This window comes from Momordica charantia, assembly GCF_013281855.1.
Source record: "Momordica charantia cultivar OHB3-1 chromosome 4 unlocalized genomic scaffold, Mcharantia_2.0 BLBB01000004.1, whole genome shotgun sequence".
Lineage (NCBI taxonomy): Eukaryota > Viridiplantae > Streptophyta > Magnoliopsida > Cucurbitales > Cucurbitaceae > Momordica > Momordica charantia.
This window is the reverse complement of record NW_028275162.1, coordinates 27,243,640-27,382,496: the sequence shown is the minus strand read 5'-3', so window position 1 is coordinate 27,382,496 and position 138,857 is coordinate 27,243,640. Positions and strand designations below refer to the sequence as shown.

Below are 138,857 nucleotides of genomic sequence, written 5' to 3'. Positions count from 1 at the left end.
AATTTTAATGAGTGAACATAAATTATTTATAAATTATGGCACCGATCCGTAAAAGTATTTAAACTTTATTAGACAAATGAAAACGATTAACTTATTAATATTATTGATTACAAATTAAATATAGTTTCAAATATATATATATATATATATATATATATATATATATATCGGTTTTTTTTTTGACCTTCATATATATATTGGTTATGAACTTTTGGAAGCTTGATTTTTTATTCTTTATATTATCTATTATCTATTTTGGTAATTCCCACTAATTACATTGCTAAACAACAATTTTTAAAATTAAAATTTAATTTTCCAAATCTATTATCAAACATATATTTGAAAATACTAAAAACATAAATTATAACACTCTTTTTTCATTGAATATGTTGTTTTAAGATTTTTTCCACATCACCAATCAAATGGAAACCATAAAAATATATTTAAGCCTAATAAATTACAACTTTGTAGGAAATAATAATAATAAATTTAAGCAATAAAAGTTCAAAATAAATACTTTTCAACTTATCTCAAAAAAATGTTAAAGGATAAATAGATCACCGTTCAACTCAAAAGCTTAAACTTGAATTGAGTAAATTTAATTCAGGAGAAAATGAGTGATGATCGTATGTTCATTTTCTAATGAGCAAAATCATGTATACTAAAACTAAATTAAGAAATATTCTTTTTGATTTGTTATGTACTAGAAAATGATATTATAATCTCAATAATGATATTTTTCTTCCTTTTATATAACAATCCACAAATAATAGTCCACTGGATAGGCTCCCATACCGGAATACACATCTGAGAGGAAGTGTGAAATATATATTAAAAATATTAAATTTATTTTAATCAATCAATTAAAATATTTTTTTAGTACAATAATATTTGGGATGAAAATTCGAACCATTTTTAATCATGGATAAATATCTTCATTAACCAAGTAATTGTTGAGATTGACCCATAAATTTAAATGTTCCTCGTCATTTTCTTGTTATTTTAATTGTAAAACTTTAACTATATTATATACTTCATTCATCTGATTTTCTTGTAAGGATTTAGTAAAAAGTAGAGGGTTGGATACAAAAGCAAGCAATTCATAAATAAAGTCATTATTAAAAACAATGTCAAACCTTGTAAACTCACCAAAAAGATTCTAAATTAAAAAACTAAAATTATGTAAAAAAAAAACTAAAACTAAAACGCGGTTTGATAACTATTTTATTTTTTGATTTTCTATTTTTGAAAATTAAGTTTTTAAATATTACTTTAGTCTATATTTTGCTATTTACTTTTTAAAAATATTTTTAGAATCTATGCTAAAATTTTGAAAATTATAAGAAAATTATTTTCAAAAAACTTGTATTTGGTTTTTAAATTTAACTAAAAACTCAAATATGTTTTTAAAAAATATAAAAATATGCTAGAAAAGTTAAAAATATAATGATTATCAAACCGCTATAAGGATGAGCTAGAGAATAATTATTTTATTATTATTATTAAATTTTTTTGACAAAAAGCTAGAGAAGAAATTGATATCTCTACCAATTTATGAATAATAACAAAAACACAACCTATGAATTTCATGACGTACAGTTTTGTTTAATTGACGCAAGAGTTTAACAGCCACATGGATTAGAAACATGAATTGAAATCATGTTTTAAAGCATTATTTTAATTGTAAATAAGACAAAAAGTCATAACTAATTTTTTTTTTATAATGCAATCAATAATGGTCATTAGATTTAAATTCTTTTAAAATATAAATTAAAATAAACTCACCACATCCAATATATGTTATGTTTCACTCCTTGCAAAGACATCTAATAAATTTTAATTAATTTATGGTTAATTTATTTATAAATATTAAGAAAAACAACGTAACTTTATTCATGAAATTATTTTCAAATAGATAATTATTTTATCTTTCTTACTTACTATTATTAAACCACCAATTTATTACATTTTGACTCTCTTTTTATATATTTGAGTTGTCAATTTTTTTTAATGATAGGTGGTAAGTATCTAAATTTTATTATTTTTAAATGGTTTTAGGCAATCTTCATGATCAGACGGTTGAAAAAGACTCATCAGGTCGTCATCAGATCTACAGCGTAAGATTGTCCAACAAAAATAAAAATAAAAATACCACGCTCCCGCTGCCGTGCCGCCATGGCCAGATAGAAAAACCGACTCAGCAATCCACTTGGCGAATTCTAATTGGCCCGTTTGCAAAATAGTAAACCAATTTTGCGCTGACGCATTACCAAAGTGGGCCCTGCTTCCTTGTACCCGACAAGATCCTCCAAGAGGTGACATTGACGTGGCACGATGTCATTGGCTCAAAAAAGTATTATAGTCCAAAACTTGTAGAGGATTTGATCAAAAGTTAGGCTTTTTTTTTTCTTTTTGAAAAAATCAAAAGTTAGGTTACGCAATTAGATTAGATTATTAATAGAATTATATAAAAGGTTATCTGGGGACTTGGGAAATTAGGTAAATCAAAACGGCGTTGAAGATAAGCACAAAGCTTACTTTTTTATACTATTAAAATATTTAAAGACATTATTAAATTAAAATGAATTAATCCTCGTGTCCAATTTTCAGACAACCTGCAGCGTGCGTTCACATTGGCCAAAAAGATAAATCCCAAGTCAATTTGATTACGTAAATTAATTTGTTAAAACAAAAAATCAGATTTTAATAGATTATTATAAAGTTTTCTCATAAATAACAAACAGTGTTTTAAATTTGTTATTATAGAATCCAGATTCAAAAAGTGAATTAGATTATTAAATATTGCTTCCTTCATTTACCAATTATATGTAACTTTGAGTGTAGCCCTGTAGGTATTTTACTAAAGTATATACTTAAAGAAACACACACACAATTCAAATCTTATATATATATAGTGTTTTATGCAGATTTTAGCTAATCCTGAAGATTTTTGTTATAATATTGCATATTTTTACCCAATCAAAATAACTAAAATACAGTTTATGTTGGCTTTGGCGGTTGATTAATTTATCTTGTCACTAGATTATGTTGGACTTTTTGAAACCAAAATCACTAAAAGTTTCAATCAAACGCTCTCAGACACCAAATCTTAATTATTAAAAAGAAAAAAAAAAGGTGGAATAAAGAAGGTTCAATCAAAAATTTCAAACCCCACCACTCAATCTTGTCACGGTCTTCTTAGAAGTAGACAAAAACTAAAACCATTAAACATTACCTTAATGTATCCGATAATAAGACAAAAACAAATTAAAGTAATAAGCTGGTAAAACTTTATATTATACAAAAGTGGAAAGGAAAAGTAAAGAGTGTGTTGGAATTAAATATAATGTAATTCGCTATGATATTAAAGTCAATGAACACAATTGCACATGAGATAATGTTAAAAAAGGCGTATGATTTTGGTCCAAGTGTATCGCTTAGTCACTGCCAAGTTGGTAAATTGCACGTTGGCATTAATTTATTTCATATGGATGCATGTAAATTTACAAGCCAACTATATTGTAGGCTGAGATTATGCTTGCATTATTTTATTTATTTCAGTTAAAGCAAATGTTTTTTTTACGTTGGAAGTTCAAATCTTTTCTACCCTATATTTGACTTCTAATATTTTTTTAAAAATCTAGATAATATCGTTTTCTTAATATTGTCAACGTAAACTTAGTTCAATCATTAAGATATTTTACTTCTTCATTATATCGGTTGTACTGTAAATATATATATATATATATTTAATGTTTTTGTTTCTTAAAATTAAACTAGGTTTGTTTAACCATTATGAGTGTTTAATTTTTTTATGTTTTTTTTTTACTAAACTTAGAATAACTTTTTGAAAACTGTTTTGAAAAAATCAAATCTGGGGTTGAATTATCGTTAAACTAAAAGGTTTGCTTAATATGTTAAGCTAATTTAATCTTTTAATATATTATAAATTTTAACAAAATAGATGATGTTATTTGATCTGAGAAGAAAGTAATATTGCAAGAGCTTAGAAATAAATTATTACTCCTTCTAAAATAATAATAATAAATAAATCAATTATTACTACCTTAAAAATTTGAAGTTAATAGGTAAATATGAATTTAATCTAATTGACATAATTTTAACTTTTGGTCTGTTTCGAAAACAAATGAAATGTCATACGAACATAGTATTTTAAAATTATTAATATAAAAACATAATTGTCATCGAACAAGTCTATAAGATAAATTTACTTTTAAGTTGTACCATAAGAATCTTTTGTAGTATCAAAAGAGTTTGGCAAAATTAATCTTATTAAAATAATAATAAATTCAACCACAAAATTAAAGAAATTATATGGATTTAAAATATAATAGACATCAGATATATTAATAGTGAACAAATCTTGTTTTAAAAATGATTTTATTTCATTTTATATTTTCATTAAGGATAAAGGAATCATTTGATATATATATTGAACATCATCTTTTTGTAAAACAACCCCTTGAATTTAATAAAATTACACATATACATATTGCATATACATAAATATTACATCAGCAAGAAGAATATGTGTTTCAAAAAAAAAAAATAAGAATGCCTTCGTAGGCTCATGGAATATTCTCTATGTGATATGGTAACTTTTTTTTTTTCTTGAAACGCGGCATAGTTTGTGACTATTTCTTCATTACTTTAATTAACAATTGTCTTAAGATATAATTAATTATTCATTGTAAATGTTGAAATACATTGTATTATGTTCAAGGTTTCATATTGATGTTGGGACATCAAAATCAATAGGGAAAACACGTTAAATAATATTTTCATATTACTTGTATTTTATAGTTATTGGGACATTTTATTAAATTATTAATTTAGTTCTGGTTTAGTCTTCCTTTTCAAATAACTATCCTAAATTTAAAATTTTCAAGACTTGGATTAGTTTCAATTTAGTCTCTGACTCAATATGATACCTATAATTTAGTTAATACTCTTTGAACATCCTTAAATTATTATTTTTTTTCATATTAAAAAATGTAGCCATATTTTTCTAATACTAATAAACTAGCACAATTAATCAAATAACGGTTCATCGCCCAATAGTACCACATATTTCTATAGGACCTTTAATTTATCAATTATATTAAGCATTTTTTTAATAATAAACAAAATATTCGTGGAGGTCGTATAATAAATAAAATCTAGAAATGAGAAGTTTAGAGATGGTTAGATATATGTATCTGTCTAGGCATAAGAGATGAGAGTTTATTATGAGGAAAAAATTATATTAAAAAAAAGGATAGTTCTAGAAGCATTTTTGAAAAATAGTTTTTGTTTAATAAAAAACTGTCTCTTTCAATGAGATAATTATTTAAAATTTTCATGAAATCTTCTCTTAATTTGGACAACTAAATTCTGAACTCCTTTATGAAATTCTATCAGGAATATGAACAATAATTTGATTTTGATGCATCTAAATTTCTACTAAATTAAAGAGTGTTTTTCGATAACATATTTAGAAATAAGGTACTTGCAAATATATTTTTAAAATATGGTATTCCTCTACCAAATTGTAGTTGGTCAACTAATAAGTTTAATTTGTCTTTTAGTAAAATCATATGTCAAAAACATGAGGTTTGGAAAATGGTTCCATTAATTACTTCTTTTTGTGTCTAAAATAGATGATTTTCCTAAAAGACAAAAAAAAGAGAACCAATAGTTATAGAAAAAATAATGATAATAAAAACAGTAATTATAATTAGGTTCTAAAATGTAATTTTATTGGAAACTGCATATAGTTAGATTGGAATTGTTCATATAAGAGATGATCTTGATACACTATTTGTTTTCCTTTAGTTTGGTTTTGTTAAAATTTAAAAAAAAAAAATGCTTCCAAATATATTTTGTTAACTATCTTATATTTTCATTTTTAGATAGACAAGAACATTAAATTTTTTTTTAATAAAATGATTTTGCTTAATATTTAATATTTAATTTAGTGCAAGTAAACATATCAAATCAATCGAGGTGGATAACGTAGACCATAGAATGTCTCATAATCTCATGTATATATTTTTTGGTTTGATAAATTTTTACCAATCTTAACTTACGTTGTATAGAAGAATCCATGGAATATTTTTAAAACTTTTGATAAGCCGAAGCCCTCTGAATCTTTGTGAGTTAGCAAGGCACGATATCTTGACAATGGAAACTTGACGAATTAATGTACGTTTATTTAGTTATATAATTAAATTGAATTGTTTTTATGCATAAAATAAATAAATATATGAGAAATTGGTGGGTTGGGCTTTTTCTTCTTGGCCCAAGAAGAGAGTGAAACAAGAAATCGAAGAAGTTTAATATTTCCATTTTTTTACGTTTTGATTCAAATATATGTCTTTAAGCAGTTGACATATACTCAAAATAACTTGATATTTATCTTAATTAAATAAATATATTATTAAAATTCGTCAATTAATTAAATATATTATAAGAGATTTACCTGTTCTGCGCTATAACTTTGTGTTTGTGTTTTTTTTTTTAATACAAATATTTGGGTGTTTTTTTTACTACTTTAGGTCTCCTATTTAATTCTCAATTAGTACTTCTTAGTGTTTTTTTTTTTAATTGTTACTTCTTGGTGAATATTAAAATTTACTAATATTCAGTGAATGATAAGCATCTAATGAGAAATTAGGTCATTTGAAAAAAAAAAAAAATCTGAGATTCTCCTCATAAATTTTTATCTAACTCATTAAGAACATAAATTTATCAACAGTCAGTTTAAAATTCACACACAGAAAATACATAATTTAAAATTGTTAAAATGTAAAATTTTTTGAAGTTATGGTGACATGATAATTGATACATGATAAATCTAGGTTTGTATGTATAAATTGTAGTCTGTAGAGAAATAGAAAGCAAAATTAAATGATCAATATTTCCCCGTCGTCCCAACGGAGCCTCGTTTGATGATCCGAAAGAGAACAAATGACAGTGGCGCCAACCGCTTCCAAAGGTCTAGTTTATGGCAGAAATGTACCAGCTTTCGTGCTTTGAAGCAAGTCCATGCTTTTCTGGTCGTCAATGGCTTTAATTCAAGCACATCTGCCCTCAGAGAACTCATTTTCGTCGGTGCCATAGCTATTTCTGGGACAATGGACTATGCCCATCAAGTGTTCGCTCAAATTACTGAACCGGACATCTTCATGTGGAACACCATGATCAGAGGCTCGGCTCAGAGCTTGAAGCCTGTAAATGCTGTTTCTGTTTATGCCCAGATGGAAAATCGTGGGGTTAGGCCGGATAAGTTTACCTTCTCGTTTGTTCTCAAGGCCTGTACTAAGCTTTCTTGGGTGAATTTGGGATTTGGGATTCATGGGAAGGTTGTGAAGTTTGGGTTTCAATCTAATTCATTTGTGAGGAATACTCTTATTTATTTCCATGCTAATTGTGGCGATTTGGCCACTGCAAGAGCACTTTTCGATGCTTCTGCCAAAAGGGATGTTGTGCCTTGGTCAGCTTTGACGGCAGGCTATGCAAGAAGAGGGGAATTGGATGTTGCACGAATGCTGTTTGATGAAATGCCCGTGAAAGACTTGGTCTCGTGGAATGTGATGATTACAGCATATGCGAAACTCGGAGAGATGGAGAAGGCAAGGAAACTGTTTGATGATGCTCCGCAGAAAGATGTTGTGACTTGGAATGCAATGATTGCAGGATATGTGCTTGCTGGATTGAACAAGCAGGCTTTGGAGATGTTTGATGCAATGATAGATCAGGGACAAAGACCGGATGATGTGACAATGTTGAGTATCTTGTCTGCTTCTGCTGATTTGGGAGATTTGGAAGTTGGAAAGAACATACACCGTTCCATTTTCAACATGTGCTGCGGAGATTTAGGTGTGCTTCTAGGTAATGCACTTATAGACATGTATGCCAAGTGTGGGAGTATTGAGAATGCTCTGGAAGTTTTTAAAGGGATGAGAGACAAAGATACCTCCTCATGGAATTCAATAATAGGAGGATTGGCGTTTCATGGACATGCTGAGAAATCGATAAATCTGTTTCAAGAAATGCTGAGGTTGAAAATGAGGCCAAATGAAATCACTTTTGTTGGCGTGTTGGTTGCTTGTAGTCATGCTGGGAAAGTGCAAGAAGGGCGTATGTATTTTAATCTTATGAGAAACTTGTATAAAATTGAGCCCAACATCAAGCATTACGGATGTATGGTAGACATCTTGGGGCGTGCCGGGCAATTGATTGAAGCATTTGATTTCATAGATACAATGGAGATCAAACCTAATGCCATCATCTGGAGAACACTACTTGGGGCCTGTAGAGTTCATGGAGATGTTGAGTTGGGAAGGCGTGCAAATGAGCAATTACTCGAAATGAGGAAGGATGAGAGCGGGGATTATGTACTCCTATCTAACATATATGCTTCACAAGGTGAGTGGGGTGGTGTCGAGAAAGTGCGAAAGTTGATGGACGAAGGTGGGGTGAAGAAAGAAGCCGGTTGTAGCCTGATCGATGCTGATAACAGCTTTCTAATGAATTTTTTGTTTGATTCAAAGCCAAAGTTTGTAGAAGGCGGCAGTTAATCTTGTATTACGTTAATTTTAGTGCAACAACCACACTGCTGCCTCAAAGTTTTAAAGTGTCTTAGGATCTTTTCCTCTTTGGATATGGCCATAGAAACGAGCTCATGGATCCAGCTGCGGTCAAAGGCTTTGGTACGAACCATGGCTATAGGCTTTCTAAACTGTGTCTGAATCTGGTCATCAAGATCGTATGGAAAGGTCTTCAACTTCTGGTTGTGGAGCACTGGAGCATGAAGCTAAAGCTTTCATGTTTGAAGATTTGTGTGCTCTTTGTGTTGCTATGTTTACATGGAATCCCCAAAATGGGGGTTAGAATGGTTGTTCTTACCCTGATGAAGTACCTTATTTAGAATTGCAGGTTCCATTTACCTGTAAGAAGTGGTCCTGGCTTCTTTTGTTAAGCCTTAATAAATCACAGGAGCTGTTCTCATCAGCTTCATTTTCATGTCTGCTAGATTCTTTTGGACTTATAGATAAAAATTCTGAATGGAAATAGGACTCTGAAATATCTATGGAGCAGACTTTCCAACGTTCTCTACATGTATTTCCTTCTCTTTTATTCTTGCAGTAATTTTTACTCTTAAATAGGAAATAGTTTTACGTGTGTTGAAAGTCTATCTGCATTCTTGGGCTGGATTAGAGATATAATAGTTTCCATACGGTTTTCGTTACAAACTGAAGTTCAACTGGACATCGACTTGGTAGAAATTACAATGCATAACACACACTGAGAAATTGGACATCTAGTCATATTTTAACACACTCAGATTCATATATCAATTGCAGATAAAAACACACAGATGTAGTTTTTGCATGCTTGCAGGTTGCTGTGATGGTAATCTACTTTCAATGACGACGAGACAGTGCTGCACCCAAAAGGAAGATCATAACCATGAATAGAACAATTCCTGCAAAAGATCCGATCAAAGAGCCTGAGATCCGCTCGCAGAAGGAGTTAAATTGCTGGCAGATAGATAACCAATTGGTCCTGGAATTTCCTTTGTGTGCTAAGTACACAATGGCTGCTGCTGCAGAAGCCCCTGCTGTCAAAAGAGCCATCATTCCCTGTTCACAATCATATGAAGCACATGAGTAAGCGAACTTGGTCGGGTTTCTTTCCTTCTTTCTTTCTCTTAATTACTGCCAAATATTACTTGTATAGATCAAAAAGATGAAGGAAGTACCGCGCCCAAGAAGACCAGCAAAACTCTAGTGCCATGTGCTCTGCTCCTCACGATGTGGAATATAGAAAGAGGAAGAGAAAGAACCAAGTAGCCAGTTACAATGGCGTTGGCCACAACAAAGAAGCTGCTCAAGCACCCAAAAGAGGTTAGTAAACTCATGAGGAGTTCAGTTTTTGAAATATAAAGTGCTGGTTATGACATACGTAAACATTGGGAGATCATTATACTCGGCTCTGAACCGAATGAACTGTGTGGAAAATGGAAGCGTCTGGTTTGTGGTTCCCATAGCTATTGCATTTCCTAATGTTCCAACAATGGCAGCCAACCGGAGGATGAAGTCGAGAATCGACAAACCTCGATTCATCCCTGGTTTCGATTTGGAACTCTTTAGCTCACCCGACTCGCCCACTGCTGCCTTCATCTTTCTTGGAAGGTTTATGTTTTGGCTAACAAGTTTTCAGATGTGGTTTCTTTAGGACAGTAAATTTTCATGGCTGAGCAGTGTGCACCAAGGAACTATTAATATGGAAAACAGAGGCTGGGCAATGTTGTTTTGGTGAGATTTAGTGGCTGAAAAGCCCCACAAGATAGCATAACAACTCCCCTCCAAAAACAGGGGAAACTTCATGAATAATGTACCTTCAAATTAAAAATTTTCTAAAAGTTTGATACTTTTGAAAATAAGTTTGAAAAGATTGTAGTCTAAGTTCTAAAATATATATATATATATATATATACACACACACTCTAAAAGAAGGGTGTTTTTTTGAAACCATTGACAAATATATGACATGTTTTGTCGGGTATAAAATCGTGGGTGCGAAATGCGATTTTCATGCTTACATGAACCGTCACGAAACCAACGCATGTATAAAAGCATATTTCCGGTACATGTTTACTTAAATAAATCGCATGTGTAAAATATGATTTATGCCCGATTTTGTTGTAATCGTAACATAAAGAGCAATTTCACATTAATGCATATTTGATTCCCAATTTATGTAAATCATGTTTCATATCTACAATTTACCTACTCTATTTGTTCCATCATTTTTTAAACCATCCTATTGGAATTTTTTAAAAAAAATGTAAGTAATCAAACATGTTAGGACAGATAGAAACAAATAGAATCCTGTTTTGTTTGTGCAGAATGGTGTATAAAAAGTTCAAATTTTATGATATAGCCACTTAAGGCAGAGTTCAAGGCTACCAAATCCCCTGCCACAACCAAAATGGGAAAGAATTTGGAGTGATGTCCTTTGGAGAAGATTTGGTTGGTTAGAAGTTGGTGTGAAGAAACCCAAAATATGAAAGAAAATTGAGGGAAGTTGAGTTGGGTTCAGTATGTAATTTGGCTACAATATCTAAACCATTCCACTTATTCTCCTTTTTGCTAATTCTTTTATTTTCCCTCTAAAACCATAGAATGAAAATTTGGTCCTCCTTTTTGTACTAGTTTTATCTAATCGAAAGAAAAAAGGGATGATAAAAAAACGTTACATCAGATTCATTAATAATAATACTACAGTTTTCAAATAACTATTGATTTTGTTGCTACATTTGTGTAAATTTCTAATTTGGAGATTGATAGTAAAAATAATAATAATAATAATAATAATAATAGTTGAGCTGTAGTAAGAGAATAAGAGTTATACAAACTCGTTTTTTAAGTCCTTTAAAATCACATTTTGAAATTTGGCAAAGGGAATAAAAGAAAATCAACTCTTGAAAACATTTATTCAAGCTTAAGACAAATTGATCTCTGAATGTATTTGCGAACAAGAAAGAAGGATTCGAGTTATCAGTGTGTTCACACTAATGATTCCTTACTGGACTAAAGTCAACAACGATAGTCCTAATTTTGGGAATCTACTTTGATTCCTAAATTCATGGGTCCCACAATCTTTGTATTATTATTATTTTCTTATTTTCTTATTTTTACTTTTGCAATTAATCTCATTATTGGCAAACTGGAATGAAAAAGTAGATTTTTTAGAAATGTTCGAATATGAAACCCATAAACTAGGGGTGATATTTTAACATATTTTTTTTTTAGCCAAAATGGTCAACCGGAGTTAGAAACTTAGTCCAACAAGGGTAACGTGATATTTAGAAACATTAAATTGAGAATTTTATGTTATTTTGCATAAATTTGATACTACAGAAAGAGTTGGCCGTACATGTTAATTGCTTATTTTCGATAAAAAATGTAAAAAATGTTATTATTTCAGAAAGGCATCTCATCTCTACGATAATATTAATATCACCTTCAACAATGAAATGTCGCCAATTTTACAGGTCATATCTAAATAAAATCAAATAATAGAATAATAAATTGGAAAATAAGCTAGAGAACCCCATCAGTCACATCCTATAATACATCAAATAAAACTAGTTAGTTTGAAAATAATAATAATAAGAGTGCTTAGCTTAATCAATACCCACAGCACTTTAAGAAGCCTAAGTGGGATGAGCTTACAATTTCAGTTTGAAAACCACATATGTTAATCGGAGCTGCCCAAACATTTCACTACATGCATTGAAATTATAACACATTTTGTATCCATTATAATAATAAAGAGTTACATAAGCAAATAAATTACAAACACTCCCATTGAGCTTGGAATTTCAATACAATGTAATCTAACAATTCTCTACCCACATCCATTTTATAAGACAATTATACCACCAGCTCCAAATTGCTTGTGGATCAGGCCAATGAGTCCCCAAAATGAAGCAACCAATTCATTTGAAGAGGAATCCTCATAGAATGGCCACTGCCCTGCAACACACCTAAAGTATCTCTTTCGTTTGGAAGAGAAGCCACGTCACTCATTTTAAACATTCAATAAAAAGCATTAAAATTGTCTGTTCCGATCTCTGAATGGGAAAAAAGGGTGGATCTACTGGATCCCAAATTAACTGGCTTATGGCAACTGCCTCTGTCAAAAGGAGCATAGCTCACAGAAACTCAGTCATACACGTTCGAAAATGTTCACCCAACCTTTATGTCATTGTCCTAAGGGCCATAATATAACAGCTAATACCTGACAGCTAATACCTGGTCACAGTTCCAGCATCAACAAGTATCCGTGTAGGCCCCGGGGGTATCATAACAGAAGGTTAAATAGTTAAATCATAGACCATCTAAGGTTGGAAAAAGTATGTTATATACTCTAATAGAAAGAAGGTGAGAGGAAGGGCAATTTTTTTGCTATATCTACAGCATCAGTGACCCGGCAAGTATGTCATTGGCTTGTTGACCCCACAGCCATGCTAATAGCAGATAAAAATCCTTAGAAGAGAAAATGCTGTATATCCAATCTAAAAGTAGAGGATAAGAAAAAACTGCATGGCATCCTAGACGAGGTCAAAAATTATACTTCAAGCAATAAACAAACCAATGCATTTTCAAATTACAACCGACCTTACCTTGCTTGTATGTGAATAGACACTGGCTATCATCATAATATTGCCTCCACTTTACGCATAAACTAAACCAGCATGCATATTTTTGCACATATTATTTCCAATTTCACCGTGTTCAATAGATATGGCTTGAAGAGTTGAGAAAACGAGCAACTGGCCCCTTTTGCTTTCTTACTGCTCATACCATAACTTAGATAACACTATTGAGACTTGACAATAACCATTTCTTAAGAAATTGGAAATTCAAAAGTAGGGGTGTTATATCACCATAAAGATGAATGACTATTTGGTGAAAGATAGCAGAGTATGATACTTCAATCCCTGCACAATTTAGACGATGATGTAGAAATAGGCAGCACTCGGGTAAAAGACAACCTCCAGGACAACATGAATTCTAATCAAATCTTGTAGCAGTAAACCACACAAAATGAGAACTCCACAAATGACCCTTGAGGAAGTCAACACGGTTTTGTAGTTCAATCTATGAGCAGGAAAAACAATAAAAAAAGAAGGCATTTCGGCTAATAGGTTCTTAGGAGCTCAAGATTGTATGCATGGTCATCTTGGTATGTGGACGAGTTAAATTAAGAGTCAACAAGATCTTCAGGCATAGTCCTTCTAAAGGTAGCATCAAGGTGGGCCATGAATATGTCAAACCCTGGTTCATCTGGTCTTCAGGTTAAGGCAGTAGGCTGGCTTCAGGCTTCATAAATCTCAGCTGTTTTAATGGGAAGGGAAAGGCAAGGGGAAAACAACTGTATCAGAATTTTGAGCATAGGGAGACCGGATAGCTTATTTTCATCAAACTATCAATTGTCAGAGGTGCGTTGGCGAATGTTCTAAATAGGTAAGTTATCATTTCTTCCGTATTTTTCTCTCTTTATTCCTGCCCCAAGGGAGAAAAGAATAGCGTACCTGTAGAAAATGATCACCAAATCTAGGAATAGTTTCTCCTCCGAGAAACACTGCCATGTCCAGAAACCCTAGAGAAAAAGAAAAACATCATAAACAAGATTGTTACCCTATTTTTGTTCTTATTTGGGTGGGGGTAACACCAACTACACATTAACGACTTAAAACCAATTCATAACTGTTAGAAAGATTTACAAGATTTTTGACAAAATATAGTAACAATACCCACATACCATCAAATTGCCCCAATAACTAATGGGTGCATTGATTGAACAAAGTCAATCTAAATCATCATTCCTGCTAAATAGAGATGAAGAAAAGAATTTACCCTGAACTACCACTTCTTCCCATAGAAAAACTTCCATAGGCCCCATAAGCACTACCACCGCCACCAATCTACAAAGGAAAAAGTTGGCATCAGTTGCAAATTAGATATCTGTTTGTCAGATCTTGACCAATAGTAGGCTAAATATCAAGGTGACAAATAAATTTTTTTTTTTTAATTTAGAAGCGCGGGAGGAATAGTTTCAAAACCGTAGCTGTATTTTAGCCTTCTCAAAGCAGAAGGATGTCTTTCCCCTCATCTCTAAATTAGATGTATTAAGTTGACATACATACCTGTGAGCCACTGTAACTTCCATAACCGTCACCAGCAGCCAAATCATTGAAACCCCCATAACCACTAGAATAAGAATGTCCACGCCCATGCCTTTTGCCATCCCTACCATCGTAACTTAGACTATCTGAACCATCAGCTGAGAGGGGAAGATACGGCAGAACAGGCAGCATAGCAGATAGAGCACCTTCTCTATCAAAAAGGTTGGCTCTCAGCCTAGTCACTACATGTACAAGAGCCTCTTTGGCAACATCAAGATCCCCGGATATCTAATTATTAAAACAACCAAATTAACCCAACACCATCACAAGCAATATTAAACACGAGAGGATTCATTATAACGGGAAACTGAATATAAATCAATTAACAGTGACTACCTGCACCATTTCATCATCTTCCAAGGCAACCTTAGGGAGGTTTTCTTTTGACAGTATTCGAATATTAGCTTTTGTGAGCCTCCTCAACTCAGTAATGATAGCTCCACCTTTACCGATTAGGCAACCAATTCGTGAAGTAGGCACAAGCAGGCGGGTTGTGAATGAAATGATTCCAGAATCTCTTTCCACTTTCTCACTGCATCTTGGTTGCAAGCGCAAAGCAGCTTCTAGCGTGGGAGAATAAGAATCTTCAAAGAACTGAAGCAGTAAACAAATAAAACTGTCAGAACTATAATCCACAGTAAACAGAAGACATAGAAATGATAGATTAGATTATACCTCCTTCGACGAAATATTTATCAAGCAATCATCTCCTTCAGTCGCTGAACTATCAACTTTTATGGCAGCCTTAGTCTCCTGTCTAATCTGATTGATTATGGCTCCACCTTTGCCAATGACACCTCCAATATTTTCAGTTGGACATATCAGTCGAAGAGAAAATTCTTTTGAAGATGACAATTCTTCCCTTGGAGCTGAATATAAAGACCTGGACCAATTACCACTGTCACCTTTATATCCTCCATATGGACCAACCAATGGGGCTAATCCCATAATTGGACCACCATGTGTAGGAGTCACAAGTGAACCACCAGAAGAGTAGACATTAGGCATGGCAGAAGCAAGTAGATGCTGAGACCGTGATGGATTGTCATGCAGTCGAGATGCAATCCGGTACAAGGCCTTCCTCACAATCAGGGCTTCCCCAGATATCTGAAACCCATAACTAATTAAAATGCTATTCAAGGAAACAAAAGCATGCATTTAAGATAGTTCAATAAAAAAGAATTAGCAAAAAGGAGCAAAAGATTTGGTAAAATCCATCTACTTACCTGCACAAGTTCATCAGAACTCAAAGCACAACGTGGTAAGTGATCGTCCTTAAGAATGCGAATCTGTGCTCCAGTCTCCGTGCGAATATTCTGGACAATCTGCCCACCTTTCCCAATAATACAACCAATTTGATCAGATGGTACAAGAAGTCTAGCTGTAACCTGGTGACCTCCTCCGTCAGATTCCTCGTCATTTAGATCATCAGCCACAACTCTATCGTGGATTTTGAACAAAGCCTCCTGAGCTGGACAAACATAATCGTCACTTTCTTCCAAAGAATTTATCTCATTGCTTGCGCTGTAGATGGTTATGACTCGCTCATCAGATCCAGGCACTGTTTCTCCAATTCTAATCTTTGATTTAGTATCTATTCTTAACTGCTTCACTATCTCCCCTCCCCTTCCAATAACACTTCCAATCTTCTTCACAGGGCACAAATACCTGTAAACAGTATCTTCTGGATCTATGACAAATTGATCTCTGTCTTCGCCATGAGTTCTTCGTTTGTTCCCCCCGTTTTCAGCATAATCAGACTGAGAATGGTTTCGTTTTCCATAACTATTCCTCTGACCAGCCATGGACTAAAAACTGATTATATCTGTCTCGGACATGGATGTTTAAGAAAAAAAAAGGTATGAAGCCATTGGTAAACAGAAGAATTAAGGATAACAGAGAATCCAAACAGCCATATAAAATCCTAGCTATACCAAGACCTGGACATATACGCTACAATATCATACGTGCATCTGACACAACATAAGAAAGTGGTCCAATATCAGTAATACACATCTAAGAAAGCAGCAAGTTCGGTCAGGCCAAGAATATGGAAAGACGCCAGATGAACAAATAGAAAGACCGCCCCAACTTCATATAATTAGTTTTATACTGAAAACCCGTATGAAACGTTAACTCCCGACTCTACAACAGCATGCCTGATTCAACGAAACTCCAGAGAATAGGAAACAGACATTCGAATAATTATGTGGGATTGTAGCCACAATCATTAAAAAATTCGTTTTTTATTCTCGCAGGAGTTACAACTTTAAGCATTTTTTTAGAAGTCAAGAAGAAGCTTTTATCCAAACCAGTGCGCTTGCCAAATTGGTGATTCGAACGGAAAGGGGAAAAACGAGGAACGCAAAAAGAAAAACTACCCTACTGCAACAAAGCTATAAGAAAAGGAATTTAGATCTCAACTCGTCAGCCCTATCAGTCGCACCTAATAAACACAGCGTGACAATAGATACAACCACATCGCAGAAGGATCGCAGATTTGAGCAACAACAGATAAAGTAATCGGTACCTAAAACAGAGAAATAAAAGTGATACGAGGAAGATGAAGAAGGTAGAGATAATGAAGCAACCTGTAAATCGACAGAAAAAAATCAGGAGGAAGAAGGAGTCTCCAAGAACGACTGGCGTTATCGAGAGTTTTAGGAAACGTTCGTTGATTCCCGAGCCTTTGTGTGCCGGAGTCTAGGGTTTTGACCCTCGGGACTGGCCAAATAATTTTACTTTCGCCAAATTACACTTTCTGCCACAAAATATTTCAAATTCAGATTATTACATATCTTTTTTCTCTTTTTAAATAAAGATTTTCACATATCTACAATAATATCCCGACCTATTTTCTTTTTGGTTAAATTAGAAGTTTTAAATAAGGTATTTTGGATTTAGTTTATTTTAATCCAATATTTTAAAAGGATTTTTTTTTATAACATATTTTAAAAGGTTTATTTCACTGCTTGTATTTTTATTTATTTTAGTCTTTATATTTTTCTTATTTTTTTTTAAATGACTACTTTTTTTTTTGTTTTCCAGAAATGATTGAAGTATAACTATAAAATTGTATTAAAGGTTTCGTTAGTTTTACTTTTGTTGAACTTTAAATATTTTTTCTAATTATTTATTCAGTTATTAAACATCCTTACAAATGGAAGATTCATGATCATATTAGACACCAGATTAAGTTCATTACCAGACACAACTCTAGAATCTAAATTTGTGATGAAATAAATAAAAAAATGTCAATGTTGAAAATGTCGAGATCTGTTGAAAATGTCGATAAAAAATATTGAAAAAACATAAAAATAAAAAATTCATAAAAAATATTAAAACTAACAAATAACCACGACAGTCATCGTAAAGTTTATTATTAATCATAGTATGTCTATATTATTGATATTTTTTTAATCTGATCAATTTTTGTACTATATATAATCAAAATATCTATGTCGGAAATCTTTCTTGTGATCGATTGAAATTTAATAACTTTGCTGAACCTTTAATTTTTTTAGTTGAAAAAAAAAATTAAGTCAGCTACCACAAATGGAGAAAATGTACTAAAATTTTATTTAAATAACCATCCATTTGGTCTCATAAATTCTTAAAAAAAACATTTTAATTAATTTGATTGTTTAAATAGTCAACTTTGCACATTTTTTCAAAATTTTAAATTAGTAAGTCGGGCCGAAGCCCAATGTTAGTTTTAGGAGTAACTCCTTTTTCGGGGAAAAACAACCCAGAATATATTTAGTAAAAATGAAATTTCAACAGCTAAAATATAATTATAAAGTCCATCATTTGGGATTATGATTTTTTTTTCTTTTCTTTTTTTTTAGAAAATTTCTGGCTAATAGAGAAAGTCACAAGTAAAAAAGAGGATTCGATATTTCTAAAATCATAGCTTCCTACACACAATGGTCTTTGTCAGCTAACTTTTAAATGCAGTTTAAGATTTGTTTAGTAACGTTCTTATTTTTTGTTTCTGTTTCTTTATTTTTAATGAAGAAAATATGTATTTTGCATGATTCCAACCTCGAAGAATTCAAGTATAATAAAACAATATGTTTATTTATATTTTAGAATAAATTAGAAATGGGAACAAGAAAGGAGAAACATGTTTTGGTTTTTTTCATAACTTCTATACCATTGTGAGAATGTTAAAAAAAAAGAGAAATAAGAGACAAAGGTAATTGTAAAATGCTTAAATTTTTTAAGAAAATCGAAAGCGAGAAACTAGAAACGATAATGTTACCAAACGGGCCCTTAGTTTCTTGCTTCTGTATCTTCCACAACAAAATCAACATGGTTTCCTCGATCCTTTCTTTATGATAAAATATATACTTTTTGAAATACTAAAAATATATTTACTATAGTTATGTGATAATTTTTCTATTCCAAATTATTAGGATAGAGAATATTTCAATTCGAATAAAGTACACATCAATGCCTATAACTCATTTTTCTGTATAACTATTGCAATTTTTTAGAGCAAAGGATACAAATACAATAGGACAATTTTGAATAAAAGATACAAATGACAGAAAACCATCTTTCTTCAAAATTAAATAAAATACTATTTTTCTCAAAGGAAAATGTCTCCCCTAACTTTAGTCTCGTTTTTCTAATGAGCTATTATTTTTAATCAATTAGGTGATTCATCTTTATGATAATTGGTGTTATTGCGACTTGAAAGTTCGTTTTCCCATTTTTGTATTAAGCATATAGGTCGAAACTTTATTGCAATTTTCTATTATTTCACATAAGATACGATTCAAAACGTATTCATTATCTATATATGATGTATAATATTTAAAATAACAAATACTATCTGAATTATAGAATTCTCTCATTAAATTTCTATGAATGTTAGGAAAAGCCACATGAGCTAAGCCGTTTCGGTCAAACCATTCAAGCTGGACCATCCATCCCGATCCGAGCCGACTCAAATCTAGTTGAGTTAATCCATTCAAACTAACTCAAGGTGACTTCCTCTATAAATAAGAGGAGAAACGTGGGACACGAAGTACCTCTAACAATTTCACTTTGATATACATTCTTCAACAGAAACCACGTCGATGTGCAGTGGAACATAGATTGTAAATGACAAGGTATTAATTTATTAATATATTTAAGACTAAATATATTTTTTTAATTCTTAATATTTAGGTGTTTTTTTTCAAATATTTTCTTGTTGTTTAAAAAAAAAAAAATTACTTGTGAATTTAGTTGTTAAAATTGGCATGATAAACTTACATAATATTACTGACAAAAGTTTAGAAGAGAAAACATGTTATTTGAGATGAAAAAAAATAGTTTCTTTCCATTTTCTTTGAAATTTAGGGTTGAAAATTAGAAATTTCCTTAAAATCTAGATGACCTTTTTCTTCATCTAAATATTATCTTATAGTTCTTACTCGAGGCGTGTCTATCTAAATTTTTCATCAGTGAATTTAAACATTTAATTTATCAATAGTAAAGTGCTAAATTTAAAATATTAAAATATAAGAAGCTAAATTGAAGCTTTGTATATAATATATTAAATTGGAAAATACACCTGGTACAAAAACATATATTTAACCCAAAGTGAACTAAAACATTAATTTACCAAGCTAAATTTAAAATATTGAAATATAAGAAGTTAAATTGAAGCTTTTTACCTAACATACTAAATTGAAAAACACCTAAAGGACAAAAGCGTATATTTAATCCAAATTTAAAATTGCAAGATTATTTTAAAGAAGTTAAAAAAATGAGACACTCAACCAACAAAATCTCCACAATATTCCAAGAATCATGACAAATAATTGCTGTTTTCATCATATTGTTAATAAATTTATTTCCTTTTATTTTTTTAATGTCCCCTTACCTTAGCTATTCTTGAAGTGTTTAAAAAAGTATTAAATTGAATTTTGGAAGGGTGTTTGAGACAGTACAAGCTAGCTGAAAAGACTATGAAAGAAACAAAAAAGTACCAAAAAAACACAGCTAAGTTCCCATTAAATTTGGAGGATTATTACATGGTTTCTCAACTACCCATATTGATTATTATTTGTACATCAATTTTTTTAAGACATGTGTCTAAGCTTTATATTTTATGTATTTAAAGTCGTGCTAATTTTTGTCTTTAAATACAAAATATATATATTATAATGTAATTAAAGACAAAAATGTTCTTAATCTCAAACTCATTTGCAGCGACTCCTTCCTGAAAGTCATGAAGAAAATTCAGAGATTATATCATGGGCATCATAAATGAAAGAGACATTTAAATGGGTATTTTTTTTTATTTTCTAAAATAACTACAAATATGTATTTTATTAAAAGAACCAATCAGTTATTTATTGATTGACTTTTGTGATGATAGTCGAACGTATTTTTATTTTCTATAATAATTATTGATTTACATAATTCAAAACTACTTATATGTCAATTCGAGATAATACTCTTTATTTTATTTTTTCCTTTATCTAATGTTGTTATTTTACTATATCTAATTTCTACCGCAACATATTTTTAACTTAAAAAAAAAAACTCAATTATATGAGATGCTAAACCAAACCAATTTTTAATTTAGTAAAATAAGTGGGAGAATATTTGAACTCATGACCTATTCGTCAAATATATATGTCAAAATATTACTTTTTTTTAATACAAATGTCAATTACCGCTGAATTTGGTGACCGCAATATTACTACTTAATACTTCTTTATAAATTTTTTTTATATCTTTTTATCTCTATTATGTATCATCTTATTATTATTACTTAAGCCACGATGGGAGACGTAGTATATTTTTTGACTTTATTTATTAAGTTAAAATTTCATTTCAACTTTTGTTGCCATTTCACCAACAAAACTATTTAATCATCTAAAAGATCAATTTTTCATTTTTATCCCTCCGTAACTAACAATTTAGTCTGCTTGAACTTTAGTTTATTACAATCTAATCTTCGTTCTCTAAACTTTATAGGTAACAATTAGTTCTTCTAACTATTTTAAAATTTGCAACGATTTAGTCTCTATCATGAAAAGTCTCATCAAAGTTATATATAGATTTTTATTACGTAACAATTTAGGCTATGTAGAATGTAAACATATGGTCTCTCATTATTTTATCGATCTATATAGAAAATCTCCGATAAATCTTAACATAATATTTTGTGTGACAATAATTAAATATATCATTACAAAAATTACAAAATTTAAACTACAGAATCTAAATTCTTACATACTAAGCACTAGAGACAAAAATTTAAGAAACTAAATGGTTACAAATAAAAGTTGAGCACCGACACCTTGTTTTATAATTATAACATAAATTAAATTAAGGGAACAAAAAGTACGTGTTTGGACAACATTAAAAAGCTGAGACACACCGTTGGCGCTGTGGAGAGGCTGCCTCAGCTGGTCCTGCTCGTGCAAACATGTCCATTCCTTCTGGACTTGTTTGTCTTTTCACCCCAATTTCAATTTCTCTTCAAATAATATATTGGTTGAGTTATATATCATTAAATATATTAATTAAACTTTCAAAAATCCTGGTAAAAAGTAAATGGACGAATATAAAAAGTAGGTTATGTTACTATTTTTGTCTCTTCATTTTTTTTTATTTTAAAATTTTGTTTCGATATTTTTAGAAAGAAGTTTGAATTTCATCTTTGTATTTAATTAAATCTCTCAAAATGTCTTGGATCTATCAAATATTGACTAATTTTCTTTGCACATCGGATGGTCATCTCTCTTTAAAAGAAAGCTTTTTATTTGTCCAAATATAACCAACCTATGCAGGACACTTGTAATTTTTTTGTAATACCAAAGATAATTTGGATTATTCAATGAAACAAAATGAAAATTTTAAGATTATGATACTATTTTTATAATTTTAAGAATATAGTTCTTTTCCCAGAGTTGTTAAAAAAAAGTGTCCTATATAACAAAAGAAAAAGAAAATCCTGGTTTGGTTTAGTTGAATAGGAAAGAGGAAAAATAAAAGTTAAGCAAATCATATATATGTCTACTAAAAAATGGTTAGAAATTATTGATTCAACGAAACAATTTAGCGCTACTTATTGATATGGACAAGACTGTCCAATTTTTTTTTTTTAAATTGACTTTGTGATATAATCAAGCGAAAGTTTTATATAAATCTTTTTTATTGAAAAGAGGAAATAGAAACAAGAAACTAGAACATCGAGACCGAAAATATTTTTAAAAATATCTATGTTGAGAATATAACTTGGGAAGCTAAATGAAACTGAAAATATGGTGGTGTTTGCACCACCGAACCAAATACCAATCATGTTATTTTAAATACATTTATATAAAATTTAACAAACAAGGTTCTGAACACGAAAAATAGAAACCAAAAACAGGAAACGAGAACGTTACCAAATTGGTTCTTAACAAAAAGGACTTTTGAAGATTTCAGATATCGAGCTTTAAAATAGTTTATTTATGTCCATGAAAATCATTACAACAAACTCGCTTTGGCTTTAATTTAAGAAGTTTGTTGATAATTTTTGGAGTAGAAAAGAAAAAAGTTGAGAACCCCATCTGAGTCAAGTATTAATTAGGCAGAATGAGGTGAAGCAGCAGGTGCATGTGCAAAGTTTAGCCTGAAATTGACAATAAATTGAAAGGGTACAATTTGGTCAAGTGCTTTCATAAAACATCCCCATCAACTTCCCTTATTAAGTTGATCAATTTGGGATATTTATATGAATTGTCATTTTCCTATCTCTAATCTCATTTCTTTTCTTCTTTGCTTACCCTCTCCTATCTACTATATGCAACCATCTCATTCAATCTACTCCCAACGTCACACTTGCATTTCAAGGACGGTTTTAAGTTATACCAACAATAACCTTGGTCGTTACGCATTTCTTGTGTTTGAAAATGTTTTTTGCTTTTTAAGTTATACATGTATGTATTTTAAATGTATTATTTTTGTTTTAAAATTTAGTTGGAAATTTTATGCATTAGGGTTAGTTAAGGGTGTTTATCTCACAATTTATTTTTAATTTTCTGATTTTAAACATTAAGCTTATTTTGTTCCTCTGGCGAGTCTTTTCAACTATCTTGAAAACACATTTCAATTTTTAAATCCAAATTTTAAAAATAAGAGCAAAATTTTGAAAAGAACTTCTTTTTTTCTTTCAAAATTTAGTCTGAGATTTTAAAAATATTTTTAAAAACTATAAAATAAAGTAGCACGTAATGAAAATAATGTTAATTTTTAAAATTAAAAAAAAAAAACGTGAAATAGTTACCAAATTGGTCCTTTGTTTTGAATCGTGCAATAGAATGAATAAAATAAATTAATATAATTTTGTATAACCATAGTTAGAGTTTGAGAGCTCTTTGAAAATAATATTTTAATTTCAAGTGAAATATTTATTTCCTAAGCACTTTTAGAACAAATCATTTAAATCTAAACACACTTTAATGATTTTATTAAATCTATTTTTAACATGCCTCATAACTTTTTATATATCATCAAAAGTTTCAAAAAGTGTTTTCAATGAATTAAAAACATTATTTAAAAATCTAACGAAATGCTACTCATTTTTAAAGTACAAATTTTTAGTCATTCTTAGGCACTTTAAAAGATACATCGAAACATAGCTAGGTGTATAAGCCTTGATTTCAGTTAAGGTATAAAAGTAAGAAACGCGATAAATAAATTCAGGGTATACTAAATATAAAGTCTGTCTTGAGTTATATTAATTAACCTAAGATATGAAAATAGAAATAACATACATAATGGGGCATGCATTATTATATAGAAGAGAAAATGACAGGGAAGAAGTGATGAGAATCGAGGAGATGAAATAAAATAATATTGAAGCTGTATATATATATATATATGTTACAGTTGTACCTGCAGAGAATAGATCTGAAACTGAAGAAGAAGAATTCAGTATCCATCAACATTATTCAACCAACCATCCATCTCTGATTTGAAATCTCTGACTCCTTCTCCACTACAAGGGAACACAATGGTCCATATAACTCATTTCTCTTTCCACTAAACTACCATTTTCTTTTTAATAAAAAAAAAACACAAAAGAATGTCAAAATCAAAGAAATTGAGAAATGGGTTTATGTTAGTTTCTGGAGAAAAAGAAAGGGGTAAGGTAAAGAGTTGTTTTTTAACTCCAATTCGTCTGCTTTCTGTCGTGGAAACAATTATCCCAAGTATCTAAATATATGACTTTACTTTTGGTTTCACCCAAATGACTGAGATAATTGTTCATTTGCTTGAGACTTTGTTTGTATTCTTCTTACAAACCCAACAATTTCGATATATTCGATGTGTTGTTGACCTTTTTTATCAACGATCTTGCAATTTTATTGATAAATCTATGTTATTTGTGTGCTTTAACATCGGGCGGTGAGATTAAACTTTAGAAAGAAAAGAAAAGGGATAAAAGAGAGTTTAATACAAGAGGGAAACAGGTGTGGGCGTGTAATAAATAAGGGAAAGCGGGCATTTAATAATGCACATGAATTTTTAGAACATAGTCCATGTGCCACTACCCCATCACTTCACTGCTCTCTCTTTCACCACCATTATCACTTCTCTCTCATTTACCCTGCCGGCACCTTCATAGAATTAAGGTTCAAAGATTTGTTTATTACTGAGTACTCCCATAAAATGTATTGCCTCTAAATATCCACTTCATTAATCTCTTCTCTCTTCAAAACCACACCATATTCTTCATCAGTTTCCTCTCCCTCTAAAATGATCACAAGTTTGTTGTTCAATCTCAACCATTGCAATAACTTGCAACAAGAAAAGACCACATCAACGTTCAACTATTTAATACGTGCACATCCAACTACAACAACAATAACTAAATGAACATAGAAAAGAAAACCGAAACGTTTCGTACTTATTTCATTTTGGTTTTTGAATATGTATTTTGTTTAAATCTCTCGATTTCTTCGTCACGCTGATTTATTCATACGTTTCTTTACCTCTTGTCACTCTCTAGTCTAGACATAGGTAGTACATACATTTATCGAAGGGAGAGAAAATGTGTTTTGGAGGGACAAAGGAGGGACAAAGGTTCCTTCAAAAGTTTCGACGAACAGAGAGAAAAATGCATAAAAAGGTATCAAATTTTTAGCGGTGACCAACAACAAAATAGTACTTACAGTGTATATAAAACGCGGTTTCAAATAATCTACATATATTGCACACATCACAGTCCCATGATAAACAGTACCAATGGCCCCAACCTATGGCAGTGTACTGATCCCCTCCTATTTATTCCCCTTTCAAACCCCCCTTTCTCTCTTCATTTCCTCAACTAAAAACTTCACAATTTCCTCGTTAAGTTTCCTCTTCTTCCAATTTCCCTCCTCCCCCTTTCGCAATTGGGGCATAGAATATAGAATTTGACTCCTTTTTTTGTGGAATTTTGCAGGGGAATTGATGGCTAATTCATTGGGAATAATCCTGCTGCTGGGTTTTTTATGGATGGTCTCGCGTGTTAATGGCGATTATGGCGGTTGGATCAGCGCTCATGCCACTTTCTATGGAGGAAGTGATGCGTCCGGGACAATGGGTTTGGCCTATAATTAACTAAAACCTGATCAAAATTTTATAATAATTAGAATATTTTGTAAAGTTGTTTCTTTTTTGTTTTGGGTGTTTGTAGGAGGGGCTTGTGGGTACGGGAATTTGTATAGCCAAGGGTACGGGACCAACACTGCGGCGCTGAGCACGGCGCTGTTCGACAACGGGCTGAGCTGCGGCGCTTGCTTTGAGCTGCGGTGCGTTAACGATCCCCAGTGGTGCCTCCCCGGCACCATCGTGGTCACCGCCACAAACTTCTGCCCTCCTGGCGGCTGCTGCGACCCTCCCAACCACCACTTCGATCTCTCCCAGCCCATCTTCCAACACATTGCTCAATACCGGGCTGGAATTATCCCCGTCGCATATCGAAGGTATATATAAATGTTGAGATATTTGTACAAAACTCAACCGCTTAAACTTTTGGATTGAATGGTAATTTATCGTAACTGTAAATTGTAAATCTTAGTTAGTTCCTTTTTTTAAGTAGAATGTTTCGTTTGAATTTTTTTGAGCTTGGAAGTTTGCGATATGATATTCATAAGAGTGAGAATTATTACAGGGTGAGGTGCAGAAGGAGCGGGGGAATAAGGTTCACGATAAACGGGCATTCATATTTCAATCTGGTGCTGGTCACGAACGTGGGCGGCGCCGGAGACATCCACGCGGTGGCGATAAAGGGGTCGAAAACACGGTGGCAGCCGATGTCAAGAAATTGGGGGCAGAATTGGCAATCAAACTCTTATCTGAATGGGCAGAGCCTTTCGTTTCTGGTGACGGCCAGCGACGGACGACAAGTGCTGTCCTACAACGTTGCTCCGTCGGGCTGGTCTTTCGGACAGACTTATGTCGGCGGACAGTTCCGCTATTAATTACCTTAATTACCCCTTTAATTTTTACCCATATTAAATCTTCTTTCTTTTCTTTTCCCCCTATAGATAACATATATATATATATATATATATTTCCTACCAAGTGAGCGAAAATATGTTAAAAGTAAAAAAAAAAAAAATTCCATTTCCCACCAATTGCAGAAAAGGGTTTAAAAAAAAAGTTCCTTTTTGCTTTTGGACCATATCCCTGTTCTCTATTCCCTAATGCCATTGCTTGAAGGCCTTTGTGTTGGCTGCTGAGTATATATATATATATATATATATATATATAATTAAAAATGGGTTGGGAAAGGGGATTTTGGGTTGGGAAAAATTAGGGGTGATCCAAGATGAGAGAAGAGAAAAGCATGTGGGTTTTGGTTTCTGAGAATTGCAGTACATTTTTAAGCGTGCAAGGATATATGAGACAATGGCTGTGGTGTTGTTCTCCAAATGAAACAGATATTTTCCTAGTTGCTTCTCTCTCTGTTGGTACACTTTCCAAATTCAGTTGTTTTTTTTCCTTCTTTACTATTTTACTTTTCTGCACTCTCTCATGTGATCTTGTTTCTTTCCTCTCCCCTCACTTTCATGTCAGATATTTTATTGCCATCATGGATCAAAGAGTTCCAATATAGTAAAGAGGGGCCACTCGATATATATTCTTCGGAAAAAAAAAAATAATCAACAACTTAAATGCTTTGAATTGAACTAGAGTCGTACTAAGTTATTAGGAGCAATATCACTCCAAATCTTTGCAATTTGATCCTCCCGTGCCTTCTTCGATAGATTATGAGCAACGTATTGTTGGCTTCTCTACGCATGTGCTTCATAGAAATTATCACACATTTGTCTTCTCCCGTAGATATAACTTCCTCCACTAACTAGTTTATCTTAATCAGATGTGATCGTTGATGATTGATGAGTTTGCGGATAACTTCAATCAAATCGAATTCAATGTAAATCTATGGTGAATTAGAACAATTGGGCATTTTAACTTTTAATTGGCATGTGACAATTTACCATAGATATAACTTTTGGTATTTTTTTAAAAAAATCAGACAAGGATTTTTATAATCCATGTTTAACTTTTTAAGAGTAATTTGTCACTTTTATATGTCATATCCACAATATTATCTTTGTGGCAAGGCTTAGGTGAAATTTAATGAAATTTTTCAAGAATATAATTGAGATTTTAAAGGTTAAGAAACCAAAATTAGAAACATTATTTTTATTTGATGTTTTCTTTATTTTGTTACCTACTCTATTGAAAAGTTTTCAAAATCTATGTCTTAACATTTGAAAATTAATTTTTTTTTTAATTGGAGAGCACCGACACTAGATTTATATTTTATATTTATGAAACCAATATAAAGAAAGCTGAACCAAATGTTCGTGAAAGTTGTTGCTTCTCAGAACGATCAACGTCCTATTTTTTTTGGAGATGTCGGTGTTTGCTTCCTCTCCTCACACTTTCCAAAAAGGTATTTTCTTTTTTCTTTTTAATATATATTCCACATTAATTTTCAACATAAATAGGCAGCGCAGCCCAAAGCTTCTGCAGTTTGTGCATTTTTTGCATGTTGTTTTTGTTATCTATTATAGATTGAAAATTAATCCACACACAAAAGAAAATATTTTATAGTAAAAAATTGGGTTAAACTTGATCCATACATACAAAAGTTTAGGTCAAGTCTAAGTTGAATCTTTTGCCCAAAGTCTAATGGTTGAGCGGTAAATTTCAAATTTCAGTCGATGATGAATTGCCACATATGTTCTATATGCCCATTTGATCTTACAAACAACCTGGTCAAATTTTGGACCTAGAATCACACAAGTCTAAAATTAAATGAATTTGGGTTCAAGATTGAAGTTAGCATAACATGCAAAGAATGACGAGACTCAAGTTAGTGCAAGTCTTTGAGTCCAAACCCAAGTGAGACCCATGAAAAATTCTAAATAGGGGGAGTCATTTGTCATTTAACTCGTATCAAATCATCTTATAAAAAATTTTCTGAAAATTAGAGGATTAAAATTCCACAAAATAATCAAAATTCCTACCATGCCCAATTTTCGCTAATCATGAAAATTGTGTCTAGAATCAAACAAGTTCAAAAAGAAGTTAGTCCAAGATTCAAAGCTTAAATAAGTCAAGCTCAAATTAACACGATACTCAAGTTAGTCAAAGCTTAAATTAGCGCAAGCCAAACAATTGAGTTAGAATAGACTTCTGAAAAATTCTATAAATCATCTCATCAAAGTTTCTATAAACATCAAAGGATCAAAATCACTCTAAAGGCTCATGAATAAGTAAATTAACCAATTGATATGTGTATGTATGTGTGTGTATATATAGGGTTTAGGGTATATATAGCATATATACATGTATGTATGTATATATACATATATATGTATGTATGTATATATATATATATATATTTGAATACAACATGTTGGGAGGAGATTCAAACTCACAACCTCTTAGTTCGAGGTATATGCCAATTATCACTAAACTATGCTCTAGGTATATGCCAATTATCACTAAACTATGCTCTATTCGACAAAATAATATGTGCAAAGGCCCAAGAATTTGTATTTAAATAAATTAACCAATTGAATTAAGTGATTGATTGTGAATTTCTTGGCACTAAAACATAATTTTGAGACATTGGTATATAATTTCTCTATATATCAATTGTAATTCTTTAATTTTACATAAATCCAAAGAGAGAATTGACTCGTCCCCAAAAAGAGGACCAAAATAGCAGAATCTTGTCACAACTTTCAAGTTTCAACAGGAAATCCCATTAATGATCAGAAACTCAAAACGAATGTAAAATTACACACACAGAATTGAAACGACAAAAATCCAAATTACAGGGTAAAATTGGATGGGTCAAAATTTCAATTCCACGTGAAACTAAAAAGAATCGGAAGAATTAATAACAAAGTTTCAACAATTTACAGAAAAGAAGTAAGAATCCGAATCCGTCAATTGAAACCAGACTCCATCAACTTAACAAACTCTTCAAAATCAATTTTGCCATCTTCATTTTCATCAAACTTCTGGATCATCCTCTTGCAATTCTCAACCCCCTCCCCTTCTTTGAGGCCCAAAACGCAGAGAACTCTCTGAAGCTCCACCACATCGATGAATCCATCGCCATTGGCGTCGAAAACGTCGAAAGCTCTCTTCACCTCCGCAATACACGGCCCTCTCTCCTCGAACAGCTTCGCGATTTCCTCAACAGATCCGAACAGAGGAAGCGATTCATCGCCCTCCTCGCCGCAAACAATCCCCAAATCTCCCATCACCGATTTCATCTCCTCTCTGCTCACACTCTCGCCGCCGTCTACGACCGCTTTCGGAATGGGGGAACAACGATTTGAATTTCTTGTGGAGGCGAAGCCGTGGTATGTGGCGCTGAGCCACGAGGTTAGTTTCTGAAACACGAGGCAATCGATCATTATAAGGAAGCGGAGAGAGGGATTTTCGGGGCGATCGGTTTTCTCCGCCATTGAAAGGTTGTACAGATTCAGATCCATCGTTGGAGAGAAGAAATTGGTGGTGAATTGGAATTCGATGTGTCGATTGCGGATTCAATTAGGGGGTATTTGAAGCCCTAATTGCGCGTAGAAGTTTGAAGTCAAAAAAGTAATTAATTAAAGACTGTGTGAAGAATAAGATGGGAGAGTTCTTGAAATCGGACGCCATGGGAAGGTTCGTGCGAATTATGGTGGGGTGGGTCGGCTACTGAAGTTGCGGAATTTTCTTGTCCGTTTTCTGTTTGGAAGGTCGGAAAGTGGTTCTTTTTCCGGGGAACTGCGGCATTTCATTTCTTATTGCTCAAGTTGACCCGAGAAAGTGGAGGGGGAGAGAAAAGGGAATTACTTAATAATTAACGTTGTTTCTTTGAATTGGAAATTAATTAGGTAGGAATTAGGACGAGTGGTCAATTAAGACAATATTTTATCGCATTATTTTAAATTATTGCGTGCTTTTCCCACGAAATTGTTCATTCTTGTAATTAAATACAGTGGTAAATTACCTAGAAAGTTCATGATAAAAAATAATTGGTACAATTGTAAAGTTGGTTCTTAGGATTGGAGCATAATTTCAATTTCCCAATTTAAGGTTTAATTTGACAATTTGTTTTTTATAATTAGATTATCGAATTATCCCTTATTATGGTTAAATCCTTTGACTTAGATGGTTTCTATAAAAGTTTTATAGAAAAAGGCTCTAAATGTAAAGACTTTCACAAAATCTACTTCTTCTTGATCAAGGAGTTATGGGATGGTTCTTTCTATGAAAGTTACGGGCTCTTTCATAAATGTGAACGTGACTTCTAGCTTAGAAAACAAGTTTTTCCCCAAGTTTGTTTTTGATCTTGACATAAAATATGAAGTTTTCTCTAGAGTTATTGTTCAAGAAGAGCCTTCCAAACTCGATTATTCCATTGTAGAGTGGTAAAGTTGTCACCCCCTTTTGCCTAATAAATAGCAGTGAAATTACGCTATGCATGTGGACCGATATATTAGGTCTTGCAAAAGTCAAGGTACTACTGGCATGTGAGACGATCGATGTCACTAACTATATGAAGACGTGTCTCTTGTATCAACGAGACAAAATCGAGCAGATAAACTCTCAAGTCTCTTGAAGTCATGACCTCTAGCCTACACCACAAACCCCATAGAATAGCGTCTCTCCATGTTATGGAAGGAAAAAAAAATCTTACTAACACTTTCTTAGATTATTTAGAAAAAATATATTTATTTAGTGTCTAAATTTATTTCATAAAAAACTCAATTACCTAATTAAATAATTTATTTATGCTCTTCAACAAATGTCTAATTAAAATAATATTTCACCCTAGTTGTTCCCAAATATTACCTCATATTTGTCAGCGACACATCACAATATCACATACCAATCATAGTAGTTTTAGAAGTAACCGTTTCATTTGTTTAATAAATAACAAAAAAGTTAGTTTATTAAACGTTTCTTTCTTCCACAAAAGCCATATTAGCATAACGGAGTAATAATTCACATTTACCCTATTTCAAATAAGAAATTTAATTATAAACTACATCTTAATCTTAAACTATATTCTAATCCAAATCTAAATATAATTTAAATAACATTTACCTAATAATATTATCTAATATTTTTATGCATGGATTAGGTAAATGCTTGAGAGAAAAAGAGAGTATAGAATTTAGAGAGAGTTATGGTTTCCAATTTTTTTTCTTTTAGAAAAAGAAAGTAACACTTATAAGTGAGAGACAAAGAGAAAGACATACATTTTGTAACGTTCCATGCATGGATTATTTATACTCATGAGAGAAAAGAGAGCGTTACACGTAGAATTTAGAGAGAGGGGAGAGAGAGATGCATTTCTCAGCAACTCCAATGCATGGATTACACATAAGAGTAAGGAGTAACATTTGAGACTCTTGTTTGTAGGATATAATTTTGATATGTTTGTGTTGGTTGGCCTTGAGGTAGGAGACAAAGGGATGAGATGTGAACTACACTTTTGGAGGAGGGCTACCGCACAAATTTTTTATAAGGCCGAATATTGTACGACAATTAGGTCCTGGATCACGATGGTTTTTAACTTCAATCATCTTACTTGGAGAAGGAGGACTAGCATTCGAAATCTTTGTAGGGCGAAACATTGCAGGGCGATTAGGTCCTGGATCTTGATAGTCTTCAACTTCAATCATCTTATTTGTTGAAGGAGGACTAGCATTTGAAATTTTTATAGGGTGAAACATTGTAGGGCGATTAGGTCCTGGATCTTGATAGTCTTCAACTACAATCATCTTCCTTGGAGAAGGAGGACTAGCATCCGAAATCTTTGTAGGGTGATTAGATCCTGGATCTTGATAGTCTTCAACTACAATCTTCTTCCTTGGAGAAGGAGGACTAACAGTCGAAATCTTTATAGGGCGAAACATTATAGGGCGATTAGGTCCTGGATCTTGATAGTCTTCAACTACAATCATCTTCCCTGGAGAATGAGGACTAGCATTCGAAATCTTTATAGGACGAAACATTGTAGGGCGATTAGGTCCTGGATCTTGATAGTCTTCAACTACAGTCATCTTCCTTGGAGAAGGAGGACTAGCATTCGAAATCTTTATAGGGCGATTAGGTCCTGGATCTTGATAGTCTTCAACTTCAATCATCTTCCTTAGAGAAGGAGGACTAGCATTCAAAATCTTTGTAGGGTGAAACATTGTAGGATGATTAGGTGCTGGATCATGATAATTTGCAACTTCATTCACCTTCCTCGATTTTTGTATGCTTTCCTGCTAAACAAACACGTTCACCTTTAGCACTCACCACGAAATACAAATATATATGAATAATACTTCCTTATTGACTAGAGAACATAAAGAAAAATTCTCTATTTTGCCCACCACAATTTTTTTTAAGAAGTAATTGCTAAATCTCTTCATCTCTCCCATGTACAAAACCTTTTTTCAGTACAACAACATGGGAGTTGTGATTCAAACTCACAACCTTTGTTATCGAAAATAGATGAATTTAATTAGTTGAGCTAAACACAGATTTGTCCATGTATCAAAACTTAGTGATGATAACAGTAATTACTACTATATTTGGTGGAAAAGTATTGTCTAATTATATAGACTCACTACCATAAACAGTGATAGAAGTAGTCACAAAACACACTTGCCTTGAGTGGAGTCATAGACTCTGGATGTTCCCCACTCCCCATCACATCCACCCCAAATCCTTCAACAAATTAAAAAATCCCAATATAAAAAATAAACAATTGATCAATATATTGAATTATAAAATAAGGAAGTAATCCATGAAAAGAAAATAAGAGAAATAATAAAGAACAAAAGATAAGAGTACCATGAGAGAAAAAGAGAAGCAGAAGGCTGGAAATCAGAAGAAGTGAGAAAATTGTAAGGCTATCCATTATAATTATCTTATCTTTGTAAGAATCGGAAGAAAAATAAATTTTGATAAGAGAATGAAACTATCTCTTGAGGTGAGGGTTTAGAGTTCAGATTGAAACCGATTTATAGTGCACATAATTGTAACGCACTGACCTTATTTTTTGGGATAAAAAATATATCGTCATCCGATTCATACCAAATGTCTCTCTCTTTTTTTTTGTTAGTTTCAGACGAGGCAGAGTTGGTAGGGATTCCATCCTCTCATTTTGGGAGTGAATTAAGTTATATTTAGACCATATTTGATTAACCATTTTGATTCTTTTGTTCTTAAAAATACAATAGACCATAATGATCCTTGTTTTTAGAACTAAGGGGGATAGAGAAAAGTTAGAGTGAGAAATCTTTTTTAGGACTAATGTGTGTTTGCATGGCAATGACATTAAAGCAAGAGCCTTTCAAAACCGTATCAGTTCAAAGTCCTCCCTGCATGGATTACACTTGCAACCTAGAGAGAGAAGGTGTTTGGAAAACAAGAAAATTGTGAAAAACTTGAAAACTACATCCTTTACTCTTCCAAAACAAAGAATGAGAATTAGAAGGTTTTCTTTCCGTGTTGTTTACTACATAAAGTAATCTCATTTATAATTATCTAATTTTTATCATTTTATTTCTCTTTAATCGATCAGTGAAACTGGTAATTTTTGGATGAATTGTTTTACAATTTTACTCTTTCTTAAAATTCACGCGGTTTCATCTCTAAATTTCAATTGCCAATAAGTTTTGAGATGAAACCTTATGAATATTCATATGGTATCAGAGTCCAACAAACTCAAACAAGCATCCGATCAAATAGGATTCGACAAAAATTTGCAAGTCCGATAAGAGCCACCATCTTAAGAGCACGTTAAAGATCTCAAATAAAAAAGGTCAAGGGACCTAACAAAGTTTATAAGATACATCGAACTAATCCTCTCATTGCCAATTAATTTTAAAGTGGAATCGACCCATAAATCTTGGTGTATATAACACAATCTTTGATGGTTGTTCTGGAGGTCGAGGAAAATTCAAATCCACGGAAGTCCCAATTTTTGGAGGTTGTTCTGGAGGTCGAGGAGTATTTAAATCGATGGAGGTCCCAATCTTCAATGGTTGTTCTCAAGGCCGATGAGTATTCAAATCGGCAGAGGTTCCAATTATTGGAGGTTTTTTGGAAGGCCAAGGAGTATTCAGATCCGTAGAGGTTCCAATTTTCGGTGGTTATACTAGAGGTCGAAGAGTATTCAGATCGACGGAGATCCGAATCTTTGGAGGTTGCTCTAGAGGCTGATGAGTATTTAGATTGACAGACGTCCCAATCTTTGGTAGTTGTTCTGAGGGTCGAGGAGTATTTAGATTGGCAAGGCCGAGGAGTATTCAGATCGACGGACGTCCCAAACTCAGAGGTTGCTTTGGAGGCCGAGGAGTATTTAGATCAATGGAGGTCCCAATCTTCGGTGGTTATTCTAGAGACTGAGGAGTATTCAGATCGACGGAGGTCCCAACATTTGGAGGTCGTTCTGGAGGCCGAGGAGTATTAAGATCCGCAGAGGTCCCAAACTTTGGAGGTTGTTTTTGAGGCCGAGGAGTATTTAGATCAATGGAGGTCCCAAACTTCGATGGTTATTCTGAAGGCTGAGGAGTATTTAGATCGACAGAGGTTCCAATCTTTGGAGATTGTTTTGGAGGCCGAGAAGTATTAAAATCAGCAGAGATCTCAACAATTGGAGGTCGTTCTAGAGGCCAAGGGATATTAAGATCGACAAAGGCCCAAATCTTTAGAGGTTATTCTGGAGGTCGAGGAGTATTCAGATCGACGAAGGTTCTAATCTTTGGAGACTATTCTGGAGGTCGAGAAGTATTAAAATCGGTAGAGATCCCAATAGTTGGAGGTCGTTCTAGAGGTCGAGGGGTATTAAGATCGGGAGAGGTCCCAATCTTTGGAGGTTGTTCTGGAGGTCAACGAGTATTAACATCAGTAGAGGTCCCAATCTTTGGTGGTTGTTTTGGAGGTCGAGGAGTATTCAGATCTGCGGAGGTCCCAATCTTTAATGGTTGTTCTTGAGGCCGAGGAGTATTTAGATTAACGAAGGTGCCAATCTTTGGAGGTTGTTATGGAGGCCGAGGAGTATTTAGATTGACGGAGGTTCCAATCTTCGGTGGTTATTCTAGAGGCCAAGGAGTATTTAGATCGACGGAGGTCCCGATCTTTGAAGGTTGTTGTGGAGACTTAGGCATATTCAGATTGAAGGAGCCCCCAACCGTTGGAGGTCGTTTTGGAGGCCGAGGAATATTCAGATCGATAGAGAATTTTTGGAGGTTGTTGTGAAGGCTTAGGCATATTAAGATCGGCAGAGGTCCCAAATTTTGGAGGTTGTTCTAGAGGCCGAGAAGTATTAAGATCAATAGAGGTCCCAATCTTTGGAGGTTATTTTGGAGGTTAAGGAGTATTAAGATCGACAGAGGTTCCAACCATTTTGAAGGTAGTTCTGGAGGCCGAGAAATATTTAGATCGACGTAGGTCTCAATATTTGGTGATTATTCTGGAGGCGAAGGAGTATTCAATTCGGCAGAGGTCCTAATCTTCGACAGCTGCTCTGGAAGCAAAGGAGTATTTAGAACGACAGAGGTTCCAATCTTTGGAGGTTGTTCTAGAGGTGAGGAGTATTCAGATCGATGGAGGTCCCAATCTTCAGTGGTTGTTCTAGAGGCTGGGGAGTATTTAGATCGAGGGAGGTCTCAATCTTTGGACGTTACTATGGAGGCTTAGGCATATTCAGATCGGCGAAGGTCCCAACCGTTGGAAGTCGAGGAGTATTAAGATCCGCTTAGGTCCCAATCTTTGGAGGTTGTTCAGGAGGTCAAGGAATATTAAGATCAGTGGAGATTCCAATCTTTGGAGATTGTTATAGAGGCCAAGGAGTATTTAGATCATCGGAGATCCCAACCTTTTAGAAGTCTTTTTGGAGACCGAGGAGAACTCAGATCATCAGAGGTATCTATCTATTGGAGGTGAAACAGAGTTAATTCTTAAAAAGAGGCGTGTCAAAAGGCTCCAATCTTCATCTTCCTTGATTTCCCTACAATTTCCTGGAGACAAAGTATAAGACAACAACGATGTCAGCTCCACCATAAATGTATGGAAATTTTTATGGTTCTCTTCAATACCCACTTTAATACATATGGTGGAAGTTGAGTGTTTCTTTATGTAAACAATTCTAATATTAAAGTAAAATACTTTAGACACTAGTCCACATATATATATGAAAGAAACAGTTAGCAACAACTTTGGAGGTTGGAGATAGAACTTACGTTGATTGAAGTAATTACAGAATTTGCATGTCCTACAATTCCCATGTGAGAAAAAGAGGGGGAGAAAGCATGAAAGAAGAAGAAGTGAGAAAATTGTAAGGCTCCCTATTTTCTATCTATGAGAGAGTTGAGGACAAATGGAACCATCTTAGGCTGAGAATTAGAGTTGAAATCCGAACCAAATTTATAATGAGGAATTGTAACGCACCAACTTCATATTTGGAAGCAAAACTGTAAAACTTCAGCACAATATATTTGGAAGCTAATCTAATTCTCCAATCATGCAGACGACATGCATTGGGTGGAATTATTAAACGTATATTTGCATGATATGTTGGATTACTTGGTAAAATCTCGATTAAAAAAAAACATACTTTAGGGATAAATGCTTCACTATTTAAAAATAAATAAATAAATCTTCTCATGAGAGTTTTAAATTTATTATACTTACATTTAAAATTTTTTTGGTTTTTTTTGCTTTCATTCACAAGTTTCGTCTATTATTTGTTGGCCACGACAAAAGTATTTTAGAATATCCATTTTCTTCTTTATTTTATATGCAAATTTTGTCCAGTTCAAATAACATTCATATTTGTCCCTTTTAAATGCAAGCAAAAAATGATTTAATGTTGCCAAGATATATATATATATATATTTTGAAACAAAAGACACTATTATTACGTTAAATCAAATGCCACGCCAATGTTGCCTAGATTAAAAAACTTTATAAGTACTACTGGGTTGTATTAACCTTTTCTTAAAAAAGAATTATATATTTTTACCTCCGAATTATATTTATATATATTGCCATATGTTTATGTTTTATTAACTTGTACCATTATTTCTAATCCGATTGCCTAGCCCATAGGGTTATAATATACTATATTTTTATTACATTATTTTCATGAGATTGAAGAAGTAATTTTGATGATTATTATATGGATACTCGAACCATGGATAGTGAGATTGAAATATATGAACAACAAATCGCATATATATTCACCACAATAATAAGGAAAAAAAAAAGGATCATAAGAATCGTCCAACTAATTAAAAAAAATTTAAAAGAGATTTAGGGAGATTTTAACGAGATTATGAATTTTATTTGTCTTCTTATTATAGGGTATATGAAGGTAGTCAAGGAGCAAAGTTTTTTGGAACCAATTACCCAATGATTTTGCTGATAGTTTGGCCATAAGAAACAAAGCCTCGCAAACTGTAAGTTTTCAGGTCAAGGATTGGAATTATTTTCCACCAAATATTGTTCCTTTTTTTCTTTTCTTGGTGGAGCTAATTATAAGAAAACGGTGAATTTTGTAGGAAAACTTTTTATACTACGGTAGCTACTGTCATTTATTACAATTCGACGTTGTATGATCCGTTCAAATGCTTCAATGCATGGATTATATATTGGGATATCTTTTCCTTTCTTGAGAGAGAATGCTAATTTAAATACTTTTTTAAACAAATAATTTTTTTCGGTCAATCATTTTAGGAGAATAAAGTTTAAAGCGATTCTTCAAAAAATAATTTTAAATGACCAATTTGTTTAATTTCAAAAGTAATTTATATTTGTCACTAGTTAATACTCTAGATTATTAAAAGATAATTTTTGGCACTCAAAAAATTGCTTAGGAAGTTAATTCAAACAAACTCTAACTAGCACATATGCAATTCACGGACTTTGATAGACAAGGGAGTAACACTTTGAGAGTGAGAGAAGAAGAGCATTACATTTAGAACTTTTAGACAGTGAGATACAGTTCTCAACTCCATGCATGTGGATTACCCTTAACAATAAAGTTACATTTAATATACTGTGTTGGCTGGGCCTTGAGGTAGAGAGACAAGGATGAGACGAACTACACTTCAGGAGGAGGAGGACTATACAAAATCTCTGTAGGGAGATACATCGTAGGGTGATTAGGTCCTGGGCCATGATAGTCATCTGAAAGTACTTCGATCATCTTCCTTGATTTTCCCACCACACTTTTCTGCCAAACAAACAAAGAAGACATTCATCGCTCCCATTAAAAATATGTATTTATTTAAGAAATGAAATTTCTAGTACTACGACAATATGGATCTATACTCGTACTTCTACTGGAGCCATGTAGTGTGGATGTTGCAGATTTCCCGTCACTTCCACTCCAAATCCTTTGACAAAAAACATACCGATAAAAATAAACAATCTTTGTATATATATACACATGGAAATGTAAACGCAATAAAAGGAAGTAATCCATGGAAAGAAAAGAAGAGAAATAACAAATAACAAGAGAAGATGAGTACCAGTAGAGAAAAAGAGAAGCAAAAGGGATGAAAGGAGAAGAAGAGAGAAAAGTGTAGAGGCAGAGCTCTTCATTATGGAAGCAAAAATATGGATTTTTTGATTACAGAATTAGAAAACTATATGTGAAGGTGAGGCTTTAGGGCTCAGATCCAACCCAATTTATAGTCCGCAATTGTAACGCACTGACCATATTTTTTTGGAACCAAATTAAAACTATGCCAAAATGTCATTATTTAATTATTTTATATCCTTTCATTTCAAGGGAAGTCTATTTTTTTTTTTTTTTTTTTTTTTCGAGCAGCATTTTAAGGGAAGTTATTTAAGACGTTAATAGCCGTTTTGGGGGAGGGCAAAGGGGGCGGGTGGAGTTTTTTTTTATTATTTATTTTTTTAATCTGCTTCATCTGCTATTTTATTATAAAATATGTCACTACATTTTTCTTATAAGTTGGTTGAAGAAGGAAAAAAAAAAGCTAAAGTTATGATCAACGAAGCATTTCCTATATCTCAGGAACATAAGTTTATGAGTTTGAAATTTATAGACCAAATATAACTATTACCTAAATGTTAAGGATCAGAAAGGTAATTTGTTTTAATAATTTTATTTGTTTAGTTTCTGAATAAAATAAAACGAAATGATCGATTTTGACCTTGAATTTCTTTATTCTACACTTTCTGTTTCATCATATTGCACTCTTAAAGTTAGACAAGTGTGGTAAATTTTACTTTTGGATAAATTTTTGTTGTAAAAATTGTTAAAGAAATATTTTCATATGTGTTAATAAATTATAAAGATTTGGGTGACTTGGGGCCTCAAGGAATATCTTTCAAGTCTTGGATTCAAGTCACATGGAACGCAACTCCAACAAGCAATAACCCCTTGCGTATGTAACGGGTATGGGAATAGTAGTGTGTATACCCAGATATAGGGGCATAAAGGCCAAAGGGCCGCCTACTCCTGGGTTATAAAAAAAAAAATTATAAACATGATTTTGAAAAGAAAAAAAAAACGATCTAAGAAGTTTTTTTTTTTTTGTTTAAATTTATTTGGTGGAGTTATTTAATCGTGGATTTTGTATATTAATCAAACTTAATTTTGTACCAAACTTTAACTTTTATTAAATTAACGAGTCTTTCAGTTTTTTTACACTAATTTTTGTTAAAATTTGTGGGTGAATTATCAAAAATTGAATACATCAAAGTAAAAATTGCAACACATTTATCTAAGTTTAATATCCAATATTTTTTTGTGACAAGTTTAGTTTCCAATTTGATGAACCTACGAGTTTAAAGATAAAAATTGAAACAAGTAATGAAAAGTTCTAAGGAAGTAATGAAAAGTTCCAAGGTGGATTTTTTTTTTTGCCAAAAAAGAAAAAATAAAAGAAAAAGAAAAAACCCAATTACGTAATTAAATTGTTTGTATCTAACTGCGTTATCTCTTCTCTTCAACAGGTAATTTTTAGTTAAAACAATATTCCAACAAAAGCATTCTTCTCAAATGTTACCTTGCATACAATTATTAGTAGTAATCGAAATATTTGAGGACTACTAATAAATTTTATATTTATTATTTACGAAATATTTATTAAAATATATAAAAAACATAATATTGCATTTTAAAAAATAGGTGAAATATTTTATCATCCAATATATAATTTTCTCTTCTCATTATCCCTTGAAAATAAACATTTATCAATTCCTTTCGGTACCAATTACCAATTCATATTTTACCATTTCGTTAAACTGGTACACTTTTATATAGCTTCATTCTTTAATATGTTATTCACCTACTCTATCAATCAAATGTTTGTCTTTTTTCCTTAAAAAAGAATGTTTGATTAGTAGGAGCAGACAACTTATTCAACATTTTATTTGTCCCTTAATAATTGTTAAATAAAAATTTGAAATATAAAATTTATGTTCCCTCTCGTACATTCAATGCACCTAAAAATCTTCTTCAACCTCTCAAACAATCTCCGAAGCAAGAGACTCAAAAAGTGTAAATTTTGAGATAGTTTTCCATCCTAACTATATTATTTTTCAACGGCTTAAGAAATTGAGTTGAGTCAATGAGAAGAAAAACAACAAAACCAACACTTGTATTAATAGTTAGTTCAATTTTAAGTTTCAAACTCTCCATGAATTGCGTGTATTACCTAAACGCTTGAGAGAGAGAGAGTGAGAGAGTTACACTTATTATAAGTAGAACTTAGAGAGAGTTACACATTTCAACTTCATATATGCATGTATTACACTTTGAGAGAAAAAGAGAGAAAATTTTCAACACTCCATGCATGGTTTATTCATACACTAAGGAGGGAGGGTTAAACTCCATGCATGTAGATTACACACTTATAAAGTTGTTTCATTTGCGTCTTGTATATCTAAAGCATATAATTTTGATAGAGTGTTGGCTAGCTTGAGGTAGAGACAAAGGATAATATGCATGCATTAAACTTGTGGAGGAGGGCCAATGTTCGGAATTTTTGTAGGGTGAAGCATTGTAGGGCGATTAGGTCTTGGATCATGATAGTCCTCAACTTCAATCGTCTTCCTTGGAGAATGAGGACTAGCATCCGAAATCTTTGTAGGGTGAAATATGGTAGGACGATTAGGTCTTGGATCATGATAGTCCTCAACTTCAATCGTCTTCCTTGGAGAAGGAGGACTAGCATCCGAAATCTTTGTAGGGTGAAACATGGTAGGGCGATTAGGTCTTGGATCATGATAGTCATCAACTTCAATCGTCTTCCTTCGAGAAGGAGGACTAGCATCTGAAATCGTTGTAGGATGAAACATTGTAGGACGATTAGGTCTTGGATCATGATAGTCTTCAACTTCAATCGTCTTCCTTGGAGAAGGAGGACTAGCATCCGAAATCTTTGTAGGGTGAAACATGGTAGGGCGATTAGGTCTTGGATCATGATGGTCCTCAACTTCAATCGTCTTCCTTGGAGAAGGAGGACTAGCATCTGAAATCGTTGTAGGATGAAACATTGTAGGACGATTAGGTCTTGGATCATGATAGTCCTCAACTTCAATTGTCTTCCTTGGAGAAGGAGGACTAGCATCCGAAATCTTTGTAGGGTGAAACATTGTAGGGCGATTAGGTCTTGGATCATGATAATCCTCAACTTCAACTGTCTTCCTTGGAGAAGGAGGACTAGCATTCGAAATCTTTGTAGGATAAAACATTGTAGGACGATTAGGTCTTGGATCATGATAGTCCTCAACTTCAATCGTCTTCCTTGGAGAAGGAGGACTAGCATCCGAAATCGTTGTAGGGTGAAACATGGTAGGGCGATTAGGTCTTGGATCATGATAGTCCTCAACTTCAATCGTCTTCCTTGGAGAAGGAGGACTAGCATCTGAAATCGTTGTAGGATGAAACATTGTAGGACGATTAGGTCTTGGATCACGATAGTCCTCAACTTCAATCGTCTTCCTTGGAGAAGGAGGACTAGCATCCGAAATCTTTGTAGGGTGAAACATGGTAGGCCGATTAGGTCTTGGATCATGATAGTCCTCAACTTCAATCGTCTTCTTTGCAGAAGGAGGACTAGCATCTGAAATCTTTGTAGGGTGAAACATTGTAGAGCGATTAGGTCTTGGATCATGATAATCCTCAACTTCAATCCTCTTCCTTGGAGAAGGAGGACTAGCATCCGAAACCTTTGTAGGGTGAAACATTGTTGGGCGATTAGGTCTTGGATCATGATAGTCCTCAACTTCAATCATCTTCCTTGGAGGAGGACTAGCATCCGAAATCTTTGTAGGGTGAAACATTGTAGGGCAATTAGGTCTTGGATCACCTTTAATCATTGATTTTCTTACACTTTCCTGTCAAACAAACGTATGAAAATGTTCACCTTTAAGCTCCCATCATAAAGTAGAATATATACCAACAATATTTCCTTATCCACAAATCAACACAATAAAAAATTCCTCTACACACCATAATTTATTTTTACAATTAGTATTCATTTTTTATATAAAGAAAAAGTAAGAAAATATCTCTCTTCACTCATTCTACGTGTTCCTCTCTCCCACGTGTCAAAAACTTGGTGATGAGCAACAAAAGGCTAATTTTTGCTACTTTGTTAGTAAGAAATTATTGTCTAGTATATATTTGAAAAAAGACTCTCAAGTGCATCGGTTAACTCTCATCTTTTACTAACCATCATTAAACTTTTGATAGGAAAGAGAAATATAGAAAAATATTTTTTTTTCTTTTAGAAAAAAACTAAAGCTTTATCAAATATTTATTGATAGCTAACATGAAGATTGATGCTGACGGGAGCACCGATATAACACATAAACACTCATTGAAATGGTCAAACCACACCTTTATAGAGTCTGCATGTTCCATACTTCCCATCACCTCCCCTCCAAATCCTTAAAAGAAATCCCAACAAAAGAGATAAACAAGTGAATACATGGAAAAATATAAAACAAAGAACCTAAAAATCGAAGAGAAACAATAAAATAACAAGAGAAGAGTTACCATGAGAGGAAAAGAGAAGCAGAAAGAAGGAAGCCAGAAGAAGTGGGAAAATTCTAAGGCTACCCATTATCTTATCTTTGTAAGAATATGGGAGGAAAAAATGGATTTTGATGAGATCAGAGTGAATCTATCTCAAGTGTGGCTTGAGAGTTCAGATTCAAACCTAATTTATAGTGCGCAATTGTAACGCCAATAACCTTATTTTTTGGGACCAAAACTATATCAGATTCATATCAAACAAAAAGCTTATAAAATCTAATGCCAAATGTCTCTCTTCTTTGTAGGGATTCCATGCCAAACATCGAAGGAAAAGTTACTAAATCTTATCAACTAATGCAACATTATCTAAGTTTTTTTTTAATATATAGTTGAATAGATTTAATTAAGTACTCAAAAAATTGTTGAATAGATTTACAATATATTAGTTCTTGGTTACGTTTGAGATAGTATGGAGAGATTCCAATTCTTTTGCTCTATATTGATGGTAATACTTAAAAAAAAGTAATGAACCATAATGATAATTGTTTTTAAATTTAAAGAGATGGGGAAGTGAGGATGGAGAAATTTCAAAAGATTTAGAAAGGAAAATTAGCTAAATTAATTAAATAAATTTCTCTCCACGAACAAAATAATTATCAAACTAAACATTAATATAATATTTATAATGTTTTACACATTGAAAATAGAATCTTAAACATTATAAACTCGAATATATGACAAGATTGGAAAGCCTCACAATTTAAAAGGTAGAAGCTCTTTTTTTTTTTTTAAAGATGGAAAGTATTCAATTACTAAGTCAAAAGTAACTTTAAAAATTAAAAAAAAAAACAATAAATTAATACTTCATTTTAAAAGGGTTCATTGAATAAGTAATGCATTCCAAAATAAGTCCAGAAAATCACTCTACATGCAATGAATTTTTCCTTCCATCAGCTGTGTCCCATCATTTTCATCCTGCCACGAAATATATCCTACAAGACATTTTCAAAGTAGTATCGTTGCCAAGATTTTGAAACACTCTAAAATATTATGCGAGAAACCTAGAAAGTCGTGAGTTGTTGTATTAAAAAAACACAATTATTATTCTTATTTATTTGTTTAAATAAATAGAAAAATGGGTGCCAAATTACTAATTTCGTTGCATAACTATTTTCATTATTCCCTCGAGAAGAATTATCATTTCAAAGTTGTTTGCAATTGCATGCACATCCAAATGTCTGTGTTTTGGGTGGCAAATGGCAAATGGCATTAAAAGAAAGAGCCTTCCAAAAAATGTATCAGATCAAAGTCCTCCCTGCATGGATTACACTTGGAAACACAAGAAAATTGGGAAAAAAGAAAAAAAACTTTAGATCAAAGTCCTTCCCTGCATGCTATTATTTTCTAACCGTGGTTGCTCTTTGACAGACAAAGATGATTCTATTCTATCCATTAAATTTAAAATTTATGTATTATATGTAGTTTATTTTTTAAAAATAAATTTTCATTTTCATTTTATAAATTCAAAAAAATATGACGATGCTTTTATTAATTTTTTGAGAAATTATCTCAAACTTACAGTTGCCGCTCTACCATTTTTCTGTGAATCTGATTTTTTTCCGCGACTTATTAATTTTCCAGCGATTTGTTTCATTTTTCTTGACGAGTATTAGTTTTCTAACGGCTGAAAATTCCAGTGACCATAATGTAATATATTTTCGAGTAAAATCGAATCTACAGTATGATAAACATATACTCGTTTAATAAATCTAACATAAATTTTATCATACTCGTTTAATAAATCTAACATAAATAGTATGATAATAATCAACCGAAACAATATAATTTATCCGTTTTGTGATATATACAAAATTATTAGGTTGTATAATATATAATATTTAATCTAACATACATGTCCCATACATGTCCCATATGTTATATAATATATATTTTTTAATATAATCTATCGTATGATCCATTATGATGTATAGGTATGCATAATTTATATATATCTTTGAGATTAATATACATGTGGTATAATTTATATATATCTTTCATATTTAATATGATATTGTATTTGTATATACCTTAGATTAGTATGGTGTACTGGTATAATTTTATGTGGGTATATGTGTTACATATATACTAAAATATATTATAATATTTCGAAACATTACTTATAAATCATAATTGAATATTTGATATATATCTAAAATATACATGAAATACATCAAGAAATCTGATAATAGAGAAGCCGGACCCAAAGAGAAAAAAAAATGCAAAAAGGTTTTTATGGCCAAGTTTCGTTAAAAAGGAAAAGGAGTAAATAATTACAAAATTCCACGAGCATATAAATATTGTTGCAGTTGCCAACATTATTGGTTATATTTGATAAAGTTTTTCGTTTTTTAAGCAAAACATCAAAATAAAATATCGAAAGTTGATTTGAATATATCTTTTTTCTTTTTCAAATATCATAGAATGGGTTGAGATTTGGACCTTTAATTTTCAGAAAACAAACCTATTTAATGTCTAAAATATTTGCATGAATAACTTAGAATAATATGAAAAAGACAATAATTTGTACTTTAACTCAATATTTTTCTTTCATTGGCTTTATATTTTATAATGTTTATTTTTCAAATAAGAATGAAGAAATTTTGAATCTACAAAACAAAGTCACTAATTCCTGACCATGGTCCAAATTGATCCTTTGTTTTCTTAATAGTTATACAGTAAGATTCTAAGGAACAGTCCAGTTGGCAAAGACTAGGGATCTTTTGGTCATATTGACTTAAGGTTTCAAGTTTGAACCTTCTTTAATACTAAAACTTGGATCTCGACCTTAGGGCGGGCATGGGTGTCCCTAGATATAAAAGAGCGATACACCCGAAATAAATGAAACAAATAGTAATCCCGAATAAAATGACTAAAAAAGTTTTAGAGGAAGAAATAAAAACAATGTGATCCCACACATCCTATTTACTCACCTTCCTTTAAATCCAAACATTACAAACAACATCAATTTGACAAAAGCAATGATTTCATTATTTTACAACCTAAACATTATCAATTACGTTCTATACGATACAGAAGCAATGAGCTGCTTTTGAGCATCAACAACAGTTTTCAATCAGAATTTAATTTGGATAAAAACATTTTACTTAACAGCGCAAAGTTTGCAAATTACTTTTGAGTGTGAATTTTTGCCATTTCTATCCAAAATAAAATTAAGATGTTAAGAAGACAAAGTTATCACGATGATATAATGTGTCATAATACATTCAACAAAACCAAATTATTAAATAATTTGTATGCTTAACGCAATATTGACAACTGAATTGAAACATACTATAAAGTTAAAATTCTCAATACTTGACATATACGACCGTCAAATATCTTCAGAGCTAACAATTGAGGAAAAAAAAACTGTTATATATTGAAGGTCCAGAAGAGCCAATTAACACATGTACAGAAAACTAACTATAGAAATATCCACAACATCTCATAGTATCCCCATGTATCCAAAACCCTTTTCAACTGAGGAACTAAAATCACACAACGACTCAGTTCCAAAAGATCACAAGAATCACAAAATTCAATCAGATTCAGATGACCAGATCCAAAAACCAGAGAGAGAATCAATGAACAAATTGATTAAGATTTTAAGACTACCAAAATCGAAACAATGAGAGAATTACAAACTGAAATATTGATAAAATCTAGCCATTTGGGACTCGTTTGGTAACCTTCCTATCTCTTTATTTTTAATAAAGAAAGATGAATTGGATCGGTCAAACATCAATGAATTCAAGTATGGTAAAACCATCTTTTTATTTATGTTTTGGAACAAATTGGAAATGAAAAGAAGAATGAAAAATTTGTTTGAGTTGTTTCCAAAATTTCTATACAAAATTGAGAATCTCCAAAAACAAGGAGATACAATCAATACGATTAGTTGTAAAATACTTAGATTTCCTAAGAAAATTGAAAATGAGAAACAAGAAACAGGACTTTACCAAACGAGGACTTAATTATTATTTCATAGAAAATCTAAAGGAGATATTAAGGGTTTTTGAGCTTTACCTCTCACGGCAACGACTACAATTGAGGCGGCGGTGGCGACGACCACACTCACAAAATGGCGATGACAGGCGACAGCAAAGGATGGAAAGAGATCGAACGGTGCAGTGGTGAACGATTGAGAGCGAAGAACACGAAAATATGATGAAGATTAACGACGTAGTGGTGACAGAATTAACCGGCGCGTAGAAAGACGAAGAAGAATTGCGAAGAAAAGTTCTGAGGAAGGAAGAAGAAGAAAAGAAGAAATGCGAAGTCACCTAATCTTTAACATTTTTCGTAGGCGTCGCTAAAAATGTTTATGGCGACATGCAAATTTACTTGACGTTTAAAATGAATTTAGCAATAAATTTCAATCAAATGTCTCAAACTATATCGCTGAACACATTTTTTTCTTTCTTATTCATAAGATATTTTAAAACTTAGGCTCCGTTTACTTACCTGCAATCAATCAATGAATCATAATGAAAAATTTGATTACCTTTGATGGTGTTTACCAAATTGTAGAAATATAATTTAATAATGGGACACACCTCAAACTTTGTAATCTCGTTACATAAAAAGTATAATCTCATTACACTCCTACAACTCCATCAATCCGATCCCCATTCTTTATTTCGTGGACCCCACATATATATTATAATTAATCTATTTATTTTGCCCTTTCTCTCTCATCTATTAGATCCATATAATTTTTAATTTGTTTTTTGTACTTTTATAATTTCTTCCTCATTTATACTCCAATTTTTATTAGTTGATATGATTTTATTATATAATATGATAAGTTAGTATTAATTGATATCAATAAATTTTTTAAATAGGTATTATTACTTTTAAATATTAGAATAATAAAACTTAATAATATGTTATATTCAAAGTTGGTTGGTTCTAATAAAAAAATATTTTATTAATATATAATTTTATTTTAATTATTCATTATGTATTAATATTAGATAAATTGTTATAATAAAAGATATTTAGTATCAATAACATAATAATAAATTAAATTAAAATTTATTATTATTGTAATTTAAAAAAGATTAGCACAATAATATATTTGTAATTAACTAAAAATGAAAAAGGGGTATATTAGTAATTGTTATATATTTGATTTCGATTTCGATTCCAGACAGTTTTACTGAACAACATTAAAAATGAATTCTGATTACGATTCTAGAAAATTTCTAGTAAACAACATCAATAGAATAATATTACTATTCCAATTGATTTCATTACGATTGATTTTCATTACGACTGCGGATACCTTCCTTGTTAGTCAAATAACTTTTGCAAGTTTTTTCGAGTTTAAATAACACTCTTGTTATTCGGAAAACAGAAATCGTACTCATACTTGTGACATTAATTGATGGATGCTTTACATTATATTATTAATAATCAAATAGTTCTCTAAACAACTTTTTATTCCTTTTAATTAAAAAAAAAGCTATTTCATTTGTTTTAGTAAATAACAAAAATCTGTATATATAATAATAAACACTTCTGTCTTCTTTTTATAAAATTTTTTGATAAATCGAAAAAAGAGGCCCAAAACTTCATTTTTATTATTTCATTTTCATTATTCTCTTGAATAAAAAAAGGGTAATTAAGTTTTTTCTCTAGGAGACTAGGACCAACCAATTGTTTCATTCTAATTAATTTGAGAGGTCAGAATAATTTAGCTGGCAACTTTATATAATGGTTATACGATAGAGAAATTATTTATTTTTATTTTTATTTTTATCTATATGTCCAATATTTATACCCGATCGCAGCTATCAAAAATATTATTTCACAATGATGAAGTAGGAATCTTGAAAACCGTAAAATTTCTAATTAAATTAGGATAATTTTCTATCCTATATACTTTAATTTTAACTTCTTATGAACGAGTGGTTAAAGAAAATTGGGAACCATCTAGAAGAAAACAATACCACCAGCACCGCAACAATTTATTGATAGCTCAACATCAACTCCATGCACATGGATTACATAACACAGTACTTGAGATGAGGGAGAGAGAAAAACTTAGAACTTAGAGAGAGACCACATCGTTTCAACATTACAAGCATGAACTACAGTACTTGAAAGATCATGAATGTAGACATGAAAGAAGATCGGCCATCTCTACTGTGTTTGACAAGAGAAGATGATCATTACCTCAAAATATAAATTAAGCTTTAAGAGGAGAAGAGGAAAAATCGCCAAAGGTCCCAATCTTTGGTGGTCGTTCTGGAGGTCGAGGAGTATTCAGATCGGCAGATGTCCTAATCTTTGGAGGTCGTTCTGGAGGCCGAGGAGTATTCAGGTCGATGGTGGTCCAAATCTTTGGAGGTTGTTCTGGAGGCTTAGGCATGTTCAAATCGATGGAGGTCCCAACTGTTGGAGGTCGTTCTGGAGGTCGAGGAGTATTCAGATCGGCAGAGGTCCCAATCTTTGGTGGTTGTTCTGGAGGTCGAGGAGTATTCAGGTTGACAGCGGTCCCAATATTTGGGGGTTGTTGTGGAGGCTTAGGCATGTTCAGATCAACGGAGGTCCCAACGGTTGGAGGTCGTTCTGGAGGTCGAGGAGTATTCAGATCGATGGAGGTCCCAATCTTTGAAGGTCGTTCTGGAGGTCGAGGAGTATTAAGATCAGCGGAGGTCCCAACTATTGGAGGTCGTTCTGGAGGTCGAGGAGTATTCAGATCGGCAGATGTCCCAATCTTTGGAGGTCGTTCTGGAGGTCGAGGAGTGTTAAAATCGGCGGAAGTCCCAATCTTTGGAGGTAGTGATGGAGGCTTAGGTACATTCACATCGACGGAGGTACCAACCGTTGGAGGTCGTTCTGGAGGTCGGGGAGTATTAAGATCAGCAGAGGTTCCAACTTTTGGAGGTTGTTGTGGCGGCTTAGGCATATTCAGATCGACAGAGGTCCCAACCGTTGGAGGTCGTTCTGGAGGTCGAGGAGTATTCAGATCGGCAGAGGTCCCAATCTTTGGTGGTTGTTCTGGAGGTCGAGGAGTATTCAGGTTGACAGCGGTCCCAATATTTGGGGGTTGTTGTGGAGGCTTAGGCATGCTCAGATCAACGGAGGTCCCAACGGTTGAAGGTCGTTCTGGAGGTCGAGGAGTATTCAGATCGGTAGAGGTCCCAATCTTTGGAGGTCGTTCTGGAGGTCGAGGAGTATTAAGATCAGCGGAGGTCCTAACTGTTGGAGGTCGTTCTGGAGGTCGAGGAGTATTTAGATCGGCAGATGTCCCAATCTTTGGAGGTCGTTCTGGAGGTCGAGGAGTGTTAAGATCGACAGAAGTCCCAATCTTTGGAGGTAGTGATGGAGGCTTAGGTACATTCACATCGACAGAGGTACCAACCGTTGGAGGTCGTTCTGGAGGTCGGGGAGTATTAAGATCAGCAGAGGTTCCAACTTTTGGAGGTTGTTGTGGTGGCTTAGGCATATTCAAATCGATAGAGGTCCCAACCGTTGGAGGTCGTTCTGGAGGTCGAGGAGTATTCAGATCGGCAGAGGTCCCAATCTTTGGTGGTTGTTCTGGAGGTCGAGGAGTATTCAGGTCGACAGTGGTCCCAATCTTTGGAGGTTGTTGTGGAGGCTTAGGCATGTTCAGATCGACGGAGGTCCCAACTGTTGGAGGTCGTTCAGGAGGTCGAGGAGTATTCAGATCGGCAGAAGTCCCAATCTTTGGAGGTCGTTCCGGAGGTCGAGGAGTATTAAGATCAGCGGAGGTCCCAACTATTGGAGGTCGTTTTGGAGGTCGAGGAGTATTCAGATCGGCGGAAGTCCCAACCTTTGGAGGTCGTTCCGGAGGTCGAGGAGTATTAAGATCAGCGGAGGTCCCAACTGTTGGAGGTCGTTCTGGAGGTCGAGGAGTGTTAAGATCGGTAGAGGTCCCAATTTTTGGAGGTCGTTCCGGAGGACGAGGAGTATTTAGATCAGCAGAGGTTCCAATCTTCATCTTCCTTGATTTTCCTACAATTTCCTGGAGACAAAGAAATACAACAACGATGTGGGCTCCACTATAAATGTATAGTTCTCTTTCAATACCCAAGTCAATATAAATAGTAGAAGTTGAGTTTTTTAAATAACTCTAATTAAAGAAAAAGACTTTGGACACTAATCCAAGTATATATCTATATTTTTTGGTGGACACAGTTAGTAACATAATTTTGGAGTTTAAAACTTACATTGATTGAAGTAACCACAGAGTTTGCATGTTCTACATTTCCTTCTATTTCCGCTCCATGTGAGAAAAAGGGGAGGAGAAAGCATGAAAAGAGAAGAAGTGAGAAAATTGTAAGGCTTCCCATTGTCTCTCTACCAGAGAGTTTAGGACAAATGGAAACCATCTTAGGATGAATTGAGAGTTCAAAATCCAAACCAAATTTATAATGTGGAATTGTAACGCACCAACTTCATATTTGGAAGCAAAATGGTAAAATTGGAGCATCGTATTTGGAAGCTAAGTTATGTCCAATCATGCACACAACATGCATTGGGTGGAAAATTATTTTACACATTTGCATGATAGATTGGATAATTACTTGGTAATTAAAAATGTATTTATTAAAATACTTTTAAAGTATATTTTTTTCTTAAAAATAACTTCACATAAAAACACCGTCCCCCACTGTTTCAGAAAAGGGAAAAAAAAAATTATCGCTCATGAGAATTTTAAACTTTTGTTTTTTATAAAATAAGAAATTTAAATTTATTCTATTCATACCTACATATTACATAATACGAAATTGGTTTTTACTTTCGTTCACAAAGTTGCGTCTATGATTTATCACTTGTTGGCTACCACCAAGTATTCTAGAAAATGTCCATTTTCTTCTAATAATTTAGGCAAATTTTGCCCCGTTTAAATGCTTAAAAAAAGTTAAAATTGACTTAATGTTGCCCAGATTTAAATTTCTTTTTTAAAGTATTGATTCATTACATTAATTTTTTTTCCCGTACTAGACATAAAAAGTTAGGATACGTTTATCGTTAATGTATATACTGACCTTGATATATATTGTATTAACTTTTAACTTTAAAGAGTTTGTTTGGGGAAGAGAATACCTGGACACGTGGAGGATCCCTATTGGTGCTCCAAGATGACTCATGAGTCATGCCCAGCTCGGACCGTCGAGATCACCACCACTAGCGTTGACAGATGCTAAGTATGAGGGCCGAGGTGAACCTGGTCGAGGTCCGACCTACTGGGAAGCTCGGTAGGGGCCGATGTGAGCTACTGTCAGCGGCGTGATTATCGGGTGTAACCGTCGGTCCCGAGATTACCGGGTGTAACCGACGGTCCCGAGATTACCGGGTGTAACCGTCGCGAGATTAGCGGGACTACCACCCATAGGTAGAGGACCTCACTCCACGATCAGGTACGATGATTTCTGACCTCGAACTAAACTGGGAATCCGACCTATACTGACTTGATCGTCGGAGTGCTCACCTTTTTGTGCAGGTCCGCCCAAGTATTCAGATCGGTCCGGAGGCCGAGTTCGAGCTGCAATCTGAAATACACTGTTGTGCATATCCTTGCATAAACAGAGTTGTTATTTCTAATCTAATTAAATTATGCTTATAGGGTTCTAATATACCATTTTTATTACATTATTTTCTGTTAAACTCGAACCACATATAAAGGGATTAAAATATATGAACAAGAACAAATTGCATGCAGTTTCACTTTGTGGGATCATCAAACCCACAAAATTTCAAAACCAAGCCAAATGGAAACTAGTTGATTATCTCCACAAAAACTTCCAAAGATAAGCTCATTATTTGGATATTGATCTTATTTTCATGTCAAATTGTCAATATTATCTACTGTGATATTTGAAAAAAAAATAGTGATATGAAATATGAATAATCTTTCAATTCATTGTCTGTTGTATTGACATCATGTTAAAAATAATGTGAAGTTCACAAATATTAAAAATATATTTATAAAAATAAAATTATATTGTGAATAAAAGAGTACCGTAGTACTAAAAATTATTTTCCATCAAATATTATTTCTGTGTTTTAGAACTTAGCGTGCTTAAGAAATTTTGTGGAGCTAATTATAAGAAAACGACAAATTTTGCGCTCCTGTATCAGTTCAAGTACACCAATGCATGGTTTACACTCTGGAATTTTTTTCTTTTTTCGTTTCTTTTTTTATGAGATGCTGGAAACTTAAATTAAGATTCTTAATTTTCACATTAAGATTCGTAAGAGCTAGTATCCACTTCTAAGAAGCCCATGAACGCCAACATAATTGCAGATCACTTCAAACAATTCATTAATTTGACCTAAAAGTATGACTGTATTAATATGTTTAACATTTTAGTATTACCATTTAAAATTCTTGCAAATAGATGATCATATTGAAACCCGAATTACTAATTTCTAAGGTACATGGTTATCTTGAGATTTGAACTCATTCACTTCTAATTAATTCTAACTCGTTTGAACCAATGAATCACTCATGATAATTAAAAAAATAAAAAATTTGAATTTTTACATCTAAATAAGTGCAATTTTGAAATTTAATTATTTAATAATTAATATATAATATTTTGCATATTAATTTTCTTTATATCAAACATAAATAGAAATTAATAACATATTTTTAGATATTTAATGAATTATCCTTTTAATTAATTGCATAAAAAGATTATAATTTTTATAAATAAAAATGTATATTTATTAACCATTATGGGTGGATCATTGGTCCAAAGAAGCTAGGGAGCTAGGATTAATGAAGAGGGAATGACTTCAAATCTCATGATGGCCACCTACCTTAGGAATTAATAATTCGCGGAGCTCCTGTAAGATTAGTCGAAATGTACCGTACGCATAATCTATCTATCTATCTATATATATATATATATATATATATATATATATAATTGGTAAATATATTTTAGAGAATGTTTATTATAAATGAGAAATCAGGAACGCATGACAATTAAATATAGCACATATGTTTTAAAAAAAATGGAAACAAAAACATAAAAGGAAAATTTGAAACATTATCAATACTTATTTGGCTATTTCCATCTTTATATTCTCTTCTACTACTCTTTTAATTTGGATTGTTCTTAATATCGATCGTAATTTGCAAACTTTTACTCCTTCCATTAAGATAGGTTTTTGGTACCCCACCATATTTTTCGCTTTATTTCTTTTTATTATGCCTTTTATCTAATATGTATAATAATCTGTGCTTAAACTAATTATATATTTTTTCTTTTTATTAATATGAGGGAATTGAAAAATAGCATAAAAAGTTTATATATCTATTGATGTATTTATATATATATATAGCATTATGTTTAAATTTTATAAAAATAACCTGATTTTGAAATTTATATAAGCAAGTCACTTTTGTGGGATTTTTTTTAAATAATAATTTATAATATTTTTATCATTATGACATTTAGTAGAGTTCCCTATTAATTTTATATTTAAAAATATTTCATTACATATGAGACAGAAGAAATTTGAATCTAATAGCTAACTATACTTCAATTATTTCTAGACTGGGATGCTTTTTCTAATTGTTATATTCTTTTAGCTATAAGGTATTCTAGAATATGTTCATTTGTTACATAAACTTTGATAAAAAATAGTGATGCTTTCTAAAACGTTGTAAATCTTGTGACATAAATGCATTATGTTGCAAAAATCTACGACATAGAGTTAACATCACAAAAACCTGACACGTAAAGAATTAACATCATGAGAGTAATTAAATATGATGTCATTAAAATCGGCGACCACCATGTCGTTGGAGCAATACTTCGAGTATCTTTTTTCAATAGTAGCTTCAAAGCAGGTCGTCAATGTTCTACTAAGTATTGAGTTAATTTTCTACCTCATTTTCTTTTAACTTCTTAAACTTTAAATGTTAGGAAAATGGAGAGAAAATTAGAAGAGGAAAACAATAATCTACTTCAACGTCTTAAAACTCCATGTGCATGCATATGGATTACATTACACATATGAGAAAGAAAATAACACTTCGAACTTAGAGAGTGATGCAGATGATTTCAACTCCATAAGCATGGGATAAATTTAGAAATGAAAAAAGATTAATCATGTCTACTGTGTTGGACAAGAGAATTGGCTAAAAGATAATCATTCTCTCTCACATGAATTAAGCTTTGAGAGTAGGAAAACCCATATTGTCAGAGCTCCCAATCCTCGGAGGTCGTTCAGGAGGTCGAGAAGTATTAAGATCGGCAAAGGTCCCAATCTTTGGTGGTTGTTGTGGAGGTCGAGGAGGATCAATAAAGGCCAAGGCCCCAATTCTCGGAGGTCGTTCTGGAGGCCGAGGAGTATTTAGATCGACGAACGTCCCAATCTTTAGAGGTTGTTCTGGAGGACGAGGAGTATTTATATCGGTGGAGGTCCCAATCTTCTGTGGTTGTTCTGGTGGTCGAGGAGGATCAATGAAGCTCCCAATTCTTGGAGGTCGTTTTGGAGGCCGAGGAGTATTTAGATCGACGGGGATCCCAATTTTCGGAGGTTGTTCAGGAGGTCGAGGAGTATTTAGATCGATGGAAGTATCAATTCTCGGAGGTCGTTCTGGAGGCCGAGGAGTATTAAGATCGGCAGAGGTCCCAATTTTCGGTGGTTGTTCTAGGGGTCGAGGAGTATTTAGATTCACTGAGGTCCCAATCTTCGGTGGTTGTTCTGGAGGCCGAGGAGTATTTAGATCTACGGAGGTCCCAATTCTCGGAGGTCGTTCTGGAGGTCGAGGAGTATTAAGATCGGCAGAGGTCCCAATCTTCGGTGGTTGTTCTGGAGGTCGAGGAGTATTTAGATCAACGGAGGTCCCAATTTTCTGAGGTTGTTCAGGAGGTCGAGGAGTATTTAGATCGACAGAAGTCTCAATTCTCGGAGGTCGTTCTGGAGGTCGAGGAGTATTAAGATCGGTAGAGGTCCCAATCTTTGGAGGTTGTTCAGGAGGTCGAGGAGTATTAAGATCAGCAGAGGTCCCAATCTTCGATGGTCGTTCTGGAGGCCGAGGAGTATTAAGATCGGCAGAGGTCCCAATCTTTTGAGGTTGTTCAGGAGGTCGAGGAGTATTCAAATCATCAGATTTCCCTATTGGAGGTGAAACAGACTCAGTTCTTGAGTCTTGGTAGTTCATTACTTCAAGCTTCATCTTCCTTGATTTTCCTACAATTTCCTGGAGACAAAAAATACACCAACAGCGTTAGCTCCACTCACAAATGTATGGAAGTATTTATAATTCTCTTTTAATACGTACTTAATAGTACAAGTTTATTATTTTTTATAAATAGCTCTAATGAAAAAAAAATACTTAGGCAACTACTTTTATATATATAGACATTGTTTCTGGCACTTTTAGATGTTAAAGTCAAAACGAGATAGCTCAACGATAATTGACATATATCAAAAATATATATATATAATTTTAGAGGCAAAAACTTACGTTGATTGAAGCAATAGTTCCTTCAATTTTCGCCCCATGACAGAGAAAGGGAAGAAGAAAGCATGAAAGGAGCAGTGAGAAAATTGTAAGGCTACCCATTTTCTCTCTGCCAGAGAGTTGAAGAGAAATCGAAACCATATGAGGTTATGAATTGAGAGCTCAAACCCAAACCAAATTTATAATGTGAAATTGTAACGCACCAACGCCATATTTGGAAGCAAAATTGTGAAATTGCAGCACCATTTTTGTAAGCTAATTTAATGTTCTAATCACGCAGACAACATTCATTGGGATGGAAAATTATTACATATATTTTCTTTCTTGCATGATATGTTGGATTACTTGCTAAAATATCGATTTTAATTTATTTTTAAATATTGAAAAATATAAAGTCAAGTTCATAATAGATTCATTCATTTATTTATAAGTTGTGTTTATCGTTTTTTTAGCTGTCACAAAGTATTTTAGTATATGCCCCTTTTTTAGAGTAATATTTCAAGTTTTGTCACCGTTTAAATAACACTTAATTATGTTAATAGGAGCATAATTCAATAGTAATTGGTTTGTATTCATTCTCTTAAGGTCGAAGGTCCAATTCCCTATTTCCCCCGATTGTTCTTCTAAAAAAGTAGCACATAATTATATTTGTAGCCTTTAAATGTAAAAGAAAAAATGCAAAAACTAATTAATGAAATATTACCCAGATTTTGAGAGACCCCTAAATATCAATACCTTATATAGGGTATAAAGTACGATTATTTGTAAGTCTTCCTAATTATGCTAATCTAATTTATTTTAATTAATTGAAAAGGATCTCAAACTACTATCTTTTTCAACTTATTCTCATGGATTTCAAATGAATTTTTGTGATGTTTTGTTTAAAAACTCAAATTACGAGTAGTGAATTAGAATGATATATTATATGATTTGCTTTACACACAATAAAAATAAAAGTTCCTTCATACTTGATACTAACATTATTTCAATGTAGCGTATTTTTGTTAATCTATTTCTATTATAGATGAGCGGATCTACTAAAATTTTTAGGCAATTAAAATTACATTAACATTAGAAAGGTAGGAGTCCTAATTATTGATTTGTATAGGCAAATATTTTTTTCTATATAAATGGTATGTGCTTCATTACTTGTGGATCATCATGATCAAACACACAAAGTTAGCGTGTGCTTAAGAAAATTAAACAAAATTTTCGGTGTAGATCACTTCTATATGCATACACTTGGAAAGTTTTTTTTTTTCTCTTTTCCTCTATCGAGAAAAAATCCCATATTAAAAATCTTTCCTAATAGACTCTTTCCTATATTTTCATTAAGCTCGGCAAGAGTAAGTATCCATTCATAAGTTAATAAAATTCACTGAGCCCAACTTAACCATAAATCACTTTAAACAATCCATGATTTAACCTCTAATAATAGGATGGTATTAATAGTACTGAAAAAAAGATGGTGTTAATACGTGATGCACACGTTTTAATATTAAGAATTTAAAATTTGCCTTTGACGTCATGAAACTAGACAATAATCAATTATGTCGGTAGAGGAGGAAGCAGTAGTTGTTTGATAATGTTCTGATTTATTATTTCTCGTTTAAAAATTTAAGACTTAGGTTCTCAAATATTTCATTTTTATTGAAAAAATTAAAGCACGCTCACTAACTTTTTTTTATCTCAAATTTTGAATTGAAATTTCAAAGTTTTAAATAAAAGTAAATTTTTAAAAATAAAAATTATTGCATTATATTTAGTTTTTAAAAATATTTATTTAAAGGATTCTATTATTTATTCTTTTGTAAAAGAGAACACATACCTTAATTTGTAAATAATTTTGAGAAAAAATTTCTTGAAAAATTAAAAACAAAGACACAAGTAACAATTATCGTTGAATACATATATTCTTTTAACAACCAAAAACGAAAATATTACCAGACTGAGATAGATGTTGAGGACAACACTACCCTTGTATCTCGAAAGTATGATAATATGATATTTACTTTTAACATAACCTTCACGGCGTTGTTTTTTTGTTTCACTCGAAAGACATCATACTAGTGGAGATAATCGTCTTCACCTACACTGTTAACAAACTCAAGAATAGGATACCCATGTCTCATCCTTTTATTCTCAAGTACGTGGCATTTTTTAGTATTTGTCTTCACACTTTTGGATTCTTCCTCCAGTACTTTGTAAATTTTTTCTCCTCCCATTAAGACTGGTTCTTTAGTACTTCATCTTTTTGCCTTTATTTCTTTTTTTTTTCTCATGCTTGTTTTATGCTTGTTATTATTTATATGATTCACTTCATAATTCTCTAACTTAGAAACTTTACCTTTTCTTTCCTATTACGTTAAGGTAATTAAAATATTGTTTCTATACCTAAATTAAAGTTTACCTACTACCTTTGCGAAAAATGAAAAAAAAAAAAGATTAATTAAAGTTTGGCACGTTTCTACTATTACTAAGTAAAAACACTGCAAATTTCTCAAAAAAAAGGTGGGTAAGAAGAAATAGTAGTTATGAATGCAAGAATTTAAGTGGTTTGATAACCATTTTTTCTTTTCACTTTCTAAACAACAATTTTGAATTTTTACTTTCTTTTAAGAAAATAATTTAAGAAAACTATCTTAATCACGACAATTTGAATTTCAAAAATATTTTTAAAATGTAAAACATAATTGTATTTAATGGTTATACATATTTAAAATAGTTCAAAATGACATCTAGAGTCATTATTTAAAGTTTTTTTAGTACAAAAATGAGGACGGAGAATATTCAAACTCATGATCTATTAGTCAAATACAAATGCCAATTATTACTGAACTCAATTATTTAAAGTTTATTTGATTCAACGAAAAATTATATACATGATAAATTCAAACATGAGAAGGTATAGTGACTTCAGCTAATTATAATTTTACTAGTGAAATTGAAACAACTTTTTACTTTCATTAATTTTTTTTTAACCATATTATATTACGAATAAAATAAAACCAAATTCAAAAAGAGAAATCACACTCTGCGTAACTACTTTGGGGTTATTCACAAATTAACACGACAAGGCTTTTTCAAGCTTAAAATAGCACTCATATTTGTCACCTAATTTGATAAAATGTTGTAGAGATTTTGAAAAAAAAAAATTAAGAACAATAAATACGGAGGTTTGACGATTTGAACCCCGACTCCAAATAAAGAGTAGATGCCTTTGCGATTAAATTATGTTCATATTAGTAATTTTAAAACACTTTAAAATATTACTACCACAAACCATAAAATTCAAATGATATGCTACCATTAACTCTTTCCTAAATCAACATATATTTACTTTAATAAAAATATAAAAATTTAATAATTATATATATTAATCACACATTAGTTAACTTGAATATAATTCAATCAGCAATCAAAATGTAAGACATTCAAAATATCAGACATTTGAATCCTGACTCCATGTCAAAAAAAGTATTAACAATTATAAAAAAACTCTTATTTTCGATTTTCGATTTTATTATTTTAATAATTGGAGAAATGGGTCCCTGCCGATGTAATATATTATTCATATTACGTTATTCTCATCATTCCATAAAAAAAATAAAATAAAATAATCAAATACTTCCACACCATGTATACCAACCAAATTTTTGGCTGGCAGTGGCATCAAAAAAAGCAAAGGGCCCTGGAAAACTGTAAATTTTCCGGGAAAAATTATTGGGATAATTTTCCATTCTATATATTATTTTTTAACTTAAAAGAAAAGAGCGTAAAATATATTTTTAGTCTCTAAATTTAAAAATATGTTCTTCCTAGAATTATTTGTTACTAGTTTACTCTCTAAATTTAAAAATATGTTCTTCCTAGTATTATTTGTTACCGTTGGTTGTTATCGTTGGTTTTGAGATCAAGCTATCACTTTTTAAAACTTAGAATCCTTGGAGATTATAAATGTATTTTACACATAAATTATATGGATGGAGCCAGTGAGAAAGGAGACAACAAAACCTGCAGTTTATGATCAGTTCAACTTCATGCATGAATTACACTTGGAACTCTGAGAGAGAGAATGGAAAAGAGAAAAGAGAGAGAAAAAAAAAGGGAATTTATGTTCTACTATTTGGTTTGATTTTGTAGAGAGAAGATGAATCTGATCATATCAACTTAATTATTAATTATGGATGTGGAGGAGGAGGAGGACTAAGATACCCACTTCTTGTATTGGTATTAGGCCCTGGATCTGCATAATCCATCACTTCCATCATCATTTTCCTCCATTTTCCGCCACTTTCCTGGGAAACAAACACATCCCCAACTTAATAACCTTTCTAATTTCCTCTAAACATTACACACATACAAATTATCTTTCTCTCCCCATATAACATAACTTCTACAGATCAAAAAACTTACCTCAGACACTGCATGTTCCACAGTTTCCATCACTTCAGACCCAAATCCTTAAAAAACCCAAAAAAAAAAAACTGTGAGAATCAATCCATTAAAGCAAGGAAAATGAAAACAAAAACAAGGAGAAATAGTACCAGGAGAGAGAGAGAGAATCAGAAGACATGAAAGGAGAAGAATTGAGAAAATCTTAGGGCTGCCCATTGTTTTTAGTGAGAGAGAGAGAGAGAGAGAGTTTTGAAGTTATCAATGAAATGGAAATGAAATTATATATATATCTGAGGCTTCAGATCCAAAGGAATTTAATGCCCAATTGTAACCCACTAACGCAGTGGCAGGATAAGATTTTTCCCTCAACGAAAATGAAATCCACTATATTTATATATCCCTTTTTTTCTTTTCTTTTCTCTTTAACAAATACCTTTTTATTTTTTATTTTTAAGTGAAATATACGCTAAATTACAAAAATTAATTAAGTAGGTTGTTTATGAAATGTTGACTATTATATTATATACTTTTTTGTTTTAAGTAATTCTTTCTGCCTGTTTGACATCGCATTCTTTGATGTATGTGCCAAAGTCAAGATGAGAGAGATTCAATCTCACTCTTGAATTGCTTAATTTAATTAGTCATATGCGTCACACACTTTGAGGCTTAATTTCTTTTTCCCAAAAGAAATATTAAATGATGTAGAAGCAAACTTAGACATATATAAAAGAAAAAATATTTGGGGATTTGAATATTTTCGAGCAGACAATCATATGTTGTTAATATTTTCGTAGACTTTAGGTTTGTTGAACAGTCTTGGTGCTGTTTTTCTTTATAATTCTTCTTTTAGATGATTTTAGTAAACTTCAATTTTAGGTTTGTTGAATTGTTTTAAACGTTTTTTTTTTAATTTTTTATATTATTTTAATACAATTTGAGAAGGTTGTGCCACTCCAATACCTAATAACTTTTTCGCCTTTATTAGATTACTACGGCAATCATTAAAATATATCAACAACCAATTAATACTTACAAGTATAGTGATATAATTAAATCTTGAATCTCATTCTAGATACCATCTTGGATAAGAGTTACTAGTTCAATCATTATGTTATATATTTTGAGACAATATCTACTATTATATATTATTCTGTTATTTTTTAAGTAATAGAATGATGGATAATTTTTCCTATAATATAATATATATATGTTTTGCACCTTATTAAAGTTGATAAGATCTTATTTGAGTTTAAATTTCCATGTTAGAAATGGTATCATTAAACTAAGAGAGCATGTTTTCTATAGAACAATTTTTTGAAGTTATGTTATAAATTTTATTATTGTATACTATTGGCCAAGTATTAACAATTATTCTAGTATATACCTATTATTTTTATTGGCTTTTGACAATACTTAAAAATTAACTATTATTATTATTATTATTTTTTTTTTTTTGCTGCACATGCATTAAGTTAGACCCTATAAAATGCCCTAAAAAGACTTGAAAGAAGGCCAAGTTTAAACTAATTCCCGGGCTTGAAGTTTCATCAGCCCAGCCCAAATGTGACAATTGAAATGAAACCAAACTGCGCAGTTTGGAGAATATGCTATACAATTCATATTCATTATAGTGGAAAGGTGGTCACTTCACTAGTGAGAGTTATGTTTGGGAAGTTACTGTTCTGTCATGATCCAATATTTTGAGGTCCTCTCTTGGTTTTTCATAAGATGTTTATAAAAGAATCCACAACTTCATGGATAAGCCCACGAATACATCGAAGGATCGTGTGTACCTTCATAGAGGTTGAGTCGACCAATATGGATCTTAAACGACCGACCTTGGTAAAGGACGAACTGATGATCACAATGTCGTGCCTCGCTGCTCTTAACTGTTTTTTCGATAATACATTGCAAACCTGAGATGGTTGTAATTGTTGAGCAAGACCTGGAGATCAACACCTATAAATAATAGTGGGGCTCGCTCCACTTTTGAGGTACGCAATATTATTCTTCTCCGCGTAATAAATTGAACTTAGTCTTGACTTGAGCGTCGAAGCCGCTTTCTCTCTCTGTGTGCAGGTTATGAGCATTCGTCAGCCTCTTCAGTCCAAGCTTTGCAGGACGATCACAATGTGATCAAACACAATAAATTTTAACATAGTTTTTTTTAGCTAAAGAATTAATTGGGAACTTTTAATAGATTAAGAATCAAATAAAGAGTTTTAAAGGATAAAAAACTAAATTAAGAATTACCTCAAAGATTAGATATACACTTAGTACATTTAACCTTAAATCTAAGGATCAAAAGTTATATTAAGGGGTTCTTGAACATGACCTGGCCTTATTATATTAACTAAGATCACTTTTTTTATATTTCTCTGAAGTTAGTGATATTGAAAAAAAGAACAAGCACTAATTCTAGTCAATGATATTGAAACATCCAAATAATAGAAAACAAAACAACATTATGAGACAAAATATCAACAAAATAGTATTGTATTCTCCCCTTTCGTGTCAAATGGTGCACACAATAAGTTTCTCATGAAATTTTCCTCATTGACCTTGACTAAGGTGACTCCAACTCATTTAACTTCTTCTTACAAATGAATTAATCATAGTCTCAATTATTATTCTCCAAACACCTTCATTTTTACTCATGCTCGACTTGTACACTTCCTTGGCATGGCACAACGAATAACTTTTCGGGTCATCGTTTAAGATGGTGTAAGTTAATCGAGACTTCTTCTTCCAAAATTTAAAAAAAAAAAAAAGAAAAGAAAAACGAAATGATAAAAACAAATAAAACAAAAGGTTATAATTGTAATTTGAACTTTATTATTATAGAGGAGAAGGTTAATCTAAACTTAGAATTTAAGAGACGCATAATAACAGGACAATCGAAGTTAAAATACAATAACAAAGTTGAAACCTAAACTATATTGTAACAATCTCATTTAACAATAAATTTTTCAAACAAACAAAGGTTATAAATTTAAGGTTAAAAGAGGAAAAGAAAAGAGAGGTTTTTAAATGAGAGTATGAATCAGTGTTTTCCCACTTCATCTATTTTCAATATCATAATGAAAATTGAAAACCATTTTGACCCCAACGCCATAAATATATAATAATATTTTTTATGTGCCATATTATTGCAGGCTTCCTTTAGTCAAATTAGTTTGGTAGTTTAATTAATTTGCTTCCTTTTTCTGTTTATGAACAAAGTCATTGCGTTTAGATTTTGAATTTGGACTGGCCTTTCTGTAACGCTACCAACACGGTTCGATTCAACTTCTATAATTGCCTTTTGGAAAAGTTATATACAGTGGGAAGAAATAACGTTATAAAAGTTAAAGCGTAACATTATAATTTAATCCATCCATTTAACTTTGATGTTTTGTATGTGTTTTTAATCTCTAAATTTGAATTAAGTTCTTCCTATTTTAATTTTGATGTAAACCTACTCTTAGTTATTTAGTTATTTAGAGTGTCACATCTTTGACATTAGTATAACACAACGATTAAACTAATAAAATATCGTAATTGAATAATTGAATAAAGTAAATTTATAGATGGAATGAGCGAAATATATTTTAAGTAAAAAGTTTTTGGATTTTGTATTAACTTCTCAATTCAACTTATGAGGATAAAATCATATAAAGTTGTACTAAAAAGGAATTATCTAAATTCATTAAATTCATAAAAGCATGTTACTTAAAAGATAGTTTTGGTATTTCTTCTGTGTCCTAATAACTTAAAAGAATAATTATTGTTTTTCATGAGTAGATCAAATTTTACCTAAATTGTGAAAGATTGTTGTACAATAAACCAACCCAGACAAAATTTAGCATAATCAAATTGAACTTCAACTTCAACCTAGAAACTTGATTAAGAGAGATTGAAAACTTTGAAAGGTAAAAATTATATATTAATCTAACTAGAATATAGTCATCAACAACTTTAAGAATATCCCCTAAATTTTTAATCATTAATTAAATTTTAATGATTCAAAATTAAAAGACAGAGCATCGATTCAAAAGTTAAAATAATATCATATCATACACACACACACAACATTCCTTTTTTCCTTTTTTTTTTTTTCCCTTTTGGAGGTATATTCTATTAGATAATTGATTAGCTGTTTATTAATTAGCAGAGTATGCTTTAAAGTTTAATTAATATCCATATACCAAATAGATAGAGAATCTCCAAAATGGTGTCCAAGACCATACTTTTTTCCTTCACCTTTATCTAAAAAGGGCATGCAAATAAAAACAATAAGCATTTCAATAATATGTTTTTCTTATATCTTTTAAACAAAAAAAACGATCCCTTTAAGTCTTACTATTATGTTTGTGTATTATTATTATTTTAAAATTTGTTTAATGGGTAGTACAACAGTGTTTGGGGTAAACTTATCCAGGACACGTGGATGACCATTATTCGTGTTGGATGAAATTAGATAAAAATGATTGCTTAGGTCTACCTCGGCCCCGCCGAGGTGAACCGAGTTTGCCCCTTAAAAGATGAAGCATGTTCACCAAAGCTCGGCTTGATTGTGGTCCGACCTGCTCGGAACCCGACAGGTCCGATATGAGAAAAGACATGTAACCGCCGGTCGTGCGTGCTGTCGGGCCCGTTACCTATAAATAGAGGAGTACATTTCGCGCTCAGGTATCGAATCTGATCTCGAACTAAATAAGGAGTCCGATCTATACTGACTTGAGCGTCGGGGTGTTCGCCCTCTTGTGCAGGTCCACTCTAGTGTTCAGGTCGGAACCGGAGACCGGATTCAAGCTCGATTCGTGAAGAACCGTTGTGCAGATTCCTGCATAAACAAACAGGTGGAATATTCGAGATAAAAATAAATTTGAATTAATTGATAGGAAAATTGCACTGGATGACAAAAAAAAATTTTATGTATTTTAAAATACGTCACTTGTTTTTTTTTTAATTTTCAAATATAGCATAATATTTACAAATACTCATATTAGTAGTATATTAGACATATATCACATACATATATCAATAATCAAATATATTATAAATATATTATAGATGTATATCAGTACAAAGTTATCATTTTAAAATTCAACCTTCAATATTTTATAAAAAGATGTTATATTTAAAAAAAAAACTGATTGTTATTTTGTTAATTTTAATAAATATTTGCAACTGCCCCGGATTGATAATTGATATTATATTAATAGTGGAAGTTAATTAATTAATTGAAAAGAAAGGGGGGTGGGCCAAGCCCATGGAGTGTCCCACCAAATCATTCACACATGATGGGAGGAGAAATCCAAAGCCCATTATGCGAAAGGTAGCCCACGTAAGCTTTCTTCTTTTCTTCACCGGCTGACTTAGCGAACCGATTACATTACATTACCTTATTCTTCAATCTTCCATCTCTCTTTTTCTGAGATGTGGTTTTTAAAGCTGCAAATGACGCTCTCTCCACTCTTGCTTCATCTTTTTTCTGTCTCCACTTGTTTGGCCATAACCCATTTCGCCGATTTCTCAAGCGCCCATTAGTTTTTTTTTTTTCTCTCTTTTCTTTTGTTGGGTTTGATTGCGCTTTCGATTTGATTGAGGAGTTGAATTGGTTTAGACGCCGACAAAATTCTGGGTTCTTTTCTTTTTTTTTTTCATCTGCGGTTGATTAACCCCTTTTCGATTCGAATTTTTCCCTTGAGTTTGTTGGATCTGATTCGGTGTCTGAATTGCTGGATTTGATTGAATCGGGCAGTTTCAATCGCTGTTTGATTGGAATTTGATTTGAAATGGTCTATTTCCCATACTCAATCTCGGTCTGCAAGTCCGTTGACCAACCAACCGTCATGGCGAGTTCAGTGAATTCAGCCGATCCGAGTTTCAAATCCAGGAACAGGAAGATCACTAGCTCATCGACTTGTTCGAAATTCCCTGTTTGTCATCGCTCTCGATCGGCCGTTATCGATATTGTAATTCTGATCGCTGTGGTTGGTGCTTTTGGGTTTCTGTTATTCCCCTATTTGAGGCTCGTTATCGTTGAATTCCTGGAGATTTTTGGCGCGATTTTGTATTTGATGGGAGAGGAAGTCTCTCGTGCGCCTTGGATATATGGATCCATTGGACTCAGCGTTCTCTGTGCTTCATTAGCTGCCTGGGTCGTTCTAATATGTACGAGCAGGAAATGTGGAAATCCCAATTGCAAGGGGCTCCGGAAGGCTGCTGAATTCGATATCCAATTGGAGACAGAGGAGTGTGTGAAGAACTCAACTCCATTGGTTAAAAATGGAGTGAAGAAGGGGCTTTTTGAATTGCCCCGTGATCATCATCGCGAATTAGAAGCTGAACTGAAGAAGATGGCACCTCCTAATGGAAGAGCAGTACTAATATTTCGAGCAAGATGTGGCTGTTCTGTTGGTAGGTTGGAAGTTCCTGGGCCTAGGAAGCAGCTGAGGAAGATCAAGAAATAATAGCATTAATAATATTTTTCAAAGCATATAGATAGGATAATCATTACAGGATTACTCAGTATGAAGAGAAGAATTTTCTTACTCTTGTGGAAAATTTGATGTCTTTAAATAAGCTCATGGCAGACAGGTGTAAGGAACATATACAGTTTTTAAGTAGGGAATATACAATCCTTGTTGCATCAACTCGATGTGCTCTCTTAGATCTATATTTCTTACTATGATTAACTTCTTCCATAGATTTAATTTATCATTCTTTTTTCACCTTCAGTCATACATATTATCTGACATGAATTACACTTTCTGCAGAAACGTATGCATTTTAGTAGATCAAGATAGTACTGGCTTAAGGATAATATGTGAAACACAAGCTTTTGTTGAATCTCCTTTAACAAAATTTAATCACTGTGTTCTTTTTTATTATCTGATATATATGTGTGCGCGTGTGCCCGCAAACTGTGTGTGTGATTAAGTATTATAGATTTACTGCCAATGCATTATTGGATGATTTAAGTATTGTGTGTGTGAGAGGTTACCAGAAGTGTCTATTTGGAAGAGGATCAGGCCTTTCCTCTTGATTTAGAGTTCTCTTTGGAGTACTTGGTTGAATAGAAACATGAGAATCTTTTTGAGTCCTGAGAGACCTTAATAGGAGGATTGGATTTGACACATTTTAGCACCTCTTCTGAAAGCTTTTATTGTAATTACCATTTATTCTAGATTCCCAATGCTGGGCCTCTTTTTTTTTTGTAATTTTTCTCGTAGACCTTGTTGTTTGGTTATCAAAAAAAAAATTACCGAGGTGCAGAAACTTTGGAAGACTAGTCTTTAAACTAGTCAATGCACCTCATATTGGTAATCCTGCTTCGTAACAAGCAATTCACTACATGATGAATTGCATAAGCAAGTGACTGCACTACTTTCTCCTTTCAGCTTGCAGCTGCAAACTTTTTGGCTACTTTGATTCAAGGTTATCTAAATTTTTATGAAAATCTTGAAGAATTTATGGCTTTTCATGTCTTATACCTGGCTTGTTTCATAACTGGTGGACTGTCTATTTGCATCACAGCATTATGCGGCACTGATCTCATTTTCATATTCTTAAGAGGACGTGACTTTCTTGCATAATTTGACATTGTATTCACTTAATAGGCTCTCTAAAAGATGTGGTAGAGTCATTGTTACAAAATGAAAAACCTATCTTTTCAGTTGCAGATATAGCATTTCGGCTGCTGATAGTAACTTTCCTTATCAAGATGATGCAAAGAGTAGCTACTTTCCATTATCTCGTGTGACACGGTAACCACTGGTATTATCCTATTCGACTACTTTCTAAGCAGGCAAGCCCTGATGACTCTTCTATCTTGAACTTATATGTTTGGCTTTCTGCATAAATTCATTCCTTGCATGATGCAATAGAAATCCCGTCATTTTTTTAATCCTTTTCTTCTCTGGAACTTCTCTTTGCTGTTATGAGAATTGAAATTCTAGTCATTTATGCCTGGATTATGAAAAGCTGTGATCTATATGCCATGTCTTCATCTCTGTTACCCTCCTATCTGGATTTGCTGCCAATTACTTCTACATCTTAGTTCACAAGAAGATGTTTATATATATTATACATGTAGATTTGCTGGTGCACCCAAAATATTGCATCTCATACATCTTGAATGACTTCTGTACTAACAAGCTCATATTAGACGGCTGAGAGGTTTGATTTTCTGCACATAACATTGATAAAGCTAACAACTTTTAAAGTGGGTGAATATTTTTGGGCCATGTCTTTGAAGCTCTAGGAGACCTTTAGTTCTTGGCAGTTTTCTAAGATTGCTGTTTTTTGTTAAGGTTACATCTTTAGGAAATTGAATCTGTTGTGTTTGGCATGTCTGGGAATGATGTGGAGGTGTGTAGATTTTCTGTTAATATTTGGATTGCATGGGAATTGGATTCCCTTTGGGATTAAGATCACCATTGAAGGGACTTCCTAAAATACTTGTTTTGGCAGGCAGTACAAACAGAGGAACAGGGATCTGAATTCTCATTTGCATGCAAAGATTATAGGTCCTTCAAAATGACTCAAAAGGAAGGTTTTCTGAATGGATGGAATCCTGCGATGGGAATGAGAATCAGATTTCCTCCAATGAAATGGGTGTTCCATATTTTATTGGGACAAAAATGAACAAAAGAGAAAATAGAAGCCAGAAGGCATTTGATGCCCAGATACATGGCAGTAGGATAAAGCCCAAAGAAACCTCCATTACATGTTTCTCAGTTTGATGATAATGTTTTCTGTCTATTGAATATTGATAGGTATAATAATATTCCATTGTATAAACATAAAATTTTGATTGAATGATATACTTTGCACATACCGCACTAAGTTAACTTGAGGCATTAGTGACCTTTGAAAAAGGGTTAGAGGTTAAAAGACACGTTGGGTAATGTAGTATATAATTTTTCCAAAATATAAACATTTTGTAATTGTTTTTGTTTCTCTTTTCTTATTTTTAAGAAAGATCTGCAAAGTTAAACAAAATCAAATTTATTGTTTCTTGTTTCAAGAAACACTAAAAATATGAAATAGAGGAAACGAGACATAAGAAATTAGAAACATTACTTTAAATTTTCCTCTTCTACCTTCTCGTCTAAACTTCAAAAAACACTAATTTACAAAACACTAATTTTTCTTTTTGAAAAAACTTACGAAACACTGATATGCCATGAAATGACATGATTAACATGATCAATTAAAGCTTAGCTTATGGTTAGGATTAGAATAGAATCATAATTTTAATTCGGCCAATCTAATTTAGCTCTAGTTACATCTTATTAGTTAATATTAAAAGGCTACTGAATAAATCAAAGCAGATAGCATTTAAACATAAATTTAATTGAAGGCGGTAAATTATTTAAGTTATTTCTGGTGACATCAATGGCATTGAACAACAATGTGGATGGTCAGTTTTTTTTTATTGGATTCAAACATCTAAAAAAATTTTTTAGATGGTAGGAGATCTCCTACTCTAATACTATTTCTAAAATGATTAAATTACCAATGAAACAAAATACTTAAACTGATACGTTAGTATAAATATAATCATTTATAAGATACTTAAGATTTTACTCTTCACTAAATTTTAAATTAAAAAATAACTCATAATACTAATTTTTAGTTAATTTATATAATAATTTGGATAAAAAGTGAATTACAAAACAATATGAATGTTGAGATGTGAACAGAATTTTGAATGAAAAATTATACTATTTAGTCTTTGTGATTGATCATAAAAGTTTATTATTGAAGGTTAGATTTATTTATTAATTTTTCATGAAATTCATAATCGAGTCGAATAACTTTAATTAACCATTTAAACCCTAATTTCTTTTGGTATTTTGATAATTAATTGGCGGGCGAAAAATCTCAGGCTTTTATTTTAATATTTATAGTTGAAAAGGGAAACCTAAAACCAAAGCCCCGCGTTCGTTACTGCGGGGAAAGTTGAACTACCGACCAAAACTGGCGGAGAACTCGATGCCGATGCTCGCTTATGAATCCCGATACGTTCTTCTTTGTCTCCGCCATTCCTTTTCCGGAGTGAGAATAGTAACCAACAACAGTTTCATCTTTCGAATCAACTGCGCTTTCTCCTCCAAATCCTTCTAATTGGGTCGAATTTCAGCAGATTCGTCGACTTCTAATCTCTCGAGGTAATCTCCCTCCCGCCATTCTAGCTTCCCTTTGATTTTTTCACGCATCTCTCTCGATTTATGACCATGGAAGTCCCCCTCCCGCGCTATCAAAACTATGTTTATGATCGGCTTCAATGTAGCTCCACCTCTAGCTCTAGTTCCTACCTCCCCGTTCGTTTTACGGATTCGAAGCTTTTTAGGAAGAGATCTTTGCTTTCTGAGTATACTTTGTGGTCTAATAGAAGAAAATTGCGTAATTCGTTTTGTTGGATCAAGTGCTCCTCGTTGGAACAAGGACTGCGGCCGCGGCCCGAACCTAGACCTTCGAAAATCGATCATGACGTCCGGAAAGGAACGTCTTCGAACGAGACGACCCGTATTAGAAAATCCGGTGTAGGGATCTGTAGTCAGATAGAGAAGTTGGTTTTGTGTAAGAAGTACCGAGATGCACTCGAAATGTTTGAAATTTTTGAACTAGAGGGTGGTTATGATATTGGTAACAGCACCTACGATGCGTTGATTAATGCCTGTATTGGCTTGAAATCTATAAGAGGAGTGAAGAGGTTGTGTAATTACATGATTGATAATGGATTTGAGCCTGATCAATATATGAAGAACAGGATTCTACTTATGCATGTGAAATGTGGGATGATGATTGATGCTTGTAGATTGTTCGATGAAATGCCCGAAAGGAATGCAGTTTCGTGGAGTACTATAATTTCCGGGTACGTAGACTCTGGAAATTATATAGAAGCGTTTAGATTGTTCATTATGATGTGGGAAGAGTGTTCTGATAGCGGACCTCGCACCTTTGCGATAATGATACGGGCATCAGCTGGTTTGGAACTTATTTTTCCTGGTAGGCAATTGCATTCATGTGCGATAAAGGCTGGTGTGGGACAGGATATTTTTGTTTCCTGTGCGCTGATTGACATGTACAGCAAGTGTGGAAGCCTTGAAGATGCTCACTGTGTTTTTGATGAGATGCCAGATAAGACAATAGTTGGATGGAATTCAATTATAGCTGGTTATGCCCTCCATGGCTACAGTGAGGAAGCTTTAGATCTATGTTATGAGATGCGTGATTCTGGAATTAAAATGGACCATTTCACCTTTTCTATAATCATAAGGATATGTTCGAGATTAGCCTCTGTAGCACGTGCTAAGCAAGTTCATGCAGGTTTAGTTCGTAATGGCTTTGGGTTAGATGTAGTAGCTAATACAGCACTCGTGGATTTCTATAGCAAATGGGGGAAAATAGATGATGCCAGGCATATTTTTGACAGGATGTCCCATAAAAACATAATATCATGGAATGCTTTGATAGCGGGATATGGGAATCACGGTCGGGGTGAGGAGGCCATCCAGATGTTTGAAAGGATGCTTAGGGAAGGCATGACGCCAAACCATGTGACATTCCTTGCTGTTTTATCTGCTTGTAGTATTTCAGGTTTGTTCGAACGCGGGTGGGAAATTTTTCAATCGATAACAACAGATCACAAGATTAAACCACGTGCTATGCATTTCGCGTGCATGATCGAATTGCTAGGCCGAGAAGGGCTCCTAGACGAAGCCTATGCCCTCATAAGGAATGCTCCATTCAAACCCACAGCAAATATGTGGGCTGCCTTGCTTAGAGCTTGCAGAGTTCATGAAAATCTAGAGCTTGGGAAACTTGCTGCTGAAAACCTCTACGGCATGGAACCCGACAAGCTTAGTAATTATATTGTGCTCTTAAACATATACAACAGTTCTGGCAAATTAAAGGAAGCAGCCGATGTTGTTCAGACTTTGAAGAGGAAAGGCTTAAGAATGGTTCCAGCATGCAGTTGGATTGAGGTTAAAAACCAACCTCATTCATTCCTCTCTGGGGACAAACATCATGCCGAAATCGAAAAGGTTGTCGAAAAAGTGGACGAAATAATGTTAAAGATCTCAAAGCTTGGTTATGTAGCTGAACAGAACTTCTTGCTCCCAGATGTAGATGAAAAGGAAGAAAAGATACACATGTACCATAGTGAGAAATTGGCCATAGCTTATGGACTACTCAGTACTTTAAAGAAAACGCCATTGCAAATTGTGCAGAGCCATAGAATTTGTGGTGACTGTCATTCTACGATAAAGTTGATTGCTTTGATCACCAGACGTGAAATTGTGGTCAGAGATGCTAGCAGATTCCATCATTTTCGAGATGGGAGTTGTTCTTGTGGAGACTATTGGTGATGGTAAAGCTATATTTTTGTCATTTGTTTTTTCGTTTCTGTAGGAACTTGGGTGACATCTTTTCCATTTATTAAACCATGATATATTGTACATTTTGGGAGGTTATAGCGAAATGAATTAATAATCTAGTAAAAAATTTTACATTCTGTTTTTCAGAAGATTCAGTTAAATTACTTGGAACGTTCACAGGATTTTACACTCTCTTTTCCATCGTCAAATCGCTATCCTGTGTGGACAAGGATAAGGTCTGCTCCCATGGAATCTTCAATGTATGGAGATCAAGCAACAGAGGAGAGAAGGGGAAATTTCCAATGAAATTAGAACTTCTTGAATCGGTTAACTATTTACAACTTCAAAAATTTCCAAATCCCAAGAAAAAACAGACAAAAAAAGAATCATCATATTGCCCTAATTTTGAGTTTTGAAGCCGAGGTTGTGATGATTTGCTGCAAACAATAAACCAATGGCACTTCCAGAAAAGCCTATAGAAAAAAAAAAACTAGAAGAATAGGAAGAAGAAGAAGAAGGTGAAAATGAAAAATCATGAAGAATCTTCAGGACTGGGATCCCTCGTTGATGAGACATCAACATCGATCATCATTCCATCTTGCGATTCCGAATCGGAGTCCTCTGATCCAATCCCCGAAACCGATTCAACATCATCCATTGTATCGCCGTCGCTAACCCACAGATTCACCACAACTACTCTGCCTTCTCCTCCTTCAATATCTTCACCATCATCGCCGCCGTTCTTCTTCCCCACCGGCATGGCGAACCGACAAACCGGACACGTCCCGTGAACCCCCAACCACTTCTCAATACACTCCGAATGGTACCTGTGTTTGCAAGGCATCTCTCTGGCCTCCTCACCGACTTCGAATCCGTCCAAGCAGATCGCACAATCCGTCCCGACTTCCGTAACCCGCACCCTCGGCATCGCGTCGATAGAATCCTTGGACGCCGGCAAGGGCCCGGTCTTCTCCGATAGGTCGCGGAGAAGAGAATCGAGAACATGGCCTTCGAAAACCACAACCGTCCGCGCAGCGTGGTCGAGAACGACGATCTGATTGAGGTGCGATCCGTTGGTGCTCTGCGCAACGCCAAGAAGAAAGGGGAGAAGCATGGAGAGGCTGCGGGGCCGCGGCGGCTGAGATGAGGACTCGGAATCGGACATGGCTACAGGCGCGAAGAGGAGAGGAGATGAAGAATCTAGGCCACGGTCAAGGAAGAGAATTAGGAGTAGAGGTATATCGAAAGGCGGAGGCGGCCATGGGAGAGATGAGAAGGTTCTGGAAGAAATTGGTGGGATGAGATCAGATGATGGGGCGCGTAGGCACGGCGACCGACGTTACGGGCCACCACCGGACGCCTTCCCAAGTCGGTCTCATAATGGTGCGCTTCTCAAACACGGGAACTGTACGCTTTATGCTACCGCTAAATATATATATATTTCTTTTTTTTTTCTTTTTCTATACTTATCATTTGATTGATTGATTGATTCAACCACTTGTAATTTATTAAATTGTTTAAATAACATTTCTTGTAGCTTGTAATGTCAACTTTCCCTTTTTTTAAATAACTTTGACAAATTTAGTATTTGAAATTGGGACATGTTTATTGGGTAAATCTGGATTAATTTTAACTTGAGGTGATAATATAAGAAACTGGACTATGTTATTAAGGATGTTAGCAGATTAATTAGATGCAATTATAGTTTGAATTTTAGGGAGTGTAGTCGAAATTTTTAATTAACTTTTAATTTGTCGTTCCGTGTGTTAAGTCATATTTTTTAGCCGTTCTTTGTAAAGAATCCAATTATATTTTTAGGCATTCTTAATTTTGACTGGTCTGCATGGAGTTCTCCAATTTGATGTATCATTGTTACTAATTTTTGTTCGTGCACTGCAAACATACTACGTAAAAGTTTTTTTTTTTAGAATATAATATTGTACAATTTAAGTTTTAATTTAGAAAGCAAAAATGAAGTAATCTATCTAAGATTAGGTTCATGATCCTGATTAATTAATTCCAAGTTTATTTTGATGCTAGAGTAGTTGCTTGGATTCGATCTAAGAAGTAGATATTTTGAGGTTAACTTTTTTTTTAATAGATATTTTACCAAGAGAAGGTGAAAGAAACAATGTTGTTCTCTATTCCAATTTGGTCGTTGAAAGCCCCACAAGCATATGGCTTTCCCACCTAATTTTTTTGAACATTTTTGTCACATAGCATGAGAGAAGAGAACCGAAGCAATAACGAATTTCCTTAAGTATACTTGTTTACCTATGCACTTGAATGCTTCTAAAATAATTCCCATATCCAAAGATAAAACTAACAAGAATGAAGGATTTTAAATTTATAAGCCTTTGTAATAAGACAACACACAAAGTTATAGTCAAAAGTGTTTCTTCTAGAAGAGAATCATTTCCATAACCAAAAGTGCCTTTTAATTCAAGAAATAGTACCTTGATAATGTCTTGATTGGTTTATGAGTGTATCCATACTATTTGGGGTACTAAAAAAGAAAGGCTTTACCTTACTCAAGTTCAAAATAAGTAAAAAACTTACGACAAAATCGAATAGTGTTTTCTAAGGGGACTATGAAAAAATAAGCTTGGTAAAGGAATGGATATAGATAGTACGAGGATCCATTATCCTCATTTTTTCTTATTTGCGCTAAATACTTTTTAACTTTGTATAAAACAGTGAAAGATAGAAGTAACATCTACATGATTATAGTTTCTTTGTGTTATTAATAATCTATGGTAAATACATTATAAAAAATCACGTGTAATTTCAACTGTAATAACCTAATTACTTTATGAAGTATTTGAGAGATGTCTCTATAATTTATGTAATGAATATTAAACTAAGCAATTGACAATTTCTATAGTGGCAATTCAATCAAAATTAATTAGAACAAAATTCTTTGAATGAGTTAGACAAATTGACTAGGGAAGGTAAAAACTTGCACTCCCAAGTAAATAAACTTTGGGAAGATTCTTTCTTATTAATAGTAACATTACGACGGTACAAGTGTTAAAATGAACATATATATTTTATGGAGGGAAAACCTTAGGGAATAACCTTTTCTTTACGTGGAGAAGCATAATGTGGGGAAGGGAAGGTGCTCCAAAGGGAACAAGATAAAAGAATTAGAAATGGTTGGCTATGGTAGGTGGATGCCAAAAGAAGACTACTTTTTAATTAAAGTCTTCATGAAGGCCTCTCCTTCCTATGGCCCTTGGATTGACCAAAAAACCACTTGATTGTTCGGTTTTGTGGAGCTCAAATTATTAAAAATAAGTTTATTGTTTTGGAAGCCCTAGAAAAAGGGGAAAAAAAGAGCAAAAGAGCACTGTAATACATGATCGGGCCAATAAATTGAAAAGACCATGCCTAGAGGCTATACTTGGATGTTTAGGCACCACCCACAATATCGCAATGCTATCTTAGAGCGTCGTGGCTCTACAACTTGAAGCGTCTTCTGATTTTTGGCAACAAAGTGTCATGGTGCTAGTTTGTGCAACTAGTTCCTAGGTGTGGGCCTATAAGCCGACAATAGCTATCAAAGAGAAGTGAGAGAGAGGAGAGTGCATTTCTTCTTCGGAGCTTGAAAGAGAGATATATGATTAAGAGAGTACTTCAAATGACAACCATTTTTTTGGTTCCTTAAAATGTCAAGTAATCATTGTTGTGGTATCTTAAAAGCCCCGTCGTGTATTGAGAGATCTCACTGCAATTATTCAATATTATAGATAGAATGACCGACAAAAAATTAAACATAAGTGAATAAGTATAAACTCTAGTATTAGTTCTTTGTACTCTTATTTTGTCTTTCTTTATATTATCATTTAACTATGATATATTTCATGTGGAAGGAAAATTTGTTGGATCCTTTATTGGATATAGCTATGACTTGAATATGATTGATTTCCAAACACACATTTCATTAGTTTTAGTCTCAAAGTTTCTAGATAACATAAGTAATTGAATTAAATATGTTTCCCACTGCAAAAGAAATTGGCTAAAACCTAATTAGCTTAACAAGTCATAATTGAGATTTCATAAAACATTGAAGGCATGTGAAGTTCATTTTACCGCGCATGCTAACAAAATGTATTTAAAAAAGGAAAATAAAGATATTTCCTTTTTTTTATATCATAAAATTATGTCTTTTAAAATAACTAATCTAACGTGAATAGATGATGAATGTATATGCACATGTGTCATGCTAATAATTAAAATTGATTTGTTCCAATATTATTATTAGTTTTGTCTCATTAATAATTTTAGGTTTAAAAACATGTCTGGTCCTGAATTTTCATGTAAAAAAAAATTAAAATTTTAAAATTGTTTTCACTGAAATAATAATTTAGTATCTGAACTTTAATTGGTAACGTTTTAGTCCCTGTATTTTTTCTAAAGTAACAATTTTGTATGTGAACTTTAACTTGTAACAATTTCATCTCTGTAGTTTAAAATTTTTAACAATTTAGTTGTTATCGTAAAATTTTTTATTAAAATTAAAGGTCAAATTTCATCATATAACAATTTAATCTTTCTAATTAATAAACATATTTGGTCCCTCTTTAATTTATCAATCTATACATAAACTTAACAAAAAAAATTCACTGTAATGACTAAATCGTTACTAACTTTAAATTACAAGAACTAAATTGTTACCTATTAAAATTTAAGGACTAAGTTGTTACCAATTTGAAAGTACAGAGACGAAATCATTACAAACTAAAGTTCATGGACTAAATTGTTATTTTAGCGAAAGTAGAGGGACTCCAGGTGTTTTTTAACCATAATTTTATAAAAAAAAAATTCTAAAAAAATAATTTTGTAAAAGATATCCCATTAATCGGACATCCTAATTGCTTAAGGGAAAAAAAAAAAAAAATTGGTCACGGTTAATATTTTCCCGTCAATATATCCACTCCACCCCACTTAATGTTAGTATATATCAACAAAACAATACGTCTTACATCAACACGTTGATACATACAAAAGTAAATTACATAAAATATATTTCATTTGTTTTAAAAAAATATTTCTATTCTTTCACAAGTTTTAATACTTTTTTTAATACTTTTTACCCTTCATAAATGTTTCGAAAACATATCCTTTAAGCACATATTCTTTATTGATATTTTTGAAGGAAAAATCGATGTTGTAGAATCTAAAACGATGTGACAAATAATAGAAGTTTACTTGAAACGTAACAAATACTACAACAAATTTAACCTTTATATAGTCAATTATAAACCTGTCATTGTTTTTACTTGTAAATTCTTTTACCATCATCAAGATTCTATTAATTATTACATCATTTCAAAAATTTTTATCTCAACTTTTCATTCAAAACATTAAAAGACATTTGCTTTAAGGAGATTTTTTTTGAAACATTTACGAAATGTTAAGAGTTTTATTGAAACTTTTGAAATGATAGAAATATTTTTTAAAAAAGGAACAAATTAAAGGAGGTCTTTTTTTCGTTTTTTTTTTCCTTTTTTAATTTACCCTGCATATATGATTAGCAAAAAGAATATTGTGGATGCACTTTGATTATTTTATATTTAAAAAAAAAAAAGCCTGCCGGTTCAAATCCGGTCCGTCCGAAAAACAAAAGAATGAACTGCCGGTTCAAATCCGGTTGAGTCGGACCATGGGTTCTGCATCCACTTTGTGAAGTCTGAAGGAAGAAGAAGAGAAATTGCGTAAAGATATAATCTGTGATTCATTTCTGTGACAGTGAAAAAGGTAAAGAGAAGAGAAGAGAAGAGAAGCAGAGCCAAAGGGGGCAAGAAACAGAATCGAGAGAGCTTCCTTCTTCTGCTTCTGCCCCTCCACCAAACTTCCATGGCTTCTGCCCCCGATTTCTTGCAAATGAATCGCTTCGACATCGTCCAGATTTATCGTCAATACTGTGGTAACTCGCTGCTCTTCCCTACTGCTTCCAATTTCCGATTCCGCCCACTTCTTTTCGATCTTGTCTCGTCCCTAATCCATGATTCGCTGCTGCCGATTCTTAGTAAACATTTCTTTAGTTTAACCTTTAGAATCTCAATTTTTCTCTGCCCTTGGATTATCTCTTGCAATCTTTTCCCCTTCAAAGGATTTTTGGTACTTTTATAGAAATCTTTCTTTGCGTCTGCCTGCCGATGTGTGTTAGAAGATTTTATTATGTTAAAGATGGAATGTTTTTATTTATCTTTTTAAAGATGGTTAGTTGCTAAGTGCTTTTTTATGCTTAACAAATTGAGATATATCTGGTCTTGAGAACTTTAGGTGCCTTTATTTTTTGGGACTTGCATTAATGTGTTCGGTGATAAAGAATGTAAAAGATTAGTTTACGGAACTTCTTTTGAAAGATATGATACATCAGGCCTCTGGGTCAATGTCAATGTTATTTTCTGGTCTATCAGCTTCCTTAGAGAATTATGGATTTTGATTATTTTATTTTCAAATGAGCAAGCACTGGTATTTCTCGTAGTTAGTCGGAGAGATAATTCAAGTATTAGTAATTATTGTATTATGATTTCAAATTCTGAGCTGCAGCCCTTTAGGGGGAGAAGTTTGAGCCTTACCAAATTGTTTCAGATAAATAGAACCTATATTCGTTTATACTTGCATGAGAAATTAATTAGTGCCCCTATGGCTTCCCATTTCTTTTAGATGACAGCAAAACGTGGGGTTGGTGGAGCTGAGTGGAAATATTCAACACTACTAAAAAAATAAAAAAGAAATGCAGTATCATGTTCTGGCTCTTAATCGTTTTTTTCTGTAAATGTAACAGTAACATGAATAAATGGTTATCATGTGCACAGGTTCCTTGACATTTTAGTTTGAATGGATTATTTCCTTGTTGTCAATGGAAAAAGATCACGGTTCTGATATTTGAACACCCCTCTTTGATTAGACTATGAATGACTTGAAATCCAGTCTGATGTGTATTGTGTTTGGAACTCAGATTAGCAATATATTGAAGTCTTAGCTGGTTTACTAACTTGTTTATAGATATTCGATCTCAAAATGGCTTTTGTTGTGGGAATGAAGACTCCAGACATGTCGAAACACAAATAGCTAAAAGTTCAAAGGAGGCACTTGCAGCGCTCTTAAAATATGTGCAATCATCACTGCAGATGGGGTACATCCCTTAAAACCTATACAATAGGCCTCGTTATGTTTTGTTAGTTACACTATGTATCACATGGACCATGATAGTATAGGATTGGATATCTAGAGTTTTACACGGTTTTATAAAACTGAATAATTTTTGTCCTTCCAAAATAAGACATTTTTTGACAGATGTGTAACTAAGATAAATTATCAACTAAATTTTCAAATTGAGATAATTTTTACTATTGTAGACACAGATACCTCCCCTACTAGTTTGATTTCATTTAGTTCTGGTACAGTCTAGTATTATTTCCTAGCATTTCTATAAAAAAAATGTTACATGGACAAAAACCGACTTGCAGGTGCCAAATTACAATTTGATTAATGAGGTCGTCAGGTCATTTTGTACGTAGGTAGCATTACATCAAATCAACCTAGGTCATCTGAAAAGTATAATTTACATTTGCAGGAACTCAATAGTTTATGAACTATCGAAGCTGATGTCATATCTAAATTTGATGGTAAACTCTTCCTTCCTATCATTTTTAGTGGTTTCCTACTCTAATTTCCTTTAATTTGGCAAGCTTTTATATTAGCTGGTGGCAACATAATATGTTCAGTAAGCTTTATCGTGTTTTATTTATGCCCTACTGTCAACTTTAGAATTATGATTGAAAGATTTTCTGGTTTGTATTTTGAATTTGACAATTTTATTTTGTAGGTAGACTTCTCTGAATTTTCACGCTTCTATGAGTTTGTTTTCTTTGTGTGCCGTGAAAATGGTCAAAAGAATATCAGTAAGATTCCTTCTTTTGACTTGGATATAAAATTATGCTTTACTTTAATATGAATGATATCATGAAATGTGCACCAGGTAAAAAAAATCTCTTACATTCTAATAAATTTATTTTTTTCTTCTTTCATTTGAATTACAGCCGTTCATAGGGCAGTTAAAGCATGGAGATTAGTTTTGGATGGGAGATTTCGGTTACTTAATCAATGGTGCAACTTTGTTGAGGTATCCTCCCCCCCATAATCAGAAAACCAGAATTTCCACCTGAAGCTATTTTCATCAACTCAGGTTTCTAGGGTCTAACATTTATGAAATGTACCTACATGTTAGACACCAATGAATGAACTTTTCTATGCTATTAGTTGTCATCCGCAGACATGCTTGTATATAAATTCATAAGTACGGACAAAGTAATATCCATTTATCTCAATTTTTGAAGTAGATGAATTTTGGGAAATTTTTGGCTATTTTTATACCAAAGATTCTAATCTATTAAATTTCTTATATCTGGGTACATGAATCCATGTTATCTTTTGGGGATCTATTCTTCAACTTGTTTCTTGATATAGAAGTACAATTTAGTGCAACTTATGTCAAGGGTTCTGATATATTTAAGTTCTATAGAACAATCAGAGACACAATATTTCTGAGGATACTTGGCAGCAAGTTTTGGCTTTCAGCCGGTGTGTACATGAAAATCTGGAAGGGTATGATCCTGAAGGTATTTGTATATATTTTTTTTTTGTTATTCTTTTAGGAGTGTACTATTAGATATTTATGTGTTAAATATATTTGAATTAAAAATGATAAGACCCTCAGGAACTACTACAATATTTTTGTAATTTTATTCGATTTTTTCTAATTAAATCGAGGCTCATGCCTCACTTCTTCTGGATAAAGAGCCTCAAGACTACATCTTAATCTTTTGAAATAGTGGGTATGATTTTTAATAAGCATAATGTTGTTTTACTGTACTGTTTAGAGTTACTCAGTTGCATTCTTCTATCAGGTGCTTGGCCTGTCCTAATTGATGACTTCGTCGAGCACATGTACAGGTTTGTGTTTGGAGGTTTATGCAGATGCGATGAGTTTTTAATTTAATGTAGTTAAATAATTCTGGCTTATACATAATTTTCAGTGGACGGTTTAGCCTTATACTAACATATGATACGCTGATAGCTTGTAACTATTATGCAGGCGTTCTAATACAATCTCAAACCTACAATGTAATTGTGGAGACACAGAATCGCAGTCATTTGAAGATTCTCTTCCTGGTATGGATTATGTTCAACTGTCAAAGAAAAAAAAAAGTAATGTTCTATAAATGGACTTCCATGGCACGCAGTATGTGATATAAGTTGTGTTTTACTGGTTTGGATTGTGTCAGGGTTAAAGTTTTTCCCTGGTTTGAAGAGGAAATTACCTGAGGACATGCAAATGGATGGGATGGTTTCTCTGGGTGATTCTAGAACTGGCTTCATGGAGCTGAGTCCTGTTACGAGCATCAAGAAAAGTAGATCTATGGCTGGCAAGCCTGTGAACTTGGAGATAAACTTACCTGCAAGTACTGCAGATGAGAGCATGGAAATGGTTCGACATAATGGTGCTGTGGCTTGTACCAAATCTCCTTGTGCTGTTGAAGGTTGTCTGTCAAAGGGGTTCGCTGGGCTTTTTTCGACGCGTTCGTTCTTGCGATTGGATCAAGAAAGGAAAGCATCATTCACGTAAGCACGGGTTGTTTAGCTCGTATGATTTTTACAGGTTGTAATGTGGTTATATCTTTCTTTCTTTCTTTTTCTTTTTTTTTTTTTGGTTGTGATCTAGCATTTTTAATTGGATGAGTTGATGATTTGGCACAAAACTAGAACAAAGGATTGAATGATTCTAATGAGAAAAGAAGTGAATGATTTGGCATTACGTTGTAATTGGTCTATTGCAATTCACAAATTGAATAAAGATTCTATTCTTTTCAGTCCACCTGGCTTGTAAATGAGATGATTCAATTTGGAGATTGTTGAAGCTCAGTTTGAGTTTTTATCTTCTTCTCTCCCTCTAGTATCCTCCAACTGAACTCTGACTTTGCTCCTTGTCACCCAAAACACCATTTTCTCATCTAGAGAGTTTTTATTTTTAGTACTCCTCTCTCTCTCTCTCTCTCTCTCTCTCTCTCTCTCTCTCTCTCTCTCTCTCTCTGACAATATGAATGGATCTCTTGCAAATATAATGAATAACTTAAAAACAAACCATTTAACATAAACATCAAAATAGAGGTATAAGATCAAAACGGTATAGATTCTTTACAGAGTCCAAGGGAAAACTGTTGATACACATAAATAGAACAACAACAACAAAGTTCACAAGGGGAGAAAACAAAATTGGGGGGTTGTTTTTGCTGCCATTACAGAGTGGGTTTAAAGTTCTAAGAAGGTCCAAACAGATCATAAGGGAACAAGATTGCTTGAAAGTTGCATCTTGTTATGAGGGGGCAGTCAATAATATCAATGGAAGTTGCAGTGTATTGGAAACAAAGGAAGATGTTGGAGAGCAGAGGGATGTGTTTGTATGACTCGCATTCCACTTGTGGAGTGTGGCCAGTCGCAGCTTTGATGGCATCGCTTATGTTTTCTAAGCCATACACTTCTCCAAATGGAAATATTGCTGCAAACCCACCATTCATATTCTTTGCCTTAAAACCACAAATGATGCATAAAGTTGCAGTGTAATGATTTACAATAAAGTTCTTTTCTTTTTCTTGGTTGAAAAAGTAAGATCAAGTGGCTGAAAGGGAATTGTTAATCCACCTAATCATGTAGGACACACTGCATTTAATGTTTTGTGTTACCCTCTTGCAGAGTTGAGCTTCAAGCAGTACTTTCTAGTCTTTGATGTTAACATTTGAAGTTTTGAAAATTATTTTGAACGGTGTTTCAAGTCTTTTTATCATTGATGATATGAAAGATAAGTTAGAAGATGATGTGATAGCTCATAATGAGTCGATTAGTTTTAGTGAAATAATATACAACATAGTTTCTTTCTCGTTCTTTTTTTATACTTATCGTTACCACAATAGTCTATTTACTATCACATCAGGAAGACTTCTTTGTATTTTTTCAAAAGGTTGGTCATTTTTTCCAATTAACTAGTATTGTAGATCCATTATTCTTTTTTCCTTCTTTTATCTCCTCCATTTCTCTCTTAGCCTATAAATATTAATGGTAAACTAGTTCATCTAGGAATATTTGACTTGAAAGTAGGCGAATGTGGTTCAGATAATGCAAGTGAGATGAGACACACACCTTTGTTTGCAAGCATATTGAAGAGATCATAGGTTTGTTTAAGCTTGAGGGCAGTTTCAAAGAATGCATGCTCAGTGAGCAGTGGTTCAGAACAAATTCCATGCCTTTCCCACTCTTTCTTCCACTCTTTTTCGTTCTCCTCCTCCTCAAGAGATGGCCATTCTCTATCCAACTCCTCTTTCAGGTCCAAAATCTACAATAAAAACCCATTTTACAAAGAAAAAATCATAATGAATTTGAATGCTCAAACCCTCTGTCTCTCTCTCCACAAGAGTACCTTTGAAGGATCAAAAGTTGTTCCAATTTTGCAGTTGGGAGTCCCAGAAGAAGAAGAAGGCCAGAAGCCATAAATGCTGAAAATGGGTCTTGCTGGTTTTTGACAAGGCTTCACATTGCATAAAGAAACCTGCCACTGATGCTTACCAAAACACCCACAAATAAGAAGAGAGGAACCATGCAATAATCAAATGGGAGCAAGCCAAGTTTAGTTCACCTGTTGAACAAGGTAAAAGAAGTCATGGTTTCCACTGCAAAGAAGTGCTTCTGAGACCGGCTGAACAGGTAAACGAAAGGGGTGTTAATTTGATCAACTTTGAATGGAAAAAAAACAAGTTTAATAGCTAATTTAATTACCTGAGGAAGAGACTGTGAAGAGTTATGTGAAGCAATATTTTGGCGTGATATGGTTCTCACAAGAAGCTGGAGAAGAAGAACGAGAAGAAACATTGGAGTTTGCTGGTGAATCTTCATTTGGGTACTCACATTTACATAATATAATGAAGTTTGGGGACTGAAATTTATGGGCAAAACCTCTGATAATGTGGAAAGGCAAACCAACCTCTTAAAATCAATTCAATGGCAGAATGCAGGTGATTGAACTTTAATGAGATATAAAGTTTTGATGGGTAATTTTTACTAGTTAAGATGAGAAGAATAATGATCTCTTCCCTTTTAAGCTCTTTAAATCAATTCAATTCAAATATTGAATTCACTAACCTATATATCTCAGTTTTGTTTACACTAAAATTAGAATTAAATCCTCTAAGTTGCATCTCTAATTCAACTAATTCAAAGACTCTGTTTAATGTGGTTTAATGAATGAATGAATGAATTGCATCTAATTCCAATGCACTGCAAGCTAAGCTATGGGGTTCTTCCTTATATGTTTTGTTACTTTGCTAAGAATGGAAATGGGGATGGTCCCTTCATATGATACTATGCTCTTAAATGGGATTTAGGGTAATTTGACACATATATAAGACAAAATAATATTTTCTCATTCCAGCTTCCAAATCAGTACTCCCAACACTATTGAATCCCACAAATTACACAACAGAGCCTTTGATCCATTACTCACAATCTTCCCATCTCTGCTTCTGCTCTTAGAAGAGTATGTCCTCCGCTTTATACTTGTGTCCCTCTCTCCCTCCTGTCTGCAAATTTCAGGACCAGTCAAGGAAGACCCACCACTCCAAATCAGCCAACAAACAAAACCCATGTCCTACAATTCCTTTAGACATCAAAATCAGTAATAGAAACCTATTCAATTCCTCTGCTCTGGCTCTTGTAGCAGAGGGTTTCTTCAATGCCTCTCATCCGGCAAAAGCAGAGCCACAGAGTCCTACAGAATCCGTTTCCAGCCCAATGTCGTACTAGAGATTCTTGCAATATTTGGATGAAGGGGTTGTTAAAAGGTTTTCTGGTCCAAAACAAAACGGAGACTCAAAATTTTTCTGTGTTTTTTCACGTAGGAGGAAGGCCAAATTCCAGATGGAACCTCAAGAGTTGGGGATTTTTGTTCATTGATAAAATTGATGCTGCTTGATAGACAAGTAATTAAGGCCGCTGCTTGTTCTTCTTCTTGCTTGTGCTTTCCTTTCAGCTGTACCACCAATGATGTCCAAAACTCCAATATAGAATAGAAACCTTTGATAAAACAAATTGCTAAAAATTGAAACCATGAGTAAAACAGAATGTGAACACAAACTAATTGAGACCAACACCAACGGTTCGTACACTCCATACTCCAAGTCACGCCTGCTGAGCAAGGCAAAGAGTAGGTGCCAATTACCTTGGAAGCTCATGTTGATTCATTTGGCCTATTTTGGTTGTTGATAAATTTGTATACTTAATTTCATTTGAACTCTATAGTTTATTTTTGTTTCTCAACAAATTTAGTGTAGGAGGAGTTAAACATCACATTTAAAAACTTTCGTACTAACCAACTCGTGTGGCTGGATCATGTGAACAAACTAGTAATCAAGTTAGTATAGGTTTCATCTATAGCCCCAAGACAAGGAATTAAAATTGCATACTTATGTACCTAAGTTGATCTCCATATCTATAGGTGGAATGTGATGGATCTCACTTTTTTGGTCTATTATGGTCGTCTCGAAATTAGATGTACAATTACAAATCGTGGGGTACTTTGGTGTCAACATATTTGAGGCCACTAGTGATTGTCTGAGCTATTTCGAATCATCATGGTCAGGCTTATAGCTCGATCACTGCGTGTTTTCAAGGTTTCGAAAAAGAATAAATCACAATTATTTATCCACGTAGTAGATTGTATTTTGCCTAGCTGGAAGTAAACATATTCATTCATTTAAAATGTTTTTGGGTAAAATTCAAAAGTAAAATCATATATATTCATATACCACTATGGATAAAAATACGGAGACGTTGTTGTGAAGAATTATCGGAGATTAATTATGATGAGGTGAGATTGTAAAGACGGGCCCAGCCCACGGAAGATCATCCCAGCCTGAGACCGTAGCCTTATGGGCCAGTTCTGGAAAGTGGAAAATGGGCTTTGGGGTTATGGAATGGGCCTTGAGTTTTGATGGAGTGGGCCCAGGCCACAGAAGAAGAAGCAGGGGAGGGCCCACCGGCAACCGTCGCACGGCAACTGGAAACCTCGGAAGGTGTACGATTCTGCAATGGACTGAGCGCATTAGGTAAACTTTTTTTCTTTTTTTTTTTCTCTTTTGTTCTGACTGAGACTCCATTAATGAAATGCAGAACCATGGTCTTCCTATGGCCCCCCCTCCATCTGTCTTCCTTCTCTCACCTTTCTACTTCACTCCTATTATTTACCACTCTCGTCATCTCTATTTATTTCTCCTTCCTACCCACTCCCACCTCATTTCATACATTATTCTTCCCGCTCTTCCTAAACATCTCGAGTATAGTTCAAGTGGTTCAATACTAAATGTACCTGTCAGTCAAATTTGTTTAAAACCTTTTATAGGAATTCTTTCACAAAATTCTCAACTAATGTTATCAACTAATCAGAATGATTCCTTAACTCACGATAAACTAAAATTATTGGTTATTTTGAATTTTGATCTAATAAACATGATTTTCTTATTAAATATTTACCTGGGTGCACTAGCTTCCTGTCGAACCGGCTTCTATTTCAATTTGTATTAGACCGATCGATATGTCAGTAATCAAGTTTTCAGTCGGCTGGTGGAATACATCGCATCAATACCTAAAAATAAAATGTAACTCCGGTGATATTATATATCTTGTTTAAAAAAAAAAACATACATCTTAAATCCAGAGGTTGTGAGTTCGATTTCTCACCCCATTATACTAAAAAATATATATATAATTCAATATTTTGATCAACCTCCACTTAAATGTCAACATAAATATATTTTAGTGATAATTGACATGTATTTGTATTTCTTTTTTTTGAAGCGGGAGATTCAATCCCTACTAAAAAGAAAACCTCCACTTAAATTTGTAATTTTCTAATTCTCACCTCAAGTTTTAATTATAATACTTAAAAAATAGCATATATAACTGGTCAATTATTTAGCATTAGCCACCGTGTTGAGTGACTTTTGTTTTTGTTTTTCCTAATTACAGGTTCAAATATTCATTTCCCACATTTTGTTTTTCTTTACTAAAAATCATTTAGAGATTGCTAAAAAACAAATGACATTAAAAACATATTCAACTACTAAATAAAAAAAAATGGACCAATTGAAAGTTGATTGGATATATTAGTCAATTTTATTTATCCACCAATACATCAACTTAAAATCGTTCATGATTTTAAACCATACATAGAAAATGTTCAACATAGTTTGAGTGGATAAAATTCTATTATCATTCACGTTCAATCCCTCTTTTCAATAAAAAAATATTTTTATATTTTCTTTCAGTTTAAAATACTATTTTGGTCCCTATACTATTAATTCTTTTTCTTTTCAACAATACTTTTGCAAAATTTCAAACAAAAAATATATAGATTTTTAATTTTTTAAAGTTTGTGTAGAAATGTTTTTTTTTTCTTGGATAAAAACTAAAATAGTGAAGTACATAAAGAAATTAAAAAAATGAAAAATGGGAATGAATTAATGTAATTTATGATAGGACCACATGTAAGGAGGCCCCATACCCCTAGAATTATGGGGAAGGGGTTTAGGTGTGAAGGTGCCATGTCCCTCTACTCCATACCCCGGCCCCACAACCCCACAATTTCTTTTTCTTTTTTTTATATTTGCGTTTTGGTTACCCAATTTCCCAAAATGGCCCCACCAAAATTCAAAATTCAAAATAAAAAGATCTTGGAAAATTGATGGTAGATCTATGTACCCTACGGCCTACACTACACCTACTCTCTCCTTAACCGTGTATAATACATTATATACAAGTTTTTTTTTAATGTAATCTTAAACTTAAAATTAATATATTTTATTAGAAGTTAAATTTTTGGTTGGCTTTAAACATTCTTTTGACTTGGCCATTTTATTTTTGCTAGTTTTTGGCGCTTTAGCGTTGGGTTGGTTTTTTTTTTTTTCTTCGGTTCTTTTTAGATTTTGAGTGTTTGATAGTATCAACTTCAGAATATGTGAAACTCGGACGACGAATTACACCGTTATATTTGAGACCTGCTAAAATAAAGTTAGCACTTCGACGCTCTAATCAATATACGATCCGATATATATTCGAGAGAGAATATCTTTCATGCACCTTATATGAGAGGTGGGGCTCTCTATTTATAGAGGTGAGCTCCCAATAGGGATTCCTGACAATCTAAGACTGAGATGTCTTGTTAGGAAATATTTATGCCGTCTACACTCCCTCGATTACTCTTTAACCTCAGCTTGTACCTATCATAGGTCAGTTGGAATGTAGAAAACTCTGTAGCTTAGACCCTTGATACCGAGTTGAGGAAATCAATATTGTCGAACATAAGTTACTTTAATCATCTTGGTAGTTGTTGATTCCAAATGTTGACACGTGACAGTTGATAAATGGCCTCCAACATTAAGTATTTTTTGTTCACTTAATTTTGAGATCCCATTTTTATTAATAAGGTTTTGGACAAACTTTTAGCTTGATTTTGGAAGACCATTAATCTCATCATTTTGTTTAAGTTTATCAATTTGATGAAATGAAATTTTTACATTTTTATTGAGGAACACAATAGAAAAAAAAATTATAAAATCCTTACATTCTTTTTTACCTTGTCTTAGAAAGATGGGCTCCAAGACAAATGAGAAAGAAAGAATGCTTCTGAATCAAAGAAAATTCAAGGAGGTTAATTTTCACTAACTTTATTTTCAAATATATACAAAATCCTTTTTCATATGAATTTGTTCTATTTTAGTTCTTAAATTTTTAAAATGTCTATTTTAGTCTCTCGACTCTTCAAACTTTCAAAATGTCTAGCTTAGTTTATGGACTCTAAAAACGAATTGTAATTTTAATCATTGGTACATTATTTTTGACACTTGTTTAATACTCATCTTCGATATTTTAATCTAAATAAATGTTCGTGTTCATATGTAAAGATACATGCTCAAAACCACGTTATGAAATAAAATAAAGATAAAAAGACTAAAATATATTTTATAGTTTGAAGTAAAATTCGTATGAATTTATGAATTAAATATATTTTGCGTCTTAAAAATTAAAATAGAGTACAGCCACAGGGTCATTATTGGGAAAAAAAAAAGAGAGAAATAATTGAGTGAGAATGAAAGCACGGAAAAGCTTGCTTTGGGAGTTTCGATGCAGAGTGTATGTTTGGACGATAAATAAAAACCCTAACAGCTCTATCATTGGTCTCCGATTAGTTATTACCTCTATCACCCAACACAAAATTTTTTAATTTTAATTCTTTTTAAAGTCAGAATTTACTCTATCTACTACTCATAAATTACAAAAATAAATGGGCGTGCTCTACTGTATTTGTTAATTAATGTTTACATACAACTATAATTAAATAATTAAACAAAATTTCTCAACATAAATTTAGTTTAGCCATAATGATTAGGAAGTATTGAGTTTGGATTCTCACCCCAACTTCTTGTACCATAAGATTAAAACAAAATCTTAGAGGTGATTTTAAAAAACTTTTATACATTTTTTGATATAATCATGAATGTTGGCTAATAAATTTTTTTTTTTCAAAATTTGATTGGAAATAAGAAAATTTATTAGAGTTTTAGAGACTAAATTATAAAATATATATGAAAACTTTACAGACCAATAATTTTTTTTCCGCAAAGGAAACCAATAATATTTTAACGTTTTTTTTTGAAAGTTAGTATTTTGGTCGATGAAATTTTAGGTTCTTTTTAATAAAAAAATTTTCAAAATATTTATTGAGTAACAATTTTTAATATCTCGATGAGTGAAGCTCTTTTTTGGTTCATCGTAACAATAATTTTATATGACAACATATTAACAGTATTGCATATATTTAAAGATATATTATTACAAATAATAGTTCAATTAGCTTTACTACGAAAAATGTTAGAAGATCAAATTATCACCTCTATATATATAATAATAGTATAATTAAAATAATTATGTTATGGGCTAAAATTCGACAAGATATATGGGCAAATCCACGAGCGCAACATGAGTTGAGAATCTAAGTGTAAACTCAATAGGCCAAGGTGGGAAAACTCGCATGTCCCCAAGAAGAGAAATCCTGCTTCTGCACTCTCCTTCATTAGGGTCTACCCGATGTGATATGTGCTGACATTTGATAGAAGTACGATTTTGCATGAGAGAACAATAATGGTATGATTTTGCATGTTAGAGTATTTCTACAACCAGCTTGGAACTTTGCCCGACAGTAAGGTCCGAATTTCTCAAAGCACATTTCCCAAATCGCTACCTTATAAAAAGAGGAGTAAAACTATTCTGAAAAGTAACATCTTGTAAACTGAATTCTAATTTAGGCATCAAAATACTTTAGCAAAGCATCACACTAGTGTTAAGTTCGTTCTTCCAAGTTCCATGCATGCAACTACGCTATCTTTTGTCGGATACGTAAGTAGATAGAATTTTGATCATATCAATGAACTTTTTTTAATTATAAATATTTCCGAAGATGGAGTAAAATTAAGAGTTGTAAGGGCTAAAACTAAAAATGGAAAAAAAAAAAAAAACAGTTAACGGAGACCTGAATAAAAATAAAATCTAAATTTTTAGAGGTTCCGTGGAGTAAAAACCCCAAAAATCAGTTTTTCCAAAAGGTGTGCACTGAAGAAGTCAGAGAATGCAACGTGTCATTAAATGATTGCGTGCAAAGGGGACAACGAGGCTTTATTTAAGTCTTTAATTTTGATTAAGGTGCCCAACTTTTAGCCTCATCTCATCAAGCATGATGTACAATTAAGAAAAAAACAGAAAAACAGCTAGGAGGGTAGTATCGTAAATAGTAGGTACCTAGGAGGCCATTTTCGTCAAACTGAAAAGGACATTTCCAGTTTTACAGTACGGTTTCACTTTCAAGACATATTTTCAAAAAAAAAAATAAATAACAAATTTAAAATTAAAACTCCCTTTTAAAGCGAGACCGAGGGACTCAAAGCGATGTCGTTTAGCATGACACTAAAATGTGGGTTTTTCTTTAGACAAAACCCCGGATTCAAGTTTCAAGTTTCAACGTCCTAAAATTCCTTTCTAGCCGACATAAATACCTTCCAGTTCCAGCCGTAATATCCAACTGGGTTTCATTAAATCCACGCCACCACTCATCCCCAAAAAGACAAATCTACCCTCCCCACTTCCCCCTATATTCCAAATCCAACACCAACTTCGTCATTACGCAAGGATCAAAAAAAGTAGAGAGACCAGAGACACTAGACAGGGCTGCCAATATCAAAACTTCCCTCACACACACAAATAAAAATAAATAAAAGGTAACTTTAAAAGCGGTCCAGTCCTTACTGCAAGTTGGCAAAAAATTTAACATGGGGTTGCAGTGTATTGTCTCTGGTCCTCCATCAGCTATAGTTTAAAAATTAAAATAAAAAAAAGAAACTTTTTTTTATTATTTTTTTAATTTATCAAAATAGAATAATAAATTACCCGGGTCAACTCAGCCCTGACTCGGCCATAATTGTTGGGAAGACCTTGAATCAAAAAAGGCCTAATAACTCGGAAGTCTGACTCATTAATTTCCCAGAACCCGAAAATTAAATTTGAAATTAAGTAGCGGAGAGACAGTGTAAAAAACAGAAACATTACTATTTACTACCGAGTTGTAGTATTTGAGGTATATTTATTACACATGCAACAACTATCCTCGAAGTGGGTCCACCCAACTTAACCACAGATTATAACTAGGGTTAAAAATCAACGACTGGGTTAACATAACATAACAAACCACAACCACAAAAACTCTGATTTTTATTATCAACACTCTTTCGCCTAATTTCCTCCCCCCTTCTCCTCCTCCTCCTCCTTCTTCTTCCTTTCTCCAATTGAGGCATAAATCCAAAAGTTTTCTTACTTTTCTGTTTCTCCTCATGGCTATGGGTAATGATCTTAATTTTTACACAAACCTTAAAATTTCCAATGTTTAGAGTTAGAGGAGTGTTTTTTGAGCCATGGATTTAGCCCCTGCCTCTGCCATCACTACTAGCAGTAACACCAAATCTCCTGACGCCGACTGTGATACTCCCACTCGGATCCAGCCCTCTTCGGCCAAGTCTCTGCCCTTCACCAACGGCGTACTGAAGCGCCACCACAGCCACGCCCGTCAACCGGCGGCGGCGCTACCCCAACCGCCGGTGGTGGTTACTTACAAAGAATGTCTCAAAAATCACGCCGCCAGTTTGGGAGCCCACGCGTTGGATGGGTGTGGGGAGTTTATGCCGTCTCCATCCGCTACGCCCACTGATCCCACGTCGCTCAAGTGCGCCGCGTGCGGCTGCCACCGCAACTTCCACCGCCGCGACCCGGAGGACCCAATCTCGACTCTGGCCATCAACACGGCGGCGACACATGTGATCGAGTACCAGCCGCACCACCGCCACCACCCGCCGCCTCCGCCCGTGGGGAACCGGAGCCCGAATTCGGCGTCGCCGCCGCCGATCTCGTCGTCGTACTACCCATCCGCGCCGCACATGCTGCTGGCGCTGTCGACTGGGTTGTCGGGGCTGCCGCCGGAAAACAATGCGCACACGAATTCCGCGAGCCCACACGCGCGGAAACGGTTCAGGACCAAATTCAGCAACGAGCAGAAGGAAAAAATGCTCCAATTCGCGGAAAAAGTGGGGTGGAAAATGCAAAAACGAGACGACGATTTAGTCCACGAATTTTGCAATCAAGTGGGTGTCGAAAGAGGGGTTCTCAAAGTTTGGATGCATAACAACAAGAACACCATGGGAAAAAAGCCCGGCGACTCCAATGGCACCACCACCACCACAACCACCACCGCCGCAGCCGCCGCCACCGTCCCCGCCGCCGCCAATAACAACAACAACTACGAAGATGGTGAATTACATATGAATGTTGGCTCAAATGGGTCATCTTCTTCTTCTTGATCTACTACTACTACTACTACTCCTTCCCCCAAGTAATTAATAATAAAACTCCATGAGCTGATACGGAAATCCAAGCTAGGTAGCTGAACTAGTTTTTTTTTTTTTTCCTTCTTTTTTCAATTAGCTTAGTGTTGAAATGAATCAATTAATGAGATGACCACAGAGAGAAGCCCGCCCTCTTTGAGGACAAAGCAAATTAATCCATTAATCCCTATTAATTAGTTATTTATTTCCTTAACTCCCCATCTCTCTTAATCTAATTTCTTTCTCGAATAACACATTAAATTCTCTCTCTCTCTCTCTCTATTTCTGTTTCTGTGTGTGTAAGTGCTTTTATGAAATTTGGCTATGGCGGCCGGGGGGGGGGGGGGGGGTGGGGAGTGAGAGATGGGATAAGATAACGCGGTTTAATTTAATTAACGTTATTATTCTTTGAAAAAAATTCTCTTTGGGCATAAGTAATCCAATCTAATTGTTGATCGATTTCCCTCTTTTTTTTTGTTTCACTTTGGACTGTAAATTTCATGAATCTAACGTCTTATCACAGCGACCAAAAGATTTTTTTTTCCCTATCTTCTGTCTCGGAGAAAGCAGCAGAAAGTAGAATATTGCCTTGGCCGCAACATTAGATTTTTTGCACATTTCCAAATTCTCTATTGCATTAACACCAATATAATTATAATTATTAATTTAATTAAAAAGGGTTTGTATTTTTTTGTTTTTTTTAATTTTTACTAGTTTCAATCATTGGTCGTACTTTGTATTATTGTTTTTTGTTTAAAGAAGCAAAGTGCAAAGGGACAGGGATCTCCAATGTCTTTCCTAGTACATTATCTATATATATATTTAAAAACAAGGGATTAGAATAATAATGTTTTTAGATTTAATCATCATAATCTAAAAGCCTTTTTGCATGTGTAATGCTTGACCCTCTTTTTTTAATTCCACTTTCCTTTAATGGGAAGCATTCCACTTTGGTATCATTAATATTTAATTAACAGAAATGGACCAACGATAGAGCTACCTGCCAAATTATAGGGCGACGTCTCAACCATTTTTCCACTTTGATTAGGGTTTCTGTTTCTCTAAACCCTCTTTGATAATTATGTGTTTAGCCTTCTCTTTTACTTGAAAAGTTATTTAACGTGATTGTCATTCTTATTAATGTTAGATGGGTGAAAGAAAATTTGAACTAAAGACAAATTAGAACTTTACCTATACATAACAATTATAACTTTTTTCTTCTTCTTTACGACTAATGTTTTGAATGTTGATGTCCATGAAAATGTATCAATTTTATGAAAATGTCGATAAAATCTCGGTATCGAAGTCGATGGATACTTTTGAAAAAATTATAAAAATAAAGAAATTCAAACAAATATTTAAATCAACAAATTAATATTTCACCATTTTGAATAAGTTAAAATTAGTAATATTAAGATTAGGTTCATATTAGTGATATTTTGTTGATAATTTTTATATTTTATTGGTTTTTTTACTATACAATGAAAATGTCGATTCGCCAATCTTGCCGATATCGAACCTAGGACCATAAGGAAATGTCGATGAAAATGTCGACTGTATTGACGAAAATTTAATATCATGCTTACAACCCCATAAAAAGTGCACTCTTTAAGACAATCCAAACATAATTTCCTTTTTTAAGATTTCATAATTTGGAACAAAAGAATAAGAATAGAATGGAAAGAGTCGGGCAAATAAATGAACTCTCCAAGAAATCTTAAAATTTGAATATATATATTTGTTTAGAGTAAAAAGATATCGGGACCTGCGTGACTCATAAGGCTCTATCGATGGTATACCCTATGGGTACTTTTATGAGTTGTGAAGCCCCTACTTGTCAGCAATCAAGTAATGGGCACATGTGTTTCTTCTAGTCCAAATCCTGACTTAAGACATTTAAAAGAGGATGGTAATTAGCTTTATGATATGAAAACCTAATTGTATATTAGAGTTGAGAATTAGGTGGTGATCAAGATACTCTAACCTTATATTAGATTAAGACTTTATTGTCAATTAAGGGAAGTATTAAGAAACTTTCAAATCTAAATTTTCTATTAATTAAACTTTTTTCAACGGTTGAAATTAGTTTCTGTTAGCAATAATGAAAAGTTTTGCTTAATTGGGTAAATATAATCTATGCATTTTGTTTAGCTGTCTTTTCTGTCCCATAACATGCACTATAGCAAAAATAGACACTTAATCTATGATTTAAAAGTTGAACCTTTGAACTTATTAGATGCCAACTATAAATAATTTAAGTTGTCAATTTCAACTATTATATTGAAAAAAATAGCTCAACTCCTTAATAATTAAGATAGCAAATCAAATTCGAACTATTTATGAGCTTCTTCTAATGTTTTTGTTTATCATTCCAAATTTTGAAGACTAAAAAATTACCTTTTTTTTTTTTTTGAAATTTTGTTAATATTTCAAAGGTACTAAAAGAATTTAAATAAATAAGTTTTAAATGTTCTTGAAAAGTTATCTTTTTTTCCTTTTTTAAATCAAATTTCAAATGGTTTATGTGCCTTTTCTTATTTTAAATAAAGTTATTTACTAAGTATTTCTTATTTTACTTTCAAATTCTTTTAAAGAATAAAATCAGGTTAATTAGTGATTAACAAGTTTCTGTTTTTTTTTATATTATATTTGTAATTATTTTTATATTGAAAAAATGAAGTTACCCAAATGAAATTCCATGTAAGAGAAAAAAAAAAGACAGAATGATTAAGAAATGGACCTTAATAAAAAAAAAAGAAAAAAAAGTCCCTTAGGTAGAGAAAAAATGGTGGAGAGGAACAAGCCATGGGAGACTTTGGAGTTATGGTATGATGTGAAGTTTATCAATTTGATTGATTTGAAGAATTAGTGAAAAACAAATAATGGGTCACTATTTGGCCATTTGGAGGAGCACCATGCACCAATCTATTTTCATTGGATTCTAATGGCTGAGAGCTTATCACCAATTAGCTAAGTAGCAATAAATTAAATTAATTAAAGGGCACTTCTTTTGTCTCATTATTCAAGTTTTCCTAATTTCTCCAACCTAATATTCATAATGAAAATTAATAATCAACATAAAAATAATGTTAAAAGGGCACATTTGAGGAAAAAGCTCCAACAACTAGGGAATTAAAACCCTACCAATTAGTCCCCTCCCCCCTTTGAGTAATTTGGATCTCACCCCATATGTCCTATATATCTCCCAAAATTAGGGTTACTTATTTCTTATGCATAATAATTGAACAAAACCTAATGTATGTATAGGCCCGTTTTAAAAGTGACAAATTGTAAAATCATCCCGTTATAGTTTTGCAGGCATCATGTTATAACTAATTATTGAATAAGATTCAATAATGACGTACCTAAAAAATTGCTTTTTGAGTTGATCGATGAATATATGTTGATTAGTTGAACTATACTCTTTTGGCACTAGAGTTAGTTATTTCTTGAATATAATAATTGAACAGTCAATTTAGTTTCAAAAATAAAAATGTTATGACTCACGTAGAGAAAATAATTAAAAATAAATGGTTGTCAATAGTTTATTAGTATGTACTGAATTTCATTGCTTGGGTTCATTGCTGAAATAGGATTCAACAATTATTTAAATATATTGTTAGTACAATGTGAAACTATTATTGACTGTGTTTATATAATTCAGAAGTGTTTATTTAACTAATAACTTGCAGATTTCATTAAAGAAAGAAAAAATACATACCAAGGGCCATATTTTATTTTTTTAATACATAAATGAATAATTTATTGAATAGGATTGAATAATTATTGAAGCATTATTGGATAATTTATTTAAAAATTATTCAATAATTATTGAAGGGGTAGATTTATATAAAATTATGCTATTTGTTATAATTTCTCATGTACCATACAATACAAACACACAACCAACACACATCACACAAACACAAAATAATAATAATAATAAAAATAGATAGCACCAAAGAAATCTCTATTGAATAATTTGGTTGTTGCATATATCTGATTTAATACCCTAAATGTAAGAGTGTAACTCACATGAATTCAAAAGTTTATTTTTTTTCTTTCCTTGCTTAGTCAAACTTGGATTTAAAAAAGTTTTGGGTGTTGGAAATAATTGGGAATTAATGTTTTACCTACCTACCTTTACATTTGGTAAATGGGAAGAAAAAAAAGGTACAAAACTCAAAGGGGGAAGATTTAATTTTCTAAAAAGGTAATTATTTTATCTCTCTTCCTTAGAATTTGAAATATTGAGGAAGAGGGTTGAAGTGAAAGGGAGTGGAAGAAAACCCAACATATGTGTAAGAATGCAATACTGAGGCATTAATGCAAGGAAGGACCACTAAATTATTTGCAGCATAAAATTAGGGCATTTTGTAAATGCTGTGGTCCTAAAACATTACATGCCTATACTTGTCTGTCTTTATATACCATTTTCAAGCATATATCTTACTTACCACTCCCTTTACACTTTATCCTTCAACATTATAATAAATATATATGATAGTGATAATGATGATAATAGTAACAATAATTTTGGCCCTCCAATTTGTAGTGCAATTTCAGCTTTAGTTGGGCCAAGTTTTATTCTTGGTGGAGTTTATATATTACACATTTGAGGATCAGAATATTTGAACCTATCACTTAGGTAAAGGTTAAATGTCCAAACATTTGAATTATGTTAAAATAAATAATAAAGTTTACATCTTTTTTAGCTCTTGGAAATTTCAACATTGTTCTATTTTGATACTTCAACTTTACAATGGTTTGTTTTAATTTTTGAACTATAAAATAATAACTATTTTGGTCATTATATCTATTTTGATTGTTGATAACGTGAATTCATGTACTCAAATCGCATAAATTGAAGATGAGGAGTATATATATTGGGTAAGTGGGTAATCGGTGAGAAAATAATATAACAAGGACCAAAATGGTTTTTTTTTTTTAAGGAACTAGAATAGACATTATTATGAAAGTTGAGGGACCAAGATGATTAATTTTAAAAGTTCAATGATTAAAATAAACATTTTGAAATTTTAGAGACCACAATGAAATGAAAATGAATGTTTAAGAATCAAAATTGCATTTAACCGCCAACATGAGCTCAGTGATTAATACATCTTGCTCTCTACTTTTCTTAGAGGTTAGAGGTTTAGGGTGTGTTTGTGAATGATGGTAAAATTAGTGATTTTAGAAAGAGATTTTAACATAATTAATTTTTCAAAACCACCATACAAGTGATACCTTAAAAATCAATTTTTAGTGATTTTAAGATTTTCTAAATCAATTCTCTAATTTGCCAAACATCATTAATGGAAAGGGAAGTGATTTTAGCAATGCCAAAAGTGATTTTCACTCCCAAACACACAATCTCTTATTGCTTTTCTTTTTTTATATATATTTCATCCCCAAACTTGTTGGGCTAAGAAAAGACCAAAATAAAGCCTAGGAAATGTTATCAATTTTTCAAGGTTCAAAACTACGTAGACACAATGCTTAAATATATAGACAAAATATTATAATTGGACATTTTCTTTATTTTTATTTCTAATCTTGAATTATTGATGTATATTTTAATTTTTATTATATTTTGAATTACCATCTCTATATTATTGAATGAGAAAATTTGATGTAATATGAAAGTACTATCTTCCCTCTTCTTCATTTTCTCTTTTTAGTAGAAAAGGGGAAGGTGGAGAATCGAACTTACAACCTCTCGGTTCAAGATATAGGTTAATTACTATTAGTTTTTCCTTTGTTTATGCTATAATTTTAGCTCTATAAATAACTTTTTGATACTGGTGGATCCTATTTTTAATAGATTCGGATGTGTCAAACAGAAGGAATATCCATATTCGATACCACTAAAAATTTTACGGTTATTGAATCATTATTACATGGTTTTGTTGAGTTTGTTTGTTTACGTGGGAACTGGACAACGGCGGTCAGTGAAGACAATTAACGGGCTTTTGCATTTCTTTCGTTAAACGAATTGGGCCTGGGCCGCATGTGTCATTTGCTAATGGCCCAAAACTGTTCACTAAAGATAGGCCTAACCAATGGCCATCCGGCCCAAATTTCACTCATTATTTTCGTAAAATTGAGATTATTTTTCGTGTTTGAAATGGATTTAGATTTTATGAAGGATGAGACAGATTGTATGGTTTGATAGCCAAAAATAAAATGATGTTAGCCTTTCAGTGTCAAGGTGCAATGGTTATTGAAGCTATTTTCGAACTCATGAAGTAATATCAAATATTATTATTCAATCAAATTAGTTTGATGATACCCCTTTCTTTAGATTTTAGTAGTTTTTCTCTCTTGTTTATTGACTATATTAATTTTATTTCATTGCCCATTTCAATACTAAGTTTAGGTATTGTATAAAGTTCTTCATCTAACACATTGAATGATCTCAAAATGATATCTCTTTTATAAAAGAAAAAAAGAAAAAAAGAAGAGACAACCTTTGACTTGGGTTGTGTGACAACTCACCACTCAAAATATAAATTTGATAGTGTTGGAATAGTGGTTTTCACATGTGATCTTGGATTAATGTAGATGGGTAGCTAGTTTTGAAACTCATTTTGCTTTGGGGTATTTTGATTAGAAATTAGTGGTCTCACATCCTGGCAAAATGTTGTGTCAGCAACTCATAAGCTTTGGGAAACATAAGGGGTCATGACATGAAAAATTTGTTTAATTTGGTTGGTGGGGTCAGTAACTTTATCATCTTCCAATGGCATAATCCCAACACACTCTTCAACCCATAGCCTTATCTTCAATTTTTTTCTACAAAACCAAATACCTATTTATGGATTTATCATCACCCTTCGAAAACAATTCATGTCAACCCATGTAATTTCAATTACTTTATGTAAACTTATTTCAATTATGTTTAGATTTGACGAAATTCAATTGTTTTAGGTCTAAAATTGATTTAGTTTAATTATAGATATGCATATGTCTATTCTATAAGTTTAAATTTGATAGTAGTTTGAGCAATTCTTAAGAGTTTCATATTGTGTGGATCCTTTTTTGAGGCAAAATCTAAATGATGTGGTTTTCCTTTTTTTCCCTAGACCAAAAGAGAATTTTGTTTTGTCCTGTTTCATTAGTTTGGGATCTAGTGAATACTTGACCATTCATGGGATCAAACCATTTCTCATTCATTTTGAAGAATTTAAAGGTGATATTCCTATAAATTCATAAGAAAGAAATGAGGAACCAATCACTTTTAAACCATTAAAATAGAAGTTGAATGTGCTTTCTGAACAGTGAAAGTATTTAAAAGGAAAGTAAATTCAAGTGTATTGAGAGCATCCTAGAAAGTTTATGTAGTACTCATAAGTATTCCTCAAAGTTTGTTGCAACAATATTCCATAAATCAGATTCAATCAAAGTTTATGTGATTATATGATCACAGAGAACCACTGAGTTTCCTTTGCCCCTCGGACCTTCCAGGCTCAAACTCTCCTAGATGGGTCCTCTACAACAACGGCCTTTTTTTGGTGCAATCTTTCAAAGGCAGTCTCCGGAACATTAGCAGTTTCACTCCCCCTTCCTTCTTCTCGGCTCTTTGGAAGCTTCTTATTCTCAGGAAGTGTAAATTCTTTTTGTACTGTGGCATTAACACTCAAGAGAAAATCCAGAAGCGCCTTCCAAACGTATATAACAGCCCTGGTTGGTGTCCCCTTCGCAAGTCAGACTCGGAAACACTGGACCATCTGCTTCTTCACTACCCACTATCAGCTAGATTATGGAATAATCTCTTCTCCACTTTTGATATTTGCACTACAATTCTAAGACGTATCGATCATTTTATTTCAGAGTGTCTTGACAAACCTCTTTCTAGCAAGAGAACGTTCCTGTGGAGTAATGCGATCAGTTCGACAATCTAGCATATTTGGCTCGAGAGGAACAGTCGCATATTCGCAGATAAAGAAAAATCTTTAGCTAACATCGGGAAGAATCATCCCATGTGCATCTCTTTGGTCATCAAAATCTTCTTTATTATGTAATTATGATCCTTCTATAATTTCTCTAAATTGGGGAGCTTTTATTAAACCTTCCCTCTTTTGTGGTATGTTTCTCACATACATAATGAAGTGGTCTTTTTCCAAAAAATAAAAAAAATAATAATAAAAAAAAAATCCATCATTTGTCACATGGCTAAGATTGGAAACCAATATCAATCATTTAGAGAATCTAAAGCATTATAATATACAAGGAATGTCAAGAAATGAGGAGAAGTCCTAGTGAATAATATTGATATATATCATCAAGCTGTATTTTTAAGTTACAACTGACCATACTTAAACTATAATCATATCACTTCTAACAGTTTAATATTTAGTGTAACATTGTTACTAATAGATGAGTTTATACTATCTTTTACATTTCTTAATTCATTACTCAAGGTATTCCATATCTTACAACAAAATTCCATTGAATGAAAATTCTTACTAGCATATATATCTCTCAATATAATAAAGTAATTCATAAATACTTTTTATCATACTAATCCGTAAAATAATAATTAAGACATTTAGGGTGTGTTTTTTGGAGAATAATGAGTGCTTTTGAAAAAAGAAATTTAAGTATAATTGATTTTCCAAAATCATAATACAATTGATACCTTAAAAATCAATTTAAATTGATTTTAAGTTTTCTTAAAATCAATTTTTTAATTTGTTAAACATGACCAATGGAGAGGGAAGTGATTTTGAAAATAATTTTGGTCATGTCAAAATCACTCTCAAATACATCCTTAAACTTTTTGAGACTTGAAAATATAATTTCATACAAATAGAGACTGACCTCAAAGTATATTTGAATGGTAGTAAGAACTAGAGCCTTTCTTATCCATTGATCTCAGGTTAAATGTTTTAAATTAAAATTTGACCAAAGTTGTAACGTAAAATATTCATTACTTATATAAGCCCACAGTTTCTTTCTTTTTTATATTGTGTATTGTTATTGGTTTCTTTTTTTTTTCTTGATAGAAAAGAGACACCAATTCATTGAGTAAGGTAGATGAGAAACATACAATAAAAATGAAAAAGTTACGGGACAGTCCTCCAATTAAGAGAAATTGGAGTGCTTGTATCCATCAAGTATCGATTGTTCCTCTCCGACTATATATATCCCAAAGAAAAGCCTCAAACACATTGATCTAGAGAACATTCCTACGACTAGACAAAGCCCCAAATGCATTGAGCAAGGTATTGTTATAGGTTTCTATAGATTGCAATTAGAGCTATATGTATTTGAACACATCAATTCTTTATTAAATGACAAAATCACGTGTTTATTGAGTCAAATAGTTAAGTTAAACATTCACAATACACCACTCATGTAACTATCATTTCATCATAACTTAACGATATTAAGCTCTGAATTGAAACTATATATATATTTAATTGTGTTTGATGGATTTTTTCAATTTTACAGTTGACTTAATCCAATATCCAATAAGAAAGTATATTGATTGTTAAATAATTTTGTATATTATGTATTTTAGAAATTTCAATTATATATTTAATCGTAGTTAACCTAAAATAATAAAATTCATTTATGCCCGCTCATGTTTAACTTAACACAATCGGATTAATAACATTAAGTGAATTTGTGATTATTTTGGATAAATATCTTATAAATTATAAATCAATAGAATAATAATATGTAATGTGATTTATATGTGCACAAAATAAGTCATTTCAAATCATATATAATTATAGTATTAAAAAAATCATATATAATTATAGTTGCTTTTATTAGAGAGAGAATAAGCTAAAGTTTTATTTCATCTGTGAAAATTTTAATTTGGTGGTACATTATTGACCTACCATTACCGTACTTCCATGCATTGATTTTTATGTATCATTTGATGGCTATCATATAGGTTTCTTTCAGAAAAAATAATAATAGCAATAAAACTAACATCAATGCTACTAAAATTTAATATATATATTTCAAGTGTTTTATTTTTCAAAAAAGTTAAGTTTACCTATTAATATTAATATTTACTATTTTGTAACCTACTCTATAAAATATTTTGAAAGTTTAAATTAATTTTAAAAATTTGAAGTGTTGTTTGTAATTATTCGAGCACAACTCAAGTAGATAAGATACTTAATTATATTGTCATCTTTTTTTTAATAAGTGTTAGTTTGATATATATTATATATTCTTTTTTTATTTCTACTTTGTTTTCTACCAAATTTATTTGTTTTATTTTTCACCTCATTGGTAACACGTTTTAAAGTCTTAGTTAAATTTCAAAAAAAAAAAATCATTTTCAAAAATTAACTTTAGGTAGATTGTTAAAATAAAAGCAAAGAATTATTAGAAAACATATTTATTTTAAAGACAATCAGAAAACCAAAAGTAAAATAGTTATAGACCAACCTAAAGATCTAACCTTTATTTTTATTTTTTTAAAAAAATTGACTTTTTATAATTAAAAAAAACCCCAAGATAGTGTTAGTGAACAAACCTAATTTTTCTAAATATAAAATTAAAAACTAAAATGAGACTCTCAGAATAATATTATTGAGATTCAAACTATGGAGATATAGTAAAAAATAATCATAATAAATAAATGAAACTTGCAAACTGTAAATTAAATTAATTACTAAATTCGACCATATGAAATAAAATAAAAGTTACCGAGGGTACAAAAAATTATGGTTTAACCAAAGAAATTAGTAGTCTAGTAAGCTAAATTAGACATTTGAACATTTTGGCAAACTTTTGAAAGATTGCTACTTAATGGTTATTAATTACCATTAGAATTGGGGACAGAAATGAGATTGAATTTGACTAAAAAAGGGATGATTCCTGATTCATATCGTGCCCTGTAAATCCAGAAATTAATCAATATTAATTATTAGTACAAAATTCTTAAAGCAAAATTCTTAATTCTCTTTGCTTATTGACATAAAGAAACAATAGCTAGATAACCTTATTTTGATAACAATTTTGTTTTATGTTTTTACTAATTTTTTTTATTTGTTTAATTTCTTACATTTAAAAATTTTAGTGAAATTTCTAAGAAAAGTTTCATTTTTAGGTCTCATTCTGTTTTCAAGCGTGTAAATACTACTTTCACATATTATTTCTTTTTTGCATCTATGTTTAAAAACATTTTCAAAATCCAAGTTAAAATTTGAAAAAGAAAAAAAAAGGTAATTCTCGCTAAGAATTCAAACGTATTTTTTAGAAAGGTTAAATATACTCAACAAATTATAAACAAATAAGAATAATTAAGAAAAAAACAGAAAACGAAAACAATGATTACTGAATAACGCATGTTACAAACCACATAAACGTGGACATATACCTATAGAGAGAGCTAAGCTCATATTTGGCATACCACCAACTGGCTTTGATGATAGTAATTAATATGTTCTTATTTTATGTGGTAGCATAATTTTTTAGTATAACAAATATGATTTTTGGGGATTGAACCTTGAACTTCTAAAATAAAGAACAAGATGTCTTAATCGTTTATCTCATATCGGTAATTATAATAATCATGAGTGTTATTATTATTAATTTATATATAACAAAAACACATTATTCTGCAACTTCATAAAGCTATCTTTTCTTTCTCCTCAAATTTCTGATATTTCGAATAATTAAGCTAGCAACCAAATTTGTCGGTCTAGAAAGGATTCTAGTGAAGTTGAAGGACAATAATTGAAATTGAGAAACTGTATGAAACATACCAAATTTTAAGGGCAAAAATGGGAATTGAGTCTATATTTAGGCCGAAAGGAAACAATAAAATCATAAGAAAAAAAAAATCGCATAGTTTTTTAAGACATATTAGAATCATGTATTATTAAACGTGTCAGCCCCTCGTGAATAAAGAATATTTATAAAAGATTAATCTTATCATAACTTGTAAACTTGAACTTTTTGATAGAAGAATAATTTAATATTGTATCAAACTTAAAGATCAAGCCCACGTGTAGAGAAAATTGTGAATAATATATTATGTAAAATTGAAATAGATGGTTTTGAAGGTAATATGCTAGTCTTATAATTCCACAAAGATTTAATATATCATGTTAATATGATTATTATTAAATAATATAACAAATCTTTTGCAACTTCAAAATATACCTACGTATATATATCTAAGTGGTTAAACAACCATAGAACTAAGTAAGTTAAATTACAAATAACTAATTACATAAAATATTATGGACAAGAAATGGATTAGTTTTTTGATTAACAAATAACTAAGATAGGTTCGTAGAAAGTAAAGTTAAAATATAACTATTTGGTACATGTTTAACCAAAAGTTTATAATCCATCAAATTAGTTGTGAGATCGTGTGTTGAATAATGTCATGTCGCATCGATATCTTGAAGGCGCCTGCCAATCACATAAACTAAAATCAAGCATAATTCAAATTGAGCAAAGTACATTATATGTTCTATTTGCAAAATTGGAGCAATTGCATAGGCCAAAGTGGAGCATTAATTTAGGCAGTACGCCCCACAAAAACCTGCCCTTTTACACTCATTTTAGGGGCCACAGTACACATTAGGCTTAAAAGCCAACTTACATAGCTGTTCAATTCTATATTAAACCAATCAAGCACCTACGTGGAATCAAAACTTTTCTTAACATCTTTAAATCTTGCCTTCTTTACATCTGAATTATTGCTTTTATTTTTGCCCTATGCTGAGTTGTACATCGCCCCATTTTAAGCCTACTACCTCATCACATTCATCATTTTCCCACTGTTTTCCTCTTAAGGGGATCACATTACTACAAATTAATTAATATAATACACTTTTTTAAAACTTTTCTTCAATTTTAGGAGGGAGAAATTAATTAAAGAGAGAGATGTGGGGCTAGCTCGGTTTGCTGTTCTTGTTTAATTAATTAATAAATTTAAAAGAAAGAACAAAAAGACATCCAAATATATGAGAAGACTTGAAAGAAAAAACCTGTCTCCTCACGATCAAGAGCAGCTGTTCTTGACCAAATCAAGTATCTTTTTAATTTCTTCTTTTTTTCCCCCATTGGACTAATGTTTATGATGATTTATTAATAGAGAAAGAAAAGTTTAATTACTTAATCTATATGAGATGATATATTTAATTAATTAATGAATGAGAAAATGACATGTCATAAAAGTTATATATATATATATATTTTTTTTGCCCCTCGGGCTTACACTCTATTTAAACAAGTTTTTGGGGGTTAGGGCTTCTCCAATTATCGCAGCTTTCAATTGGGCGATCTCTCCTAACCCTACACTACATAATATTCCTCTGCCATCATCATCTTCTTCAAACACATTACCAAAAAAAAAAAAGGGAAAAAAATTGCACCTTTTTTCTCTCTTGATCATTTTTCTCTCAGAAAATGAGGAAGCGTCAAGTTGTGCTTAGAAGAGAAGAGCCCTCAAGAAACACAGCGGCTTCATCCTTCACAGTGAGGAGTGTTAGATACGGGGAGTGCCAGAAGAATCATGCCGCCGGGGTCGGAGGGTACGCCGTGGACGGGTGCCGAGAATTCATGGCGAGCGGTGATGAAGGGACGAGCGGCGAGCTGACTTGCGCCGCCTGCGGTTGCCACCGGAACTTCCATAGACGACAGGTCGGAACCGAGGTAGTTTGTGATTGCTCTTCACCTCCCTCGAATGGAACTTGAGAGTATACACAATACTGACTTCAGTGTATTGTGAGGTTTTTTTTTTTTTTTTCCTTTTTGGGTGCTAAATAAACACAAATTTTCTCTTCATGGGGTTGAGAGTTGAGATTCAGCTCGTTGTGTTGCTTGATTTTTTTTGTTTCACTTGAACTGAAATTATGTGTGTTATGAACATATTGTATTTGAGTCCTTGATGAAAGGGAAAAAACTTGGAATTAACGAGAGGAAATGTTCTCTCTGATAATTTTTAAGTTCATGTGAGGATTGAAAATATCTCTTCTGAATTATCTATATGTAATTTGAGTGTATCAATTTTTTGGAGATTGAAGAATAGACCAAAAATCTTTTCTTTCTTGTACTATGTTTTAGTTCAGTACTTATAATTTTTCGAAAATTTAATTCTTTTAACTCATTATTGACACTAATGCTATGACACACCACAATTCAAATATTGGTTAGCAATTTCTTCTTCTTGTTTTCCAATGGAGAATTCTGTTCAAAAAAGAATTGCCCTCTATCAAAAAATATTTGTAAAATTTGCAAAGAAAACTTTATTGGTTATTTTAATTTGAATCTATAACCCTAGATGGAGCAAGAAGGTGTCGCCTTTATGAACATATTACAGAGCTTTTTGAAATTGGAAAATGCTTTTTTAATCCAACCAGAATTATTTCGCCCTGTTTATGGCAAAATTTGTTTGGTAATATTACTAAGTATTGAATGTGGAAGGGGCCCACATATCCAATCATGTTGGTTGTTATAGTGGAAAGTTTCTTTAACAATGGTACTTAAAAGTTGATTAAAGCTTAAATTAACTAACACACAACCCACTATTGAAAGGGAAGAAGTTGCCATCTTTTCTGGTAGGTTGATGCTATTGATTAGCTAAGACCAGATTTAAGACATTAAAGAGAATGCTAGAAAGAAACATTGTAGCTAGATTTTATATGGAAAAAGAAAGATAATTAGAAAATCAAAGGCTCCACGAATTCTTAAAATTTTGCAAAATGGGACAATGTAAATTATTTGAAATTAAATGAACAACAAGGGAATTGAAATATGGTTGAATGATTCATCAATGAGAAAAAGAGAATTAGTGATACCAAAATGGGATGTTAGGAAGAACAAAGTAGTACAAAGCTAAGCAAAAATATGGGTTGCCTATTCATATGCAAAAGCACAAAGGATACTTGAGAAAAAAAAGTGATATAGGATCATGAGAGTATATGGGTTAGCCAAATTTGTGGCATGTGAAGGTGTTTTTTGCAAGTGAAAGTGATTCAAAGTTAGGCTTTCAAGTTTTGGAGGTACCTATATAGCTCTATAAAGGAACAAATCTTCAGGTATACGTTGTATTTCAATGAGGGTAGATGTCAATTCCAAACCCCAAATATCTCACCACCCAATAATACCAAGATTTTCAAGATATTTCATATGGGGGATAATTTGCATGGAATTTGGCCAGTTAGGTTTTCAACATCCAAATAGTTTTCATTAATCACTTGATTTTAAACTACAACCCCCCTATTCCCTTGGTTTTGCTTTTAATTTGCTCAAATGTTGCATCATTGCTTCCAAAATGCCGAACTTATATAGATGATAAGCTTATACAGATTTCAATTCTTGGGTAGTAGTCACTTTCCCCCTTACGTGTATGTCGACGCCTTCATTAAGAATGGTAATTAATTATATGTAAATTTGAGTTCGACCCGTACTGTGAATACTTTGATTCGAAAATGGATTTTGCGAAACATGTGTTGAGAAAAACAATAGTCCATTTCTTTCATGCGCTAAGAATAATGTGTTGTGGTGCATATTCATAATTAACGTAACAAAAGGGTCGAATCTAGCCAATGACTCAATACCTGACATTTTCTATAAGCTTGATGCACTGTTGCTGGTTTGAAGAGACAGTCATGGTGTGGATATATAAACAACTCATATCCCAAAGGGTTAGACAAGCATGCTTAGACTTGGCTTAAACTTAGTGGAATATGTAAAAAATATATATTTAAGAAAAGATTAAATATATATATCATAATTTATTAACTCGGAGTTTTGAAGTTGGTATTGATTTAACCTGATATTAAAATATGAGGTATTATTGTGTTCAAATTTCTATAATGTTATTTCCTCCAAAAATATTAGTAGTTATAGTAACGTGACTATTTCTAGCTTATATCTATTCTCTGAATTCCACTCAAATAATGAGTCCTATTATATATGACTACACGAGCAAACTAAAATCTTTTGATTTTTGGGACCAGGATTAAAATCTGTACACCAAGGATGGTTTCAAGTTCTAAAATGATCTTTTTACTTTAGTGATGAATGAATACCTATTATATATATATATATATATATATCATATTTTAATTACAGTAATTTTTTAATGAGTTTTATGATATTAACGTATATTTTTATCTAATTTTATATGTTAACAAAGATGTCTTGTTTAAAAGGTCAAATTTATAGGCTTTGAAAATGAGGGGTAGAGCTAACTAGTCATAAATAATCATATAATATATAATAGAAAAATATATATTTTTTAAAAGTTCAATCTTTATAGGGAGAGAATAGATGATTGAAGCCGAATAAAATTTAGGTACGAAGCATTATGGATTGGTCTGTCAATCTAAGTCAAGAGAGGAAATTGATTCAAATCATAGCGACATAGAGAGAAAAGAATTTTTTTCTTTGAGACAAATCAAAATATAGTTTTTTTATAAATATAAATAAGACTATTAAATTAGCCTTTTAATACAGTGAATTATCCAAATCATTGGAACTAATCTCTCAAATTTGAGGGTCGGTCATATCAAACGAAGAAGAGAATAATCAAACCGTCCCCATTTTTCTCATTTAGGTGTCTAAAAGTTTGATGTCCCAAATATTGATTTAATTTCATAATCACACAATCTTTTATAAGATCTGTAATTCGTAATCATGGTATAAAGAGGGTGGGATTTCAAATGAGAATGCCCACTCCAAATCAAGAAATTAGTAAATTCAACCACTTGATCTCCATCGTCACTGTCCAAAATGCATTACAAACTTTTTGTTCTTCTTTTTCGAGCTACTGCAAATTGCAAAGATTCCTTTTTTTTTTTCATTTTTATTTTAATTTTGCTTCTTAAGCCTTTTCCCACCATAGAATACGTAGGGCCGTGGAAATTAAATTACCCAGAATGAGACCTCTGCTATGTGGTTGCTCCATCATCGTGTCTGTCTACAAAATGAAAAGGCTAAAACTATACAGTTTGCAACATATTATCAATTTTGTTCATATTTACTGCAAATGTCAATTGCTAAATTTACTGCTTCTTCCTTCCTTTATATACTTTTTCTGATTTACTTTTTAAATATTTTGTCTTTATCAACTTTTCCTATAAAAAACACACCTTTAGAAATTATATTTGGAAAAAAAATAATAAATGAGTTAATTTGAAAGTTTAAGGACTAAAATGTGGTATTTGGCAGTTTATGGGACTGAAATGGGATAAATATAAAAAAAGTTTAGTTAGAAATTAACCAAAATGAGATAGTATTGATGGGGATTTGACCATTTATTCTCTTGACTAATAACTTGTTTAATAATTAAGGGTTTGTCTATTGAAGAATGGGTTGAAATCTCAGAGTGACTACCGTACTTAAAATTTAATTTTTCTTAGACTGGTTTGACACTCATTGATTTAAAACTAATAACTTTGCTTAATAATGTTATATATAGAGCACATAAAATAACGCTACATAATCATTTTGTTCCCAATCAACTTTCCATTTTAGTTTAATAACGAAATAATGATTCCAGGGACAATTTCAAATTATTTAATTTCAATAGAAGGGTTAAAATGTAGCTTTCTAACAATTACACCAAAAATATATGTTTCCCTAAATTTAATAAAACAAAGATATGATTAGAGTAAGTTGATTAAAATAAATTAATTTTGACATTTTTTTTGTGGCAATATTACACTATTAATAATGAGGAGTACTACTACTTACCAAACCGAGCATAGGTAAACGGTAATTAGCATATATCTACAACCAAGAGGTTGTGAGTTCATCTCTCACCTCATAATACTTCCATTATACCTATCTTTTCATTTTGAATATTAATATATTATAACTAAACTTAAAGTCACGTGTGATATAATCAAGTTTTCATTCTAAAATACAAGACACTTTGACTTTTAAGAAAGGTCTATACTATATATAGATTGGTTATAAAGTGAGAATTTTTTATACCAAGTTTATCTTTTTCCTATTACTTTATTATAATTATAATTATTTTCGTAATATTTCAAACCAATAATTTTACTCTTTTTTTGATTCATTTATTATCTTTTACCTATTATTTCCTTAACTTCCGTAGATATCAGCCTTTAAATTTTTCGTCTTATCAAAACCGAAGCACTAATAAAATTAAGGTGGTCTCAAATTAGTTAATAAAAATAAAAATAGGTAGTAGTTTAGAGAGGAGGAAAATGCAAAGTACTAAATGGTTAAATATATCAAAGTTGAAATATGTCTCTTCTTTATTTTATTTATGCTTCTTCCAAGTTCCAATATTGCATGCAATACATACGGGTAAATTTCATGCCGGTATTTAAGAAAACCAAATTTTGTTATTGTGATGCGTGATCTAGGAACTTGATTAGGACATTCAAATGAAATTGATTAAAGTATACTTTTATGGACAAATATTAATATTTTGAGATAGCAAATAAGCTTAGAAATGTCAAAATGTGCATGTGCTTGACACTTGAGGGGACAATGTTTATCTATCGTGGGAATCCACTTTCAACTCTTGCTCATATTATTTGACAAAAGACCCAAAAATATACAAATTTTCTTTTTCTTTCTTTTTCTGAAGAGATATATCGGATCCATTTCATTAGATGTGAGAAACATACGAAAGAGGAGAGACAACTAAGATTTCTCATTTTTAACTGATCAATGGCCAATACAAAGAGTAGTCCATCTGTATTTAAACTTTTTGTTAAGTCTTAATCTTTTTAATGTGGGATTTTTAACATGTTCCTTCAAGATGGTGTCATTTTCAGACCGGATACTTGTTTAAGCTTGTTGGGTTGTGATATCATATTAAGAGTTAGAAGGTTCCATCTTAAACTAGCACATGTTTATTATAAAACTTTTGTTAGGTTACTTATCTTTTCAAAGTGAGATCCTTAATAAAATTATAGCATATATACTTCAACATCTCGTTACTTTATTCATCGTGATGTCGAAAATGACACTCTTGTGCAACTTCACTTTCTGCCTTTAGTTAACCGAACTTATATATATCCAATACAGAGCTTTCGAAATATTTTTGAGTTGAGGTAGCCCTCATAATTAGTTCTCTCTTGATTTTGAAAAGTTGATCAGTTACGTTACACATGAAAATTAAAGGCAGTAACATGGACCATTTTAGTGGCTGTGTGTTGTGACTTGGCAATCTCCAAATTGGCTTCTTGTCTTTACATGATATACTATATATGTATCCACATGCACCACTTTAATGACTCATGAGATGCCCTTACCATGCAATGACCTTGTCCATGACCCACATCACTTTGGTTTTCCAAACTACTTGCACTTGGCAAAGCCCAAAATAAAAAGTGTAAAAATTGAAGCAAACAAGACCTAAAAGAAATATCATAGAAATATAAATGGAAGACATAATTTTAATTACTTAGGAGTCGGGGGTCGTAGAGTTGTGTTACATTCTTTGAAATCTCAAGTCACCCAAACTATCCCTTAAAGATGGAATGCATGATATCTCAAACGATAAATCAAGAAAAATATAACAACGTTCAAATTTATAACCCCTATAACCCCAAATCAAAATGAAGCTAAATAAAGTAATGAATAAAAAAAAAAGCAAAACCCACTCCATATATTGTATTGATACGGGCTCTTGATTCCATCACTTCTCACTTCATTTGTGTTGACCAACTCATGTTGTGTAGCACTAAATGGTGTCCAAGGGAGAGACTCTTTTTCAAACTAACAACATTTGACTTTAATTTTAATCCTGCGCTGTCCACGCCAGCAACAGCTCATTGCAGAAGAAAGTGCAAGAATTTATTGGCTTTTTCTTCCACATCCAACTTGGAAAATGTGACAAATCCCCAACCCCTTCTTCTTCTTTTTTTTCCTTCTTTTTCCTCAAGTTCTAAGCCAATTTAATTGGCAACAATTCTCATGAGACCTTCTGCTTCTTTTCAATGCCTTTACAGTGTGTAATATACGCCTGCCATCGCATCATGCCAAACTTGTTTTCCAACCTGTAAATAACCCAAACAAGTAATATTTTAAACTTTAATAATTATAGCCATGTTATTTTCTGTCCTTTTTCTACTCTCTGTCTTTTCCTTTTTTAACTTTATAATAAACATCAATCAAAATGGGAAGGAATTACAAAATTTGAGCGAAGTCACACCAATTAATTCCATCCTTGATAATTAGCAAACACCATCAAAGGCGAAATGAAAATTTTGATTCTCATTCATTGGTTCTTAGGTAAACAGAGTCTTGGTTTGTCTCCTATGAAGATTCTTTGCGTAAAAGGTTTTCTTGAATTAACTTTTTAGAAGTTGTTTGTGTTACTAATTATCTTTATAAGTTGACCTTAGAGTGTGATTGAAATAGAATTTTAGACTTTTCTACTTGATTGGTTGGATAAGATTGATAACTATATCATAGCATGGGAATTAAGGTGTAGAATAAAATAGTAAAGACTATTCAAAAGAAGAAAATTAATTAAGAAACAGCAAAATAGATTATTGATTCATGTTTGCCCAAACTAAACTAAGCAACATATTGTAGTTACACGTCTATTCCTTTCTCATCCCGTTGGCTTTGCTACAAAAATCTTAATCATATAAGCTAGACATTTTTACTTTGTTAAGAATATGAAAAACATCAAAAAAAATATATATATATATATATATATATATATATATCATATCATATCATGGGTCAATTTTTTGCTTTATAATATATATATATATACACACACATGTTACAAATGAACCATCAAAGTATATAAAGGAAGTTATTAATATTTTAACTGATTATATTATGTTTAAGTTTTCTATCAAAGCATAGTTCAGCGCTAATTTGCATATATTTCCAAAGGTTGTGAATTCAATCCCCCACCCACATGCTGTACTAAAAAACAATTCCTATCGAATTAAGTTTTTGAATTTAATGATAAATTTAAAATGATACGAAATTAGGTCTTGATTCCCTTCAAATACTTAAGGGTGCCAGCTCCAAATTGATTCGTTGGTATTTGCAGCTTTTTTTTTTTTTGTATATTTTTCAAATACCTAATGAAATAGTTTTCATTTCCAGAAAAAATGATTGGTTTTCTCTTTGAGAGGGAAAAATTAAGTGTTACATATTTAAGTTCAAACGATATTATTGAGTTTGATTAAAAAATTATTTAGAATTGTTGAATAATTTTAGTATTTTGTGAATCATGAAAAATAATTGTTCCTTTATTAAAAAAAATCTATAATTCAATTAGGGCGGTATAATTGAGTAATTAACTAAGCCATCCGAACTTTCTTGTAAATTTTAATTCTCACCCCATATTTTGATATATAAATTTTCATTTTAAAAACTAGCCCTTTAAAAAAAATTTGTCATTTCTAAATCACACATTCGATCCCAAAATTTCTCCCTATTTCTCTTTTATGCCTTTCCATTTTCAAACTTAACATCAAACTCAACTTACATGAGACTTAAAACACTGGAAACTTTCAGTACCATAATAGCCCCAACTACTCACTAGCATTAGCCATAAATATTCCTGGAACGATGAGAACAAATTGTTAATGTAAAGTTCCAAGACAAGAAAAAACCAAAACACTAAAAAAAAAAAAAATTAAACCAAAGGACAGTAAAACAAAACATAAAGATGGAATTTACATTACGTCCGATCCTCTGCAAATGTTGGCAACTCTAAAAATCAGCTAAAAACCAAAACCCCCTCAGTTAATTAAATCCTCATTTTCAGGCAATGAATCTGATCTAATTCCCTGAACACCACCTTCCTCAAGCAGCCATTTTTCCAGCACAGAAAGCTTGGTCTCAGGCTGATCACAATCTGAAGAATTTTCAGATTCAAAACTTTCAAATCTGAAAAATGACCCAAAAGCCTCGGATTCATCGCTTGTGTTGGGGCAGGTGGGAGGGTTATTTGGTGGATTTTTGTTCATCCATCCAGTGAGCAATCTGGCGATATTCTCAGTACTTGAGGCGTAGGATGTTGTGCATTTGGAGGAGTAATGGAAGGGGAAGGGGTTTGTAATTGTTTCAGAGTCTGAGAAATTTGGAGGGGTTGAATTCTGAGGTGTGAGGGCTTCCCATAACGCTTGCCTTGCCATTCGAATGTCCGTTTGAAGTCTCTTCTCCCATTGCCCTCTTCCCATTTCTCCTCCTGAGTTTGAGTTGTTGGTTTGAAGCTGCTTCCTCAACTTCTTTTTCAAGTGCGTGTTCCAATAGTTCTTTACGTCATTGTCCGTTCTCTGCGGAAGGTACGATGCTATGGCAGCCCATCTGGATAAAATTATTAAACATATCAACATTCTTGGGATCCGGTCAAGATTGGTGAACTCAATATAAATGAGTTACTCTTTCCATTGTCAATGTTATTTTACTTGTCCTCGATCCAATTTTAAATTTTATTAGTACACTTAATTTTCAAATAATTTAAGTCATTCCAATAAATAATATAGAAAAGTTATTGAATGATCAATGGGTCAAGTTTTACTGTAATTATTTGAATTGCATTTGGATAACATCCTTTTTCGATTGGATATGGCTTCAACTATTCCTCAAACCCGGGTAGATGTTAAAAAAAAAAAAAAGGAAAAAAGGATTATACCTATTTCCCAAAAGGGCTTGAAGATGGATAATCATGTTCTCTTCTTGGTGAGTGAAGTTGCCCCGTTTGATTCCTGGTCTGAGGTAATTAGTCCATCTCAGCCTGCAACTCTTGCTGCATCTCAGCAACCCTGCAATTATTATTATTACAAGACAAGTTTAATTAATTAAACAAAGAAACAAATTAAAACTTAAAAAATGGAACCAAAAAGAAACCTGTATTAGTGGGAACAGCCCTCCAATTCCCAGGGCCATGTTGTTGAATATAAGACACCAACACAATATCCTCCTCTGGAGTCCATGGCCCTTTCTTCACACCTTCTTTATCGCAACATGGAGGCCTCCCCATCGTCACCAAATTTCTATTCTTCTTCTTCTTCTTCTAAAGTTTTTCCACACGACAAGAGTTTAAATAGAAGGATAAGGAAAATAAATAAAATAAACGCTGACCTTAAATTAGAAATGGCAAAGAGGGAGAGAAAAAGGGGTAGCCAAAGAGTCAAAAAGTGACAGCAAGAGCATTAAATATTTGCAACACCAGTAAGCCCAAGTCAGCTGCTGTAGCAAAATTTAAAAAATTGATCTTCTGTGCCTCGCGAAACCGCGTGATATTCAATGTGGCAGCCCTTAGGAATAAACCCATTATTAATTTTTATTTTCCATTATTTATGTTTTAATTTTATTTTCTTAGCTCAGTCCCCAATGTGTGGTGAATAATGGCCTTCCTAGCTGACTCTACTATAAAGTATTAAAGCAAAATATAAATGAATGTCTTCCCTTCCAATATATCTCGTTTCATATTCTTTATTTCTAATACGTTAAATTGTACAATAATTTCTTACATGTCACACATATTCTTCCAAAAATATTTTTAATCTGTCTTGCTGTTATTCAATTAAAATCCTTCCAGAAAAATATACCAATCAAGGAAATTCAAACCACTCCAACAAGCTATATAGCTGGTGAGACCTTTTTCTACCGTATCTAAATTAATAGTTAAATACACACAATTTTGTAATATCATCTTGAATACTACACACATGGATTTCGGTTTTTTTTTTTCATTTGGTTCTAACAATTGTCAAAGATGGTGAGGACAAGAAAGACAAAGTATTGAAGATAAGGTAGTGTAATGTTTGAGAATTAAGATATATTAGTTATTATTTTTGAATTTAGGAAGGCAAAGATTGTCTTCCATTTTTTAAATGAAAAGAATGGGCCTTTTAATTAAAAGGTTTTATCTAATTTATGAATATTTATATAATTTCATGAATAGTTGTACTTTGTAATGATTCCGAAGAAGTTTATTTTATAAACAGTCGTTTCTTGTTATTAATAGTCATCTCCTTTCATAAATAGCCTTCTTTCTATTATCTTTTCATCTTTTTAAAAATTCATACTCTTTCTTTGTCTAAGTGTGAATCTTTTCCTTTGTCATGGTGTCATCACCTTTTTATATTACTACTCAAACCTTGAATATATGGTGAAAATTCATACTTCAGGCCTTAACCAAACAAATGTACAATATAGCATATTTTATGTGTGAACTTACTAGGATAGAAAATTTTTGTCAAGATCAAGTCAATCGAACTCACCAATTTTGCCCTCTTGATATGTCAAATTGAAACATTCACAATTCTTTCTCATCGTTTTTGGATAAGTCTAAGAGTTGCTCTATAACAGTTGGACAAGGGGAGAGTGTCCGGTAAAAAAAAAAAAAAAAGTTAGAGAACTAGCTAGATTGACCCACTAATATTAACCTTTACTTCACAAGCTCCTTAAACTTGAGTAAATATAATCCAATCTATTTTCGACACGTGGATGGAATGCGTGTGCTCCATAATCCATATATAATTATATCGATGGAGATGTGTGTGCTGGATTAAGATAGATACTTAGATTAAATGGAGAAACAGTAAAATTAATTCAATCTATTTACTGACGGGCCGGCCACCATTTAATCAATAAAGAGTCTTTAATTAAATAGTTATTAGTAAAATTAATTGATAGCGTATACGGGATATTGTATAAGGTAGAGGAAACAGTACTATTGCTTTAATTTTAGAGTAGAATGATTGTTGGGCTATGTCCAATAATTTTCACAATGCATTACTCACAAAAAGTAGGAGGATTTATACTTTAGATGTTTTAAAACAAGGTTTTTCTTTTCTTCTGGTTGGAGGGTAAAAATGAACTTATCACGTGGGGAGCTTGGAAATAACGGCATGTAAGAATATCTTTTCTCAAAATTTCGGACATAACATGGTCGATCTTAAAGCTCAAGCGAGATCAGGTGACACGTAAGCTCGGTCAAACTCCACTTGATCAAAGGTAAGGTTATGCTCTGACTTTAGGAACCCGAGAGACCAACTTTGAGCAACGACTCTCCTACAGTACAATCGAGCGGCCGAACATTCATGTCGGATCTCATTCTATAAATAGAAGCATCATTTTAACTCCAGGTACGCAATCTAAGCTCGGCTTGAGACCTAAGATTTTGTTGCCCTTATTGACTTTAACGTTGGGGGGTGTTTGCTTCTTTGTGCTGGTGATCTTTCCCTCACACGCTAAGGTTTTCCCTCGTGAAGCTCGCTCTAAAGCTTGGTCATAATCAATCTTACCAATTTTGAGCTACATCATAAACATTTGGTGTCGTATATGGGGAGCGACTAAAATAAAGTCATTTATCATAAAATCATCAAGAGTCTAATACTCCTAGGAATCAGATCGAGACAAACGAAATGCATGCACAAATAGAGGCTATGGAGTAGACCTATCACAATCTTGAACAAATCGAGATGATTGAATCCTCCTAATATATACCTGCGAAACCCTCACAAAGGGAAGGGTCCCGTCCACTCAAAACTTCTTAAGAATGAAGTCAATGGTGGTCAAGTTAACAACATGCTCAACCTCGACTCCATGTAGGACCTAAGTTCAAATCTGTTTAGTGTTTCGACTCTAAGCATAGTGAGTAATTAATCTGTTGACTTGAATCATCTATACAATTGAATTCATGCCGGACTTGATTATCGTGACTTGTCGGGTATCATAACGTACTTGGACATGCAATGCATGAAAAATAATAAATTGATCGAGTAGATCAACTTGAATATGTTATTAGGAACCATCTCATTAAAATATGAGACCATCATCTTTTTTTACGAATAGTAGGTTGGAATTCATATCCCGTAATGCAGTATTGGATAGGATTCACAATTAATGCAGTTTGTATTTTTTGGGAAGGAAGAAATAACTCAATAATAGGGGAGGTTAAATGTATGGGAGAAAATAAGGGAGATGGGATTCATTGTATCTTCTGCTCAAACTATGCAAAACCTTGCAATTTGCCGACCCAAATTAATATGCCTTACTATTTCCAAATTAATTTTCATTGTAACATAAAATAGTCAAGTACTGTAAGAAATTTCACTTTTTTATTTATATTTTGTTAGACATCCCGCGCAGTAATATAAAAGAAATTTAATAAAAGTTTATAATATAAGTAGACTATTTCTCTTATTATCAATTAGTTTTGACATGGACCCTATCGGAGTTCAAAATCTCAAACGAACATCTTATCTGAAAATGAACTCAGCTAAAATTGGTGAACTTAGAACTCTATGAATATTAATATATTTCTTTAAATTTACGTCTGTATAGGGATTCTTTTTTTCTCTTGTCTAGTTCTTATCTTTTAGAACATTTGTGTTGGCTAGATTTTAAAATAATAATAATAAAATAGGATAGAAGTTGGAAACTACTTTCTTTAGTAACCATTTATTGGAGAATAGTCTAGGATTGCTTGAAGAGGATAAAACAACAAAGAACGAAAACAAAAGAAAATTATGTTTGTTTTTATGGTAACCTTTTTAATCTAATATATATTCATACTAAGAACTTGATTGTTGATGAGACCATTTCTAGACTGGCGGTATTTTACATCAACATGTTTATACTCAAATCTTTGATATTTCTTAATTATTGTATGTGACAATATATATATTATTAGAGGAAAATGTGTGCAAAATTTTGAAAAGAAAAAAAGTGTGATTAAAGGTTTGAAATGTTTGAAACTTATTGTACAATAACTAATAAAAGAAAGTACGAAAACACAATACAAAATAGTTTTACATTTTATTATTTTCTTTCTTTTTATTTTGTGAATAATTATGATATGTTGAAACTTTTATGTTTCAAAAATAATTAAATATGAATCACAATGTATGGTAACATAAACAATAACAGGTATTGGCTTTTACAATTTACATATATTTCGTTTTATTTCACAAGCAGTCAAGATGGCCGAGTTGGTCTAAGGCGTATTTAATTTTAGCTATTACAGTTCGAAAAAGTTAACTTTTTATGTTTGGATTTTCAAATACATCTAATTTATGGTAATTATATTTTTATGATGCTTAGGGCATGGGTTCGAATCCCATTCTTAACATTTCTTTTTTTTTATTCTTTTTTGTTTTCAACAAGGACAGGTATTTAATTTTAGCTATTACAGTTCGAAAAAGTTAACTTTTTATGTTTGGATTTTCAAATACATCTAATTTATGGTAATTCGAAAAAGTTAACTTTTTATGTTTGGATTTTCAAATACATCTAATTTATGGTAATTATATTTTTATGATGCTTAGGGCATGGGTTCGAATCTCATTCTTAACATTTCTTTTTTTTTATTCTTCTTTGTTTTCAACAAGGACAGATATTTAATTTTAGCTATTACAGTTCGAAAAAGTTAACTTTTTTATGTTTGGATTTTCAAATACATCTAATTTATGGTAATTATATTTTTATGATGCTTAACCTGATCCTAATTCAACAGATTAAGGTATTATATTCGACTCCAAGGTTGAGGCTCGAAAGTTTGAATCCCCCACCCCACATGTTACAAACATCCAAGATGCCAATAGATTAAACGATTTCATCCTCATAAAATATGTTGGATTTTTATCAAATTACAATTTAAATCAATGAACTTTAATAATTATGTTTATTCAATCCAATTTTTTAAATCCTTTTTTTTTAATTCGAACCTTCTGGAATTTCAGTTGAAATTTTCATCTTAATCGTTGTAGTAGACCAACATTTTGATGTTGCATTGTAATTTCATAAAATTTGCTTCCCTATCTTACATTACTTATTGGCTAGGTAAACAAAAGTGATTAACCAAACAAAATGAAAAGATATATGAAAAAGATTTAATGCACTTCAAAACTAGTCACTATATACTACAATGATTTTTTTTTTCCTTTTTTTGAGTTCTAATGAAAATCAGTTTTAATCCTTGCAATTAAATTTTCATATTGCATTTAATGTCATAAATTTCAAGCTCGTTGATTTGAACTCAACATAAGACTTTTTTTCCCTTTTGAGGAGCAATATAAGATTTGAACTCAACAAGACTTACCACTTGTGACATATATAATATATCTATTAAATAGACTGAAGAACTTCAAGAATGTTTATACAGAATTTAAATACTAAAAACGACACTTTGAACCTACAAGAACAGTTTACGATCATTGACCAGAGGATTGAGGCTTTCTCATTGATAAGTACAAACACAAACTTTCCATACAAAAAATTGTTGCCCAAAATCTGCAATAACTTGTCAATCAGGAGTATTCCATTTGATAAGCTTAATCAAGATTGAAACGAAATAAAATCAACTCCATCTAATGATTGATCGGAAAAGTTCCATTCAAATACCAAATCAAGAAGCATGAACGTATAAGATTCAGCAACAAAGTACAAAAATCTTTAGAAGGGAGCTAAAATGACATCCAAGAATTGCCTTAGTCGATACATAATATCACTAAACAAGACCTCAGAAATTGATTTGTTGACGAAGTGAAGAATGACAATGTGATGATCAAATCAACCAAACAGAAACACCTAATCGCTATCAACACTAAGTTTTGCGAATTCAGGGCAAAATACTGCTAAAACACAGAGCAGTTACTTTTCACCTACACATTTAACTCTTGCTGGCTAACTTTTCCTTTGCCTTTTGGATTTTCAATACCTTTTTCACAATCTTCTGCTCTTCTACCAGAAAAGCACGAATAATCCTGCAGTGTTGAAATCCTCCTTAAGTTTGTCTCCTTTGATTGGAGAATAAAAATGAAAGAAACCAAAAATATCAGGGTTAATTCAATGGAGCCCATACCTCTCTCTAACGGCACTGCCTGACAACACCCCACCATATGGTCGATTAACGGTTCTACGGTTCCTAGCAAGTCTAGACCTCTTGTATTCAGCAGGCCTCAAGTGCGGAATCTGTAAATAAAATTAAAATAAGAATAAAAAAGGGACGATACAGAAACAGATGCATTTACTGTCAGCTAAAAGAAAGAGAGGAGTCACAATTGATCACTAAAATGCCACAATTGTTACAACTTGGACAGTATATGTACTTGAGACTTGGAGTTTACACGCAACTGACATTCATGTCCTCCATTCGTTAGGAATAGCTAAGCTTAAATGCTGAATAACATATCTATTAATCAAAGCTGGCTCATAGTACAGAAACAGAATTAAAAAAGCCAAATAAAGTTTGTTATCTAGCCAAGATTACACAACAAAACAAAGTTTTGAAATGGTAAAAAAGGTGTGGCATTTGAATAAAAGGAATTATAGACGTATTTACAAATATAGATAAAACACTTCATACATTCTGGATTAAATCAAAAACTAAGAGGCACGAAATGGAACTTCGAACCAAACTACTACTACTTTTCAAACTATCACAGATTCACAACAGAAAGATATACCACGGTATATCCAGAACAGGGGAGAAAATGCAAAAAGAGAAATACATCCGCATCAGTGAGAGAACATGAGAATGCCCACACATCAGATTCAATAAGAATGATAAAAAGTCGGAAAAACAAACACCCAAAGAAAATAAAGAACTTCCAATCAATAAATAATAATCACACTTAAATAACGCCTAGTTGATCGAAGGCATAAAATCACACATACCCCTTGGATTCTCTTTCCGGTAACGGGACATTTGGGACCGCTGGCCCTCTTTTTGGTGGTTTGATAGATCAACTTCCCCCCTAAAACGCAGCATCACGACATCCATTATGCGACTGGTACTAAAACTTGAACATGGCTACTAAAATTTTTTGCGAAATTGAACATGAAAGGGAGAACATGAGCTACTGAAAGGAATTGATTAAGTGGGAAGGAAAATACCAGGCGTCTTGACAACGCGGTGCTGATTGGATTTGGTGGCGTAGCTGTGACGCTTACGGTACGTAAGTCGCTGCACCATCTTCGATTGACCTCGAGCTCTGCCTCTGCGTTTAGGAGAGAAATCGCGGCAAAATGAGGGGCTGCAGCAGTAGAAGAAATTGGATAAATGGGGGGCTAGGGTTTTAAGCTTTTGAAGCCCTAGATCCAACGGCTGTTGTACGTTTCTAATTGACGGTTGAGATTATGGGTAAACTGGGGATCTTTAAGATGCACGTGTCACGAGTTTTTAGAGAGAAAAAGAATACAAAAAATTATGCCTAATTAAACTTTCAAGTGTAAGGGGAGAATTTCATTTAAGCCAGACTTTATAAATTATTTCAGGAATTTGATATAATTTTTCCCAATCCAATATTGTTCTTTTTTCGTTATTTATTAATATTCAGTTAATTTTAGTTTAAAATATTTAGATGGACTTGAGAAAAAATATTGTTGATTTCATTTGATTTTTTTTCCAAAGGTAGTTTGTTGCAATTTATTGATTTAATCGGATATTTGCCTTATATATTTTCAATTAATTGGATTGTTTTAAATGTTCTACTTTTCATGTCAAAAATAAAATAGTTTTATAGATATTTTTTATTTTTTTTAAATCGTGATGTTTTATGGGAAATATATATATATATATATATATATATTTGTAACAAACTCAAATAAAAAAAATCTTCATACATATATATGAAGAACAATATTATAATTTATCCAGTAATAATTCAAAAATTGACCAAGTTTAGAATCCGAGTAGATTGGAATAACTGCGAAGATCTCTCACATCGCCGAGGAACCTGCAAAACTAGGTTAGCACTCTGACGAACAAGTAAGTCACTATCGCCTTAAGTATAAATGGATTCGTATACCTTGTATAAAGGGCAGGCATCCCTATTTATAGGGATGAACTTCGATAGGGTTCCCCATAATTGCAGAATTGCCACACAATCATCCATGAGACACGGCATGCTGTCAGGACAACATAGTATTTACACTCCTGCAGATAACACAAAATAGGTCGGCTCGTATCATGTTAGGTCGGCCGACTGAGATACACAATAGCTCGCCTTGGAGGTACAACACCGAGCTAAAGGAACTTATATTAATCTTAATTGCTTCAAATGAAAACTCCAAATATCATGATTATTACTGATGAACAGTCAACACCTGGTATTTTTAGTTTTATTTTAGTATACAAAAAATATAGTTCAATTAATTCAATTAAGTATCATTATTACATTATATAAATAAAATTATTACATCTTTATCGACAATGTAGGGCAAAGATAACTTTTAGATTTGCATCTAAATGATTATATATTCTCTTTTTCTTTAGATAATGTGTGTTTTGAAGAAGTGTAGATTAAGTTCCTACATATCTCCTCTAACCTATCATTAGAGTTGGACTAAATGACCTTCAAATTTATTTCTTGTTTTTTTGATGACAAATGGAGTGTAAGTCAATATTTTGAAGGAAAATAAATAAATAAATAAATAAAAGGACAATTTCAAACAAAAAACGTAACGTGATAAGCTGTTATGCTCTCTTAAGAGAAGAGAAAGGGAGGAAGAAAAACTAAGTAAGATGACAATCCAAAACTTGTGTATAGAAAAATAGGAGAGAGTCACTAATTATAGAGATTTGAAATCCATAAATTTTATTAAATTTAGAAAGCCATAAAATTTTTTTTTAAAAGATCTAGAAATTAAAAAAAAAGTAAAAAAAATTAGGTTGAAAAATACTTCTTTTATAGTAATAGGAAATGAAAGAGTGGCTAATTAAACTTTTAAAATTTCTAAAACTTCTAATATTCAAAAACTAAATATAATTAAAGGTTATAGTTTTTGTAAAAAAAAAAATCAAGGGTTATAGTTATTGAATTAATTTATGTAAGTAACAAAAATTTTGCATGTTACATTTTATGATTTAGATTAAATTAATATAATTTAATAATTATTAGTAATTAATTGTGAGTGGCATGCGCGGTAAAAAAAAATCTGTGAGTAACATGCTTTTTAAATTTAAAGGTATTAAATATCTCTTAAATAGAGGAGAGAAGAACATGAGAGTGTGAGTGAGATGATTTTCAATAAAATAATAATAATTTTATAAGGACAGATAAAGGCAGAATTTCACCTAGGAAACACATCATCGATAATTTGATCGAAAGCCACGTGTACAAACCTCACAAGGTAAGAGTTCGAAAATTAGTTCGAAGGACTCATGCAGTGGAATAACCGAACTCAATTGTTTATCTCCGAACTCGGTTCCAACATTCGATGGATAACTATGCAACTATATCCCACCCCCCCCCCCCCACACCCTCCACCCTAATGCATACTTTGCACTTGAAATGTCGGAGATAATTGTGAATTTGAATTCTCAACGATTATCTAAGTTCTCTATAAATACTTTTTAAGTTGAAAGGGAGATGTACGGAAATTTGGATATTTGAATTTTACTTAAGAAATCATATTTTGTATTGACAAAACCTACATAGGGTTAACTCTTTTTTGGCAAGATCTTATCTTCCAGTGTTCTTAAAGATCGTATTGTTAGATCGAATTTTCTTGGTTGAAACAAGGATAATTTAGACATTATTTCTAAAATTAAGGACATTATTTTTCAAAAAAAATTTCTTAAATCCATCATTTTATATATAATGTAGATATAGATAAAAAGAAAATGAAATAATCCTTAAGTTTTAAAATTTCAAAACTTTAAATAATAAATATAATTAAAGGTTATAATTATTAATAAAGTTAAAAATAAATTTTTTTCCTTTCTTCTCAGAAAAGAAAAAATCCTATTACATTTTATTATTTAAATTAAATTATATTCAAAACTTTAAATATTAAATATAATTAAAAGTTATAATTATCTAATAAATTTAAAAGAAATTTTTTTTCCTTTCTTCTCAGAAAAGGAAAAATTCCTATTACATTTTATTATTTAAATTAAATTAATATAATTTAATAGTTTGTTGATAATTTGTTTAATTATTGACCATTAATTGTGGGTGGCATATTTATCTTAAAAAAATTTATTGGGTGGGTGGCATGCTTTTTAAATTTAAAGGTATTAAAAAAGTTCATTAAATAAAGGAGAGAAGAAAGAGAGAGCAGGAGCAGATGATTTTCTAAATTAAAAAAATAATAATTTAATAAGAACAAACTATAGATTTTTGTTTGTTTGTTTTTTTTTCTTTATTTGATAAATTTAGGCATTATTTTAAAAATTAAGAACAACATTATAATTTTATATAGATTATAGATATACATATCTAGATTCAACTTGGCTTGTACTTTAAGAAAAAACTCAAGACGTGGTTCATTTTTAATAACTAGTAATATTTTGTTCTTATTTTACTAATTATCTTATCTGTCAAATATATTTTAAGGTTCGGTCTCAGTTAATAAAACTAAAATAAATTGATAATTAAAAAGTCAATATTTAAGGAAAACGACGGATTATATATGGTGGCCACAACCACAACCATGCGCTTCGACTTTTTTTTTTAATACAAAAAAAAATGTAAAATAATTTATTTCTTCCATGTAAATTGCAATACCTGATTTCGGGCTTACAAATCAGAATTTTTTATTTTTTTTTATGAGAAACTAAATAATTTCCATGTTTATCAACCTGCCTTCCAGAAATTTCCGAATTCCCTAAACGACATTCAAATTTCCGGGTTATCAAATACGAGATTCAACTTTCCCAAACGGTTTTGACCAGAAATTGTCCACAAAATTTCAGAAACATATTCTTTCCCAATCTTCTAGGTTTCAGAAGCATGCTCTGTTTTCTCTTCCAAAAACAGAGCAACCAATTTCATCGATTCCCTCACCAATGAGGTTTCTGTTCAAAGACCAGCTTTTTGTTCTGGTCTTGTTCAGTGCTCTGTTCTTCGTCTTCTTCTCCAGGTACTTCAAAATCAAAACTCGAGGAAAACACCATAATGACTGCAATTTCACTCCTCCCGGCAAAGAACCAATTCTTGAAGAAGACTGTAGCGAAACTTTACAGAAGAGTACTGATTTTGAAGAAAAAGAAACGCCCTTTTCAGCTCTAAGCTTTCGGTTTCCAACTTTCGAGGAATTCATTGGAACTAGAGAGAATGTTGATTCATCCATCTCTGATACTTCAAACGAGAATGGTTCGGTTCCTTCAATTCCTGATCCGGATTTCAACCTTCATCATCCCAGAGAAGACCCAGAAAATTTTCCCCAAAATAATTTAAATTGCACCGATGATTTCAGCAACGAAGAGTTGGACATCAAAGAAGAAACCCCGAAAGAGAATGATCGGAAAATTGAAGATTCCGATAAATTTGTGTCGGAAGAGGAGAACCTGATAGAATTGCTGCAAAAGGTCAAAGGCCACGGTCCTGGGCTGCCCCAAATTCCAGAAGAATCCGAGTACACAATACCAATGGAAGAAGATCCAAAGCCATGGAGGACGAAAGAAAACTTCGATTTCAGAAACTTTACGAAAGAACTCCACAAATGCCATAAAATTTACAGAGAAAGGATGCAAAAATACGACACTTTAAATCACCAAAAGTTGTACGCAAAAGGTGAGTTATACTTGAAAGTTAGCTTCATAGTTTGATATCCTTGACTTGTTTATGAATCTCCCCCATGGAAATTTTTTCAGATTTGAAGATGATGCAGTCGAAAGATCCAATGGGCTCTGTTTTATCGAAAAGCTTGTGCGCGTGCAGGCCAAAGAAGGGTGATTTGGGGGCAGGGAAGAAGAGAGAAATTGACGGGGATTTGGAAGTGGTGTACGTGGGGCAATTGTGGGATTCTTGGGAGTTTCTTGTGCGGCAGTATAAGAAAGCCTTGGAAGTGTGCGATAGAGGGGATTGTGGAAGCTGCAGATTCAATGAAGTTGCAGGAAAATTTCAACATTTTCAAGTGGTGATTCAGAGATTTATGGAGAATGAAGCGTTTGAAGAAGGCTCCAGAGTTGAATGTTACGCTAGAAATCGACTTGGCAGGAGAAAGCTTCTTCAAGTTCCTATTATCAAAGGTCAGAAAAATGGTGTTTTAAACTCAAGTTTCAAGCCATAATGTTGCTGTTTCTTATCTTCTTTTTTTCCCCTCTCACTCTCTTTTTAAGAAAGAGAGACAAATTTTTTTAAGAAAATTGTTCTTTCTTTTCACTTTGTTATTTGTTTTTCTATTAAAAGGTGGAAATGTGGGTCAACTCTCAAATGTTTTTATTTATGTTGTTAAAATTTTTTGTTTGGATTTTGTTTTTTTATTGAAAAACAAAGAATAGGGACATGTATAAGGCCTAATTTTCCATTCCATTGAATTTTATTTAACATATTTGGCTTTGAAAATTGTTTATTTATTTGCATGTGGTTTTGAAGACCTAAAGAGTAGGTATTAACTAAAGTTGAGCTAATGTTAGCGGTTAATAAATTAATAAATAATATTTTAGATTTAACTAAATATTTAGATGATAGCTATCAGGTAGCTTACAAATATATTAATAAATACCTTCAACAATTTTTTAAATTGAAATTCAATTTTCAAATATGCTTCCAATCACAACTAATATAACTATATTTTTTTTAATCCAGTGTTTTAAAAACTAGATTGCTTATGAGTTTGCTTCTTATTGCAGAAGATGAAGTAAAAGAAAATGACAAAAAAGAAATAATAGGGGATGGGGCCGACGATGACAATGAAAGTGCAATTAAAATTGATAGGTTTATTGAGATCTTGCAAGAATCGGTAAGAATCCTTTGGCAATTCATTCGAGCCGATAAACTTGCCCACATATCGACTCTAAAGTTCCATGTAAAGGCAGAACAAGAATGCAAAAGTCCAACACATTTTAATATTCTAAACCAAATTTTTTCAGATCTACAACAGGTTGGTTCTCACGCTCTACAATATCATCATATATTTTCAATCATTGAACACTCACATATTCTTTATAAAAATTTCTCTACAGAAAGTGAGAAAGTTGAAGAAGATGATTACGAGGAAAAATATGAGAGATACGATAGAAGATGAACAAGATGATGAAATTTATTTCTTTACTTTAGTGGATTTGAAGTTGCTGTCAAGGGTACTGAATATGCAAAGGATTACAAGAGATCAATTGAGTTGGTGTCACCATAAATTGAGTTGCATTAGTTTTCTAAGTGGGAAGATCAAAGTAGAGCCTTCATCCCTCCCCTTTCCTTCTTTGTAGGTTTAACTTTGCATTTCTTTTGAATATTGTATATTTGAATTTAGATGAAATGTGTATAAATTATAAAGAAAAAAATGGATATGAAAACTAGAATTGTGTAATAAGTTTTTGGTCGGTGAAAGTTAGTGTGAGTATATAAATAAGATTTATAAGTTATTTGAGATGAATTTATTCTTATTCCAAATGTAGATTTACCTTGCTAAGCTTCATTACAAGTTAAATATCTCTCCAATACAGATTACTCTTAGTCTCTATCTGGACCTATATTGTGTGAAGCATGATATATGTATGTGTGTATATATATATATATATATATATATTATTTATATAGTAAATTGAAGTGGGAGAATTTATGGTGTAATGATATTTCGATGTAATAGTTTTATTGGTTATGTAAAATGAGTTTCAACAACTTATGTGGTAGATTTCTAATCGCATTTATTTTTAAAATATTTGAGATTTGTTAAAATAATTTTATGTTGATTTAAGTAAAAGCTATAAGTGCAGTTAAAAAAAAAAAGGTATTTTTTTATATATAAAAATATTGGTTTGATGAGTTGTCTGCATGGAACATACGCGAAAAAAGGCGAAAAAAAAAGGAAAAACAAACTGTCAAGAATGGGATTCGAACCCATGCCCTTTCGGACCAGTACCTGAAACTGGCGCCTTAGACCAACTCGGCCATCTTGACTTGATGTTAATAAGTGTAGTAATGATTTATTTAGATAATTTTAATTTCACACAAACAACACCCTGGCAGCAAACATTACCTTTACCATTTTATTTTCTAGTATAACAATGGAAATTCAGTTAGGAATATATGATTTAACCAATTGAACTACGTTGATATTCACATCACTTTTACATTCTTACAACCTAAAAATTCATGTACCAAACTTGTACTTCTTTTAGAATATAATATATTTTTACTGTCTTATTATTACACACTGAACATCTTAAATAAATTACCTTCTCTAACAAAAGAAGCAACTTCTTTAGAAGGTTATAAAACAAACAATTCACCTACTATTAAATTACCTTGATATCAATATGTGAATATCATTAGTAAAAATATAGTGTACGGTAAACCAAATGCTTCAATATATTTGGCAACAAGTACATTTGGATGATGTTTTGTGACAGCATAATGCACCAATCTTCAATTCAAAATAATAAAAAAAAAAGAGAGAGAAAATCTTCAATTCAAATTCTAGAACATCAAAACATTTTTCACCATTTACTAAGCTCTCGTGGGTCTAACTTTTTTCAACCACCATTTCCTAAAAGCATTATGAAACTTTTTTTTTTTTTTGAACTTTTGGATATTCACCAAAGAGAGGCCAAGCCCTTCTTTCCAATTAGAGTGAGAGGGAAGTAGTTGTTGATTCTTGGTGGTTGGTTATGGAGCATGGAAGCTTGAACATTCCATAGTTTCCATGGGCGAGGAAGAAATATAAAAATATATACTCAGCGAATCCCCAAAATCCCTCTTCTCAGAATATCAGGCAATCGAATTCCGTAAAGAAGGACTCTCTCTCTCGTGCCCTTTTGCTCTCTGAGTCGTCTCTCATTGTCTCAGATTTTGCCGCATCCGTTGAGAGTTCATCTTCTGGTGAGTAATTAGTCTTAATGGGGGTATCTTAAAATATCCCATTTGCTCCCTATGAATTCAAGTGGCAATATGTGAGTGTGTGAGTGAAACCGTTTAGGAATTCTGAAATTAGTCTTCTTCACTTCAGAACTTTACTGGGTATCGCCGTTTTAGTGTTATTTTCTTCATACCCTCTTTCTCTCTTGCTTTTCTGCAACCTTTTTATTTGGGTCCAGCATTTTTCTTTTCTTGATGTGGTGTATTGCTTCTGAAGTGAACTCTTAGAAATGCAAGTTCTGGCATGCAATGCTCCGCACCAGCGAACGATGGTGAAATCTGGCGTTTCGACTTCGACCCATTTCTTGGGAAGGCGAGAACTGTGCTTTGATGGCGTGTCTTCTGTATGCTCTCCTTCTCAACCCTCCACACCAAATACCGGCACTGCCCAATCCATTTCCATTCAAAGGTTGTTTTCCTCTCCATTTTCCTCTGTTCCACTACATTGTCTGATCAAAATCATTGTCATCGTTTATCCATTGATAGACATTTACATGTTTTTGTTCTAAGTTTTGTTGTTGGTTGTTCATTGTTAGTATTGGATTTTATGAGAAGGTTGTAATGTGCTTGCCCGATTTATTAGGAGTGCTAGAGATGACTCCGGAGATTTGGGTTCAGTACTGAGCAGAAAATTTCTTTCCACAACCCGACGGACATTATTTGCTAGTTTGTTTATGAGTTTGTGGTCTTATCCTTCAAGGTACTTGATTACTTGCCTCACTATTTCAGCTTTATGCCCTGCATCAATGAACTTCCATTTAAGTCGAGAGTGGGCTCGTCCTGTTATGTTATTTTCTGTGTCTTGGAAGAAATATTGTGTCAATCGACATGGATTTTCAATCTTTGATGTCAATTTTTGTCATTTTTGTATGTGAAATGGAAAAATTGTCTAGTTTCAAAAGCAAAACCATGTATAAATTTTCCTTCAGCTCGAAATGTGCCAAGTTCGGATCTGGGAGTCCTAAGATGAGTAACTTTTAATTGACCCTAGTAGCATTTATAGCTTTATATATGTCCATACTCTGTTATACTTATGAGAAAGTTACTTATTTATGACAAAGTTGTGTAGTGTATTTACAGCTCAAGCCTTGGGCGATCCATCGGTAACCATTGAGGAAGTAACTCCCACTGTTTTTCCCTCTGGAACCCTCTTCCCCACAGAGGTTATTTTTCCCCCAATATACTAATTTTTGCTTACTACCCAATTAACTGCTTCGTTCTGGTTGTTGTTGTTGTTGTTATTCACCGTGGTGTATGAATGAGAAATATGTGACTGACAGGAAAGAATTGTCCAATTGTTCGAGAAAAATACGTACTCTGTTGTCAATATTTTCGATGTAACATTACGTCCCCAACTCAATGTAACTGGCATGGTTGAGGTAATTTAGCAACAAAACTATGGTTCATGTTATTTTAGCAACTTTGACGCATTTCAAATGGTATATTTCAAGCTGTTTAGTTTCTTATTTCGATAACCTTCATGTAAGATCATCATATAGTAATCATTACCAATTCCTATTCACAGATTCCTGAAGGAAATGGTTCTGGAGTGGTCTGGGATGATCAGGGACATATAGTAACAAATTATCATGGTGAGAAATTTGGCAGCCTTGTAAAATGGTCTGAGCTAAAAACGACTACCTCGAATAACTTCGAGAAATGATCATCTGAAACTTTGCAATATTCTAGTTACCAAAATATGGCATTTCTAATGTCAAACCTTGTATTTCACTTCCAACCTGAGTATAGATCAACTTGTTAAAAACATATAATTTTGACCAAAAAATCGAAAGTTCGAATCCCCACTTCCACGTGTCGTTGAACTAAGAAAAATAAAAACCTTAATATTTCACCTAATCAACTCTAGACTGAAATTCTAAAAGAAGTGAAACTTTTTTCTCATAGCTTTTGCTTTTTATTATTGAACAGTAATTGCAAGTGCCCTTGCAAGAAATCCGAGCTCCGGGCAGGTTGTTGCACGAGTTAATATTCTCGCATCTGATGGGTGAGGGCACTTGAAGTTAGACTGATATGCTATTGCAATTAATGAGTATCCATTTCCTCAACTTCTCGAGTCTTTGAAATAGGATACAGAAGAATTTTGAAGGCAAACTCATTGGTGCAGACCGTACAAAGGATCTAGCAGTTTTGCAGGTAAGGCTTTTCATCTATAAATTCTTTTCCTTTTTTATACTTTATCCAATAAATAACTACTGATATCCCTGATCAAATTTGCGGCTGAGTCATTTTCTTATAGTGGAACTAAATGATGTGTGTTTACTTAAATTAATCTCTAACATCAACAATCGATGCGTCTGTATGAGCACAAAATCCCTCAAAAATTATATCGGAATATGAGAGAATCTCTGTGACCTTGCAGGTGGATGCGCCAAATGATTTATTGAGGCCAATCAAGGTGGGGCAGTCATCTTCTCTTAAAGTTGGGCAACAGTGCTTGGCAATTGGAAATCCTTTTGGTTTTGATCATACCCTCACAGTTGGAGTCATTAGTGGACTCAACCGTGACATTTTTAGTCAGACCGGCGTCACAATCGGTGGTGGAATCCAAACCGATGCAGCTATCAATCCCGGGAATAGGTAAGTCTAAGATTCGTCCAAAAATCAAATTATACTCAAGAAAGTTCCCAAATTCCCACATTCATTTCTTTATCATTCCTTTATTTTGTAGCTGAATGTGTTACCAGTACAGTACCATATATATTAATTTTGACATCAAGGAGCTTAATATTTCCTGTATCTTTTTGACAGTGGAGGTCCTCTACTTGATTCGAAAGGGAATTTAATTGGTATCAATACCGCTATTTTTACTCAAACAGGTAAACATCAGTCTTTCCTGCCAATTCAATTCAATATTTATAAGTTATGACACTCAGTTGCATCCTAGCTATAAAGATACGGTAGTTTTCATGATTTTCTTATCTGCCTTGCCCTAACTCTTCAACAATAACATTAGAAATTTGAGGAACATGCTCTCTACTATTACTTTTACAGGAACATCAGCTGGTGTTGGTTTTGCAATCCCATCTTCAACTGTAGTCAAGATTGTACCTCAGTTGATCCAATTTGGTAGAGTGAGTGATCTTGCTTTCTAGCAAATTATGGTGTAGGATTAATTTTGTTGCCATAAAAGATTAAGACTTATATTATTCGTATTCGATTTATGTGTGTGTCTATATTTATTTTTTGTTTCTGAAGCCAGCTTATACTTTTAGTTGATTATGTTATCTAGTTCACAGGCTTTAAACCATTCATGATTAAAATTCTGGTTTTTCGCACAGGTCGTTCGTGCTGGCATAAATGTAGATATTGCTCCTGATCTGATCGCAAATCAACTCAATGTTCGTGACGGAGCTCTAATTCTACAGGTAGACATTTCCCAGACTAGTTTCTTCTTCTACATTACTGATATTTTCCCTACTAACATGCATCAAGTTAGTCAATTTAAGATGATTTATAGCCTTTTATGCATATGGTTTCTAATCCTCAGGTTCCTGCAAATAGTCCTGCAGCCAAAGCCGGACTATTGCCCACCACCAGAGGTTTTGCCGGTAATATAGTACTTGGAGATATCATTGCTGCCATCGATAATAAGCCGGTGAGCTCTTCCTTCTTTCCGGACAAGCATCACATTTCCATTGGAAGATCAAACAATGAAATGTCCCTCCAAAATATTTAGTAAATTTGGTATTGGATCTTGAGAATATAAGGTTTTGGATCTCTTTCTAGGTAAGAAACAAAGCAGAATTGTACAAGTTATTGGATGAGTACAATGCGGGAGACGAAGTAATTTTGAAGATAAAGAGAGGAGGGCAAACTCTGGAGCTGCCTCTGATATTAGAAGAAAGTCAGTAGAGATAGTATCTGCAGAACCTTGCATAAAACACGCTAAATCGCTAACCGTTTTGACGTTCTACTCGGGATCAAATGGAGAAGAAGAAGATTAAGAGAGCTACAGATCGAATCGAACGGTTGAGGTAAAAGTTGTGATATAAAATGAGTGGTTTCTGGGGAAAATTGTTGAGATACTGTGTGATAAACTGATATTGAATGGCTTTAACAGCACAGCAAGTAGGAAATGTGAGAGTTGAGATGGTGTGGACTCAAAAACTTTTTCAACTTGGTGGTGAGGGAGAGAGATGGAAGAATCAACTCTTAGTTTTGATGTAAAAACAAGATATCACTGAATAATGTGATGTTCATAATGGATCCAAATCAAATGTCAAGATATGTTATTTTGTAATTTTGTTTACCAATTTCATCCTCCATGATTTCTCTCTCTCTCTCTCTCTCTCTCTCTCTCTGTTTATTGTTATTTACTGGAATTATGACATAAACATCATTCATTGTTCATGTTCTTATTGAAGCGACACAAAGATGTTTTTTATTACATATATATTAAAATATAAACACGCAATTTGGATTTCGTCATCGTGTTTGGAAACTTTTTATAGATAGATCGTATGAAGCAAACCCACTTGAACTTTAAAAATCTTTTATCTTTACCATTTCAATAATTACTCGGTGAGAATAAAGATATCTATTTTTTCAAGTAGGAAGTATTAAAATAGATATTTTAAAATTTTAAAAATTGAAATAGAATAACATAAGAGTTTAAGGATTAAAATAGGTTATTTTTTTTAATTTTATGAACCAAAATGAAATAAATTTAAAAATTCAACCATCATTAACAAAAACTATTTTTGTCAGAATTATACTAAATGACATAAAGGAAATATGTATTTATAAAAATATCATTAGTTTATTATTGTTTTTTTAAATGTCACGAAAGTGAGTCTTACTTTTTTTTAGTAGGAGATTAGACCTCTAACCTCTAAAAAGTCGTGTAATAGTATAAATTTTCAATTTACGGTATTTTTTACAAAGTTTTAAACTTAATGTTATATATATAAATCTATATTTATTTTGAACTGTAATTATCTCTTTGAATCCCTTTTTATTGTCATCCGACTCACCTTATATTAATAAATTACATAAAGAGTCAAAACGAGTATAGTTCAACGATAATTTACTCATATCTTCAACCAAAAGGTTAGGAGTTCAAATCTCCCTCCCACATGTTGTATTTAAAAAAAATAAATAAATAAATTGCAGAATGACGCATTAATTACTTTGTCCGTTTCAAAAAATAAAAAATGAGAAGAAAATAAAAGTCTCTTTCCTTCGCCTTCACGTTTATGGATTAAAAAAATAACTGTTTTCTGGGCCAATTACATATATGGAAAATGAAAAACCGCATTATTTGAACTATTATGAAAACTGAAAAGTGAACCAATTACAAAAGTCGCAATTATTTAAAAAAAATGGCGCAATTTATATTGTCGAATGGTCCGTTTCAGAATATATATATATTTGCCGAACGGAACTCTACGCCACGCTTCTTGCGCATGATTTTTTAACAACATATTGAACATGTAATGATGCTTTTTTCATACACAAACTATTCAACTATTTTATTTGACTTTTCTGGTGAAATTATTTGA

The 138,857-nt window shown here is 32.4% G+C and overlaps 21 protein-coding genes, 2 long non-coding RNA genes and 1 other non-coding gene across 29 annotated transcripts; 10 read left to right on the top strand and 14 right to left on the bottom strand.

The window, feature by feature from the left end:
- The first annotated feature begins 6,795 nt into the window (after positions 1 to 6,795).
- On the top strand, positions 6,796 to 9,027 carry LOC111006070 (Pentatricopeptide repeat (PPR) superfamily protein). The gene has a single exon (XM_022277816.2). It carries the CDS (start codon positions 6,951 to 6,953, stop codon positions 8,580 to 8,582), a length of 1,632 nt encoding a protein of 543 aa, XP_022133508.1. The 5' UTR covers positions 6,796 to 6,950; the 3' UTR covers positions 8,583 to 9,027.
- Positions 9,028 to 9,162: 135 nt separating this feature from the next.
- CASP5 (casparian strip membrane protein 1) lies at positions 9,163 to 10,455 on the bottom strand. The gene is made up of 3 exons (XM_022278738.2): positions 9,970 to 10,455; positions 9,767 to 9,890; positions 9,163 to 9,647 (listed from the first exon to the last, which is right to left on the bottom strand). Exons 1-3 carry the CDS (start codon positions 10,185 to 10,187, stop codon positions 9,429 to 9,431), a joined length of 561 nt encoding a protein of 186 aa, XP_022134430.1. The 5' UTR covers positions 10,188 to 10,455; the 3' UTR covers positions 9,163 to 9,428.
- Positions 10,456 to 13,405: 2,950 nt separating this feature from the next.
- LOC111006233 (RNA-binding KH domain-containing protein) lies at positions 13,406 to 17,515 on the bottom strand. The gene is made up of 8 exons (XM_022278025.2): positions 17,356 to 17,515; positions 15,991 to 16,589; positions 15,440 to 15,871; positions 15,101 to 15,358; positions 14,726 to 14,992; positions 14,436 to 14,503; positions 14,111 to 14,178; positions 13,406 to 13,913 (listed from the first exon to the last, which is right to left on the bottom strand). The coding sequence occupies exons 2-7, from the start codon at positions 16,567 to 16,569 to the stop codon at positions 14,133 to 14,135; spliced, it is 1,650 nt and encodes a 549-aa protein (XP_022133717.1). The 5' UTR covers positions 16,570 to 16,589; positions 17,356 to 17,515; the 3' UTR covers positions 13,406 to 13,913; positions 14,111 to 14,132.
- Positions 17,516 to 25,980: 8,465 nt separating this feature from the next.
- On the top strand, positions 25,981 to 27,701 carry LOC148212091 (expansin-A5-like). The gene is made up of 4 exons (XM_088122633.1): positions 25,981 to 26,112; positions 26,208 to 26,348; positions 26,442 to 26,730; positions 26,919 to 27,701. Exons 2-4 carry the CDS (start codon positions 26,216 to 26,218, stop codon positions 27,226 to 27,228), a joined length of 732 nt encoding a protein of 243 aa, XP_087978759.1. The 5' UTR covers positions 25,981 to 26,112; positions 26,208 to 26,215; the 3' UTR covers positions 27,229 to 27,701.
- A 2,299-nt stretch (positions 27,702 to 30,000) lies between these two features.
- On the bottom strand, positions 30,001 to 31,224 carry LOC111006164 (putative calcium-binding protein CML46). Its single transcript, XM_022277933.2, has one exon. The coding sequence runs from the start codon at positions 30,772 to 30,774 to the stop codon at positions 30,220 to 30,222; it is 555 nt and encodes a 184-aa protein (XP_022133625.1). The 5' UTR covers positions 30,775 to 31,224; the 3' UTR covers positions 30,001 to 30,219.
- A 1,309-nt stretch (positions 31,225 to 32,533) lies between these two features.
- On the bottom strand, positions 32,534 to 34,279 carry LOC111006109 (uncharacterized). Of its 2 annotated transcripts, none has more exons than XM_022277857.2 (3): positions 34,121 to 34,279; positions 33,936 to 33,994; positions 32,534 to 33,549 (listed from the first exon to the last, which is right to left on the bottom strand). In XM_022277857.2, the coding sequence occupies exons 1-3, from the start codon at positions 34,185 to 34,187 to the stop codon at positions 32,761 to 32,763; spliced, it is 915 nt and encodes a 304-aa protein (XP_022133549.2). In that variant the 5' UTR covers positions 34,188 to 34,279; the 3' UTR covers positions 32,534 to 32,760. The 2 variants fall into 2 exon arrangements, with proteins under 2 accessions (XP_022133549.2, XP_022133550.2); XM_022277858.2 differs by having other exon boundaries at positions 32,534 to 33,546.
- Positions 34,280 to 39,229: 4,950 nt separating this feature from the next.
- On the bottom strand, positions 39,230 to 39,927 carry LOC111006391 (uncharacterized). The gene is made up of 3 exons (XR_002600868.2): positions 39,808 to 39,927; positions 39,614 to 39,672; positions 39,230 to 39,509 (listed from the first exon to the last, which is right to left on the bottom strand). It is a non-coding gene; the product is annotated as an uncharacterized LOC111006391 (long non-coding RNA).
- A 2,063-nt stretch (positions 39,928 to 41,990) lies between these two features.
- On the bottom strand, positions 41,991 to 44,475 carry LOC111006390 (uncharacterized). The gene is made up of 3 exons (XM_088123417.1): positions 44,316 to 44,475; positions 44,157 to 44,206; positions 41,991 to 43,651 (listed from the first exon to the last, which is right to left on the bottom strand). Exons 1-3 carry the CDS (start codon positions 44,380 to 44,382, stop codon positions 42,263 to 42,265), a joined length of 1,506 nt encoding a protein of 501 aa, XP_087979543.1. The 5' UTR covers positions 44,383 to 44,475; the 3' UTR covers positions 41,991 to 42,262.
- Positions 44,476 to 50,292: 5,817 nt separating this feature from the next.
- On the bottom strand, positions 50,293 to 52,712 carry LOC148212090 (uncharacterized). Its single transcript, XM_088122377.1, has 2 exons — positions 52,556 to 52,712; positions 50,293 to 52,350 (listed from the first exon to the last, which is right to left on the bottom strand). Exons 1-2 carry the CDS (start codon positions 52,676 to 52,678, stop codon positions 50,548 to 50,550), a joined length of 1,926 nt encoding a protein of 641 aa, XP_087978503.1. The 5' UTR covers positions 52,679 to 52,712; the 3' UTR covers positions 50,293 to 50,547.
- Positions 52,713 to 56,422: 3,710 nt separating this feature from the next.
- Positions 56,423 to 57,948, bottom strand: LOC148212089 (uncharacterized). Its single transcript, XM_088123283.1, has 2 exons — positions 57,820 to 57,948; positions 56,423 to 57,552 (listed from the first exon to the last, which is right to left on the bottom strand). The coding sequence occupies exons 1-2, from the start codon at positions 57,916 to 57,918 to the stop codon at positions 56,515 to 56,517; spliced, it is 1,137 nt and encodes a 378-aa protein (XP_087979409.1). The 5' UTR covers positions 57,919 to 57,948; the 3' UTR covers positions 56,423 to 56,514.
- A 3,868-nt stretch (positions 57,949 to 61,816) lies between these two features.
- On the bottom strand, positions 61,817 to 62,513 carry LOC148212088 (uncharacterized). Its single transcript, XM_088123174.1, has 3 exons — positions 62,364 to 62,513; positions 62,233 to 62,279; positions 61,817 to 62,114 (listed from the first exon to the last, which is right to left on the bottom strand). Exons 1-3 carry the CDS (start codon positions 62,428 to 62,430, stop codon positions 61,998 to 62,000), a joined length of 231 nt encoding a protein of 76 aa, XP_087979300.1. The 5' UTR covers positions 62,431 to 62,513; the 3' UTR covers positions 61,817 to 61,997.
- Positions 62,514 to 67,587: 5,074 nt separating this feature from the next.
- LOC111006616 (Ribosomal protein L34e superfamily protein) lies at positions 67,588 to 68,855 on the top strand. Its single transcript, XM_022278638.2, has one exon. The coding sequence runs from the start codon at positions 67,995 to 67,997 to the stop codon at positions 68,670 to 68,672; it is 678 nt and encodes a 225-aa protein (XP_022134330.1). The 5' UTR covers positions 67,588 to 67,994; the 3' UTR covers positions 68,673 to 68,855.
- A 3,273-nt stretch (positions 68,856 to 72,128) lies between these two features.
- Positions 72,129 to 75,225, top strand: EMB3141 (Pentatricopeptide repeat (PPR-like) superfamily protein). 2 transcript variants are annotated; one of them, XM_022278188.2, is made up of 2 exons: positions 72,129 to 74,584; positions 74,772 to 75,225. In XM_022278188.2, exon 1 carries the CDS (start codon positions 72,438 to 72,440, stop codon positions 74,580 to 74,582), a length of 2,145 nt encoding a protein of 714 aa, XP_022133880.1. In that variant the 5' UTR covers positions 72,129 to 72,437; the 3' UTR covers positions 74,583 to 74,584; positions 74,772 to 75,225. The 2 variants fall into 2 exon arrangements, with proteins under 2 accessions (XP_022133880.1, XP_022133879.1); XM_022278187.2 differs by having other exon boundaries at positions 74,739 to 75,225.
- LOC111006326 (E3 ubiquitin-protein ligase MPSR1-like) lies at positions 74,878 to 75,984 on the bottom strand. The gene has a single exon (XM_022278189.2). It carries the CDS (start codon positions 75,754 to 75,756, stop codon positions 75,124 to 75,126), a length of 633 nt encoding a protein of 210 aa, XP_022133881.1. The 5' UTR covers positions 75,757 to 75,984; the 3' UTR covers positions 74,878 to 75,123.
- Positions 75,985 to 80,319: 4,335 nt separating this feature from the next.
- AAR3 (defective in cullin neddylation protein (DUF298)) lies at positions 80,320 to 84,420 on the top strand. Its single transcript, XM_022278662.2, has 9 exons — positions 80,320 to 80,520; positions 81,609 to 81,738; positions 82,180 to 82,231; positions 82,432 to 82,507; positions 82,646 to 82,728; positions 83,128 to 83,224; positions 83,513 to 83,558; positions 83,701 to 83,777; positions 83,891 to 84,420. Exons 1-9 carry the CDS (start codon positions 80,451 to 80,453, stop codon positions 84,229 to 84,231), a joined length of 972 nt encoding a protein of 323 aa, XP_022134354.1. The 5' UTR covers positions 80,320 to 80,450; the 3' UTR covers positions 84,232 to 84,420.
- On the bottom strand, positions 84,284 to 87,190 carry LOC111006533 (ribonuclease 1). The gene is made up of 5 exons (XM_022278531.2): positions 86,433 to 87,190; positions 86,293 to 86,352; positions 86,077 to 86,211; positions 85,800 to 85,992; positions 84,284 to 85,161 (listed from the first exon to the last, which is right to left on the bottom strand). Exons 1-5 carry the CDS (start codon positions 86,547 to 86,549, stop codon positions 84,923 to 84,925), a joined length of 744 nt encoding a protein of 247 aa, XP_022134223.1. The 5' UTR covers positions 86,550 to 87,190; the 3' UTR covers positions 84,284 to 84,922.
- LOC148212087 (uncharacterized) lies at positions 85,763 to 86,463 on the top strand. The gene is made up of 2 exons (XR_015790384.1): positions 85,763 to 85,983; positions 86,111 to 86,463. It is a non-coding gene; the product is annotated as an uncharacterized LOC148212087 (long non-coding RNA).
- A 7,246-nt stretch (positions 87,191 to 94,436) lies between the features above and the next one.
- On the top strand, positions 94,437 to 95,843 carry LOC148212086 (zinc-finger homeodomain protein 8-like). Its single transcript, XM_088122330.1, has one exon. It carries the CDS (start codon positions 94,667 to 94,669, stop codon positions 95,603 to 95,605), a length of 939 nt encoding a protein of 312 aa, XP_087978456.1. The 5' UTR covers positions 94,437 to 94,666; the 3' UTR covers positions 95,606 to 95,843.
- A 12,994-nt stretch (positions 95,844 to 108,837) lies between these two features.
- On the top strand, positions 108,838 to 109,667 carry LOC111006516 (mini zinc finger protein 2). The gene has a single exon (XM_022278505.2). It carries the CDS (start codon positions 109,022 to 109,024, stop codon positions 109,307 to 109,309), a length of 288 nt encoding a protein of 95 aa, XP_022134197.1. The 5' UTR covers positions 108,838 to 109,021; the 3' UTR covers positions 109,310 to 109,667.
- Positions 109,668 to 117,096: 7,429 nt separating this feature from the next.
- LOC111006171 (myb-related protein 306) lies at positions 117,097 to 118,744 on the bottom strand. Its single transcript, XM_022277940.2, has 3 exons — positions 118,427 to 118,744; positions 118,212 to 118,341; positions 117,097 to 117,883 (listed from the first exon to the last, which is right to left on the bottom strand). Exons 1-3 carry the CDS (start codon positions 118,557 to 118,559, stop codon positions 117,316 to 117,318), a joined length of 831 nt encoding a protein of 276 aa, XP_022133632.1. The 5' UTR covers positions 118,560 to 118,744; the 3' UTR covers positions 117,097 to 117,315.
- A 5,157-nt stretch (positions 118,745 to 123,901) lies between these two features.
- On the bottom strand, positions 123,902 to 125,589 carry LOC111006730 (large ribosomal subunit protein eL34). The gene is made up of 4 exons (XM_022278812.2): positions 125,426 to 125,589; positions 125,207 to 125,286; positions 124,392 to 124,501; positions 123,902 to 124,293 (listed from the first exon to the last, which is right to left on the bottom strand). The coding sequence occupies exons 1-4, from the start codon at positions 125,502 to 125,504 to the stop codon at positions 124,200 to 124,202; spliced, it is 363 nt and encodes a 120-aa protein (XP_022134504.1). The 5' UTR covers positions 125,505 to 125,589; the 3' UTR covers positions 123,902 to 124,199.
- Positions 125,590 to 129,059: 3,470 nt separating this feature from the next.
- Positions 129,060 to 131,813, top strand: LOC111006162 (uncharacterized). The gene is made up of 4 exons (XM_088123225.1): positions 129,060 to 130,050; positions 130,131 to 130,508; positions 131,112 to 131,362; positions 131,445 to 131,813. The coding sequence occupies exons 1-4, from the start codon at positions 129,324 to 129,326 to the stop codon at positions 131,685 to 131,687; spliced, it is 1,599 nt and encodes a 532-aa protein (XP_087979351.1). The 5' UTR covers positions 129,060 to 129,323; the 3' UTR covers positions 131,688 to 131,813.
- Positions 131,814 to 132,297: 484 nt separating this feature from the next.
- On the bottom strand, positions 132,298 to 132,378 carry TRNAL-CAG (transfer RNA leucine (anticodon CAG)). The gene has a single exon. It is a non-coding gene; the product is annotated as a tRNA-Leu (tRNA).
- Positions 132,379 to 132,968: 590 nt separating this feature from the next.
- On the top strand, positions 132,969 to 137,596 carry DEG8 (Trypsin family protein with PDZ domain-containing protein). Of its 4 annotated transcripts, XR_002600873.2 has the most exons (15): positions 132,971 to 133,299; positions 133,553 to 133,744; positions 133,919 to 134,035; positions 134,405 to 134,498; positions 134,616 to 134,714; positions 134,861 to 134,927; positions 135,265 to 135,340; positions 135,423 to 135,489; positions 135,716 to 135,933; positions 136,105 to 136,172; positions 136,348 to 136,427; positions 136,635 to 136,721; positions 136,844 to 136,951; positions 137,083 to 137,330; positions 137,417 to 137,596. XR_002600873.2 is itself a non-coding variant. In XM_088123308.1 (14 exons), exons 2-14 carry the CDS (start codon positions 133,566 to 133,568, stop codon positions 137,206 to 137,208), a joined length of 1,377 nt encoding a protein of 458 aa, XP_087979434.1. In that variant the 5' UTR covers positions 132,969 to 133,299; positions 133,553 to 133,565; the 3' UTR covers positions 137,209 to 137,596. The 4 variants fall into 4 exon arrangements, 3 of the variants coding, with proteins under 3 accessions (XP_087979434.1, XP_022134230.1, XP_022134229.1); XM_088123308.1 differs by having other exon boundaries at positions 132,969 to 133,299; positions 133,928 to 134,035; positions 137,083 to 137,596; XM_022278538.2 differs by having other exon boundaries at positions 132,970 to 133,299; positions 133,564 to 133,744; positions 137,083 to 137,596.
- Positions 137,597 to 138,857: the final 1,261 nt, after the last annotated feature.

What these genes read in the sequence shown, in the direction of transcription:
- LOC111006070 (XM_022277816.2), top strand. Translation starts at nt 6,951, where the DNA reads ATGATCCGAAAGAGAACAAATGACAGTGGCGCCAACCGCTTCCAAAGG.
- CASP5 (XM_022278738.2), bottom strand. Translation starts at nt 10,187, where the DNA reads ATGAAGGCAGCAGTGGGCGAGTCGGGTGAGCTAAAGAGTTCCAAATCG. An exon ending in AATGATCTCCCAATGTTTAC is followed by an intron (nt 9,891 to 9,969) that starts GTATGTCATAAC and finishes GTGCTTGAGCAG; the next exon opens with CTTCTTTGTTGTGGCCAACG. An exon ending in TGCTGGTCTTCTTGGGCGCG is followed by an intron (nt 9,648 to 9,766) that starts GTACTTCCTTCA and finishes GATTGTGAACAG; the next exon opens with GGAATGATGGCTCTTTTGAC.
- LOC111006233 (XM_022278025.2), bottom strand. Translation starts at nt 16,569, where the DNA reads ATGGCTGGTCAGAGGAATAGTTATGGAAAACGAAACCATTCTCAGTCT. An exon ending in TAAATATTTCGTCGAAGGAG is followed by an intron (nt 15,359 to 15,439) that starts GTATAATCTAAT and finishes TTACTGCTTCAG; the next exon opens with TTCTTTGAAGATTCTTATTC. An exon ending in AAGATGATGAAATGGTGCAG is followed by an intron (nt 14,993 to 15,100) that starts GTAGTCACTGTT and finishes TTTAATAATTAG; the next exon opens with ATATCCGGGGATCTTGATGT.
- LOC148212091 (XM_088122633.1), top strand. Translation starts at nt 26,216, where the DNA reads ATGGCTAATTCATTGGGAATAATCCTGCTGCTGGGTTTTTTATGGATG. An exon ending in TGATGCGTCCGGGACAATGG is followed by an intron (nt 26,349 to 26,441) that starts GTTTGGCCTATA and finishes GGGTGTTTGTAG; the next exon opens with GAGGGGCTTGTGGGTACGGG. An exon ending in ATCCCCGTCGCATATCGAAG is followed by an intron (nt 26,731 to 26,918) that starts GTATATATAAAT and finishes GAATTATTACAG; the next exon opens with GGTGAGGTGCAGAAGGAGCG.
- LOC111006164 (XM_022277933.2), bottom strand. Translation starts at nt 30,774, where the DNA reads ATGGATCTGAATCTGTACAACCTTTCAATGGCGGAGAAAACCGATCGC.
- LOC111006109 (XM_022277857.2), bottom strand. Translation starts at nt 34,187, where the DNA reads ATGGATAGCCTTACAATTTTCTCACTTCTTCTGATTTCCAGCCTTCTG. An exon ending in GCTTCTCTTTTTCTCTCATG is followed by an intron (nt 33,995 to 34,120) that starts GTACTCTTATCT and finishes AATTTGTTGAAG; the next exon opens with GATTTGGGGTGGATGTGATG. An exon ending in AGTCTATGACTCCACTCAAG is followed by an intron (nt 33,550 to 33,935) that starts GCAAGTGTGTTT and finishes GTGTTTGTTTAG; the next exon opens with CAGGAAAGCATACAAAAATC.
- LOC111006390 (XM_088123417.1), bottom strand. Translation starts at nt 44,382, where the DNA reads ATGGGTAGCCTTAGAATTTTCCCACTTCTTCTGGCTTCCTTCTTTCTG. An exon ending in GCTTCTCTTTTCCTCTCATG is followed by an intron (nt 44,207 to 44,315) that starts GTAACTCTTCTC and finishes ATTTCTTTTAAG; the next exon opens with GATTTGGAGGGGAGGTGATG. An exon ending in AACATGCAGACTCTATAAAG is followed by an intron (nt 43,652 to 44,156) that starts GTGTGGTTTGAC and finishes TTTGTTTGACAG; the next exon opens with GAAAGTGTAAGAAAATCAAT.
- LOC148212090 (XM_088122377.1), bottom strand. Translation starts at nt 52,678, where the DNA reads ATGGGAAGCCTTACAATTTTCTCACTTCTTCTCTTTTCATGCTTTCTC. An exon ending in CTGTGGTTACTTCAATCAAT is followed by an intron (nt 52,351 to 52,555) that starts GTAAGTTTTAAA and finishes CTTTGTCTCCAG; the next exon opens with GAAATTGTAGGAAAATCAAG.
- LOC148212089 (XM_088123283.1), bottom strand. Translation starts at nt 57,918, where the DNA reads ATGGGTAGCCTTACAATTTTCTCACTGCTCCTTTCATGCTTTCTTCTT. An exon ending in GAACTATTGCTTCAATCAAC is followed by an intron (nt 57,553 to 57,819) that starts GTAAGTTTTTGC and finishes TTTTGTCTCCAG; the next exon opens with GAAATTGTAGGAAAATCAAG.
- LOC148212088 (XM_088123174.1), bottom strand. Translation starts at nt 62,430, where the DNA reads ATGGGCAGCCCTAAGATTTTCTCAATTCTTCTCCTTTCATGTCTTCTG. An exon ending in GATTCTCTCTCTCTCTCCTG is followed by an intron (nt 62,280 to 62,363) that starts GTACTATTTCTC and finishes GGGTTTTTTAAG; the next exon opens with GATTTGGGTCTGAAGTGATG. An exon ending in TGGAACATGCAGTGTCTGAG is followed by an intron (nt 62,115 to 62,232) that starts GTAAGTTTTTTG and finishes TTTGTTTCCCAG; the next exon opens with GAAAGTGGCGGAAAATGGAG.
- LOC111006616 (XM_022278638.2), top strand. Translation starts at nt 67,995, where the DNA reads ATGGTCTATTTCCCATACTCAATCTCGGTCTGCAAGTCCGTTGACCAA.
- EMB3141 (XM_022278188.2), top strand. Translation starts at nt 72,438, where the DNA reads ATGACCATGGAAGTCCCCCTCCCGCGCTATCAAAACTATGTTTATGAT.
- LOC111006326 (XM_022278189.2), bottom strand. Translation starts at nt 75,756, where the DNA reads ATGTCCGATTCCGAGTCCTCATCTCAGCCGCCGCGGCCCCGCAGCCTC.
- AAR3 (XM_022278662.2), top strand. Translation starts at nt 80,451, where the DNA reads ATGGCTTCTGCCCCCGATTTCTTGCAAATGAATCGCTTCGACATCGTC. An exon ending in GGAAGGGTATGATCCTGAAG is followed by an intron (nt 83,225 to 83,512) that starts GTATTTGTATAT and finishes TTCTTCTATCAG; the next exon opens with GTGCTTGGCCTGTCCTAATT. An exon ending in TTCGTCGAGCACATGTACAG is followed by an intron (nt 83,559 to 83,700) that starts GTTTGTGTTTGG and finishes ACTATTATGCAG; the next exon opens with GCGTTCTAATACAATCTCAA.
- LOC111006533 (XM_022278531.2), bottom strand. Translation starts at nt 86,549, where the DNA reads ATGAAGATTCACCAGCAAACTCCAATGTTTCTTCTCGTTCTTCTTCTC. An exon ending in CTTCACAGTCTCTTCCTCAG is followed by an intron (nt 86,353 to 86,432) that starts GTAATTAAATTA and finishes TTACCTGTTCAG; the next exon opens with CCGGTCTCAGAAGCACTTCT. An exon ending in CAACTTTTGATCCTTCAAAG is followed by an intron (nt 85,993 to 86,076) that starts GTACTCTTGTGG and finishes TTTTTATTGTAG; the next exon opens with ATTTTGGACCTGAAAGAGGA.
- LOC148212086 (XM_088122330.1), top strand. Translation starts at nt 94,667, where the DNA reads ATGGATTTAGCCCCTGCCTCTGCCATCACTACTAGCAGTAACACCAAA.
- LOC111006516 (XM_022278505.2), top strand. Translation starts at nt 109,022, where the DNA reads ATGAGGAAGCGTCAAGTTGTGCTTAGAAGAGAAGAGCCCTCAAGAAAC.
- LOC111006171 (XM_022277940.2), bottom strand. Translation starts at nt 118,559, where the DNA reads ATGGGGAGGCCTCCATGTTGCGATAAAGAAGGTGTGAAGAAAGGGCCA. An exon ending in GGCTGTTCCCACTAATACAG is followed by an intron (nt 118,342 to 118,426) that starts GTTTCTTTTTGG and finishes TAATAATTGCAG; the next exon opens with GGTTGCTGAGATGCAGCAAG. An exon ending in CAAGCCCTTTTGGGAAATAG is followed by an intron (nt 117,884 to 118,211) that starts GTATAATCCTTT and finishes AATTTTATCCAG; the next exon opens with ATGGGCTGCCATAGCATCGT.
- LOC111006730 (XM_022278812.2), bottom strand. Translation starts at nt 125,504, where the DNA reads ATGGTGCAGCGACTTACGTACCGTAAGCGTCACAGCTACGCCACCAAA. An exon ending in CCGGAAAGAGAATCCAAGGG is followed by an intron (nt 124,502 to 125,206) that starts GTATGTGTGATT and finishes TTTTATTTACAG; the next exon opens with ATTCCGCACTTGAGGCCTGC. An exon ending in GGCAGTGCCGTTAGAGAGAG is followed by an intron (nt 124,294 to 124,391) that starts GTATGGGCTCCA and finishes TCAACACTGCAG; the next exon opens with GATTATTCGTGCTTTTCTGG.
- LOC111006162 (XM_088123225.1), top strand. Translation starts at nt 129,324, where the DNA reads ATGAGGTTTCTGTTCAAAGACCAGCTTTTTGTTCTGGTCTTGTTCAGT. An exon ending in CCAAAAGTTGTACGCAAAAG is followed by an intron (nt 130,051 to 130,130) that starts GTGAGTTATACT and finishes AAATTTTTTCAG; the next exon opens with ATTTGAAGATGATGCAGTCG. An exon ending in TTTTTTCAGATCTACAACAG is followed by an intron (nt 131,363 to 131,444) that starts GTTGGTTCTCAC and finishes ATTTCTCTACAG; the next exon opens with AAAGTGAGAAAGTTGAAGAA.
- DEG8 (XM_022278538.2), top strand. Translation starts at nt 133,566, where the DNA reads ATGCAAGTTCTGGCATGCAATGCTCCGCACCAGCGAACGATGGTGAAA. An exon ending in CAATCCATTTCCATTCAAAG is followed by an intron (nt 133,745 to 133,918) that starts GTTGTTTTCCTC and finishes CCGATTTATTAG; the next exon opens with GAGTGCTAGAGATGACTCCG. An exon ending in CGCTATTTTTACTCAAACAG is followed by an intron (nt 136,173 to 136,347) that starts GTAAACATCAGT and finishes TTACTTTTACAG; the next exon opens with GAACATCAGCTGGTGTTGGT.